The sequence below is a fragment of the Pleurodeles waltl genome, chromosome 6 (genome assembly GCF_031143425.1).
Source record: "Pleurodeles waltl isolate 20211129_DDA chromosome 6, aPleWal1.hap1.20221129, whole genome shotgun sequence".
Taxonomy (NCBI): Eukaryota; Metazoa; Chordata; class Amphibia; order Caudata; family Salamandridae; genus Pleurodeles; species Pleurodeles waltl.
In genome coordinates, this window is record NC_090445.1 from 688207827 (window position 1) to 688352005 (window position 144179).

A 144179-nucleotide genomic window follows, 5' to 3' on the forward strand; every position below is an offset into this window, starting at 1 on the left:
GTTCGGTCCCTTCCCCGACCCCACACGCACACACCCGAAGGGGGACCACACAGCACACTCAGGGACAGTGGCGAAACGTGGTAGGATCTGCAAAAGAAAAAAGTATGACTTTTCTTGCAAATAACATTTGTCATTTGAAATGTACCCTTCCTCTTTCTTTCCCTGTTTTATAATCAGCAGGACGTTTTTGGGGCCCTTTGTTATAATTTCTGCAGGTTCTGGAGGGTCACTTGGGGCTTCAACCCACACCTCAGCACTGAGGTTTTCATCTGCTGCACCACAGCTTCCCTTTTCTTGCACTGTCAGAAGGGCTGGGGCAGACTCATTCTTTACCAAACCTCCATTCACTGCATTTTTGACAAGTTGGGCCATTCTGTCTCCAATTTGTATGAATGAATCAGATTATTTTCTAGTTATCAGCATAATTTTGATTTTTCCTTGGTAATTTGCAGCAATCACTCCCCCTAAAACCTGATCAATTTGCCATTTCTGTCCTGGTAACTTTCCTCTCCCCAACTGCTTTGTGACTGCTTGTGGGACAGATTGATTTTGTGCGTGCTGCACAGTTTTTATCAAATCTAGGGGAATGTGCATCTCTTTCATCTCTGCCCACCTGTAAGTGGCTTTTTCTCCCAGCTGTTCACATTTCTGGTGCACCCACTTAGCCATCCCTACTAAGTCAGAATTCTGGGTGTACACTTCTCTCTCTGAATTTTTCTCTTTAACATCTGCAAGGGAATTGAACCAGTTAGGTGCAAGCCATGTGGAAAACCAAACGGCTAAACCATTGGCAATGAACCAAGAATCAGTGTAAAAATGACACATCTCAAGTAGCTCTTGCTTTAAAATCTGACACACATTGTATAACGCTGTTCCTTCTCTTGTGCTAGAAAATAACATTTCAGTCAATTAATCATTAGTAAAACAAACATGTTTTTTATCCTCAGTGGACATGAATTCAAATGGTGCACACAATTTCACTAGTGACTCTTTTACCTGTGGTACTCTAGCCCTGTCTTGCAAGTACCAGATCCAGTGTATGATTCTAGCTAGGGGCACTCTTTTCTTCCCCTGTTCCTGATTTACATGTAAATCAGTGTTTCCCTCTTGCACTGCCCAGAAACCTAAAGTCTGAATTATTTCATTTGCCAAATCACAAGCGCGCAGCTGCATATAACTTTTCCCAGTGACCATATACCAAAGTGTTAGGATTTCACTCAGATGAGGGCTATTCTGTTTCCAAAAATCAAACAAGCTAATGAAACTCGGTTTCTCTTGCTTAGCGCAAACAGTAAGAAGCTCTTGGTAACTCGTAAATCACATTCTGAGCTCTGTCGTTGTTCTCCGTGTTATCAGTTAAGGAATGCACTTTGACTGCCAAAAAACCTGGCTCACAGGGAGGCTCAGAGTAGCTCGAAGCTGTCTTAACCCCCTCATTACTGGAATGGGAAAAGACAGATTCTTCTAAAACAGCATTTTTATACATTTCAGCATTATCTTGCATTAATGTGTTCTGGCTAATTTGCTCACGTAAATTCTCATTTTCATGTTCCAACTGCCTACATTTCTCCTGCATTTCTCTGTAAGCAGATAAAAGTATCCAAACCCTTCTGTCAAAAACAAAAGGAACATCACTGCTCTCAAAAGGCACATTTTCTAAATATGCTTCATCACAGAAAGAAAACGTATTTCTCACAGCACCATCAGACAGTTTAACTACACATGCATTTCCAAACATGGTCTGCTGTGCTTCTGTAATTCTCCAAACAACAAAAAACAATTACACTTTTAAATTGTGCACGTTGAAATCTATAATTCGACCCTACCCCACTTCTGGTACCAAAATGTTCTGCTTTCCTTCTTATCTCGTATCAGAGCTTACAGAACATATCAAGAATGCACTTCTGAGTTCAAAGAAAACCTTTATTGTTGTTAATTCTTCCCCACCCACAAGTTCGTGAGAGACGAATTAATAGATTTCAAGCACACGTTCAATGAAAACAAAATATATCACAGCACTTCTCAGTTGCAATGTACACAGCAGGTTATATATATATATATGATATTGATAAGATATTGAATGCAAAGCAAAACAAATACTTCACCGTGTGAGAAACTGTTTACAGCTTCATCTTTCTGGGGTCTGCAAGTTGATGACTCCGGTCAACTGCGAGAAAGAGATTATCTACCCACACAGGAGACTGGCAACTGGCACCAAGTTCCAGTCCGAAGTCAGGCAGATTAAAATCTAATTCTCTGAAGCCCGTGCCATCCCTACAAAAGCGTGCCCCCTCCTCTCAGACCTGGGAAAACTACGCAAGCCTTTGCAGACTGGCCAGATCTCCTAGACTCCTCCTCTTCCCAAGCCTGAGCAGAAAGGAAAACACCAAATGTACTCTCTCTTATCATGTCTAGTCTGCTGTGCGAAGAAAACAGCTTGGTTCATCTTGTGGCAAAAACATAGCTTGGAAAAATACAGCTTGGATTCTCAACTGCAATGTCTAACTCCACGTTAAAGGCAATAGGCAGCTAACCTAAATATCAAATGTAATGTCTAATGTCATGTCAAAGCCAATAGGCAGCTGAGCTGAATACAAAATGCAATGTCTAATATTATGTCAAAGCCAATAGGCAGCTAAGCTGAATACAAAATGCAATGTCTAATATCATGCCAAAGCCAATAGGCAGCTAAATTGAATACAGCATGTCAAAGCCAATAGGCAGAATACAGAATGTAATGGCTAATGCAATGTCAAAGCCAATAGGCGGCTAAACTGGATACAGAAGGTAATGGCTAATGCCCTTTCAAAGCCAATAGGCGGCTAGGCTGAACAAAACATACAATGTGCTACTGGTGAACATTGAGCAACTAATATGCGCAGTGGTGAAACACAAAGTCATTGGTCAAACATCATTAATAGCATCACACCGGCTTGGCGACATTGTCCTGACCGCCATATTGGTGCCCCGACAGTCGGACCACCAAGGCCCTAATCAGGGCCTTAATGTCCATGTAAAGTGGAAATCAATATAGGAAGGACATATGAATCTGATCAGGCATTGGTCTCAACAGCATTTGCTGTGGGAACTACAGGATTAATGTAAAATAGGAGTTATTAGGCCAGGCAATGCAGGTAAAGATAACTCAAATTAATCAATACGGAAGAATAGAGTGTCATCAAATAATGTGGTCTTAATCACACAGGAACCAATATGTAAGAGCAAATTATCCTAGGGCACCTTACACATCACATATTAAGACTAGTCAACCCTACTTATAAATATTTTGAATACAAATACATTTAGAATAATGTGATTTTTGTACACCAGAAGAAAATTCAAGCTAGCCAGAAAAATCAATTTTAATACATAATGAGATACCACTCTCAATTTTAAAATGAATAACTCAAAGCTAATATAACATTCAAATCATAAGTGAAACTTTCTGAGTTTAGACCTGAGTAGAGCCTCATATCCCCATATAGTAACCTTGCCTCCAAAGTCATTGGCACAAAAATAACCTTCAAAAGGGGTCTATGTCCCTCCATTAACATTATAATGGAATCCAGGAACCTTGATTAATCAAGCGGGAGGAGGTGTGGACCTTTTCTTTAGGGGTTTGGTAGGAGTAGAGGTGGTTGGTAAAGGTGTAGGGAGGATGGATGTGGTGGGTGTAGCAGGTGTGTAAGAAGTAGAAGGTGTGGGATCATTTGCATTGGTAATGGGTGTATGATGTTGTTGTGGGCAAGTGTGTGTCTGAAGTGCCATGGTGACGTAGGCTTGTGCATTTGGGTGTGTGTTTTGTTGTTTGCTGTAATGTGGGTGTAGTTTTTGAATGTGATGTATGTGTTGGTGTTCTGGATGTTGTGACTTTGGGTTTGTGCTTTGTTGGTGTTTGCTTTGCTAATGTTATGTGCATGTCTGTGGGTATGCTCTTTTGTGGTGTATGCGGTGCTGATGCTGCATGCTTGTCTGTGGGGTTTTGTTTCTATGGTGTTTGTTTTACAGATATTGCATGCTAGTCTGAGTGTTTGTGTTTCTGTGGTGCTTATTAATTATGTAGTGGTTGTGTTTGTCCTTGTGTAAGTATGTGTGTGCTTGTGGGGTTTGGTTCCATGTGGGGGTGGTGATGGTGGGTATGGGAGTGGTTGTTGGTCTGGTGCTATTTGTGGTTTTGTGGGTGTGGTTGCATTTGTGGGGGTGGTTGTAGTGATGGTTGAGATGGTGGTTGAGGATGTGATTTGGTTTCAGCTGATGTTGTGATGGTAGTGTCTTTGGTTATATGTTGTGGTTTGCGAGTATGTTTGCCTGTTTAAAATGAATATATGTGTGGGTGTCTGTGTGTGTGTGTGCTTGTTGAAGTGTGTGGATGTGAGTGTAGGTGTAAGGTACAAAGAAGAAAAAGAGGTGGTTGGTGGTGTTACGGTGGAAGGTTGATGGGTTAGGAAAATCCAGGAGCAGTGGTTGATGGGTGGGAGGCAGCCAAGTCTGATGGGGTTCTCAGATATGGCATGCTTCATTGTATGGCACACACTGCACTGTGGATGCAATTCTGAAAGGATAGTAATTGTGTCAACTGTTGATGGACCCCTTGGATGGGAACTATCAGTGCAGTCTGGCAGATAGAAAAACTGTGCAGTACATCAAAAACGTCCTTAAACATCACTGCTGGCTGACCTCGGAAAGAAGCAGAGATGCTTGGGACAAAAGAGACACCAGCCTTTTTAGGGGATGGGTATTGGCCAACATAGGGGGGAATAGAATGGAGGGTGCTGATCATCCTGGTGATGAGGGTCGTTGATGCATGTCCAAGAGATTTTGTTGAGTCCATCATCACTAGGGACTGCTTGGCTGTGGAGACTTCTGTACCTGAGGAGGTAGAGGTCACCTCTCCAGCCTCATCTCCCTCCATACCACCGGGTCCTTCTGTTTTGATGGTGACACCTTCAGACACCCGGTGGACATCTGCTTTTCCAGCTTCCTGCCCAATGTCCCCCTCCCTTATTTTGGTGGACAGTGCTAAAGAAATAAATATGTGCTGAGTCTACATGTACTGGATGTTGATAGGCTTGCAACATTATTTAAGAAATTTCTGAAGTTGTTCCATTTAACAGCTGTGCCCAAAGATACCATGATGCCACATGCCTGTGGACTGCACAAACATTTCCTATTGCTATAGTCTTAGAGTAATGTCTGTGACACCTGAAAATATAGCTAAACACTCTTCAACACATTATAAAAATGTAATGATCTGTCAATGTCGAAATAGTGTGCATGTATGTATCCAATCCCTTACTTCAATGTTAGACCCAACATGGTCTAGGCTCTGTGTTAAATAGGAAATTGGGGAACATAATATTCCAATCAATGATACAAAACAATACTTAATAGTAAGTGGCACATGCAAATTAAATATGCAGCCCATACGAAACACTTGTGCACGCTGATCAATAATCACATGTCATGAAGACTGCAAGATACAGATGGCGGTCACACTACAGAAAGTAGAACTATACACATAGATGGGACATACCCATTTGTTTACTGACGGGCTTGTCCGCTAGATGACTCACAACAGTAGGATACCTCAGATTGCTTCATCATCTTCATCCAGTCTGGATCATAGTTTACTGATATGACAAAAATGCCATCCTGGATGTTTGTGTTAGAATTTGACATGCCACATTATGTTTCACATTTAATAATCAAACACACTCCAGGCAACAATCTCAATCGTAAACTTACACTTTACTGTTAAAATATTTATTCAGGTATACACAATTCAATTTCCAAGGCACCAAACATCAACTGACTAAGGTTAATCACTTTTGTATGATGAATTAGAAATAAATTACTATATCAATACAACATACTTACATATACTGACTGCTGCATTAGTTTTGCTAAATTAACTTTTCTTATCTCAATGGTGTACTGCCTCAACATATACTCCTACTTATGTAGTTCTCCTACAAAAGAAAAGTGTTACATCATACAACATGCCACAATCTGAACATCATACTTACCCCCAGGTTGTTGCTCTCTGGCCTTCAGCTCCCCATCAAAGAGTGGATAGGCCACTTGCAGTATGCTGCCCATTGGGGGGCCTGGTGCACCAAACCCACTTTCTCTGCAGGGAGGACTTCCCCAGCTGGACCTCTGCCACCATCTAGGTCCAGTGATGTAGATCCTCCCAACGCTTATGACTGTGCAAGCTATGGCACCTATGGACCACCAAGGTCCACACTTTAGCAATGATGACCCTCCAGATTTCCTTCTTCATAATGGGCCTCACTTAAATTATGGTAAAATAAAAAAATGTACAAAAATGTACAAAAGCAGTTAGATCTCTCATCATTTGAACATGTCTAACTTCGAAAGAAAAAGATTTTTACTAAACACACACACACACAATAGACAGTGCAGGGGCACCCCCCGCCAAGCACCCTCAGAATGCACACTGTCTGCACAGCTGTTGTGCTATGGTATTGGCCTCGGCTCCCTTAGGGGAGCCAAGGCCACTACCGTAGCACTGTCCCTGCCAGTCAGCCCGGCGGGAACTTTGTAATACAATGTTCACACCATTCAGGCCGGTGGGAACATTGTAATACGACGGGAGGCGCTGGCATGATTGCAGCATCGTCCCTGTGGCTTTGGCTGTCGCGCGGTGGGACTGTCAAAGTCATACTGACCCACTGAATCTCCTCATGCCTAAAACCAAGATGAAGGGGTCCTTGTCTAATGTAACTGATGCTCATGTAAAGCACTCCAGTACCTTCAGGTCAAGTCTGTGCTATACAAAACTGCAAGAAAAACCAAAGAAATTATGGCCCTCATTATAACTTTGGCGGTAACGGTTGCCTACCGCCACAGCGACGGCTGCCAACATACCTTCGCTGTGGCTACCAGCCACCCGCATTATGACCGTAGAAGGAATTCCGCCAGAAGGCTGTCGGAATACCATCGACGGTCATGGCGGCGGACAGCAGTAAGATGGCGCTGCTGTCAGCAGCAGCACCACGCCAACAAATCACCGCCGACCGTATCATGAGCCATGATACGGCCTGGTGGTGTTTTGCTGGCGGACGCTGCTGCTGTCAGCAGCACCGCATCCCGTCTCCTGCCGGAGGACCCCCTGCAAGCAGCTAAGTCGGGTTCTCCAACAGGAGAGGGGGGTGGGGGTGGTGTGTGTGTTTATGGGGGTGTTGTGTGGGGGTGTGTGTGTCTGTTTTTGTATGCATGCATGCAGGTGTGAGTCTCGTTGAATGTGTGCGTGAATGACTGAATGTGAGTGTACGTGTCTGTTGTGTGTTGTGCATGCGTGTGTGTGACAATGTATGTTGGTGTGTGTTGCAGTGTGTGGGTATGTATGTGTGCGTGCATGGGTGGATGTGGGTATGTGTGTATGTGTGTGCGTGTGGGTGTGTAAATGTGCGGGGGCAGAAGAGGGAGGGAGGAGGAAGGGGGAGGGCTCTAGAAAGGGGGAGGGCGGCAGGAGAGACCCCTATCAGTGTCAGGGAAGGAATTCCCTGGCACTGATAGTGCCTAACGCCATGTTTTTGTGGCAGTACGCTTGCCACAGAAACCATGGCGGTACGTAGGGTCAAAATCCCGAGGGTGGGATTGTGACGGCCGCTTGGCTGGAGACCGAAGTCTCCAGCTTAGCGGCCGTTACCACCCTGATGGACGGAGTGGTACATTGGTGGTTTGGTTTGAGCCAAACCGCCAATGTCATAATTTAGGAAAAGGTACCACCAGCCTGTTGGCAGTACCTTTCCCCAAAATTACGGCCGTCTGCCAGGGTCGTTACGAGGGCCTAAGTGTTTATGCACACACCTGAGCTACATTTGGGTGATATTTGTCCTACATTTGTGCTCTTTTTTTTCTGGTGACCATCTTGGGAGATTTATTCGTTATTAATCTCCCTAATCACCTAATTTACTTCTGTAGAAAATGCTTTCAGTTTTCAACTTCGATTCCATCAAGAAGGCATTCTGGTGTGTCACACTTTTGCTAAAAATTCAAACTGTTAGCACTCTAGTTGCTCATTAGAACGTTGTAGTGAAGCCACTGATCATCAGAGAGTTAGCTGGCAATCTGCTGCTGGTGTTGAAAGTAAATTTTTCAGTCTGCATGTCACATTTTTTAATGAAATAGAAGAGGAAGATATTTGAAAACTTTCTTAAAACGTGTCCCAGCACTAATCATAATTTCTATGACAAAATGAACCCCTTAATTTTATTCCATTCTAAATTAAGGGGCCAATTACGAGTTCGGTGGGCGGGAAGTCCCTTCAGCGGAAGTTCCGATGGGGAGGTTGCCGCCTTACTGGCTACCAACCAGTCGGCCCCATTACAACTTTCCCGCTGGGCTGAAGGACGGTAACCAAGGTTTCTGCCCATCGATCCAGTTGGAAAGTGGTGGCAGCATTATCCCCGGATTGTAATTCAGCCAGTGGCAATGCTGCCGTCCGCAGGCGGCACCAGCACCCTTGTAATGCGCACTGTCTGCACAGTGGTTTGGGCTGCAGGCGTGTCTAAAGGCTCTAAGGGAATTAACATGGGAAACACACTTTGTTGACCCCTATTTTTCTCAGCCACCGCTTGATGGATCATTCTGAAATTTTCCATGCACAACAAGACCATTGAGCGGACTTTGGGGGTCATTCTGACCCTGGCGGTCATGGACCGCCAGGGCCAGCGACCGCGGGAGCACCGCCAACAGGCTGGCGGTGCTCCCATGGGCATTCTGACCGCGGCGGTACAGCCGCGGTCAGAAACGGGAAACCGTCGGGACCCGCTGCCCAAGGGAATCCTCCATGGCGGCGCTGCAAGCAGCGCCGCCATGGGGATTCCGACCCCCTTACCGCCAGCCTGGCTCTGGCGGTTTTGACCGCCAGAACCTGGCTGGCGGTAACGGGTGTCGTGGGGCCCCTGGGGGCCCCTGCAGTGCCCATGCCAATAGCATGGGCACTGCAGGGGCCCCCTAACAGGGCCCCACCAAGATTTTCAGTGTCTGCCAAGCAGACACTGAAAACCGCGACGGGTGCAACTGCACCCGTCGCACCCCTTCCACTCCGCCGGCTCCATTCGGAGCCGGCATCCTCATGGAAGGGGGTTTCCCGCTGGGCTGGCGGGTGGCCTTCTGGCGGTCGCCCGCCAGCCCAGCGGGAAACTCAGAATGGCCGCCGCGGTCATATTACCGCGGTGCGGTCATTCGGCGGCTCCCGCCGGCCCTGCGGTTACCGCGGCCGGCGGGAGTCAGAATGACCCCCTTTGTTTGGAAACTTTTGTGAAAATTCATTTTCACCAGTTTGTGAATTAATCATTTCGAGGTTATCCATCAAGCAAGGGCCAAGAAAAAAGGTAGGGGCAAAATGCAAAATCCCCAGTCATTTTCCATAGTTCTTATTAAGAAGAGCTACAGCAAAAACTGCTAAACTGAATTACACAAAATTTGGCAGGAATCTAGGTCTTTGTCCACAAATTAGCTTTTTGTTATTTGGGGAATATCTGTTCAGTAGTTTTTTAGAACTTAAGGGTCAAATACATTTGCATATCTGGGCTGCTGGGTCCACAAGAGGCTCAAGAGACTCTTGCAGGAGGGCCAGTTAAAAAATAGAGCATTCTGATTGTCTCTGGGAGTTTTACTTCCCTTGGGCCACTTCACTCCTATGGAAGTCAGACTACCAGGAGAGCGAGGTCTCTGATTGGCACCCAAACCCAGCAGTAACAGAAAAATGTTGCTGGCAGCCATTACAGGACTCTGGGCCTTAGTTCCCTTCCTTTTCTGAGTAATAGTTGTAATTTGGACAAGGGGTCCAGACAAGTGGGGCTCTACCCCAATGATCTCATCCACCATGACTGTCAATTCCATGTCTTTGAATCTTGGGTTTTTTCTCACAGCCATGCTTTCATGCTTCATATACACCCTGGGGACCACCACCCCTCGGGGCTTCTAAGGGAACTGTGGCCCCTGCACCATGGAGACCACCACCCCCGGGGCAAAGTGTAAAAAAAAGAAAGGGGGTCCCTTTGGAACCCCCAAGACCCGGGGACCACCACCCTCGGAGCTATTCTTGTTGGAGGGGGACCGCACGGCCCCCCGCAAGGAGCCTCTGACTGCCACCCCCTGCTATTATTCATGGTGTCCAACCCTGGGATATAGCTGTTTCCTGTGGCTTGGATGCAGCACTTTGACAGTGGGACCTTTAAAGGGAGTCCCGCAATCGAATAGCAGAGCTTTCATCTCTTTGGAGGGGACAGAGATAAAATGCTTCAGCAAGCAGGGAACTGCTCTGTGCTTGCTGAAGCAATGGCACTGCAGGGGAAGCATTAATGCTTCCCCTGCAGTGCCAGGAAGCCTGTAAAGGGTGTTTTATTTTAAAAAAATATATAAAAAAATAAAATAAATAAATAAATGAAGAGGGACTGCGGGGGAGCCATTAAGGGTTCCCTGGGGGTCCCAGATAGCCCATAAAGGGCTTAAAAACATTTAACAAACACCATAGCTCATTGTGAAGGTCAAAGACCTTCACACTAAACTTCAGGGGTTTGAGTCCAGCTGGACTCATTTCAATCTTTTTGTTAGTAACAAAAATTATTATATTAAAACAATTACATTTTTGATTTTAAATTGAAAATAAATAACTCTTTCTAACTATATCAGACATCAAAGACTAAAAAACTCTATCTCTCTCCCTCTCACTTTCTTTCACTCTCTCTGTCTCTCTTTCAATCAATTCTTCCACTCACACACCCACACACCCACTCAGACACTTACACTCCCACTCACAGTGCCACTCAGACACTCATGTACCCACTCACAGACCCACTCAGACCCTCATGCACTCACTCAGAGCCCCATTCAGACTCTCATGTACGCACTCAGATGGTCACACACCCACTCACAGACCCACACACATATTGATGCACCCACTAAAACACTGATGTATGCAGTTTCAACCCCAGCCAGACACTGCCAATCACTCTTACCCCAGATACAGCCTCTCACACTTATTCTCACACCCAGAGTGGCCAATGACAACTTCCCCAGTGTATGCGCAAAGGGCCGTGCACAGCATTGGGTTGGGTAGTTAGAGGGGCTGGCAGCAGGGACTGGCTGCAGGCCAGCCCCTGTGGGCAACCTCTACTGTGCACAGGAGAAGGTTGAGTAGGGTGCAAAGTTTGGTGCTTATAGGGGGTTGGCCCAAGGGCCTGGCCACAGGCCAGGCCCTGTAACCAACTGCCGCCACACACCCCTGAAGGCCATGCATGGCCATGGTTGGATTCACGTATATTAATGAAAATTACTATACATTAAAAAAAAACAAAGGTTACAGGGACGCCCTAAGGTAACTATAACTCGTGCCTTCGCCAGGCACAGCTCATTACTCCACATGTTATATCATTGATGAAATTTTCTATTCCATCATTCATATTCTCACTGCAAAATTTGCAACAAAGTTATTGATGAGACAACTGTGCAAGGCAAGAGCGAAAGTTATAGTTATCTTAGGGCACGTGTTTTAGTTACTTGAAAGAACTCTTAACTATAACTGCTGAATTTCTATGGTTTTGTACGAGTAAATTCAGAACCTAACTAACATTCCTGTAACCTTTGTTTTTTTCAGTGAGAAATGCAGAGGATCAGGGTATTGCATGGGGTGTGTTTTATACTGCGCTCTGTAGGTGTGACTACTAAGAACATTACTTTCTGGTGCGTGACTTGAGCATCCATATTTCAGATGCAATGCTATAACACTGAACAATCTCCCTCCCCTCGGCTGGGCTAGTAGATAGAGCTATCAGGGCGGTGAGCTTCAAAAGCTTAACAGCCCCTGATAGCCATCAGCGCTGTCCTCCAGTGAGGAAACAGCCCTCCTCCTGCCATCAAGCACATTTGCTGGTGGTCAGGTGGGAAATTAGGTACGCAGGACTGTGCACACCCCCAGCAGGCTGTATCAAAAGAGAGTTGAGAGTCAGCACGAAGTGAGAGCCAACAAAAAGTGACATATGTTTATTTCCTTTAACACATATTTACTCTGACAGTGTTGAAGTTACATTGTTTTGATTTATTAAACTTGGATGTATATAGCATAAAAAAGGATGTGATTGCAAGCTATGAACAGTGGATAATTAGAGGACAATTTGATAATTTGTGTTGTTTTTTTTCAATATATATTTTTATGATGGAAAGAGTATGTGCGGGAGGTTTGTATGGTGATAAGCAAGGCGAGTGTTTGTGGTCTTATGAGAGTCATTTTATATTATTTTCATTATAGTGAAGAGTTTGAATAAACAATTTTTGTATTTATTTTTTGTAGTATATTCTGTTTGTTTCCCTTTACCTGTGCCATGCACGCTACAATCCTCCCTATTTAAAGGGGTTAGAGTTGCCATAGGAATTAAACATAAGTTCACATCTTTAGGGTGAGCAGCCCTCTCTGTGCACTACATTTTGGCATCTTAGGAGTGGCAGAATAGAGGGTTCTGGGTAGCTAAAGATGACCTGTCTCACCAGATGTGGTCACCTCAGGGGTGGATTAGCTGTAGGAGCTAGCTGCCCATTGGCCACTAGCCTCCACACCCCTAAATCCAGGAGTTCACAGACACTCCTGACATCAGAACCTCAGATTTGATCAACCAACTTCGAAGAAGGGCCTAAAGAAGCTCTGCATTACCAACAACCTGACTCTGCCCCCTGCTACAAAGCTAAAGAGGGAAGCTCTGTCCCTGCAGAAATAGACTGGGAACTGTCCTTGGCCAAAACTCTTCACTCCTGACCAGAGGGACACCTGTGCAAGCCAGAAGCATCTTCAGTCTCCGTTGGACTGGTGACACCATTCCCCTGCAAAGTGCAGGTAAAAACAGCAGCAGGATCCAAAGTTTCAGCGGCCATGGGGCCTGCTGCAGGATAAATGAAAACCAGGTGGTCCAGTGTCTTCTGGGAGTTGTAGTCTATCCTGCCTCCAAGTTTTAGGCCGCTACCTCACTCCCTCGGACCCCAATAACTTTCTGCCCCCCTTACCGCTTCAAAGGCTTGTTGTTTGCCAGTCCAGTAACCTACCCCTTTACTCAATGTTGCAGGTGCAGGGCACAATGTGCAACTTGCATCTGACATTTGTAACCCAGCCCCAGCTAAGATTCTGCATGCTTTTGTCAACATCGTCGTGCCTAAGGTAAAAAACAACACCAGCACGAGCCCCGTTCAGCACCAGGGACAGACAGGACAACTCTGCACCCGGACTCCACGTGTCAGGTAAAACTGCTCTAACTGTTGTGATATGATCCCAGGGACTGCACTAGCTTAACACCCTAAGAGTTCAACATAACTCATTTTCTAAGTGCATTTTTGCAACATATGGCATTTACCCATTGACTTCAATGCAATGATAAAATGCATTTCTGCAGTGAGTTTCTATTAATTCTAAAATCGATATCTCCAGTTGTCCTGAACCTATACTTTTTGTTTTTGTGTCTAAAATTATATAAAAATAAGCTCTATTTTTATAAATTGGTGTTGTATTTCTTTCAAGTTGTGTCAATTATTTATCGTGCATGTTTTAACTGTGTTATGCTTTACCCATGTTTCTCTAATGAAAGCCTGATTGCTCTTGCCACACTACCAGGACTGAGCTGAGGGTTTATTAGTGTGAATCCAAGGACCATCTCTGAGGTACTGTAATAGTATAACATGGTGAGGGGTCACACCCACACCACATAATACTCCACTTTCCTACACTATCCTAATAAATAAGGACCTCACTAGATGGACTAGGCAAACTCCATTCGTATTTCCATGGGAGTATTTTTGTTTCAGCTTCTCAGATGGCAGTGCTCCTTGAACAAACAGCCCTGAGTGAATGTTTTCAGGCAGCAGACTTCTTTGCTGTTACAAGACCATCTAAAACTTTCCTCATCTGAAACAAAGATCCTCATAAGTGGGCTGCGGCAAAAACAGACCCTCTGATTTCATGGCCTGGGGAGGTTGGAGCATTCCCACCTACCTTGATGGAGGTTAAGAACTTCATTGTGATCACAGGTTACAGCTCCAACTCCATTACCCCAATCCTGCACTGGGTTCCAGTCGCAAGGCAATTTTTTTTAAAGGTTCTCCATATTTCCCACTGGGTGATCTATGAGACAGGGATGATTTCCCTATAATAAAAACTTAGGGGTATATTTACAAATAACTGGTGCAGAACTGTGTCAAAATTGGCAGTGCCACGCTGCATCAGTTCTGAAATGCAGGGATGTGATGTATTTACAAAAATACAGAGCATCCCTTTGTTTCCATCTGTACTGGCACTAAATTAGCTGCCTATACCAACACAGCTACCCTTGCACCATGTGTTACAGGGGAGATTGTTTTTGTGCAAGAAGGGGTTACTTCCTGCACAAAAAGAATCTTCAGTGGTGAATGCATCCCACATAGAAAGTGCAAAAAATGAGGAGAAATGAAAGCATTTCTCCTCGTTGCACCATGCTAACGCCACACCTGGGGTGGCATTAGATTTTGGCGCTGCAGCAGATTTATGATTTCGTCAAAATCTGGGGCAGTGTCAAAAGGCAATGGGTGTTGCTGTGGAACACCCACAGCAACACCCAATGCACTCCCCTTCCACGCAAAGTGCTGCGTGTGAAGGGTCGTATTTGCAAGATGGAGTTAAGCCACCAAACGTGGGTTAACACCACCTTGTAAATACAGCACAATGCACACTGGCCAACGGAGTGTCACAAAAACTGACACTCCAGTAGTCTTATAAATATGCCCCTTAGATTTTACGGTCAGATGAAGAACCTTAAATCCAGAACTGCCACTGTCTTCTTTGACCTACTTCCCATTACAAAACATAATGTGGGGAGTGCTTTTTTACAGATTTCCAAAAAAAAACAACTCCCCGAATGCACTGAATTCTTTAATAAACTTAATGAACAAAAGCATGGTGCTCACAATGCATGGAGAACATTAGCTTACTTATTTTCACATATCTGCAAATTAAATGTGTCTTGCATAAATGCATCCCATTTGATTTAGCTCTCTTAACTTCATAGGCATGCATTTAGTGATTATGCATTAAATAAAGTACCAACTGCCATACATTACAAGAATATTGCAAGTCACTGGGGAGCTCTGTGACTGTATAAAGGAACGTGGACAAAGGCTGAATTCCTTTATAAAGCCATGGAACTACGAGGTACTATGAGGTGACTTGCAGTAGCCTTCTAATGTATGTCATTCCTTACAATATATGGTCACAGCATCATCCTTTCCACTAACCACTTAAATCCTTGGCGGGTTGTTCTTTCATGTGAAAGAAATAGTATGACCAAAACGCAGTTGGTACTATTTTGGAAAAACAATTTAGAACCAGATTAATGTAAATTAGATTAAAAAGCTGTACCTCAGAATGTGTAGAAACATGCAGAAAGGTTCTATATTTACTGTGTTAAAAACATCATAAATATCTCCTTTCCATTGATCACTGCTCATTTCTAGAAAAAACTTATCAGGAGAAGGAAAAGTCACTTCTCAATGTTCTTGTTTATCCTGAAGCAGCAATAACGCTCCTTGACCTGCCTTTCTTCCTGGCTGCTGGCTGGAGGAATTATGATGTCACAAATCAACTGTAAAAACCTTATTACAGTCGTTTCCTTATTACAGGTGTTTAGAGTTGCCACATCTAAATTACAATAAGGAAATTAGAGACAGATTTATATACTGGGGAACCGATTTACAAGAAAGTGGTGCACCTTCGGGCAATAGTGCCATAATCTATGACACTACTGTGGTACTTTGCAGGATTTGAGCCATAAATTGTGGCACTAATCCTGCAAAGTAAAGGGAGGCCCATTTAAAATAATGGGCATGTCATTTTAACAATCTGAGCAGGTGTTAAAAATGACGCTAAAAAATGGAGCAGTGTAATGTTGTAAATTTCATTGTGCCATTTTTACGGGCCTTCCTGCATAGGAATGCCCCCTTGCATACATTATTCCTAGCGAAGGAATAATATGGCGCAAGGGGTTACAAAGTGGCGCAATGCAAGCATTGCACCACTTTATCAATACGGCAAAGGACAATGGCCTCCTTAAGGCCACATTAGCGTGAAAACAATGACGCTAGTGTGGCGCTAAGAGGTGCTAGGACCTTGTAAATATGGGCGTGGGTTTGCAGGCTTCCATGTTTAATAATGTCTTTTTCTCGTCTTGCAAACTTCACACGAGATAAATGTTTTTGTATAGACAAGGATTTTCAGTACTTTTACTATGCTCAGCTATCTTCATATGTTTATTTTACTAGTTGGCAATTGTTTCTTGCGATTAATCACTATCACGATAATATTTTTATATAGTGGTAAGTGCAGGCAATAACATATTGCTATTACACTGTATATGGCACTCAATTTACTGACTTTCAGAAGGATAGAAAGAAGAGTCAGACTTCCTAGGATTCAAACTCATGACCAACTGCTTACTGCATGTAATGAGCGTTCCACTAATTTTAGCTATACGGGAAAGGATAGTACCATCAGCCAGCCACATATTTGCAGGCATCGTGAAAATATGAGCCCCAAAGTGGTATCTGCACAATTATACGTCATTGAAATGCTCCGTCACACAGGGGGCCCCCATAGCACCCTCGGAATGCGCACCGGCTGCACAGCAGACAGTGCACATTCTGATGGTGCTGCGGAGAGGGGCCCCTGCACTGCCCACAACAATGTTATGGGTAGTGCAGGGGCCCTCCTGTGGTCCCCAGCACTTGTTCTCTGCCAGTATTTTCATGGAGGTTGAACCGCCATGAAAAGGCTGGCAAGGAACATGGTTGTAATCAGCACAGCAGTGCTGACTTCAGCGCCGCTGTAGTTGGTTACAACCACAACCGCTGTTATCCCATTGGAATCAAAGATCCTGGTGGAGACGGCAGTCTTTTTGGCAATCTGACCCCCAGGGTCAATTCTGGCAGTTTTCGGACCGTCAGACTCATACTAGGGCCCACACCATCAAACCATATTGCAGTACAATTAAAAGGCAGTAGAACCATCATAGCACAGACAACATCAGTTCAGTAAACAGTGTTACATCGGGGCAAAATCCCAATCCCCCCATTTGTGTGTTGTGGGTATCCATAGCATGTGGTCTCACACCTCTATAAGTGACCCAGGGCCTATATTTACTGTGTTAAAAACATCATAAATATCTCCTTTCCATTGATCACTGCTCATTTCTAGAAAAAACTTATCAGGAGAAGGAAAAGTCACTTCTCAATGTTCTTGTTTATCCTGAAGCAGCAATAACGCTCCTTGACCTGCCTTTCTTCCTGGCTGCTGGCCTATCTGCACAGGACTCCAGTTCTATCGCTCTGTGTCCCACCCAGTCCCTCCAGTCTTTAAAGTGTTTCTGGGGGCAACCCAGTGGCAAGTGTATAGGACATTTCAATCCCATGCATTGATCCATGCTCTTGGCCCATGCCTCCACGGAGGGGTCTTGAGGTTCCTTCCAAGCCCTAGCAATATCCCTTTTAGCTCTGATTAAACCCAGCTATAGAAGCACCTTCTGGCAGTGTGTGGTCCCCAGTTCGTCAGTGATATACAACAGAATGAGTCGGGGGCTAGGGGTTTGTCCCAGCCTAACACCCTCTTGAGCTGCCCCAGCATTCCGCTCCAGAAGGGGGTCAGCACTGGACAGTGCCACAACAAGTGTAGTAGGTCTCCCCGTGGGTCATCACCTCAGGCAATTTCCGGCAGGGATCATGTCCGTATGGTGGAGTCAGGCTCTAGTAAAGTACACTCTGTGCAGTACCTTCAGTTGGTTCAGTCTAAATTGTGACTCTATAACTGCTCCTCTGTGTGTCTCCACTACCTTCCTCCAATTGCCGTCGTCCAATTGGCCCAGTTCTCCCTCCCATAACCTCCGCACCCCACCTAGCAGATCAGGTACTTTGTATAGTAGCATCTTAAAGATTTCTGAGAGTTTGTGCTCTTTAAGATTCATGAGGAGGATTTTGTTAAGATCAGAGCCTCTCTTACCAACTTTGGGTGGCTGGGATGAAGTCTGACATCGATTCTTGATGTTCCTGGTCTGTCCGAGGTAAGGGCGACCCTTTCCAGTAGCCACGTGCTGCCGACAATGTAATGCCAAAGCAGACTTTGCCTTCCAGGAGTCCCAGAGGAAAACACTCTTTCTGGAAGCAGAACACCCAGAAAGAAAAGAAGGCAAAAGAAGGCCAGAAAAAGCTCAAACCAGAAGAGACAACTTAATAAAAATAGGAAACACCAAGGACTTCAAGAAAAATAGGATCAGGAAGCAACAACGAGGAACACCAAACAGGAGCAGGATTCCCCAAGAGCGAAGACACCACAGAAGGAGCAGGAAGTGTTGCAACACAACGAAATGAAAGATTCAGCTGCTTATATACTCATAGATAGGGAGTGATACAACAGAAAGAAAAGGACCTCCATCTTGAATTAGGAAACAATAATGAAGAAGATAGGGAAGGTCACCATTTTGGATTAGTATGATAGAAACCCTTCCTTAAGCCTTATGGGAGTAGGACTTCCACCACGGGAAGGAGACCTGCTGGAAAATGGTTCCCAGGCGCAGAAATGGCACAGGTAATATGTGAGGTTCCATGTATTTAAATGTATGGGAAGCAGCGGTTCCAGCGGTTCCAGGACTGGAAATGTGGCTTACCCACAGATATGAGCAACTACAGGCTGCCGCGCAAATCTACAGCGCTGGACACAAAAAGGCAACAGGCATCGCGCAATGCACCCACAACGCCAAAATAGTCACAGCATGCCGCCACGCTGGACCACGGATTGGTGGAACAGAAGAGGAAGGAACTGCAGGCTGTGCTGCAGCCTGCGGCGGTTAAGATGTAGGCACCACAGGCTGTGGACGTGCCTGCGGTGTAACAGATTTTGGCCTCCAGTGGGGAGAATTTGGGGATATCATCCACCGATTGGACAGTAAGGAGAAGGGCATGACAGAGCTGCAAATAGCAAAAACATGATGTGCAGTGTAGTTCGAATTCAACCTGCATATCCTTGAAGGACTTAAATATCCCTCTGTGAAGCACGTTTCCTAGTATCAAAATGCTTATGACGTCCCAGGCTGAGAAGCCTCACAGTGACATCACCTGTGGAAGCATGGTGCCTCACCATAGTGGAGTCTCCAAAGTGAGTTGGTTGGCCCACCCAATGACCTTCAGGGCTGTGTTCTATAACCGAAATGCCACCTGCGTAGCAAGTGGGAGAACCGTAGAGACTGCCCCACCATACCACAGGTGTGGGAGGTCCTGACCCCCCATCAACCATCCCTCCGCTGCATATGTCGGATCGGCCCCCAAACCACCAATCATTAACAATATGCAAGTGTGCTGCCCAATAGTATAAGAGAAAATCAGGAGTGGCTATCCTTTTCTCGACAGCTGGCATGGCATGCAACGTTTCCCTAAAGCAATATGAGGTACACCACCATTTCATAATAACTGTCCGATTAGTGTGTTACCTTTACTGAAGATGGTTTTATCAGTCGGGAAGGGGTGTTGTATAATTGGTAAAGGAAGCACGGCAAAGAGACCATTTTAAAGTTAGCTGAGTGCCCCAGAAGGGAGAGAGGAAGGGTGTACCAGAACTTAATTTCACTGCTGAGGGTGACCAACTTAGGCATTAGGTTGGGGTCAAAGGAGCGTGATGCATCCTCAGTGACGAAGATCCCATTAGTATTTGAATCAGAGGGGAAGAATCGGTATCCCCATTGCCCATGGCATGTCAACCGGGCAAGGAGTAGTGGGGTAGATTGAAGATTTTTGGGGATTCATCAGAATGTAAGAGCTGAAGATGTCTAAGATCTGGAGCGCCATGGGACCTGAAACAGTTGGATTTTCCAAAACCAAAAACAAAAAGACGTTATCCATGTATAGAAAAACTCTATCACTCACCTCCTCCTCTGAAGAAGAGAATCAATCCATACCTAAGCCACCAGGGGTTCGATTACCAATGCAAATAGTGAGGGTGACAAAGGACACCCGTGGTAGGTGCCATGGTGTACCAGGAACCATTCCAAAGTCGTTCCCAGATGCACACTCTGGTCCCTAAATTGGTGTATAGAAGGCACGCATATCTCCTGAATTTTGCACCAAATCCAAAGCAGAACAGAAGGCCAAATAAAAACGCCCTATCCAAGGAGTTGAAGGCTTGCTGAAAATCAATGGAGAGGAAAGCTCAATGGCCCTTGAAAGTCTTACTTAGGGCGATCATGTTGTGCACTCTCCTCAGATCATGTCAGGTAGCCCAATGGGGCATACATCTGGACTGGTCAGGGTTTACAGGGCAAGTGATTACTCCCACCAGGTGGGTAGCTAGCATTTAGGCCCAGACTTTTGACTCTGAATTCAAGAGTGAGATTGGTCAGTAATCTCCGCAACTTGTACCCTCCATGCAGGGTTTGTGTTTTACTACAATCTCAGCAGTCCTAAGGTCCAGGGGCAGATCCCCCATCTCGAGGGCCTCCCAGAAAATGTCAAGTAGTAATGAGCTGTTCTGTGTCCACACCAGTTGCCAAAACTCAACAAGGAAGGCATTGGTCCCCGGTGCTCTATCCATCCGCAACTGGGCCAAGTCCGCACACAGCTCATCACTGGTAACGTCCGCTTCCAGCGCCTCCTGTTCTTCAGGAGTTGAACAAGGCATTAGTAGATCCAAAAGAAATTGAGGTAGGTCTGCACGAGGGCTCACAAGATCTGCACTATACAGCAAACAGTAATAAGATGCAAAGGCATCTGCAGAGGTCTACCCCAAGTCACCCAGGAACCGTCTGTCAGCAAGTAGTCCATTGGGGCTCCCACCTCTCTAGGAGTACACAGCCAATGCAACGTTTTATGAGCCCTATCGCCCCCACTGGTAACCTCTACTGCGGCTAGCCAACCATGCCTCCCTCAATTCCTGTGTGAGCTCTTGCTGTAGTAGAGTATGAGTATGGAGCGAGTCCCACAAGAGGGATTCCTGTGGGGTTGCCACATATTGGTGCTCCAGGGCCAGCACGCGTTCTTCAAGGTCTCTGGTCCTGTTTCTATCCCTGTCCCTCTGACCCCTGTAGTAGCTGGTAATGCGACCCCAAACAATGGCCTTCTGAGCCTCCCAGAGCATAATGTGGGAAGTCACAGATCCCTTATTGTCAACCCAGAATTCCTGGCATGCCGGCTGGCACAACTTTCAAGAGTCCTCTTTTTGGAGGAGCCAGTAGACGAGATGACAAACCTTGGCCCATCCCATCGGTGACCCATGTCAACTCTACCATCACCAGTGAGCGATCGGAGAGCCCCTGTGCCAACAGCCTCTTGTTGAGAACCCGATGGACCTACCGGCCCTACATGAAGACATAATCCAATTGCGAGAAGGAGCGGTATGCTCCTGAATAAAAGGTGTATCTCCTCTCTCCAAGGTGATGTGCCCTCCATATATCTGTCAGGTTCCAGTTACTTGCACTATTTCCAAATAGGGTGGCCCCACTCCCACAGTGGTCAGATAGCGGTTGAGAGTCATATCACATACCCTGTTAAAGTCCCCTTCAATCAGCCACGGAGCCTCTGGCAGATCTTGGATAAGGTCTCCAAGCTTAATCAGGAAGAGAGGGGGTGGGGCGTAAATGCAGATCAATGAGAGGGAGCGGCCGTGAAGAGTGCCAAACCCCACCACATAGGAAACCAAGCCACCCTGTCAGATCATGGAACTATAAAGGGAATACAACCCCTTATTAGGATGGCTGTGCCCTGGAAGCCACAGTAAAATCCTGCATGGTACTCCTGGGTGTAACCCTTTTAGGCCAGGAATGGGCACTTGTTGTCCATAAGGTGGATTTCCTGAAGCATCACTAAGTCTGCGTTTGTCTTGAGGGCTATCCAGAGTACCACCCCCCTTCTTGACTTTATCTAACATCCCTATGACGTTCCAGGATTGGAGAGTAAGTGCAGTCGGAACCACATGCCCCACATAGGGTTCCTCAGAGGGTGCATGTTAATCATTGGTTGAGTATGTATGTGCGTGATGTTTGAGGATTGTGTGAACACTACATATGTACACACTCAGGCCCTCATTACAACCCTGGCGGTCAGTGATAAAGTGGTGGTAATACCACAAACAGGCCAGCGGTAAAAAACAATGGAATCATGACCACGGTGAAAACCACCAACAGATACAGCCACTTTAACACACCGACCGCCATGGCGGTAGCAACAAACACCGCAGCGGTAACTGCCAACAGCCAGGCGGAAGGCAATGTACCGCCCACTGCATTGCAACCCGCCCATCCGCCACCTTTTCTGGGGTGGTACCAATGCCATCAAAAGCACGGTAGAAACAGAACACAGAAGGGAAACGACTCACCTCTTGACTCTCAAGGAAGAACTAGGACGCCATGGAGCCCGAGCTGCAGGTGTTCCCCATGCTGGTGTATCTTCTCATACACCAGAAAAATTAACGCCGGCGAAGACGACCACGGTGAGTACTGCATCTAGCACACGGGGGGAGGAAAAAGAAAGTGACACACACACGCAACATGCAACACACAACACCCCCACCCTCACCCCCAACACTATACACACAAACACATGCAACAACATTACAAATACACCCTGTAACCCTCTGGAATAACACAAGGACAAAAGGAATGGAGTAAAATGAGTGTAATATTAGTAATTTCAAGAAATACGTTCATAAAGAAAAAACAGTATGTACAATATATACAATATATACAAAAGGGGGGACAATGCCCACTCAAAAATTGGCCATGGCCCACTGGGCCAAAACACATAGGCCAAGGCCACAGTTAACTCCTGCCTCAATACGGAGAGAACACTGCAGGGGCATCAGGTCGAAAACACAAAGGCACCTCAGGGGGACAGGTAATGGGGGGCACCTCAGCCGGAAGATGGTACAATGCCACTGCTCCTGGAGGGGGCTCCATGCCCACTGCTTGGTCCTGAGGAGTTCAAGACCACAGTTTCTCCAGTGGGGTGTTTGCCCACTGCTTGGACCTGGGGAGTGCAAAGCCACAGTCTCTCTGCGCCCTGTGATGCAGATGTTTTGGAGTGCAAGGTCACAGTCTCTCACCTGGGTGTCACAATGACAGCTTTTGCAGGGGCCAGGACGGACTGCAGCCCATGTAATCACCACTACACACTGCTCACCGGGGGTGATGGCTGCTCAGTGTATGCCAGTTGCGCTGCAGGTGGTGGTGCAGGCCGTGGTCGTGGTAGCCTCCAGGCCTTCACCTGCAACCTCGGACGGCTGCCCACTGGGGCTGCTGCTGCTGGCAGTGGTGCTGCTGGCGGCAGTGCAGGTGGCGGGGCAGGCAGTGGTGGTGGTAGCCTCCAGGTCTTCACCTGCAGCCTCGGACGGCTGCCCACTAGGGCTGCTGCTGCTGGCAGTGGTGCTGCTGGTGGCGGTGCTGGCCGCAGTGCAGGTGGCGGTGCTGGCCGCAGTGCAGGTGGCGGTGCTGGCAATTGTGGTGGTAGCCTCCAGACCTTCACCTGCAGCCTCGGACAGCTGAAGTGCCATGGCTGGTGTTCTGTGCCCCTTCCTGCCCTTGGCAGATAGTGATGCCTCCTTGCTTCTGCCAGCTGGAGTCTTTGACTTGGTCTTGCTGGCTCATTGTGCCTCCTTCCCCTTGCTGGCTGCTGTCCACTTCTTGCCCTTGCCAGGTGTTTTGGGGGCACACTGGCTGGGCTGATGGGTGCCTCCTTGGAGCCTCTCACAGCAGCAGAAACCACAGTCGCCGTGGACTGGGTGGCTGAGGTGTTGGGCTGGGTTCTGGCCACCCTGGCCCGAGGTAAAGGACGGGGGGGAGGGGTAGGGAATAGGTCAAGGGTGGCGAGAAAAAGCTTCTTAGGAACACTGGGGTGGGAAGAGGGTGAAGGTTTGGGACTGGAGGACGAGGGAGTGGTTGTAGGCGGTGTCAGTCTGCTGTGTTTGGGTGCAGGTGCATGGGCTGGATGCTGTTGTGAGGTGGATGCCTGTTGGGTGTGTGTGTGTGCTTGCGTTTGTGTACTTCAGGAGGAGGGGTCACAGACACAGTGGGAGAGGACACAGGGGACGTGTGCATGGATTTGGGGGTGGTGACTGCCAGTAAGGGGCATGTAGTGATAGACGTGCTGGTGATGGAGGTAGTGGATGAGGATGTAGTACATGCAGGTGTGAGTGGAGACTCTACTGGGGGGGTGGATGAGGAGGAGGGAGACACAGTGGAGTCAGGGGATGTTGGTGTGTCTGCACGGGGATTGTGCTTGTGTGAGCACCTGTGAGATGAAGTGTGGTGCTTGTGTTTGGCTGAGCCACTTCTGTGTGTTGATTTGGGTGATTGCTGGTCTGAAGGTGTGCTTGGGATAGGCTGGGGTTGAGGGGATTGGGACTGGGTAGAGGAAGTTGGATGGGGGAAGCTAGAGACAGGGACAATGGCTGCCATCAGTGTGGAGGCCAGAGCCAGTAATGCTCTCTGTTGGTCCGCCACGCCAGAGTGAATGCCCTCCAGGTATGCATTTGTTTGTTGCAAATGCCCTGCTATCCCCTGGATGGCATTCAGTATGGTTGACTGCCCAACAGAGAGGGATCTCAGGAGGTCAATAGCCTCCTCACTGAGGGCAGCAGGGCTGACTGGGGCAGTGCCTGGGGCAAAGGAGATGCCCACCCTCCTGGGTGAGCGGGCACTGGAAACACGCTGAGGTGCTGCTGGGAGAGTGGTGCTGGTACGGGGTGGCAGCTGTACCTGTTGTTGGGGTGGGCACAAAGGTGTCCACCACCCCCAGGGGGCTTCCATCGGAGGAGGAGTCACTGTCAGTAGTGTCTCCTCCTATCTCTGTCGTGGTGCTCCCCTCGCCCTCCATCCCACTGGTGCCCTCACCGTTGGTGGATTCGGACTCCAGGCTTATGAGGGATGCAGCTCCCTCCGTCGCCAGTGCCTCTGCTCCTCCGCCAGATGATGCTAATGCACACAAGGACAGGGTGACAAAATAAGAAGTGGGGGGAGAGACAGAAGATACACTTGGTCAATGCCAGCAACAACACTACCGTTGGTGTACACAACACACAGGGATCAGCCCTATGCACTAGGCCATGCACTACCAGTTACAATGCTAGTCACCAGCCCATGGAGTACAACGCCATTAGCTGCACACCTGAAACCCACAGGACCCTGCCCAGTAGTAGATGCCCACTAACACGATTGGCGTTGGAGTGCATCTGATCTTGCCCTTTATTGAACATACCCTGCCATGTTCGCCCTGGCCTAGGGGCACCCACAGCCCACATCCCCCACCCAGGTAAAACTTTAATGCGTGCAAAGTCATGATTTTGTACTCACCCCCTTGTGGCTGCTGTGATGCCTTCAAGTGCCCATCCAACTCTGGATAGGCCACCGTCAGGATGCAGAACATCCGGGTGGTCCGGGTACGATGGACACCCCTTCCCTGTTGGGAGCCCAGCCCCAGCTGGGCCTCTGCCGTCTTCCTTGCCCAGCGGCACAGGTCCTCCCACCGTTTGCGGCAGTGGGTGCTCAGCCTGTCAAAGACCCCCAGGGTCCGCACCTGCAAGGTGATGGCACGCCAAATACCCCTTTTCTGATTGGTGCTGACCTGCAGAAAAAATACAGCAGAAAAGGGATTAGTCATACCGTCCTGACTTTCTAACTTATGGCCTACCATATTCCTCCCATCCCCTTATGCACATACATTCCCCACCATACATGCAGCACTCTGGCCAGGACCCCTCAGACCCACCCCTACTAGGGTCTTACACACAAAGCAATCCATACATTCATGGCCCACGCATCATGCTCACAGTGTACTCACCTGTTTGTCTGGAGGATCATAAAGTAAAGTGTACTGGGGTAGGACCCCATCTACCATTCTCTTCAACTCCTCCACAGTGAAGATAGGGGCCCTTTCCCCAGACACATGAGCCATTGTCGCTTCACAGCAGCACTTGCAGTGTAGGTCCTCTCCTGTTGAAGGTCAGGTAGCAAGTGAGTGAACAGATAGAAAATGGCGGTCAAAGTCCGTGGCGGTGCATACCGTCACAGCAAGCATACATCGCCATTGACTCCTGAAACCCATAGGGCCCAATGATAACCAATGCGATGTTGCGTGGCGGTCATCGACAGCGCACAACGCTAGCGGAATTACCTCATTTCCACTTGTTCCTCCTCACAGGTCAGGCAGCCACCATTTCAGTGGGGCACAGGCCATGGCACATAACTGTGTCACAGCTGACATTGGCACATCAACTAACTCTCAAGTTCACATACTGTTTCTGTAAATGAAGAAATGCATATTAGTATTGACATATGTGTGAATATGACCTTCTGCTCACAGTTTTTCATCCTAGAGTTCAACCACTGATGATGAATAGGAGATGGAGACATCCCCCCGTGTACAGTCCCCTCGTGGACCTGGCGACAATGGAGGACAGGCACATTATCCTAACCTACAGACTTGATAGGGCCACAATCCAAGAACTGTGTGCCCAATTGGAGCCAGACCTGATTTCAGCTATCTGCCAGCCCACACGTATCCCCCCTCTAGAGCAGGTCCTGTCAGTGCTCCATTTCCTTGGAAGTGGTTCCTTCCAAGCGACAGGGGCCATGGCATCAGGGATGTCTCAGCCAATGTTCTCAAATGTGCTGACCAGAGTGTCTGCCCTGCTGAAACACATTCGCAGCTACATCGTATTCCCCCAGGTGGAGGATTTGGCCACATTAAAGGCTGACTTTTATGCACTGGGACATATCCCCAACATCATTGGTGCCATTGATGGTACACATATTGCATTTGTCCCCCCGGAGAAATGAACAAGTGTTCAGAAATAGGAAAAGCTTTCACTCTCCGAATGTGCAGATGATGTGTTTGGCGGACCAGTACATATCCTGTGTCAATGTCAAGTATCCTGGCTCTGTGCATGATGCCTTTATTGTGAGGAATAGCAGCATTCCATATGTGATGTCTCAACTCCTGAGGCACAGGGTGTGGCTAACAGGTGAGCCCATGGTCCCCACCCACTTGATGTAGGTATATGGGTGTGGGATTGGCCCTAAGGGTGAGTGTCTGGCTAACAGGTATCCCTGGAATATTTGCAGGTGACTCTGGTTACACCAACTTCTCATGGCTACTGACCACAGTGAGGAATGCCAGGACAAGGGCAGAGGAGCGTTACAATGAGGTACATGGGCGAACAAGGAGTATCCTTGAGAGAACCTTTGGCCTGCTGAAGGCCAGATTCCGGCGCCTCTATCTGACAGGTGGATCCATGTACTACTCACCCAAGAAGGTCTGCCAGATCATCATTGCATGTTGCATGTTGCACAACCTGACCTTGAGACGCCAGGTGCCTTTTCTGCAGGAGGATGAGCCTGGGGATGGTCGTGTGGCAGCGGTGGAGCCTGTGGACAGTGACGAAGAGGAGGCAGAGGAAGAAGATGTGGACAACAGAAGTACACTCATTCAACAGTACTTCCAGTGACACACAGGCAAGACACTGTAACTTCATCTTCCATTGCAGTTTTGTGTTTGACATTAAACATGGCAGCCTGATTTCCCTATTTCTATGGCCACTTACTGTACCCTTTGGCATCTCTATTTTCAGATCTTTGTGCCCCACTCTGGCTCCTGGTGTGTTTAATGCTGCCCACTGCAGGTCATACCTATGTAAATATTACAGTACATTTGATTTGCAATGTTTACAGTTTGTGAAGGTAATACATTTGTCATAGAATTCACAGACTCAATACTTGAATTTGTTCCAAGGGTGTTTATTTGTGTGCTAATAAGTGTAGGGGGTATTGAAATGGGCTGGGTTGCTGATGGAGGAAAGTCCAGGGTAGAGTCCATTCTATTTGTATCCCAGGTGCATTGTCCAAGGGGGCATAGGAAGTGGAGCAATGGCAGTTCAAGTTGGACAGGGTGATAGAGTGGAACAGAGGGTGACAATCAGGAGAGTCTTAATTCCTGGGGGGGTCTTGGCAATGTTCTCTGGCTTCTGCCTGGATCGTAGGGACCGTTTGCGGGTGGTTCTCCTTCTGCAGGGGGTGGGGTGCTGGTGGCCTGTTGTTCCTGTGGTGGGGCCTCCTGTCCACTAGTGCCAGTGGAGGTGGAGGGCTGTTCTTCAGGTTTGGATAGTGTCAGGGGCCCTTTGGTGTGCCACTGCCTCCCTCATGGTGTTGGCCATGTCAGCCAGCACCCCTGCAATGGTGACCAGAGTGGTGTGGATGTCCCTCAGGTCCTCCCAGATACCCAGGTACTGTCCCTCCTGCAGCAGCTGGGTCTGCTGCAGCTTGGCCAGTATCGGGCCTATGGTCTCCTGGGAATGGTGGTATGCTCCCAGGGTGTTAGTGAGTGCCTCATGGAGAGTCGGTTCCCTGGACCTGTCCTCCCCCTGTTGCACAGAAGTCCTCTCAGCTTCCCTGTTGTCCTGTGCCTCTGTCCCCTGAGCCGTGTGCCCACTGCCACTGACCCCAGGTCCCTGATCGTCCTTTGTTTGTGGGATTGCCTGGGGTCCCTGTAGTGGTGGACACACTGCTGATTGATGTGTCTTGGGGACAGAGGGATGGGCCCGCTGGGTGGGTGCTGTGCTGGTGTTTCCTGAGGGGGAGGCTCTGTGTTGGGTTGGGACTGTGGCTGGGTAACCGACTGTCCAGAGGTCCCTGATGGGCCAGGTTGGTCATCGTGATCCAGGCGTGCAGAGCTGCTCTTCATCACTGTGGACCTCTTCAGGTGGGGGACTGGATGTTGCTGGCACCTCCTCTCCGGTGACGTTGAGTGGGGGTCATGTGGGGATGTTAATGCAGTGTTATTGTATCTGCGTGCGCCATCTTGTGCATGGATGTTTCCCTCTATGATTGTTATTAGCAAGGCAGCTTTGACTTGTGTGAGTTGTGCTTGGTTTGGCTAAGTGATTGCCACTAGTGTGCATTCTTTGGTGATGGGTGTCCATGCAGGTCTTTGATGGGGGTCCATGCATTGGTGTTGCTTGCAGGGCTTGGGATTGTGATGGGTGGGTTGTGATGGAGGGGTATATGTGAGGTGATGGAGTGATGGGAGTGAGGGTAAGGGTGGGGGTATGTGATGGCATGCAGGTAGGGTGGGGGATAAAGTAGTAAAGATTTGACTTACCAGAGTCCAGTCCTCCTGCTACTCCTGCAAGGCACTCAGGATGCATGATCACCAAGACTTGCGCCTCCCATGTTGTTAGTTGTGGGGGAGGAGGTGGGGGTCCACCGCTAGTCCTCTGTACAGCTATCTGTTGTCTTGCTACCATGGAACGCACCTTCCCCTTTAGGTCGTTCCACCTCTCCCTGATGTCATCCCTTGTTCTGGGGTGCTGTCCACCGGCGTTGACCCTGTCCACGACTCTCCGCCATAGCTCCATCTTCCTTGCATTGGACGTCTGTTGCACCTGTGATCCGAATAGCTGTTGCTCTACCCAGATGATTTCCTCCACCATAAACCTTAGCTCCTTCTCTGAGAACCTGGGGCGTCTTTGTGGTGCCATGGGGGTAGTGTGAGTGGTATGTGTGAGGATGTGTGGGGTGATGTGTTGGGGTGTGTGCTGTGAGGTGTGTGGATGGTGTATGGGTGATGGTGTTTTGTGGCTCTGATTCAGTGGGTGCTCCTGGCTTCTCTCTCTCTCTCTCAGTTGCCAAAATGTTTGAGTCATAAAGGGTTGTGTGTAATATGGGTGTGTGATTTATTTTGGTGTGGGTGTGTATGTGTGTCAGGTGTGTGTATTATGAATTGTCCAATGTGGTGTTGTTTTGTATTTGTGTGTGTATTTTGAGCGCGGCGGTGTGTACTGCCAATGGTTTACCGTGGCTGAATGACCGCCGCGGTGATTCGTGGGTCATGATGCTGTGGGCATACTTCTGTTGTTGTAACAGTGTGCGTTTTGGTACCGCCAGTTTATCACTGACCTTTGGTCTGGCAGACTTGTGTGGGTGTCTGTATAGTGGAGGATTTCTCTATGTGGGCCATAATACCTGTAGCGGTATACCGCTGCGGTCATGGTATGTTGCCGGCAGTCAGCATGGCGGTAGGCGGCACTTACCGCCAGAGTTGTAATGAGGGCCTCAGTGTCAGTACCTGCAAAATAGATAAAACCAAAAACAATTCCCCAACGTCACCCCCTACCCACAAAACCCCCCCATACTTGGTGAACAGGAATATCTTTTGTGATGCAACTAGGGAATGTAGCTAACTGGGCTTTTGTGTGAGATGCGTCACCCCTTTCATAGAGATTTCCCATCCCAACAGAAACTATTCCCAACTAAATAGAGGTGTGGAGATCCTGGCTAGCAACAGTGAAAGCCCAGCAATGTGAAACACAGTTCGGTCACCCATGGTAGGAACCATATGAAAGTTCATAGACCAATTAAAGATGCCTGCAGCTGATCCCCAGCGTCAGAGGTCTCAGTGTGACCATCCAGATGTGTGAGCCAGCGCAGTCAGGACCTAGAGACTGGGCCCTCTGCTCCTTGCACTTCAAGCGTTTTTTCATGGCTGTATGCCATTCTTTCGGGGTCCTCCGCGCCCCCAACATTGTTATTGCACTTTCAAGGTGTAATCCGGAAAAATCATCACAGGGGAGGAGTGACAAAACAGTTGGCCGGCCCTGTATGCCACCCAAAGGACAGCATCTCTGTCAGCATAGTTGAGGATGCGCACAATGAATGGTCAAGGCAGGACACTGACAGGTGGTTTTGCCATCAATGCTCTGCCTGCTCATTGACTATGAATCAGTTCGATACGTCTTCTTTGGGGACCCAACTGGATAGCCAGTCCCGCATTAATTTCGTTGGCGTGTGGCCTTCTGCCCCTTCAGGAATGCCTATGACTCAGAGAGTTTTCCTTTGAGGGCTCCCTTCCGCGTCCTCAGCATGGGCCTCCAATTGCCCCACCAGGCGCTGCAGAGCTCCCAAGCATCCTTTGTGCAATTTGACAGTGTCTTCCACCCTACATGCAACTTCTGTACTTCTGTGCGTAGTATTCTAGAGATCTTGTCGAATCAACACAAGGTCAACCTTCAGGTCCCCCATCTTGTCCTCCATTGTGACTTTGAGGTCTTGAATAGCATGAAGGATAGAAGAGGTCTGAGGGTCTCCATCTGATGAGAGTCACTCCACACCATGCCCGTCTCACCCATTTAGCCAGTATGTTTATTAAATTGATCTACATTTTGCTGGGAGGCAGCAGCCTCAGGTTTATCCCAGGCCATGGAGAAGTCACAGTGGTAGAGGGTGTCAGAGGACCGTGCATGGTAGAATGTAGTAGAGGATCACAGTGTCTTCCATGGCCGTGCTCAGCCTCTGACCCCCAATCAAAGGCCAAGACTGTGGCCTTGGCCCCACACAGGTGACCATCTGCACAGTTCCGGGGGGTGGCAACTAGATGTTAAAGGCCCAATGGAGAGGTGGAGTAATTCATAGGATCAAGCAGATCAACACACAAAGCCCCACACCTCCAAGGCTGATAGACCCCTACAGTCAAGTACAAAGCTGGGTCCAAAGGGCCAGTTTGCAATACTGGGTCTCAGTGGGCCACACAAGGGGGCACCACCCAAAACACCACTCCTGAGCAGATGATCCCTTGGCTCAGTCAACAGGAGGACCTCCAGGCTTCACCACAAACATGCAGACCAGGCACCCCATGGCACCACCATGTGATCTATGATGGAGTCTTGTATGCAGGTGGCTCCTCCCAACACACCTCCAGTCCTGTCTCTAATGAGGACCCCTTAACACTCACCATGTGCAGCAGTAGGAGTTGTGTATGGGGGCCTCCAGTAATGTTATGTTTGTATTGTATTTGAGATGTATGTTTTGTGAGGGTGGGTAAGTTATATTTCCGTACAGATTACGAAGTTTTAGTGGAAACTTTTGAGCAATTTTTCATGCTGGATTAGCGTCAACATTTTTTATGCTAATCCTGCAAAGCTCAGAACTTGCGCCAAAAATGTTGCCACTAGTTCCCCTTACTACCGTCATGGTGCGCCATATCTTAGATACAGCGCACACATGATGGTGTTAGGGGGGCACTAAGGGGCACAAGAAAAGTGGTGCCACACTGGGTGCAGTGCCACTTTTCTTAAGTTTTTGCTAATTTCTTTGATAATATGGAGATTCTATTAGCATGTTGTAGTGGTTAGCTATGTTTGTTACTGATACATATGCCTGCGCTATTAAATGTTTATTATCAAGGACAAACTGACTGTTTGTTACATATTCTAGTGTAGGTTTTTGCAGATGTTTTCAAATGCTTTGATTGAGGTGGTAATGTCAACCTTGTATGGCTGTGTGTGGGCATACTTTAAGTATTGTTTTCATCATTGCCTGCTCAAGGTTTGTTATAATTTTGTGTGGAGCGCTTTTGTTAGTTTTACTTTGATGTAGTTTAAAAGTTCGTTGTAAGTAGCACTTTGTTTTGCGAGGCAGAAGTGCATAAATGAAGGGTGTTACGAAATTCCCCATGTATGGTCCATATTTGTGTGAATAGTGGAGGGCACATTTTAAAAGTTATCCACATTTCACATTGTCTTAGTCTCGTTTGCAAATTTAATTATTCTTCTGCCATTGTTTCGGTTGTCATGTAGGAGGAGGGGTTCTTCATTACGTCTAGTGGTTAGGTGTTCTGGAACATGTATGTCTTTGTATATTCTAGGGCCAGCAGGGGTTTGACACGTCTTTTTTAGCATGTGATATTGATAGTAGTCATTTTAAAGTAGGGATTGCTGGTAGCAGACTATTAATTTGCTCAGGTACTTTAAGGAGTATGGGCCTCATTACTGATAAAGCGGTCAATAGACCACCAGACTCACGGAGGCAGTCATGCCCATGGCCTGTTTGGCCGTCTGACCACCAATTTAAGAGTTTGGTGGTCAGACCGCCAAATGACTGCCGTCTGTGCTGAGAAAAATGTTCCCGACAGGCTGACGGTGGTGCAGCTTGTAATCAACCAGGGCGGCGCTGAACTCAGCTCCTCCCTGCTGATTACAACCAGGTTTTCCGCCAGCCTTTTCAAGCTGGGGAGAACAGGTGCAGGGGGTCAGAAAAACGGCCTGCATTGCCCAAGCCCATAGCATAGGCAGTGCAGGGATCCCCCTGCCCAGCACCCTCGTTATGTGCACTGGCTGCTGTACCAACAGTGCACATTACAAGGGTGCTGGTGCCGTCTTCGGGCAGCAGCATTGCCTCTGGTTCAATTATGAGCCAGTGGCAATGCTGTCGCCACTTTCCCGCTGGGCTGACAAGCGGAAACCTTGGTTTCTGCCCGTCAGCCCAGCACGAAAGTCATAAGTGGGCCGGTGGGAAGGTCACTAATGAGGCAGCAACCTCCCCGTCCGAAGTTCAGCAACAGATTTTCCGTGGGTCGAACTCGTAATCGGCCCCTATGTCTTTAATATTTTAGTTGTGGGCTGTTGGGAACATAGTGGGTGCCTCTTTTAAATTTTGAAGTACGTGGCTTTCTTCTACATCTTTGTTACATTTGGGTGGAGGTTGTATTACCTGACAATAATTACAATATTGTTTTTCATTGTAGCCCTCCCATAACAAGCATTTGTGTAATATTTAGTACACTTCCAATTCTGGTTCTCAGCAAATGTTTTCTTTTCTGTGATTTGATAAATGTGGCTCTTTCTGAAAGCTTCATAACTTTGAAATGCATTATTGTGTTAAAAATGTTTATTTTGTTTGCTAACATAATTTATACATGCTTTCACAAATTTTACATTTTATGTTTACCTATGTGCTGTTGCTTTAAGTTGCACTTGATTTATTTCCATTTCTCTTTGATATCACCAATGTTTGGGACAGGTGGGCTTTTCTTTTCTATTGGTGAAAAATGTTTCTTTTAGTTACATGCTAAAATAACAGGATTAATTAGTTTTGGGAGGTAGCAGGGCTTTAGTGTTATGTTTAATCTACATAGAGTAATTTTATATTTATAACTGTGTTTCTTTTACTTACTTTGAATGTGCCTTTGTCCATGTTTATGAGTGTGGAGTTGAATGTTTTGGTCTAAAGTGCTTCCTTCTTACTGAAGTGTTTTTTTAGTATCTAAGGATAAATACATATATGAAGAAAGAGAGTTTAGTAATGTATTTTCTAGTTTTGCATTTTAAAATTCTGTCAGGTTACATTATAGTTTGTTTAATTTTTAAACTTACATGTGAATGTATCTTGTTATTTTATTTCTGGGTTTTCTCTATGCAGTCCATCAGATCAAAGGTTACTAGCAGTTATTAAGATTTTCCTGTGAAAAATTGTCAGGTTTTGTGCTCTTTTTAAAGTGTTCTCTTAATAATGTTTATATTTTTTGTGTTATGGTAAATTTTATTGGCTACTTTTTAAGTTTTTTTTTTTTTTCTCAGTTATTTCCTTTTTAAGTGGACACTCAGGTCCTCATTATGATGTTGGCGGTCCTAGGACCGCTAATGCTGTGGTGGAGGTCAGATTGCTGGCTGCCGACCGCCATATTATGACCCTGAAGGTCGGACTGGCAGGGTACCATCCTCCCCACCAGGAACTTGGTTCTTAACGGGCTGACGGCAGTTGGAGTCGTGGTCAGCCACGGCTGATCACGAGTCCAGTTTCTGCCAGCCTTTTCATGACAGGGACTCGCCATAAAAAGGCTGGTGGATTCATAGTGCAAGGGGCCGCGCTGGGCCCCTGATCTGCCTACGACCATGTCATGGTCCCCCTGTGCAGCACCCTCTGAATGCGCACTGTCTGGTTTGAAGACAGTGCGCATTGAGAGGGAGCTGGTGTGCTACCGTACACCGGTGTACGTGCAATACCATAGCACTGTTCCCACCTGGCTGACTGGCGGGAACTTCGTAAAAGGATGTTTCCCCCAGTCAGCCAGGTGGGAACATCTTAATACAATAGGGGGGGGGGGGAACGCAGCCGGGTTGATGGTCGCCTCATCCCCGTGAGTTTGGCGGTCGCCTGGTCCGACAGCCAAACTCGTAATTAGCCCCTAATTATTGTTTCTTCCTTACTGCTAAATATGTGACTTTGTTGGATTGATATGTATTAAGTGTTAAATTGATTGTATTCATTAATTTAGTGAAATAAAGTTTTTATACAGTGTGTTTATTTATTATTAATAATTATATGGTGAATGTATATGGTTATATATGTGAATAATTTCATATTTGTTTTTAATGTATTATTATTCTATTTTGTGTAGTTGGTATATTTATTATTATTTTCAACATATATTTAATTGAAAAAATAATTTATGATGTAAAATATTTGTTATCCTGATTTTTATCTATGCTATTGTAGTCGATGTGTGTTTCAATATTTTTTATATTGTTAGTGCATATAAATAGATCACAATATTGTAGTTTTCGATATTTTTGTGTTTAATATCCTTATCATTAGATATTTTTTTACTGCACTATTTTTGTCAACCATATTTGTGTTATTTTTAGTTGAATATACAATGCTGATAGTTTTCTAATCATTATTATTTTGGTAATATTTTGGTGAGTCAATGTTGTTTTCCATGATAATTTGTCATCGAACCCTCATAGAGGGTAAGCAGTGTTTTTCTTAGGAACCCTCCACTGGTGCTATTGATTGCCAGGAATGATGAGTATTAAGGCTGCCTAGTCTTGATTCCACCCCATTCTTCTTTCCTCCATCATCTAATACTTCCTGTTTCTTCATCTCATTCTTGCAGGATCTTCTTCATTCATCCTTATTTTCTCCCTTTGCCACTGTTTCTTCTATCTTTCTCTTCATCTTTCTTTCTTGTTTTTCTGCTTTTATCTTGTTCTGGATCAAAGGGTGATGATGAAAAATAAGTCCAAATCTCCAAAAATAAGCGCTGGTACCCAACACCCATAATCACTGGAACAAATTAAGTACTGCTTCCAAGTCCAATAAACCTCAGACGTCAAGGCCAACCACAGCACAGCCAACCATCGGGCAGTGCAGGACGGGTCCTAGGCCTGTCATTGAGTACAGTGGGGGGCATACAACTCTTGCACATGCCCACTGGCTGAATGTATAGTGTGGTACGTGGATGAATTATATTGTAAGGAATGACTTTACTGATGCGAGTGAGGGATGTTGTGAAAGACTCACTGTGAGTGAATAGTGTGCGCAATTGTTTTTTTATGAGTGGATGCTGATGTGAGTGTGTGGGTAAGTGAATTAGATGAACAGAGTTCAAATCTAACTATATGACACTCAGATTTGGACTAAACAATGTAGTGAATAAAGAAAAAAATAAAGAATTGTGCAACAACTGGTAGCAGTTTCCCAACACTCCATTCCCTCTGCCTGACATGCTGCACTAACAGAATGGAAATAAAAATGTGCTGCATCAGTTGTGAACCAATGGCCAGGTTTACGTATTCTTCACGCAATGCAGTGCAGCAACCAAGATTGACCTGTTGCTGTAATCCCCTGCGCTGATGCCCCAAACAGGCTGCCTTTAATGACGCACAGCCTTGCAGAGGGGTGAGTGCGCTGTCCAGCACAGCATTTACACTGGAAGGAGAGGCCTCTCTGGTGACATTCTCAGACTCAACAGAGAAGCGGAGGTTCCCTTGGCTCAAATGGCACGCATTTTTGAGGGTGAAAAATAGGCTTTGCCGCTCTGTGTGATGTGCAAACGGGAGCTTTAGTTGGGAGCAAGTTGGGCTCACATAACACAACCTTGGGCTTTGTCTAACATACTAATCGTGGCCTCATAACAAACTAACACTGAATTACTATCCCTTCTCCCCTCCACTAAAATATTTTGCATCGCCCATTACTCCTTTTAACGTTTACGATTCCTAAATTCCAGTTTGTCCATATTGTCCTGGCCCATGACCCTTTCACCTGGCTTAATTCTTTATTCCTGCCTACAGGGCCTTTTCAATCCTGGACCAAGTCTACCTTCCAACTCATATCTCTTATCATTCTACCTTTATGTATTCAGTGGTTCTGTTACTTCTGCAACCCCAAACTCTTTTATAGCGCCCGCCTGTTACTTGCTCCCAGAGGCAACATTGCACCACAACCATCTACCTACCTCATCTGCTTCTGAATGTGCTCCTAATAAACTCAGGTTACATTATAGTTTGTTTAATTTTTAAACTTACATGTGAATGTATCTTGTTATTTTATTTCTGGCTTTTCTCTATGCAGTCCATCAGATCATCGTTTTCTTGCAGTTGTAAAGATTTTCCTGTGAAAAATTGTCAGGTTTTGTGCTCTTTTTATAGTGTTCTCTTAATAATGTTTATGTTTTTTGTGTTATGGTAAATGTTATTGGCTACTTTTTGAGTTGTTTGATTTTTTTCAGTTATTACCTTTTTTGGTGGACACTCAGGGCCTCATTACGATGTTGGCGGTCCTAGGACCGCTAATGCTGTGGTGGAGGTCAGACTGCTGCAGTCCAGGCTGCCCGACTGCCACATTATGACCCTGGCGGTCGGACTGGCAGGGTACCATCTTCCCCACCAGGAACTTGGTTCTTGAAGGGCTGACGGCGGTTGGAGTCGTGGTCAGCCACGGCTGATCACGAGTCCAGTTTCTGCCAGCCTTTTCATGATAGGGACTCGCCATAAAAAGGCTGGTGGATTCATAGTGCAAGGGGCCGCGCTGGGCCCCTGAACTGCCTAAAACCATGTCATGGGCAGTGCAGGGTCAACCCTGTGCAGCACCCTCTGAATGCGCACTGTCTGGTTTGAAGACAGTGCGCATTCTGAGGGAGCTGGTGTGCTACCATACACCGGTGCACGTGCAATACTGTAGCACTTTTCCCATCTGGCTGACCGGCGGGAACTTCGTAAAATTATGTTCTCACCAGCCAGCCAGGTGGGAACATCTTAATACGATAGGGGGGGTGAGGCAGCCGGGTTGATGGTCGCCTCATTCCCGTGAGTTTGGCGGTCGCCTGGTCCGACAGCCAAACTCGTAACAAGCCCCTAATTATAGTTTCTTCCTTACTGCTAGATATGTGACTTTGTTGGATTGATAAGTATTATGTATTAAATTGATTGTATTTATTACTTTAGTGAAATAAAGTTTTTATACAGTGTGTTTATTTTTTATTAATAATTATATGGTGAATGTATATGGTTATATATGTGAATACTTTCATATTTGTTTTTAATGTATTATTATTCTATTTTGTGTAGTTGGTTTATTTATTATTATTTTCTACATATATTTAATTAAAAAAATAATTTATGATGTAAAATATTTTTTAGCCTGATTTTTACCTAGGCTATTGTAGTTGATGTGTGTTTCAATATTTTTATATTGTTAGTGCATATAAACAGAACACAATATTGTACTTTTCGATATTTGTGTGTTTAATATCCTTATCATTAGATTTTTTTACTGCAATATTTTTGTCAACCATATTTGTGTTATTTTTAGTTGAATATACAATGCTGATAGTTTTCTAATCATTATTATTTTGGTGAGTCAATGTTGTTTTCCATGATAATTTGTCATGGAACCCTCATAGAGGGTAAGCAGTGTTTTTCTTAGGAACCCTCCACTGGTGCTATTGATTGCCAGGAATGATAAGTATTAAGGCTGCCTACTCTTGATTCCTCCCCATTCTTCTTTCTTCCATCATCTAATACTTCCTGTTTCTTCATCTGATTCTTGCAGGCTCTTCTTCATTTATCCTTATTTTCTTCCTTTGCCACTGTTTCTTCTATCTTTCTCTTCATCTTTCTTTCTTGTTTTTCTGCTTTTATCTTGTTCTGGATCAAAGGTTGATGATGAAAAATAAGTCCAAATCTCCAAAAATAAGCGCTGGTACCCAACACCAATAATCACTGGAAGAAATTAAGGACTTCTTCCAAGTCCAATAAACCTCAGAAGTCAAGGTCAACCACAGCACAGCCAACCATCAGGCAGTGCAGGACGGGTCGTAGGCCTGTCATTGAGTACAGTGGGGGGCATAAAATTCTTGCACATGCCCACTGGCTGAATGTATAGTGTGGTACGTGGATGAATTATATTGTAAGGAATGATGCGAGTAAGAGGTGTTGTGAAAGACTCACTGTGAGTGAAGAGTGTGCGCAATAGTTTTTTTATGAGTGGATGCTGATGTGAGTGTGTGGGTGAGTGAATTAGATGAACAGATTCAAATCTAACTATATGGCACTCAGATTTGGGCTAAACAATGTAGTGAATAAAGAAAAAAATAAAGAATTGTGCAACAACTGGTAGCAGTTTCCCAACACTCCAATCACTCTGCCTGACATGCTGCACTAATAGAATGGAAATAAAAACGTGCTGCATTAGCTGTGAACCAGTGGCCAGGTTTACTTATTCTTCACGCAATGCAGTGCAGCAACCAAGATTGACCTGTTGCTGTAATCCCCTGCGCTGATGCCCCAAACAGGCTGACTTTAATGATGCACAGCCTTGCAGAGGGGTGAGTGCGCTGTCCAGCACAGCATTTACACTGGAAGGAGAGGCCTCTCTGGTGACATTCTCAGACTCAACAGAGAAGCGTAGGTTCCCTTCGCTCAAATGGCACGCATTTTTGAGGGCGAAAAATAGGCTTTGCCGCTCTGTGTGATGTGCAAACGGGAGCTTTAGTTGGGAGCAAGTTGGGCTCACATAACACAACCTTGGGCTTTGTCGAACATACTAATCGTGGCCTCACAACGAACTAACACTGAATTACTATCCCTTCTCCCCTCCACTAAAACATTTTGCATCGCCCATTACTCCTTTTAACGTTTACGATTCCTAAATTCCAGTTTGCCCATATTGCCCTGGCCCATGACCCTTTCACCTGGCTTAATTCTTTATTCCGGCCTACAGGGCCTGTTCAAGGTATTGACGGTGAAGAATTCAATATAATCCACTCATCGCAGGGGCATACTAGCATGCCTTTTTAAGCACATAGGGGGTCATTCCGACCCTGGCGGTCATGGACCGCCAGGGCCGGGGACGGAGGAAGCACCGCCAACAGGCTGGCGGTGCTTCAGGGGCAATTCTGACCGCGGCAGTAAAGCCGTGGTCAGAAAAGGGAAACCGGCGGTTTCCCGCCGGTTTTCCCCTGCCCCAGGGAATCCTCCACGGCGGCGCTGTAAGCAGCGCCGCCATGGGGATTCCGACCCCCTTCCCCCAGGAAGAGGCTGGCGGGAACGGGTGTCGTGGGGCCCCTGCAGTGCCCATGCCACTGGCATGGGCACTGCAGGGGCCCCCTAACAGGGCCCCATTAAGATTTTCAGTGTCTGCAAAGCAGACACTGATAATCGCGACGGGTGCCACTGCACCCGTCGCACACCAGCAACTCCGCCGGCTCCATTCGGAGCCGGCTTCATCGTTGCTGGGGCTTTCCTGCTGGGCAGGCGGGCGGCCTTTTGGCGGTCGCCCGCCTGCCCAGCGGGAAAGTCAAAATGACCGCCGCGGTCATCTGACCGCGGTACGGTCTTTTGGCGGTCTCCGCCCGGCGGGCGGTGCCCGCCGCCCGCCGGGGTCGGAATGACCCCCATAATATGTATTTCATTACTTCATACAATTGTAGACAATCACGCCAAAGTAAAAATAGTACATAATAAAAAAATAGTAGATACCACAGGGAATAATACTGTTTCTTACTATCACATGCAAATAGTCGTCAATCACACTTCCTTCATGCCCTACATTGTCCAGTAAGAGTTATACATACAGCATGTCAGTGGTCATGTTGAAATGGTCTGTTAATAAGATCCAGTAGAGTGCGAAGAAGCAACACATAGTGGGGGTTATTCTAACTTTGGAGGAGGTGTTAATCCGTCCCAAAAGTGACGGAAAAGTGACAGATTTACCACCAGCCGTATTACGAGTCCATTATATCCTATGGAACTCGTAATACGGCTGGTGGTATATCCGTCACTTTACCGTCACTTTTGGGACGGATTAACACTCCTCCAAAGTTAGAATAACCCCCAGTATTTTTCCAATAATCAATTGAACTGCAAACCCGTGAAAGGTCAGTCCAGCTAATTTTTGGAAAAATAATTTCTGATAGACTTTGGCAACTGTTGTGTTGACCATATGTAGGAGTACCTTGGGGGGAGCATGGCCGGGCGCAACAAGATTGCAAATGCTAGTAGGGTTGTTCTGAGCCCTGACCCACAATCAATGTCCATCAACATGCTATTTGGCATTCAGTAGCCCCGTGGACACCATGGAGAGAGAAGACGTGGCCCGCTGATCTGGGAGAGCCCTCTTCCCCTCACTGCTACAATGCAGCACAGAATAACAGCGTCCCACAACCTACGGCTGGGCGGTGTGCTCCCAAGGGCAAGGCCAGAAGCTTTGGCCTAACCCTCCGGACCCCTGTGAGGTTAAGGCCCCAGAGGTGCTGTAAGACAGGAAGGACCCTTTTTCACACCCCTTCCACCCATACCAGGGGGACCCCCCTCACTGCTTTGATGCATCATGGAGCAATGGCGGCCCTCGGCCTGTGGCTGGGACGCGCACTCCCAGGAGCAGAAATGAGAGCAGCAGCCTAATCGCTGGATCCATGCGTGAGGAGGGTCCCAGAGTCGCTGCAAGAAGGGAGGGACCCTCCTCCACTACTCCCTCCAGCTGAGCGAGGGGACAGGAGAGAGGACAGCACCGATTGCAACCCGGGGTGTGTGAAACGCTGAGAGGTTGGGCATTGGCCTGCAGGGTGAATGCATTGACTTCCTGGGCCTCTGTGTGTGCCGACAGCTGCCTTACCCCACTGGGGGAGAGACTGAGGCCTTCTACTGCGCTCCACCCTGCGGTTTGCATGGATGGGGTCCATCAACACTGATTGGGGAAAACTAGGAGGCAGCACGGACTGAAACGATGGCTTCACTTGGAGCATTGTACCCAGGGAGGGGCCTGCCTTTCGCCTCCGGCTTTGGGGGTGTACCTAACGGGGGGAGATAAGCACTCCTCTCCACTTCAGCTGTTCGCCCCTGCAGCAGAGACATCTCCCTGCCCCCCTCCCTTGAGGCAGGGACACATCTGGCAATTGCAGTGTCCTCAGGGGGGCATTAGTTTTGGGTGAGGCATAGTGTGCCAGTATCCCAGATGACAGCTTTAGGTGGGGATGCCTGAGGCTTAGGAAACATCTTCCCCATGCTCACCTTGACCAGAACAGTCCAGACAATTGCGGGACCTGCGAGGGGGCATCAATTAACGTGAGGTGGAGAGCTCCAGAGCCCTGTATTACTGCCTTGGGTGGGGACGTCTTTGATGCGAGGGGAGCTTCTCCCCTCCCCCCAGGATTGATGGGGAGAGGGAATCAGAAAGGGGCCCCTGATCGAAACGGAGAGGTGAGGCAGGTCTGGTGCTGAGCTCCCCCATTTCCAACCCCCAGACACTGGCCTTGAACACCTGATGCAGCCACCGGACTCTTTTTCCCCCTCTTACTTGACCGCTGAACCAAGGAATCACAAGTGAACCAAGGACGGCAGCTGTGAACTGCACGTGCCCCTCTCCTTAGGCTAAATCTCCACACTTGAGAGGTGAGGCGGCCCCTCTCCCCAACTGAGGAATTCTGCTCCATGGAAGGAGCACCCTTCTCAGAAAACACAGGTCTCGTAACTACTGAGTGACCACAAACGGAGGGAGTGGTTCATAGACAACTGACTCACCTAACAGCACAGACAGACTGCTCATAGCGTGGGAACCATGTGAAAGTGAGGGGGCAAAATGCACACTCTATGGCCACCAAGTTACCTGTTCACTGGGCCCATGCACACAGGAAGAAGAGGACCCTCCCCATCTGACAAATTAGACCAGAACTTGTCAGCTATAGCAGACAACTGACATGGCCTATGTACCAGGGTGGACACAATGGCAATACAATTAAGCCTATTGAGCCTATTGCGAGACGACCATAAAGAGCTGTCAGGACATGCCACTCAGACTGAAGGTGCACTTAAGGAGTTACTCCCCAAAGCCGTGGAGCTGGAGCGACAGGTTCGTACACTAGTAACTTGAGTGCAGGAACTGGAGCCCCGCGCAGGAGATTTTGAAGGGTGATCCCATTAAAACAACCTTAGGATTGTTGGCTTCCATAAGGGGGCTGAGGAAAACAACCTTTTATCTTTTTTCAAACAGTGTCTGGCCTAGTTAGTAGCCCCAGTGGCCCTTTCCTTGCACTATCAAGTGGAGCATGCCCACAGATAGCTGGAGCGAAGACTGCCGATGGGCTCACCGCCCAAACCGGTAGTGCTCTATCTCCTAAACTTGAGAGACTAAGGGCCAGATGTAGGTAGGAAAAAATTGCGACTCGGAAATAGCGACTCCATGCGAATCGCTATTTCCGACTCGCAAAACTAAATTCCAGAAAGAATCGCTATTCCAAATAGCGAGTCGCAGAGGAGTTGCACCACATTTTGCGACCTCGTTTTTAGCGAGGTCGCAATTTGCGACCTCACTAAAAGCGAGGTCGCAAATTACGCGAAGGGTGTGGTCCGGTCTCACAAATTGCGACTGACTCGCAAATTGCCTGCAGGTGGAACAAAACAGTTGAAAAACCCACTTCCTGGTTCTCATTGATGACATCAGAACCAGGAAGTAACCAAATAGAACAGGGAGGAGGGAGGAGCCTACTCAGCCCAAACTGCAGAGCCACACCCAGGTGAGAGGAGCTGCATCAACAATGGCTACAAAGGAAAAGGAGACACCAGGTGGAGGTCGAAAACGAAACATCAAGGTTTCTGACAAGGAGTTGGAGGTGCTAACTGAGGAGTGCTGCCTGCATCATGAACAATTATTTGGCAAGGCAGCAATGAGTGTCCCTGACACCCAAAAAAAGAAGATATGGCAAGACATCCAGGACAAGATCAATGCCATTAGAGTAAGCCACCACACCCTGGATGAAATACGGAAAAGGTGGCATGACCTTCGCTCCAGGACCAAGGAGAGGGTGGCGGAGCGCATGAGGGAGATGCAGGGCACTGGAGGAGGCCCATCCACTGTTCCACCCCCTACAGCAATAGAAACCATGGTGGAGACAACTCTGGAGCCAGAGGCTGTACTGGGCATTGGAGATGTGGACAGTTCGGCACCTGGAATATCAAAAAGTAAGTACCAAAATATATGCTTTCACACTCACAAATGCACTAGACACACAATCCCAGTACACATCAGCAGGCACCTCCAGACTAGCTCCAGTCCAGTCTAGCAACTTCTAGAATAGTGCATTGTGGGCAATGTAGTACAGTAGTCCAAATATCGACAAATGTTTATTTTCAGGCAAAAAACATATGTGCGAGACTGACAGTGTATCCCCAATGTCCCACAGGTCTCCCACAAGGCCCCCCCATCAGCGCCAACGTGCAGGGAGAGGAACATGGCACAGACCCACAGGAGGAGGCTGCCACAGACACTGCAGGGGAGTGCAGGACAACACCACCCATGGAATTGGCACCGGAGTCCATGGACAATCCTGCGGTGGGTATGGAGGCAGCCGTAGAAACACCAGGGCCACTGCCTATGGAAAGGCACACACAGCCATCATCAGGTGCAGTGTGTAGACGCCGCCGCAGATTCCAGTCTGTGCACAGTGAGGATGTTCCAGATGTTGAGTTTGCGGGACTTGAGGCATCCTTATTGCAGGGTCAGCGCCTGCAAAATAGACAGATGAGGTTAATGAACCGGAACCTCACAAGACTGCAGACCACTGTCACACATGGACTGGCTAATGTGGACAATCAGTTCACAACAATGAACTCACATCTGGGGAACCTGGTGACCTCCATTGACAATTTGGTCAGGGAACTGGTGGCTGAGAGGGCACAGTCATGGCACAGGGAGCGCAACACTGCAGCCCGTTTAGACAGACTTGCTGCATACATAGGGCGCCTGGCAACTAACACAACCTGCCTGTCAAGGCGCACTGTCAGCCTGCAAATAGAACTGGGGCATTTTGCAGGAGATGTGGCACGGGGACTTGGTCGCATCAGCCATGTGGTGGATCTGCTGGAGACCAGACAGGCTGCCAGGGGCAGGATTCCCTGCAGGACAGTGAGGAGGGCTCAACAGTCAGTAGTGTGTCTGCCACTGATGCAAGTGTGCTGCAGAGTAGCAGTGCACGGCAGGGCTTAGGGGACCAAGCTGGAGTGAGCCTTGGTGGCCGCAGTCGTAGGAGGCTGTGAGCCACTGACATGTACTGGTACAGAGGCACATGAACATAATATGTCTGATTTGACTGTTTCATTACCATACTATTGCATAGTGCACAATGATATCAACATTATAGTTTTGCAATAAAAAGGTTTGGTTTGTTTGACTACACAACTGGGCTATGTTTGTCATTAGTGAGTGTGGTCACGGTTGCCACGTACCTGCCAAAGTAGTGGGTTGCAATGTGGTTCTGTCTCTGTCTGCCCTCATTTGCGATGCTTCTATCCCCAGGCTGTTGGTGTGGTAGCTCTTGCTCCTCCTCCTCCGTGTCTGTGTCTTCAGGGTGAGATGTAGCCCACGTCTGGTGGCAATATTGTGTATGATGGCACAGGTGGCAACTATCTTGCATGCTGTTTCTGGGGCATACTGGAGTGCTCCTCCACTTTGTCGAGGCATCGGAATCTTGACTTTAACAAGCCAAACGTCCTCTCGACTACAGTTCGGGTCCGCCGATGTGCAATATTGTATCGCCTCTCAATCTGATTGCCAGGTGTTAGGTATGGGGTGAATATCCATGGTCTCAGGGCATATGCACTGTCACCTGTTTGCCAAAAGAGACAAATTTAGCAGGGCATCGCAGGGTTACACAGTGACCTGTATGTAAGGCTTCAGAGTGCAGTCACCAATACCTAGTAAATAACCTTCTCCAAACTCCCCACGTTCTAGGCGTTGGTGTATCCCACTGTGCCTGAATATTTATGAATCATGTGTACTCCTTGGATATTTAGCTTCAATGTCAGTAATGACATTATGGGCGTCACATTCCACCTGGATGTTTAGTGAGTTATTTATTGCGGAACACATATTACAGATTTGCAGGTGGGCAAATTTGTATATGTGTCCCATCCACAAACCCTACTACATGGGGTAAGTTGCCAATTCCGTAGAAGTCCAACTTGGTGCTGTTCATTTCTGCCTCATTTCTGGGAAGGTATATATATCTGGACATGTGTGTGAGTAAGGCATCTAGGAAACATCTGAAGAATCGTGAGAGTGCACTTTGGGATACCCCACCTGCCACTGCAATCACCACCTGATAGCTACCCAAGGCCAAGAGGTGCAGTGAGCATAGCACTTGCACATGTGTGGGGATGGCGCTGCCGTGCATTGTCTGTCGTTCAAGCTGAGGTTTCAGCAGTTCAATAATCTCTAAGATAACAGCACTGCTCAGTCTGTATTTGTCATAAATTTCCTCCTCAGTTTGTTGAAATAGTTTCTGCCTGGTTCGGTATATCCTCTCCTGTCTCTGCCTCCTCTTCCTCTGCTGGGCAGCCTGGACTCTCCTCCTCCATGCAATCACGTATAGTGCAGCCATTTTGAGTAGCCCAGATGCCTTCTGGGTCTCCTTTTATACTTTGGTTCTGGTTACCACCTGCTCTAAATCAGTTATAATCTGGGTGTGCAAAATGGGCTTTTTTCAACAAGTCGCAATTTGCGAACGGCTTTTGCATACGGTTTGCGACTCGCAATTTGTGACTTACTGATTGCGGGTCGCAAAATCAGGTCACCTATTTTGCGAGTCGGTAATGGTTTGCATCGCTATTTGGTGATCGGAAATGGGATTTTTACATCCCATTTCAGATTTTGCGGGGTCACAAATAGGGATGCGAGCCGTTTGCGACTCGCAATCCTTTGCTACATCTGGCCCAAAGAGACTGTCTTGAGGACAGTCCGTACATCCAGACCCATTTGTCATGAAAATGCGAGCATTCTCCTCTTCCCTGATTACACCTTGCAGGTGCAACATCAGCGTTCATCCTTCTTAGGGATCAAGAGGCATCTGCAACAACTTGGACTCACCTACTCCCTACTGTACCCAGCAAACCCTAAAGTATTTGTTAATCAGACTAGCTACTTCTTTACAGAATCTACTGATGCCTGGGACTGGGTAGAGCAATGCCGATATGACTTATCCACCCAGACAACTCCAGTCCAGAACTCTGAGGCAAGGAAAGAACAACATCGGTGATGACAAGGGACCGGAGAAGTCACCCTGCCATGAGTGGAGGAGGCTCCCTCCCCAGCTCAGACGAGAGACCAGCAACAGCGCACATTATCAGCAATCTGGCATCTGAACGTCACTCCCCCCCCCACAGCACATGGGGGAAGACTCACAATCAGACTCATTGAGCAGCCACTGTTTCACGGTCCTCCTGCAGGTTAATCCTCAAACAGCAGACTTCTTTGTGGGAGGCCTACCATGTACTGATGATGATACGCATATCCCCCCCAGGGCCCATAGAGCCATACACAGCCTTAGTCATGCTTGCAGTGAATCAACCCCCACCACCAACCACGGGCCATGCGTCTACTCGCTAACACTGGCCTACCTTATAGCAATTACCATTTACATAGCACAAATGAGTTAGCCAGGTCCCCAGAACGACCAACCCTTTATATGCTTCACTGACTGCTTGAATACACTCTTCTGAGGTCATCCAGGTCCCCCTCCCACTGGATCATTAACCATTGTTTGGTGAAGCCCTGCATGAGGCTCCACACATAGAATTCCCATATTATGGGTGTTAGAAATGGGGTGTTTGGTTGGCATTCAGGTAATGCCCTGTTCAAGCAAGGACCCTCACTCTAGTCAGGGTAAGTCACACACAATCCAAATTATCCTCTGCCGACCCTCTGGTAGCTTGGCACTGAGCAGTCAGGCTTAACTTAGAAAGCAATGTGTAAACTATTTGTGCAATAAATCATGCAATAACACAGTATAACACCACAAAAATACACCACACAGTGTTTAGAAAAATATATAATATTTATCTGGTTAAATGCAGGTTAAAATGATCAAGATTCAATAAGTGCACGTTAAAATATCACTTAGAAAATTATTTAAAGAGTTTTTAGTTCTTAAAAAGCAACAAATGTCTCTTGCAGGCACAAAGTACCTAGTTTGCGTTTAAATTCTCTGCAAGGAACTGCGAAGGAGGATATGCGTGGAAAAAGGTGAGGTGTCCGTTGATTTTTTTTTGGCGCACACAGACGATGCGTCGGTGAGTTTTCACGCTAGGCAGGTTTTGCGTCAATTTCCCGAACATAGACTGGAATCCTCTTCAGGCTGTGGGATTTTCGGATGCCCTGGGGACGATCCATTGAAATCTTGGTATGCAGGATGAAGTCATAGATGCTGCGTCGATCCGGTGGGCGATGTATGGAAATTTCTGCCACACAGCAGGCGCTGATTCTTCTCAGGAAGTCGGGCTGCGTCGTTCTCGCTTGGCTTTGAGTCGATTGAATTGTGCCATGCATCGAAGTTCCTGTCACAACTCTGGCGCTGCATCGATCTCCACTTCGGGGAGCTGGGCTGCATCGTTCTGGTTCAGCATGCAGTAATTTTCTCACCGCGCTGCAGGCTGTGCATCGAATTTTCACCGCACAAGGAGTTCTTTTGCAGGATGAAGTTTTTTGGGTCCTCAGACTTCAAGGAATAGGAGGCAAGCTCTTTCCAAGCCCTTGGAGAGCATTCAGCAGAGCCATAGGACAGCAAGGCAGCAGGGCAGCAGTCCTTTGCAGAAAAGTAGTCAGGTGAGTCCTTTGGGCAGCCAGGCAGTTCCTCTTGGCAGGTTGCAGATTCTGGTTCAGGGATTATTCTCCAGTGTTATCTTGTCCAGAAGTGTCTGAGTTGGTAGGGTCACACAACCTGCTTAATACCCAAATGTGCTTTTGAAGTGGGGGATACTTCAAAGAGTGACCTAGAAGTGCACAAGGTCCCCTTTCAGTTCCATCCTGTCTGCCAGGGTCCCAGTAGGGGGTGTGGCAGTTCTTTGTGTGAGGGCAGGCTACTGTCCTTTGACATATAAGTGTCTGGACCTCCATCCTCCCAGCCCAGGAAGACCCATTCAAAATGCAGATGTATGCAAGTGTGACTGAGCATCCTGTGTTTGGGGTTGTCTGAGTGAAATGACAAGGGAGCTGTCAACGAATCCAGCCAGACGTGGATTGTAAGGCACAGAAGGATTTAAGTGCAGAGAAATGCTCAGTTTCTAAAAAGTGGCATTTCTAGAATAGCAATATTAAATCCAACTTCACCAATAAGCAGGATTTTCTATTACCATTCTGGCCATATTAAATATGACCTGGGTACTCCTTTCAAATCAGAATCTACCACTCAAACAGTATATGAGGGTAGACCTAATGCTATACAATGAGAGGAACAGGCATCACAGCAGTGTAAAACAAATTTAGGAGTTTTACACTACTAGGATTTTTACCTACAAAGCACCCTGCCCCATGGGCTACCTAGGGCCTAGGTTAGGGGTGACTTATATGTAGCAAAATAGGGGTTTAAGGCTTTGCAATTACTTTTAAATGCCAAATCGAAGTGGCAGTGAAACTGCACATACAGGCCCTGCAGCAGCAGGCCTGAGACATGGTTAGGGGGCTACTTATGTGGGTGGCACAACCAGTGCTGCAGCCCACTAGTAGCATTTAATTTACAGGCCCTGGGCACATGTAGTGCACTTGACTAGGGACATACAAGTAAATTAAATAAGCCAATTGGGTATGGACCAATGTCATCATGTTTTAATGAGAGAGTACATGCAGTTCAGCACTGAATAGCAGTGGTAAAGTGCACAGAGTCCTAAAGTAAGTAAAAATAACGTCAGAAAAAGAGAAGGAAGAAAGCAAAAGGTTCAGCGGTGACTCTGCAGAAAGGCCATTTCCAACAATGGGTCTTCTTGTTTATTGTTTGCGTGATCAACGTTCCGGTGCACGCCCTGGGATGGGAGTTGGGATTGGGTTCATGTTTCTTTCATTTACAGGTCATACATCGCACAGGCTACCTGCACCGGTTGCACATTTCCCCCTCTATCTTACCCACAAGTCATGACTAAAATATAAGTACTTACCTGGAATGTATGAGGAATGGGGACAGTGCAAAAACAACACTTAATCCAGCAATACAAACACCAACATATACTCATATCACCCTTCTTTAAGAAATCCATGTAGCAGGGGCAAAGATGTACGACTACAAAAAAGATGGTGTGGGCTACGTTGCTGCACTACATACTCTGGGTTTGCATGTGGGTGTCTAATCTGGGTGAGCTCCACTCTCCCTACCTTCAAGTCCATTGTTGTGGAGACTGATTCCCAGGTCAAATATGTATTTGTGAAAGTTCTACTTGATGGTAGGCTGCTCCTCCTGGGCAGTATATATGCCCCTAACATGGCCAAACAAAGCTTTTTTGCCCGTATCTTGGTGATCCTCACATAGTGGGAGAATACACCATGGCCCATTGCTCATAGGCAGGGACTTTAAAAGTGTATTTGACCCTGCCCTGGACCGCTCGCATTCCCTATTGCTGACCTCCCCTGTAGTAGCAACTGTAGAGTACCTCATTCAGTGGCTCGCACACTGGTCACTCCTGGACAGCTGGCACGTCCTATACCCAGACAATAAAGATTATTTATACTACTCCCGGTCCCATGAGTTACACGTGAGACTGGATCATATATTGTGTCATCTGGCTGTACATGCTTCGGTGGAAAACGGGGAATATTTAGGTCAGACATTCTCCAACCATAACCCCCAGCAAATGCAGTTGAATTGGGGAGCCCCTCAGTCACATGTCTCCATCTGGCACCTTGACCCAGCGCTCCTGGAAGATAGTGCGTTTTGTGACTCCATTCTAGATATACTGACCCAGTATATAGCGGAGAACTGGGGCACAGCAACGTCCAGACCTGTAGAATGGGAAGCGTTAAATGTCGTTTTCAGAGGCCACAGGATCAAAGCAGTGGTGAAGGTAAGATCGTATGTCCCTAGAGAACTAACGACTCTTGAACAAACTCTGGGCAAACTCGAAGCAGACTCCCTCACAGCTAGGCAAAAAGGTGCATACTGACGAAGGCCAAGGACCGCCATGCCCAAATGATAACTCAGCTGCAATGCTATGATTTCAGGGCCTATCAAGCCAAAATGCATGTGGAGGCGACAAGTCTGGCCGCCTACTTGCATGGCTCCTCTGTAGTGCACACCCCACCACACCAATCTCTATGATTAACCAAACTCCGATCCATCCAGTCACTAGCCAGATAGATATCCATGCCACATTTACCTCCTATTACAAGACACTCTATGATTTGCCCTTCACAGATCGGCCCGCTGCTATACAGACCTTTTTGGGAGGTGTGATTTTACTAACACTTGACCAAATGGCCCGCGAAGAACTGCAATTGCCCCTCCTAGAGCAGGAGATGAGAGCATCCATCAGTGGGATGGTCACAAGTAAAGCCCCAGGCTTAGATATCCTACCAGTAGAGTTTTATAAAGCCTACAACAACGTACTAGTGCCTAAACTAGTAGAGCTGTACCAAGCAGCCCTCACAGAGGGGAGACTGCCACCCACACTACGTCAGTCCCCTTATAGTTTCCTTATTAAAACCTGATAGGCACCCACTGGAGGTGACACTGTATCGCCCACTATCAATGCTAGGCACAGACTATAAAATACTCAGTAAAACGCTAGGTGGTCGTCTCATGACACACGTCACACCTGGTGCACACTGACCAAAACGGTTTTATCCCCGCCCACTCCACTATCCTGAACATCTATAGACTGTATTGTATATTGTAACTAGCCCCACTACTATGGCCATAGCCTGTTTGATGATAGATCTGGAAAGTGCATTTGACATACTTGATTGGAATTATATGTTCGCAGTGCTCTCGTGTCTCGGTCTATCTAGCTGGTTATTAAGCCTCATTCGATTACTCTACACTGCCCCAACTGCCTGCGTAAAAATAGGCAAAATCATCAATACACCAAAATAGATAAGCAGGAGGACGCGGCAAGGATGTCCCTTGTCACTGCTCCGGTTTGCTCTGGCAATGGATCCCCTGGCCCAACTTTTGCCACATGACAGTGAAACCTGGGGTATCACATTGGTATATGTTGTACACATCAACTCCCTTTATACCGCTGATGTCTTTATATATATATCTGTGACATCGTCAGGGTTTGGGCAACATAGAATCCAAACTGACCAAATTTTGTGAAGCATCTGGATTAGGAGTGAACTAGGCGAAGACATGTTTGCTCCCCATTCATTCGGCCTGCCCACCCCACCATCTCCCGGTGGTCCCCACATACTAAAATGGGAGTCACAAAATGTTGCTACCTTAGTATTCATGTATAACACAACTCTGGGATTTACTGGATGGCAATCTAATCCATGCTATCGCCTCCTTATGGCCACAATTGACATTCTAGAGCACCCTGCCATTCATAGTACATGGCCGGGGTACGTTATCCAAAATGGTGATGCTTCCTTGCCTTCTGTATTATTTCCACAACTTATTATTACCCATATCGAGTTCTACGTTTTGCACGCTGCATAGCATGTTGTGCACCTTCATCTGAAATAGAGGGCGTTGACCTGTTGCCTTACCGAAGCTCCAATTTCCTGTGAAGAGGGGTGGACTGGGGGCTCCTAATTTTGCGCATTATTATCTGGCGGCACAGCAACAGTGGCCATCTCCGTGGGTGGCAGGCCAACAGCTAGTCGAATTGGGTCTCCTCAAGCATGATAATGCATCCCGCTCGATACATGAATCATTGCTGCCTATGGGGAAGCTCCCACTGCAGTCCAACCAGCTACTAACCATTGCACACAATAGTTACAACAGAAGCCTCAGGCTCACCCAGACACAAACACCATACTCCCCTGAGATCCATATTAGCTGGCTACGTCCCCTCTGGGAACGTCTTAGGAGGAAGGGATTGGAACTCTGGGAAACAGAGGGGGTGGACACTCTGGGTGCCCTATTCCATGACACTGTCCTCATTCCATTTGACCAGCTAAGCACTACACACAACTTACCGAAAGGGCACTACCTAGCTCATTGAACCCTACTAGCAGAGCTACAGAGAAAATGGCAGATTGTAGATAGAGAACCCGACACACACCCCATACTTGATTCCCTATACGTGATGAGGAATGAAAGATGCCTAGTCAAATGGTTCACAAGTGCATTGGCCAAAACCCTGCATGACATCCTACAACCCATCAGACAGTGCTAGGAACGAGATGGCGACAGAGACTTCACAGAAAGAATGGGACTATATACTTGTCTTTCCACATAAGGTCTCTCGTAATGCTCACTTAAAATACACAACATAACATCCTACATAGGGCGTACTTTACACCTGCACACTTACATAGAATATGTGGCAGCTCATCCCACTGTTTGAGCTCATCCCACTGTTTGCACAATGCAGATATGTGGTATATACTCTGGACATGTCCAGAGGTGCAGGCCCTGGGGAAGACGGTAACAGACACACTAGCAACAATCACTAGTAGGGAAAATCTCTCTATGAACAAAATAGGCTTTTTAGGATTGTTCAAATGTAAGAAGTCAGGTAGTGTCAACAATAGATTCATGGACGTAGCCCTACTTATGACCAGAAGGGCAATTGCTATGAGATGGAAAGATACCTACCTGACATAACATTCTGGGCTGAAGCAACACTGAAATGGGGTAAGGCAGACTTACAAGCCCTTAGGGGGGAAGAGGTTCACAACTTTCCCATTGCACTGGTGTGAGATACGCTCTTGCACGAATTGCAATCACTTTTCGAAGAACAGTAGTCCTCAGGCTCCCCCCTCCCACAGACATACGCACCTTCTTCCACCACCCTCCTTGATCGCAAGACCCTGATGGATGCCCCCCTTGACTGGAGCGAGGGACTCTAGTTTCCCACCCACTCCCAACAGATACAGCTGACAAACCCTCCCTCAAATGGTGCCGAACAGCCAATAGGTACTAACCGGAGATCCATATTTTCTACATGCATGTTATGACCTGTTAGTTCTATATGTTCATGACAACGCTAGTTGATTGTGCAATGTTGAACCAATACCTCATGCTATAATAAGTAATCCAATGTAATATGATCAGAACCATAAGGGATCATGTGCACAGATGAGGGTAATCACGTGTCCAGATGATGTCCAACCCTTGAATTGTTTGCCTTGCTCTAAAGACAATACAAATTGGTTAACAAAAGCAGTAGTAACTTAAATAAATGAAGAAATGTAGACAACTTCGTTTTTGGGGGTGTTATTCTGCATTTGTTTCCCAACTATCTTCCATTGAGCATAGGGACAAGCAGAGTTTTTGCAAGATTAGAATGGCAGCCATCTTCGTGTTGCCTCATGCACACTGTTTAATATGGCGTTAGTGTTTGACTGTCTCAAACACACTCTGTGTGGGGTGCTGTTATGTTATCGCCAGCCTTTACAGGTTTTGTTGTAAATAGAAGCTTTAAGGCCTAGAGAAAGACTTATTATCCTCTTTGCAGACTTAGACATATTAGGAAACTGTTGTCACTCATGATGACTGATACCCTAACCATCACCAGAACATAGACTGCTCGGGGCTGAGCTATTTTCCCAGTCCTGGTGTGCTGAGCCCTTGGACTGACTCAGAATGTGACTGCTACTCCCAGCATGCAATGGCTAAACGTGCCTCACTCAAAGCTCCTCAATGGCCCTAATTAGGAGCTGCAGCTTAACACATATTTACGTACATACCAACGGTTTAGAAGAGGGAAGTGGGAGATGTGAAAATAATAATCAGGACAATGTACTTCTCCCATTTACTTCTATTGAAGAAGAGGCAATTTCAGGAGGAAGACAGCCAACATAAAGCCTTTTTTAACTCATAAATTGGGCCTATTGACGTATGTATTTGGGGTAAATAGTCATGTTCTGCTCAAACTGATGTTATAGGTTATAGGGTAAACGTGCAATGGTTTCTGGGGAAACATTCACCAGGTTAAATTTAGAGAAATGTGTCCCAGAAAAATTCCTGAAATTATGCATTCGCATGCAGACACTGGTTCAGTAACTCCGACTTCCACTTTTTACTCTCCGTTTCAAGTGGCCTACATACATACTTTTAATCTTCCAGCAATATGGTAACGAAATTAGCCATACCTCCAGCGTTAGTAGTAGCAGGTGCAGTACTAGGATCCATAAAATTCAAAATGAGAAGTCCTGATGGACTGTGAAGTTTTATTTATTTTCATATGCATTATTACACTTTTTTCTGTATCATTAAATTGTATCTATTACTTACTAAAGTTCTGGGAAGCAGCTAAATTTGCCCATTCTCGCCCTAAAATGGTCGGATACGGCAGCTGTTGCAGTCAGCTGGGAATACTCATCCTCACAGAAGGAACTTCTATAAGAGCTGGTGCCCTGTCTATTGTTTTGGAACAATTACCAAACTTCGAAGGTCGCTCTTCACCATCAACTATTGGGAATTTGTTGACAAAAAACTGGGAGAATTCTAACTTTCACTGTGTCCTCATTGTCAGTGTTACACTTAAACACCAGTTCGCTCCAACCCCCATGACCGACAGTCACACCCACACACTGAAGTAGGAGTTTTTAGCTCTTTCATCCAATAGAGCAGTGCAGTCTTTGAGGAGTGCAGACCTCTTTTCTAAGGCTAGATGTCACGTGTGTTGTGTGTGGTGGTGCTATTAATGATACTGTGAGAGCAGGGCACAAGTCCTAAAAAAAGAAGTGGGGGGACTACCCAAGTTAGGCAGTATGCAAGTGATATCAAGGCGCGTAATATCACAGTGTATGACATCATGACGCAAGACATCACACATGGCTTCTGAGGATATGATATCAGAATAAGTGGCATCACAACCCATGACCTCAAAAGAAAGGGACATCACAAGAAGTGACACCTGATCTTAAGCCCTCACATATATGTTAAGTAGGTCTATCATGAGTGCATTTGAGTGCTTCACACGTCTTAACAAATGAGATTTTGCATCAAGGTTGTGCCAAAAATGTAATGCAACCCTGTTGCAAGATCTGTATATCAAAACCTATACATTTATGTTTTTTAAAACCTCTACCAAAACGAAATTGGCAACATGGAGAAACATGGCATTAAATCTATTCTGCTCAATTGTTTATAGAGTCTGAATTCTAAAATATCTTATGGGGTTAAGGCACCTGCTGTAGAGATCTTTGTATGCCCAGAACATCTCTGGGAATAATAATGGAAAGATAATTCTGGACGTTAACTCATTTGTTGGAGAGATCTCTGTTTTATCGAGAAGCAGTTTTGAATCAAAGTAGCATAGAAGATTAATATGTCTCCTACATAGCACATAATGTAATAGGCAGATGACAGATTTTTATGGTATGTAGCTAAGAAAGCGAATTACCACAGATAACGCTGAGATCCTTTTATGACTTGCAGTTCATGAACTGTAATCCTTCTAAATTGCAAAGTGGGCTATTAAGGACATGTGACTCCTACACCTTGTAACCCTCACTGTATCATGTAAGACATGCTGTATACTGATTTAAACACACGATTTATTGTCAATGTATAATATATACATTTGATGTAAACCGCTCTGACACCCTACATCCAGATGAGTATTGCCATAAAAGAAATACAACAAAATAATGGCATTTAAATTATTTTTGTAAATATTATGACAAACTAGCACATCTGACAGTCTAATAGTGCATGCATATCTCCTAAATACAGGGACTGAACAAAGTCAAAAGCATACCTTTCTTAGTTACTTTTTGAAGCATTAACAATGGGTGTGCCTTTGCTTCCCCTCCATTGCTCTCGCATTTTCATATAAGGCTCGCGCTAGCTCCCAGCCTAGATACTTGAATTAAAGGAGGCCTGATGGCCTTTGTTATGGGCAGAGCTGAAATTTGATAACCCCTCCCCACCTGCACCTTGCTTCTCGGAATGAAAGCAGACAATGTTCAGGCACTGCTGAAGGTGTCCCAGTGTCTGAAATGAACATGTCCCTGTGTCTGAAAATGACACCGGGAGGAGTTCAGTATATTTCAGTTTGTGCCAACTTCTTGGCAGGGTAGAAATAGTGGGTAGATGAGTTTGGCGTTCGGACCTGTGCATAAACTGCTGTTTACTCAAGGGTCTGATAGGTGTTTAAGGCATTCAGTAATTATCAGATGACTTAAATACCTCAATATTTGTTACATTTCGACATGTGAAACCTGCCGAAATATAAAGGGGGGGTAAAGCATGCGGTATTCACCATATCATGTGGATAAATCTGCATGTTATTCCCAATAACTTGTAATAGGTGTTATTTATTGTACCCAATAAATAACGTACACCGTGGTATCATTATTTATCAGATTAGATAAATAGCACCTAAACTCATAATCAGGGCCTCAGTGTTGTTATACTTCCTTTAAGATCAACGTTAACAGAATCAGCAGTTCGCATAAACTAAACTAAAAAAAATGCCCCTCCAAAACACTTCACAACCCATGTGGCCTTGGTCCACTTAGGCCATTAAATCAAGGTGCAGCTAGTGAGAGCGGTGTTAATCATCTGACGTCTGAGTGTGTGTGAGAGGAGGGCCTCAGTTTCCAGTGCGTAGGCTGCGTTTTGTGAAACGAGGCTGTTCTATCTTTATCCGTCCCCACTTTGGTGTTCTTTGTAGCTAATCCTGTCTCTGATGACAGTATCACACTGTGGAGCACGAGGCTGGACGCACAGCAGCACTGACGGCGCTTCCGGATAAAGCATGAACGAAGCAGACAAGAAGCCAGCTCTATGAAAAAATGTATATGCGGAATGCATTGTAGCATGTATGGGCAGCTCCACAATATAGGCACTGACAAAGACAACAGGATGGGCTTCATTATAGTGCATGCGTAACAGCATGGAACAAATGTGCACACAAGCACCAATGGAGCACTCGTGCAAATATATACATAGACAAACACATACGCACATACCCAAAGACACAGACCACACAGAGAGACGTTCTGACAACCTTCCAAACAAACATACAGGCACTCATTCACACAGACTACCATACAGCCAGGCATCCGTGTACGCAGACCGATAGATATACATTCACTTGTTCAGGCTGCCTACTGATACATTTGGGAGGGTTGGATTGGGAATCAAAAACACACGGCAAAAAGAACATATTCTGTCCATCTACGATCAATTTGTATCAAGTATGAATCAAAAATAAGTGGAGTCTTTTCAGGAGTGAATGGAAGATGCAGAGCTGGGATCCTACCATAAGCAAGTTATGAAAATGGGTCCAAACACTGTATATTTATATTTTACTTCACTGTTTTTGTCACAGTCATAGCAAATCACTGCATATATTGTGTTATGTGTATTTGTAGAATGCATGATCACCTAAGAGGATGTCCTGGCACTGAAAGCAAGAGCAGTCTGGACCGTGCTGAGGCCTATTTGAAAACCTGCTTGTTCATTTTTTGCGGAATTCAGGAAATGAGGAGAGGGTTCTAATGTGCTGGGGCAAGCCCTTCCAGGCTTTAGGAGTGTAGAAGAAGAATTTTTCTGATTCTGGGCCTCATTAAAAGTTTGACAGATGGAAAAGTATGTCCACCAAACTCCTGACAGGGTGGCCTGCCTATGTGGCGACCTCCCCGTCAGAGTCATTAAGAGTTACCCGCGACGGGCAGGAAACTAAGTTTAGCATCTTTGGTGAGTGTAAGCACTAGATGGCAACTGCATTAAGTTGGCCAGTGACCGTGAGTTGTTGTCAGTGACTATCCCAAGGGTCTTGTCATGATTTATAGAGAGGGGATAGGTCCAAGTTCCGCCAGAAACTAGATGGAGTTTCTAGGGGGGGGGGGTGACTTTAATGACGTGATATCCCTCGACTTAGATCAGACTACAATTACACCTCTGTCTCGCTATCTTGACATACTGGGCCTTACTGATCTATGGAGATGTCTTCATCCCCATAGTTGAAGTTACTCTTATTGCTCAGGGACCCACAAAGTCTATTCTAGACTCGACTACATCACAAAGCCGGCATGGGAAGTGGCTACAATACTAACGAGAGCCACAACCTTCTGAACATGGACATTAACTTTAACAGAAGTCCAAAATGCTGTACGTCACCTGCGTGCAGGAAAAGAACAGGGACCGAATGATATTTCCGCTGAAGTTTTCCAGAAACAAACATATCTACCTGCTCCTCACTTACTACAACTTTACATCAGAGCACGGGATGATGGCATGTTTTCCCCTGACCTACGAAGTGCCACGATAGTTGTCATACACAAACCTGGAAACCTCCAATGTCCTCCTGATCCTATTAACTGATCACCTTGATTAATGTGGAGACCAAACTCATGGCTAACATTTTAGCTACCAGACTTCTAGGAGTGATTACTTCACTGATACACAGTGACCAATTCAGCTTCATGCCGCAACCCCCCACCAGGGGGAATTTGTGCACACTTACCAATTGGATGGCGACAGTCACTCTTAGGCAAGATAGCCACTTATTTGTCTTAACAGTGAGAAAGCTTTCACCACAAGTCACTGGCCTTCCATGACACAGACCATAAGAAAAATGGCATTTGGACTGCCTTTCAGAGACTAGATAATCCTCCTCTACAGGGACCCCCTAGCTGCAGTGAAGGTAAATGACCTACTGGAGCGGGGTCAGAAAGGCCTATTACCAGCTACCCAGGTGACTCTAGAGGCCTGGGACAGGGCAACCTCCTCTTTGGGTTGGAAACACAAGATCACCTCAAAACCCCATTATGGTTCGGCAAGACTCTAAAAGAAGTAACTAAACTAAAAGGATTTATATCCTTGGACCGAGTGAGCATTTCCAAAATAGGGGATGTTCTAGAGGGTAGGGCCCTAATGCTATTTTCCTCCCTCAAGAAAGAATTTCAGCTACATGACCGACAGTACTACAAATACCTTCAATTTGCACATGACTGGGAGGCTGAACACGTTCCCCAGACATCCCAGAATATGCCGCCTGGAAGACAGGCTCTTACTGGAGAAAATACAAGAGAAAGCAGTGTCACTAATAGGACTATCAATAACAACATGTCTGACAACCTCCTAACATTACGGGCCATATGGGAGTCTGACATTCTTACACTTGACGACCTGGACTGGGAGGCAGAGTTGATGTTCCCCCAAGAAGTGGCCATTAGAGCCTGACTATGTCTTATCTAATTCAAAATCCTACATAGCATCTACTGTGGCAGAACTCTCCTTCACAAACTGGGGAAAGCAGCCTCATCATGCTGCCTACGCTGTGGGTACAAACAGGGTGACTTCATTCACACAATCTGGACATGCCCAGTCTTGCAAACCTACTGGCACCGAGTGCTCTCTGAGCTTAGCGCTATGCTGGGGGTGCAATTGCCAAACAACCCTAAGTATGTTTTGCTGGAAATACCCAATGATGTGGACATACCATGAATGAAACTGCTGTTGTGTAACATGGATTTGGTGTTGGCCAAGAAGGACCTCGCTAGGCGGGTGAGTGCACCGTGGCACCTATCATGGGGAAATGATGGAAAGGAATGAACTTATTTATGGCAGCAGAGAGAGTGACTTATAAAAGCAGAGGTTGCCCGCCGACTTCGGGAAATTATATGGGGGTGCTGGCTTGACTACTGTGGGTTGGCCTTGGATGATGACGGTATTGCTGTACCCCTCTAATAAGCACACTATGACACTGAATACTCTGTATTGTGTTGACATAGTTCTAATTGTAATATTGCTCTCACTCTCACTTGTGTGGTTTAACAACAAAACTGTTCTGGAAAACTGTGGTCTCACCGACATGTTCCAGTGTTTTACAGGGGCACCTGTTGGTGTTCCCTGTTTTTATCTTTGTAAAATCCCAATAAAAATATTTAGAAAAAATAAGAAAGTAGGTTGAGTTTCAACACAAGGTGCTTCTACAGAAGATGACTACTTCTGTTTTGTCCATGATTAACCTGAGGCAGTTGTTTTTCATGCATCTTGCGACTTCAGTCATGCAGACAGAGAAATTGGTCTAGGTGCTTGTCTGAGGGTGGGCTTGTAGGTGTTCCTGGCTATGTCGTACTGGCCTAGTCTCCATCTGAGCTTCCAAGACCTTGCTCCAATCTAGAGATGAGAATTTGAGGATGCTGTTTCTGTGGTGGTGTAGGATGGTAATGCTAAAGTTGACAAGGGTGTGGTCAGACTTGGTGATCTGTGTGGTTTGTCTACAGTAATAATTCTAAAGCTGGTGAATATGGGATCCAGTAGGTGTCTGGGGTCATGGGAGGGACCTTATACTTGTTGGGTGAGGCTGAGGTGGGACAGGATTTTGAGAAGGAAGGTCTTTGTTGGGACCAGTGTGGTCTTCCAAGTGAAAGTTTATGTCACAAACGAGGATAAATAAGCTGGAGTTGAGGATCAGGGGTGTGGGGAGATTTGGAATGGTATTGGCAAAATTGGTGCATGATCCTTGGGGAGGTGCAGGAGGGTGCAACTCAGGAGGTGGCAGTCAGTAAGTGGGATTTGAAGATCAAGTGCTCCATGTTGACGGTGGTCATATCCGAGGAGATGGTTCAGCGGATTGAAGCTTTGAACATGATGGCAATGCCATGTCTAGCTTTGTGTGTGGTCAGTCCTGTCTGGCAATCTTGTAGCTGCTAGGGGATTGCCATGATAATGTCAGGGGCCGACATGAGGTTCAGCTAGGACTCTGTCAGGAAGAGCAGATCCCGTGCGCGCTCATGAAGCAGGTCCTAAATCTTGGCTGTGTGTTTGGGGAGGGCAGATGTTGAGGAGTATGACACATAAGGGTGAGTGTGGTGTAGCAGGTGTCAGGTGTCTGTGGTTGAGAGAGTAATGAGAGCTGAGTGCTGTCGGTATGGGTGTGGAAAGAGGTGGGGGCGTACGAGGGTACAGCTGAACTTGCAGGAGAATGCCCGTTCAATATTGTAAGTTGTGACGCAGCAGCAGTATTGCAAGCAGCATCTGGGTTTTAGCTTATGGGGGGGGCAAGTGGAGGGCAAATGTGTTAATGGAGTCCTGGCACTGGATGCAGGTGCAGAAAGTGTGTGAATGGGCACGGATGTGTTTGCCTTTGCAGTGCCTTTGACATGCCAGAGGTGTGCCCACTGCACTGCGGCCACCATTAAGTAGATCTGGGAAGGGGGTTGGGGGATAGGGCAGGTGGTGGGCGCAGGGGGCAGGAATAGACTAGTGTGGCAAAGTGGAGAAGGGTGAGTAGTGTGGGGGTGCAAAAGCACAGAAAGAGAGTGAAAACAGCAAAGAAAAAGAGTGAAAATAACGTTATGGACATAGATTAGAGTCAAAAAGCACAAGTTGAGAGAAAAGAAAGAGTGGAGAAAAGCACAATGAGCATAGGAAAAAGTAGAAAAATTGAGAAGGCACAGAGAAAGAGTGGAAATTGTGGCGAAAAGTGAGATGGGTAGAGGAGTGGAAAAAGAGCGAGAAGGAGCACACAGAAATAGAGGAAAATCTAAGATTTATGCAAAAAAGAGAAAAGCAAATGAGACCGCTCAGTGCAGTCACAGTTAGAAGACGATAATCGGCAGAGCAGAAGCAGAAAACAGGTAAAGAAAAGCAAAAAACAGGCAATCAGAAAGAAAACTGAGCCCAAACAAACAACCAGAAAACCAGCAAAAATAGGCAATAGAAGTGAGAGAAAGTGCTGAGCACGAGTAGAGGGTGTGAGACAGAGTGATATTGGAGAGAAGAAGCAAGCGAATGGAGACAGGGAACATCGCAACGCAGGGGAGCAGGATTCGCAATGGACAGCCTGGTCAGAGGACCAGGCACACGTAAATCCAGGGGTGGGTCCAGGAAGCTCCTACTTAAATCAAAATACAACAAGAACTAAAAGGTTAGCCTGTAGAATTGCTGTTTTATTGGTTAAGACAGTGAGAGGTAAACAAGCTGCATTGTTCATGAACACCAGTCCAATGCTGCAGCACGTTTTCCACTAGGCTGACCCACGGAAACCTTGGTTTCCCCCGGTCAGCCCAGTGGAAAACTCATAATGGGGCCGTTGGGGAGCCCACCAGCACTGTGGCGGTCTCCTCATCAGGAGTTTGGCGGTCAGGTTTTTCCCACAGCTAAACTTGTATTCAGCTCCTTGGTATTGTTCAATGCACGCAATGTCATTACTCGTCTGAGTTGTAAAAACAATAAAATGTTTTTCAAAAAAGAAGTAAATAAAAAATCAGCTAAAATGTTAAAAAATTAATTGAAAAAATACAAGTATATATACAAAGTATAACTTAAATATGACTATAAAAATATAACTCTATTTTAAATACGAATTAGTATACTCTAAAAATGTATGATAAGAAAGTAAAAGTACAAAGTACAGTATATAAAGAATATATATGTATACAATAATTATGTACTATTTTGTATAAAGGTTTGAAAATATACGTGTTAAAACAGTGTTTACAGAATACAGTCATGTGATACTACAACACAAAAGTACATACAAATGTTGTCCCACTGTAACACATGAAAATGATTTTTTTATTTGCAAAAAATGTATCAAAAATAAAAATGTACATTCAATAAAATAAATAAAATAAATAATTACAAAATCTTTAAAATGTATTGATGATTTTCTTTAAAAAACTGCACAATATACAAAAGTACAAACTACACACCATTTTTGGAAAGGTATTTGACACTAAAAAGACAACATTTACTATTCCAACATCAATCTAAACCATTTTAGGGATGGTGTTGCACAGTAAAGTGGTTGGATGACTATTCCTACTTCAATCTAAATAATTTTGGGGAAGGTGCTAGACACTAAAAAGGCAACATTTACTATTACCACTCCAATCCAAACCATTTTAGGAAAGGTGTTGAACACTAAAGGGGCTACATTTATCATTCCCCCTCCAATCTAAATCAATTTGAGGAAGGTGTTGGGCACTAATGGGGCTACAGTTGATTTTCCCATTCCAATCATAGGGCCCTCCAAGTGCCCCATTAATACACTTTCCCTGGGAGGAGAAGGTTGTGGCCATTCTGCATCCCGAGGGCTTGACAAGAAAACCTGGGGGAGTGGAGTCTGGTAAGTTACCACAGAAAAACTGCATGCTCACAGCTCAGATTTTGCCACTGTGTTGTTCATGTACGTCACCAATATTCAATAAGAAAATCATCCCAGGATTCATGATATGTCTCAACATGTAAATGTATGCTCAAACCTAAATGCAGTCTGCCTACAGACATGTAACTATTGGTACAGTGACTTATGACACAAAAGAGCACAGTCCACAACCAATTAACTCTCCAGGGCCAGAACATGGCTGAGTACAGTGATCAATCAGGTCATTTTGTTTGTTGGTGTGGGTTTCATTTGCACCCAACAGTCCGCTTGTCTTCAGTGTGTCAGCCCAAACAAGAAGTAATAGATCACAGTACTCATCCATGTGTCTGCTCAAGTGAGTCTATTGGCATCTGTCCCCTACATGCCAATTGTCTTCAGTGTGTGACGAGTGCTGGTGCCTCACTATTGCCTGTCATGTGAAGGTTGCCGTCATACATGTGACAGAGCATACCTTGCCTTTGGGTGCAGTCTCAGATAAATCATTTTCCTTGGTAAGTAGTGATTTTCCAGTGACATTATTTTGGTGTCATCACTGTTGCCCTCATTTCTTGTGCCTACATTTTAGTATGTGTACCTTTCACTTTTGCCATATCATTTTCACTGCTGTTTCATGCATGGTCTACCTCTCTTCACGGGATGATGCCTAACATGTTGCCCAACTTGTTTCCAGTGTACATGTCTGTGCAAGATATGTTATCTATCGAGTAACATTAGTACAACCCCCATTAGTCCATTTAGACAATGTACATATAGTGAAGTGACCATTGTTGATTATTTCTGGAGTGATATGGGTTTTTCCATGTCATCTTCTTCCGGCTACTGTACTTCTTTCAGCAACATGGCTGGATTATTTGGCCATCATTTCTTCATGATGTGGCATGGGGTGTATGAAGATGAACTGTATGCCTGCCCTTCTGTGGGATCTGTGGAATTGATCTTGGCATTGCCCTCCTATTGTGTGACAACAGGAAACTGAGGGATGCTAGATAAGGCAAACCATTGAAGGTGATAAGGTCCCCCACTTGTTCAATGGGTACTGTGATTGCCCAACTTCACCCATGTAACTGGAGTTGTCTGTGATTCTGATTTTCCTGTGGGCAATTGTTGTCAGTTCTTGTAGCATGCATGCATATGGTGTTGCTTTTGCTAGAGCTTGTGGCTGGGTGCTAATCATAGCTGTTGTTCAAGTGTGATCAAGAACATATAGTAACCCTATTTGTCTTTGTAATTTCAGCATCATCCCAGGCAAGCAGATAAAACAGAGTAAAACCAATCGAGGAAGCAGCTGGCCACAGTACCTCCAGTCATGAGAGAACCAACACAGTGGGATCCATTGGCCCGGAGGGTGAGGGGAGTGCCACGGAAGATACAGGATCCACATCATCATCTTCATATTCTTCCCCCAGTAGCTACTCCCTAATAGTAGCAGACCCATCAGGAACTGCTCCAATACCCACTGACATGTCCACCACATGCACAATACCCCCAGACACTACCTCAACATCCACAGATCCACACACCACAGACAGCATGCCCCCTGATACCACCCCAACACCCACAGACACAACCCCCAATCACCATATACCCCAGATGCCTCCCAACACTCACAAACACAGCCACCACATTCACCACACCCCCAGACACCACCCCAACGCCCACTTACACAGTTACCTCAACATCCACAGATCCACACACCACAGACAGCATGCCCCCTGATATCACCCCAACACCCACAGACACAACCCCCACTCACCATATACCCCAGATGCCTCACAACACTCACAAACACAGCCACCACATTCACCACACCCCCAGACACCACCCCAACACCCACTTATACAGTTACCACTCCTACCTCCACTTCACAGCCCCGACACGCAAACGCACACACTCACACAACAGACACCCTAAAAACCCAAGCATTCCTCAGACATGTACACACCAGCAGCACCAACAACCACAGGCAAGGCAAGCACTCCCTCAACCTCCCAACCCCTAGCCCATACCCGTTCTCCCCAAGAAAGTTTCCTTTTTTACCTTAACCTCACTTCTGTGACCCCCACCTCATCCCAAAACCAATAGAACCCCACCCACATTCCAACCCATCCCTTCCACATCCAAGTCCTCCCCTGTCACAGCTCTCCCCTGCAAACAGCCATACCCCTCCCACCCTGAAGAAGAAGACCACTCCTCCTGAGGAGAAGACCACCCTTGATAAGAAGAAGTCCACCCCTCCAAAGGTGAAGACCACCCCTCACAAACCTACCCATCCCAAATCCAACCCCTCCTCACCCAAGAATGATCCCTTAGATGTCTGCATGCCCACTTGATGCCTCTTCCTGCGGAGGTTCTCTGGCAGTGATCAGAGTGAAGCTGGTGGACAGTACTGTGCATGGTCTTTGGTACAAACTGGCCAATGGCCTTTGATCATCATTGTGTTTATTCTAATAAACACAAGATGTTGTTTTTGGGTACACATTTGTCCTGCCATTACTTTTCTACCTTTTTGTTGTTCCTGAGTAATTTGTGTTGTAAGCCTACAGTTGTTTGTGTTTAACCTTGATTGCTGACCCATTTGCTGTGGGTGGCAAGCTCTGACTTTGTAGGCAGTGCTGGTGTCACCCAGAACAAGGGTAGATGTTCACTGTATGGATACATGGGTGATAATCCAATTGACATGTCCTTGCATTGTGTTTTGTTTGATATGGTAAGTATTTCATCTTAGCTTGGCCAATGTCTACATGTTTTGTGTTACGTTTGTCCCCCTGATGTTGACTGGACATTCGTCTCATGTTTGCAAGCTAGAGTTTTACTTGTCCACGCATAGAGGGTGTTCAATTGTGGTGCCATGTTATACATTTGACTGACCTTGTAAACATTTTCATGTGTGTACCTTGCAGCTACTTCATCTACATATGTGACCCATGCTGTTGCTGTTGTATTTGCTTTCTTGACTTGCATTTACACATTTGGGAGATTGGCATGGAAATGTGTCGCAGAGCAGCATCCTTCCTGGAGTACCCATGATGACGCCATCCCTATTATGCAGGTATGGTTTATATTGTGAGCTTTGGATTTTTGTCTCAGAAAACACACATGTTCTGTACACTTCACTGTCCCTGAAACTGGGGTGTGCAGACATGTGTGTTTTTGTGGAGTGTGGTTGTGCAGTGTCAGTGATCTACCCAAAGGGGGCATCATGTGGCTGTGTATGGGTCATTCTTTGTGAACAGCTCTGACCCAGGACACAAAAAAAAGTGTACTTGGTCCACGTAGTGTAACCCACATACCAGCTGTTTTGTGGCACGTAGATCAGTTGTTGAGTTTCGGAACATGGGTATGGTGTGTGGTCTTAACATCGGTTGTCTCCACGGCAGCATTTATTTTGGGGTATATCTATGAGCAGCAGCAGCAGGACCTGAATGATCGACTCCATGGCAGCAGAGGACGTGTGATGCTGCCTGAAAGTGAGTTCTTGCCTTTTATGCCTCCATTTCTGCCTGCTGTGATGTGGTGGTTGAGTGAATGGACCGCCACAGTCATGTGGGTGGAAGGCAACATCATAATCTGTCTAGCGGAAATACTGGCTTTGATGGCCTCATTGGCCTATTTCGCTACCACAGTGGTCTGAGCTGCCTGGTGGTACCAGCAGGACTGCAGCAGTCTTTTGTCTATGGAACTGCATGCATCGTAATACAGTGGACCGGCTGCCAATCCGACAGTGGTCAGGCCGCCACCATGGCGGTCCAGGGACTGCCAAGCTCATAATCAGGCTCTAAGTGCCATTGCTGTGTCCAGACATGGGTTCCATAGTTTGCTTTTAAATAGAACTCATAATACAGCTCACCGATGAGGCCAAAACATGACCAAAGTTACATTTTTTCCAGAGCAAAGAAATTCTGACTTAGAGGTCAATGCTGATCTGTCTGGGTTCAGCGCTCATTTGAACATGGGAATATGGTTAGTCCATGTCTTCTGTGGCAAGGTTCGGAAAAAGTAGTGAACTGGAATGTAGTTACCAGTGGCTGAGATTAATTAAGACATTCCACCCACTACTTTTTTGGTTTTCATGTAAGATATCATTAACAAAGAAAAGATTAGTGTCAAAGAATGTGTTCTTCTCAAAATCTAAACTGAGGATTGACCAAGCCTTTGATATACAAATCGAGCACATACACCACTGTAAATATAGCTGCCATCACACACATGTAGTTCACTTAAATCCTGGTACTTATTCATCTCATTTTGTAAGTTCAAGATGCCCCCAGGGATTGTGCTGTGTTTTGGAGTAGCAGGTCTGCTTATTTTTAGTTAAAATACTTTTTTCTCTTTGATCCTATCAATGTTTATCAGATCGTCAAATAAATCAATACTAATCCAGCTGTCAAACATTCTCAGAATATAAACAACAACACCTACCCACATAACCTCTTATGTCATACTGAATGTACTAGCTTATCCACCATCCCACCATTGCTTCCTTTGTCCAATAAGGTTCCTGGCTAGGTCTGGGGGAGAGGCTAAATTAAAGGGTACCTTGCCTCCAAATCTGAAAATCTGGTGCTGTTAAGGGCCACATTGCTGGCCAGGGTCAGAGGAGACCTCAAGTAGTTTCCCAAACCTATAGTGTCAATGGGCCACCCCTTAAAATTTAGGTAATGGCCATCATCTACTACCCATTCCAAAATAAGTTAATTTCAGTGGCCTCAGGTAAAAAGGACACCTATGATTTTTAATTTAAAATTATGTTATTGTCTGTAATTGTGATCCCAGTAATTATTATGAATATCTTCGGGTTACTACTGAAGTGTCAGTGATTATCTCTAATACAGCAGGTGTTTGGATTTTAAATTGCTGACCAGGAATACTTTTTTGTTTGCGTAGAGAGTGGTGCAAGATGCAGGATGGTGCTGACTACTAATAGTATTAAACTTCCTAGCTAGGTCTGGGGGAATGGCTAAATTAAAGAGTACCTTAGCACCAAATCTGAAAATCTGGTGCTCCTAAGGGCAACACTCTTGGCCCTGGTCGGAGGAGACCTCAAGTTGTTTCCCACTCCCATAGAGTGAATAGGCCACCCCTTGAAATGTAGGTAATGGTTCGTACCTACTACCCACTCCAAAATAAGTTAATTTCAGTGGCCTCAGGTAACAAGGACACCTATGATTTTTAATTTAAAATTATGTTAATGTCTGTACTTGTGATCCCAGTAATTATCATGAAGATCTTTGGGTTACTACAGAAGTGTCAGTGAATATCTCTAATACAACAGGTGTTTGGATTTAAAATAGCAGACCATAACAAGACAAGAACATGCAATCCTTAATTTTTTCATGCAGGGAACTCTCTGGGCCACACACAGAAGTCCTCTAGGAGCTACTGTTTGGAGTGTATGCTAAAAGCAGTACAAGCCTGCCTATTCCTCACAACATTTTGATTGGTTGAAGTTTCAAGTTATAACACTGAACTAACGTGGTTAACAGAAAGCAGCTGCTAAACTACTAGGAGTTTGATGTAAAAGCTGGGCCCCTCCCTAGAAGTGACTAGAGGACCTTTACATTGACCGGATTGGATTGGAACCCATTCTGGTGCTTTTTCTCAGTGTTGCCCATTTCCTCAAGTATATCTCTCAGTCTGATGCTTTACTGATGCTTTTGCCTGCATGAAATTACACAGCTAGGACAAGGTGTTCAGACACTCTGGCCCTGATTATGAGTTTTGCGGATGGGAACACCCATCCGCTAAACCCCCAACAGGGTTGCCGCCACTGTAGTGACAACCTCCCCGCTGGACCCATTATGACTTTCCCACTGGGCTGATGGGCGGAAACCAAGCCCAGCAGGAAAGTGGTGGCAGCATTGTCGCCGGCTAGTAAACAAGCCGGCAGCAATGCTGACACTAGCAGGGGGCACCAGCACCCTCGTAATGCGCACTGTCTGCACAGCCGACAGTGCGCATTATGCTTCATAATGGCATGGGCAGTGCAGGGCCCCCCTGTGTCACCCTGCACCAGTTCTCGGCCACCCTTTACATGGCGGTGAAACTGCCATGAAAAGGCTGGCAGAGAACCAGGCTACAATCAGCAGGGTGCTGCTGCATGCAACACTGCCCTGGCTGACTGCAACCTGCACCCGCCATCGGTCCGCTGGGCTAACTGATCCTGGTGAGGATGGCGGTACCCTGGCAGATAGACCACCAGGGTTGTAATGCAGTGGTCAGACCACCACAGCAGTGGCGGTGCAGACCACCACCATGAGTCTGGCGGTCTAGTAACAGCCAGCCTTGTAATTAGGCTCATAGTGTCCCAGATGCCAGAAGAGCTATTCCCAAGATACAGTTGGTGGTTCTTTGACCATTTTGGGCAGTGCAAGCATACAGCTTCCAGATGTCTTTCATGAAAGCCAGATCCAGAGATCAAGGAAAGTCCTGAGTGGTGCTATTGGACCTATCAGGTAGAATTCAATATTATTGACATTAGGATCTTCATTCAAATACACTCCACCCACATGCACGTTGAAGACTAACATTGAATGTGATTCAAATCCTACCTAAGCAGGAGGCACCAATTTGAGCAAATAGGACCTATCAAAGCAAATATCGTAATTCCCTCAGAAGTCCCAAAAGGATGCATCTCCTCTCTGAAGATATTCATCATCTATACGAAATCCCTGGGGGCTTTTATGGCTGATCTTGAAATCAACATAGACCAGTTCACTGAAGTAACTACACTGCCCTGAAAAGTGTGTTGATTAATACCACACACCATGTTCAGTCTTTGGTCTGCCAAATGCAAGCCTGGATAACCAGCATTTACCTGAAGCTCATCTGAGCTAAAATAGAATCTTTGCTTGTCTTCAACAATACAAACTACACTCTCATGAAGCCATTTATTCCAGATTCAAAAAAGGACTCACATCCCTGCTTACTAGTTGTGAAAACCCCTTTAGCTTTTACATCCCACAAAATCAGTGTTTCATTAACCTGACTCCATATAAAACCTCAATGACATTTTATAAGTCTTCTCTTTCACTTAAAGCCATCATCAAATCAATGTGATTTCGCAATCACTATTTGATCCATGGTCCACTCACATCTTGCTTGGGGCACTTACCTCTCAGCTGGTATCATAGGCAAGGTATTGGCACACCTGAAAAGCATTCTACACATAACTGAAAATTCTGTTAATCACTCTTCAACTGATTGATTCATAATGTCTGCCTCTGAGGCCTTATCTTCAAGGCCTTTTGCATCAACTAGAAAACTATGATGGCTAACTCTGCATCCTAGCTATCAGGCATTGCCCAACTTCTTTTCAAAGCAATGTAACACCAGAAGCCAAACCCCTACAGTATAGTCTCAAAAGAAAAAAACTCAGAAATAAGGCTTCTCCTTATATGGCCTGAAAATAAGGACCCTCACCCTCCTCACATCACGTACATGCAAACACAAAACGTGTGCAATTATCAGCATTCAAGGGAGCCATGTGTTTTATCTCAACCTCTGTAGGTTTGTTGCCCAAAGTGAAGCCGAGGCCTGAAACTTGAGAACTGGGTTCACCATTAGACGAGTGCTATCAACACATAGTGAATGGCTCCATGTCTTAGGGAATGAATCTTGCCATTGACTTTTGACACTCCTTCCTTCTGTTGCATCACCGTTTCATCACTGTCGCATCTCTGGCGCATCATTGTGCTTCGGTGAGTTCGCTGCTGTGCTTGTGCCCGCCTCATTTCTGTGTTCGAGGCCTGCGTTGCGAGCATTGTGGTGCGGCATTAAGCATTAAACAGCAGTTTCTGGGGTATGCCTGGGGGGCATAGACTGTTGCTGTGGCAGTGGTTTGACGTTTTGTGATTTCCATTGCCTGAGTGAAAGCAGTTGGAGATTGCCAGTGATGCACTGTGTCAGTGGACAGGCTGATGTGCCCCTGTGTTCCCTGTACCTCGGTGAGCCATAGGGGAACTGGACGGATGACAGGGTGGAGGCAGGCCAATATGTGGAGTGGGCTAGGCACCTGCTTAGAAGTTACATCAAACTAAAATCTAGCCAAACCCTATACCTAGAGTTGCATCAGGTGGTGGCGATGGCAGTGGAGTAGCGGAGTAGTGGAAGAGGTGATTGTGATTGCATCTGGATGTGAAAGGAGGAGCTGAGTGGATTGCTCTTTTTCCTTGGATTCATTTCTCTGGGTATCTATATAGGATGGAGCAGCTGGTTAGGCTACCCCAGGTGATGGAGGCCATGAGGCCTGGTACCCTGGTCAAGTCCATTAAACCCAGCCCACAATAGCCCTGTTAAACTGTTAAAAGTAAGTCAGTGGGGAAATCCAGCATTGATGCAGCCTTGATCAGGAGTAATGCCCCTAAAAAGAGGACGAGCCTGAGGAGCTGTTTACCCACCTCAAGATCAATTGGAAGGTGCATCGGAGGACCTGGCAGAAGTCTAAGACCATATGTTGCCCCCAATGAGGAGCCTGAAAAATCATAAAGGACCCCAGTAAACCAATAAATAAAAAAACTTTGTGGATAGGCATTTTCAATCAATTAGTAGATTTGTAGAGCGCTACTTGTCACAAGTGAGGGTATCCAGGCGCTGGCAGGGTCCAGTTGATTAGCCAATTAGCAAGGTCTACAGGGACTTTTGGAACACTGGAGCATATGCTACGTCGGATGCAGGAAGTGAAGGTTAGAGAAAGAGAAACGGAGCAGAGGTGTCTGTTGGGCAGATGAAAGTTTAGGCAGTTGTTCATCTAGGCAGGTCCTCAGTTGTGTAGGGCCTTGTATGTATGGATAAGGAGCTTGAACTGGCATCTTTTCTGTACAGGGAGCCAGTGGAGTTCCCTGAGGTAGGAAGTGATGTGAGTTCATCTGGGGAGATCTAGGACACGTCTGGCTATAGAATTCTGTATCGTCTGTAGTCATCAGAGAAGGTGAGCTGTGACCCCTGCATAGAGAGCGTTGCCATAGTCTAGTCAGCTGGAGATGAAGGCATGGGTGATGGTGCATCTGGAGCTTTGGGATGGCCATTTGAATATCTTATGAAGTATGCGGAAGATGAAGAGGCAGGAGGTGGAGACAGAGCTGACCTAAGTCGTCATGGTTAGATTATTCAGAATGATGCCTAGGTTCCTAGCATGGTCAGTGGGGGTAGGAGTAGGTCTGAGTTCTGGGGGCCACAAGGATGCGTTCCATGGGGAACTTTTGTTTCTGAAAATCAGTACCTCTGTCTTGTCCATGTTGAGCTTGATACAGTTGTCTTTCATCAAGTTGGCGATAGCTATCATGCAGTTGTTGAAGATGGTCTTGGTGTTGCTGGTGTCTTCGGAGAGGTAGAGGATGAGCTGTGTGTGGTCTGCATTTTAAGAAGAGTCTAAAATCCACAATGCAAGGGAGTAGCAGAGGCATAAACATAGGGGAGTTGAACATTGAATAACCCAAGTTAGTGCAGGATCAGGCCTGTTTAATGGAACTGGACTCAGTAGTAAATGATGAAGACCCTTCTGAGCCAAGACTGTTGTTATCTCCCTGGCTTACTCCACTTGCGATGGAGGGTTCAATATGAGAAGGACCAGGGTTGTACTTGGACTCAGAATTCTTGGTCTCTCCAGAAGGAAGTTGTGACCTTTCATCACATAGTATTAACAATCACGTAAATGGCAGTAAGTTTATTGGGGGACAAGACCTAAATGGGGGCTGCTTCCCGTACTCTACAGTCCTTGCTGGAGTCGGAAGTTTTAGCTTCCCTTACAGCCTCAATGCCGGATGTAAGGCTTTTAATACAGAAACACTAGCAAGGAGTTCTGGAGGCTATAATGACAAATAATGAATTGGTATCTGTTTATATTTCAAAACGTCCAATTCTGATCAAGAAATTAGTGTGATATGTGGGGTAAATGAGGTAATCTTTCTGTTGAAGGAGAGTAAATAAAGATATAAGAAAATTATGCAAGGCAAGAAGGGGGAGTGGGCCTTCAACAGTAAAAAGAAAGGATAGAGTTCGGACAAGTAATAAGGGTAACAAAGCCTACCTGAACTGTGCACTGTCCATAAACTGCCTTTAGTCTGACGTTTTGGTTATGATCCAAAAATGGTATTTCCCAGTGAAAAGTTCAAATTCACAGCACACACTTTAATTCTGGGGTATCTCAAAAATGACTTCCTGGAGACTGTGTGTATTGTTCCTGGCAACGTATATTTTCTCCGGCTGTGGTCCAAAGCGTTCTTTTCCCTATATTTGCACAAAAGGGAAACTTTTAAAAACTTTTTTAAAGCAGGACTAGTTCCTCTAAGGAACATGGGTTGCATAAAAACGAAGTTTCCCGTTTGTAAACGCAAACGCAGGAATGCTGATCTGTTATTCCTTATAGACCATCATCCTTGTATTTTTAGTCAATCTAAAGGGATCCCAAAGAGCAAAATTCCTTATTAATATTTATTAGGCAGGTTGTTCTGCAATCCCCTACGACTGGAGATTTAGTAAAAACAACCTATTAGTACAAAGGCCGCAATATGTTAGATAGGTAGCAGTTAATCAGTATGCAATTCGCCACCACATCTGCGACCTGCCTCTATGTACATTATGCCCTAAACTCGAAATAAATGTGGTAATACCCCCTGCTCATTTGCAGTGTCCAAAACTAATACAGAAATCTGTTTTACATTTCTTTCAATTTGCACAGGCTTCGCTAGGGACAAACAATGTTAACATATTGGGCCCTGTTAGAAATGGGGTCTTTGGTTGACAGTCAGGTTACCCCCTGTTCAAGCAAGGACCCTCACTCTAGTTAGGATAAAAGAGAATCACCCTCAGCTAACCCCTGCTTACCCCCTTGGTAGCTTGGCAGAGCAGTAGGCTTAACCTCAGAGTGCTGGGCGTAAAGTATTTGTACCAACACACACAGTAACTTAATGAAAACACTACAAAATGACACAACACCAGTTTAGAAAAATAGGAAATATTTATCTAGACAAAACAAGACCAAAACGACAAAAATCCAACATACACAAGTCAAGTTATGATTTTTTAAAGGTTTAAAATAAAAAGAGTCTTTAGGTAGTTGTAACAACACACTAGCGCTGCTAGCGTGAAAATGTACCTGGTTTGCGGCAAAAATAACCCCGCACGGGCGGTGTGCGTCGAAAATAACCCTGCACGGGTATATGCGTCGAAAACAGCTCGGCACGGCGAGGCGCGTCGAAAAAGCCAGCCACGCGACGGTCCGAAAGTCCCGCGGCGCTGGTTGCGATCTCTCAGCCTTCGTCAGCGATGCTGCGCGTCGTTTCTCAAGCTCCGGGCGTCGATTCTCCGGTCGCGTTTCCTGCGGCGTCGTTTCTCAGCTGCGGAGCCGGCGTCGCGTCGTTTTCTCAGCCGCGATCGGATTCGCGTCGATCTTTTCTCCGCACGGTGCTCGGTGCGTGTATTTTTGTCCTTAGGCTGCCAGCCTCTCCTTTCAGGGTCCCAGGAACTGGAAGGGCACCACAGAGCAGAGTAGGGGTCTCTCCAGAGACTCCAGGTGCTGGCAGGAAGAAGTCTTTGCTATCCCTGAGACTTCAATAACAGGAGGCAAGCTCTACATCAAGCCCTTGGAGATTTCTTCTTCAAGATGGAAGGCACACAAAGTCCAGTCTTTGCCCTCTTACTCAGGCAGAAGCAGCACTGCAGGAAAGCTCCACAAAGCACAGTCACAGGCAGGGCAGCACTTGTTCCTCAGCGATCAGCTCTTCTCCAGGCAGAGGTTCCTCTTGATTCCAGAAGTGTTTCTAAAGTTTGTAAGTTTGGGTGCCCTTCTTATACCCATTTTAGTCTTTGAAGTCACCTTCCTTCAAAGGGGACTCACACCTTCTTGCGAAATCCTGCCTTGCCCAGGCAAGGCCTCAGACACACACCAGGGGGCTGGAGACAGCATTGTCAGAGGCAGGCACAGTCCTTTCAGATTAGAGTGACCACTCCACCCCTCCCTCCTAGCAGAGATGGCTAATCAGGAATGCAGATCACACCCCAGCTCCCTTTGTGTCACTGTCTGGTGTGAGGTGAAAAACAACCCAACTGTCAACTGACCCAGACAGGGAATCCACAACCAAGGCAGAGTCACAGAATGGTTTAAGCAAGAAAATGCTCACTTTCTAAAAGTGGCATTTTCAAACGCACAATCTCAAAATCAACTTTACTAAAAGATGCATTTTTAAATTGTGAGTTCAGGGATCCCAAACTCCACCTGTCCATCTCTTCTCTAGGGGAATCTACACTTTAATCATATTTAAAGGTAGCCCCCATATTATCCTATGAGAGAGAGACAGACCTTGCAACAGTGAAAACGAAATTGGCAGTATTTCACTGTCAGGACATATAAACCACATTACTATATGTCCGACCTTATCCATACACTGCACCCTGCCCTTGGGGCTACCTAGGGCATACCTTAGGGGTGCCTTACATGTAAGGAAAGGGAAGGTTTAGGCCTGGCAAGTGGGTACACTTGCCAAGTCGAATTTACAGTGTAAAAATACACATACAGACACTGCAGTGGCAGGTCTGAGACATGATTACAGAACTACTTATGTGGGTGGCACAACCAGTGCTGCAGGCCCACTAGTAGTATTTGATTTACAGGCCCTGGCACCTCTAGTGCACATTACTAGGGACTTACTAGTAATTCAAATATGCCAATCATGGATGAACCACTTACATATAATTTAAACAGGAGCACTTGCACTTTAGCACTGGTTAGCAGTGGTAAAGTGCCCAGAGTAACAAAAACAGCAAAATCAGAGTCCAGCACACATCAACAACCTGGGGAACAGAGGCAAAAAGTTAAGGGAGACCACGCCAAGGATGAAAAGTCTAACACGTGTCCCCCCCAGCTAAAAGTGGGGAGCAACTACCCAACCTCATGGGAGTTCTCATCACTAAGGCGGAAGAACCTGGACAGACCATCAGCATTGGCGTGCTCTGTACCGGGTCGATGTTCCACCGTAAAGTCCATCCCCTGTAGGGAAATGGACCACCTCAACAGTTTTGGGTTCTCACCCCTCATCTGCATTAACCATCTGAGGGGTCTGTGGTCGGTCTGAACTCGGAAGTGAGTCCCAAACAAGTAGGGTCTTAGCTTCTTCAGTGCCCAGACCACAGCAAACGCTTCACGTTCTATGGCACTCCACCTACGTTCCCTGGGTAGTAACCTTCTGCTAATGAAGGCTACGGGTTGATCTAGGCCCTCTTCATTCAGCTGTGAGAGTACTGCTCCAATACCATGCTCTGAGGCGTCTGTCTGTACAACAAACTCCGTGGAGTAGTCAGGTGCCTTCAGCACCGGTGCTGTGCACATGGCAGCCTTCAGGGCATCAAAAGCGTTCTGGCAAGCCTCTGTCCAGATCACTTTCTTGGGTTGCTTCTTAGAAATCAACTCCGTTAAGGGGGTAACAATGGTACCATATCCCTTAACGAACCTCCGATAGTATCCTGTGAGACCTAAAAAGGCTCTCACTTCAGTCTGGGTCTTGGGAGGCTCCCAAGCCAGAATCGTGTCAATCTTAGGCTGTAGGGGTGCCACCTGGCCACTCCCCACCTGGTGTCCTAAGTACACGACAGAACCCTGCCCTATTTGGCACTTGCTCGCCTTAATAGTGAGGCCTGCCTTCTGCAGGGCCTCTAACACTCTCCAGAGGTGTTGCAGGTGTTCCTCCCATGTGGAACTAAACACAGCAATGTCATCCAGGTAGGCGGCACTGAACTCATCCAGTCCTGCCAACACCTGGTTGACCAACCTCTGGAAGGTGGCAGGGGCATTCTTCATCCCAAAGGGCATCACATTGAAGTGGAAGTGCCCATCGGGGGTAGAGAATGCTGACCTCTCCTTTGCCCCTTCAGTTAAGGCAATCTGCCAGTACCCAGATGTTAAATCAAACGTACTGAGGTACTTGGCAGCTCCTAACCGATCAATGAGCTCATCAGCTCGGGGGATGGGGTGTGCGTCAGTCTTGCTGACCGCATTGAGACCCCGGTAGTCCACACAGAACCTAAGTTCTGGCGTGGCACCAGGAGCAGTAGCCTTTGGGACCAAGACCACTGGGCTGGCCCAAGGACTGCTGGAGTGCTCAATAACCCTTAGGGCTAACATTTTGGAGACTTCCTCCTTAATGCAAGCCCTCACCCTGTCAGTCACCCTGTAAACCTTATGTTTAACAGGTGTACTGTCCCCAGTGTCCACATCATGTGTGCACAGGTGTGTGACTCCTGGGATCAGGGAAAACAGTGAGGCGAACTGTCCCAGCACGTGGCGACAGTCCCTCTGCTGTTCCTCAGTCAGGGAGGGGGAGAGGATCACTCCCTCCACAGACCCATCTTTCTCTCCTGCAGACAGGAGGTCAGGAAGAGGCTCACTCTCTTCCTCCACCCCGTCATCTGTCGCTAGGAGCATGGATAGCTCAGTTCGCTCAAAGTGTGGTTTGAGGCGGTTGACATGTAGGACCCTCAAGGGGTTCCTGGGGGATTGCAAGTCTACCAGATAGGTGACCTCGCTCTTTCTTTCCACCACCTCAAAAGGCCCAGTCGACTTATCTTGGAGAGCCCTAGGCTCTACTGGTGCCATGACCCACACTTTTTGTCCAGGCTGAAACTCAACCAGAGTGGCATTCTGGTCGTACCACCGTTTCATGTCCTCCTGGCTTGCTTCCAGGTTCTCCTGAGCGAGACGCCTGAAGCGGGCAGTCTGGTTTCTTAGTGCCAGCATGTAGCTAAATACATCCTGGGGTGGTTTACTAGGAGCTTTCTCCAAAGCCTCCTTCACCAGACTGAGCGGTCCCCTCACAGGGTGGCCATAGATGAGCTCAAAGGGGCTAAAGCCAAGTCCCTTTTGAGGCACCTCCCTGTAAGCGAACAGAAGGCATGGCAAGAGGACGTCCCACTTACGCCTCAAGGGCTCTGACAGGCCCTGAATCATGCCTTTCAAGGTGCGGTTGAATCTCTCAACCAGACCATTACTTTGGGGGTGGTAAGGGGTGGTGAACTTGTAGGTTACCCCACACACCTTCCACAGAGACTTCATATAAGTGGATATGAAGTTTGTACCCCTATCAGATACTACCTCCTTGGGGAACCCCATGCGGGTAAAAACCCCCATCAAGGCACGTCCCACCACGGGGGCGGTGACCGTCCTTAGAGGAATAGCTTCTGGGTACCGTGTGGCATGGTCCACCAAGACCAGGATGAACCTGTTGCCCATGGCTGTCTTGGGATCCAGAGGCCCCACAATGTCAATTCCTACCCTTTCAAAGGGAGTACTGACTACCGGTAAAGGTTGGAGGGGAGCTTTGCATTTCCCCCCACTCTTGCCACTTGCCTGACAAGTCTGACAAGATCTACAATAAGCAGCTGACTGCTTGTTCATCAAGGGCCAGTAAAAGTGGGAGACAAGCCTCTTATAGGTCTTGTCCTGCCCTAGATGTCCTGCCAAAGGCACATCATGAGCCAAACCCAGTAGGAAGGTCCTGAAGCCCTGGGGTACCACCAGCATACGAGCTGACCCCGGCTCAGGAACCTTAGGCTCACTATACAGGAGGCCATCCTCCCAATAAATCAGGTGAGTACCTGGCGCCCCGCCAGCCGCCTGGGCTGCAGCCTGCTGCCGCAGTCCCTCAAGAGTAGGGCATTCCTTCTGCGCTGTGCAGAATACTTCCCTGGTGGGTCCCCCTTCCTGCTGCCACTGCGACAGCTCAGGGACCTCCCCCAGTTCAGCCACCTGTTCCCCCGTAGGTTCCGGGGCATCACCCTCAGGCTCTGCCTCCTCCCGGACCGTGGGAACTTCTGGGGCGGGTTTCCCGCGCCTCCTGCCTTTCCTCTTCTTGGCGGTCCCCTGGGCCACTGTTTCAGGCTCCAGGGGCTCTTGACTACCCTGATTGGCTGCCATAGACCGGGTGGATACGCATACCCACCCAGGCAGACCCAACATCTCCAAGTGAGACCTGTGTTCCACCTCCTTCCAAGGGGAATCTTCCAGGTCGTTGCCTAGCAAACAATCAACAGGCATGGTTGGACTCACAGCTACTTTCCAGGAACCTGAGACCCCCCCCCATTCAAAGGGAACCTGCGCCACTCTGCAGAGGCGCTCAGAGTTGTCTACTGCAACTACTTGGTGAAGTACCCGGGGATCAATCTGCTCTTCAGACACCAGGTGACTCCTCACTGTAGTCACACTGGCTCCTGTGTCTCTCAGAGCCTCCACCCTCTGTCCATTGATGGTCACCCATTGCCTGTACTTCTTAGTGTTATCAGGCACTAGGTTTCTCTGGACCATCTCACTGTCCCCTAGTGAGACAAGGGTCATTTCTGCTGGTTCCCACCCACCTGAAACCAACTCCTCCCCAAGCGCTACACTGGCCAAACCCTGGGACGGTGCACCAGTGGGTGCCGGTGTACTTTTGGGGCATTTGGGGTCCCCCCTCACATGACCCACCTGGTCACATGAATAGCACTTACGTAGGGGACCACCTGCCATTGGCTTCCCTTTGGAGAACCATGGCCTCTTTTCACTGGGGGGTTGGGAATCCTTACCCTGGGAATCAGTTTGGGGCCCTTTAGAGAACTCATCCTGTTTGCCCTTACCCCCCCCTTTCTTCTGAGAGGGACCCTGCCCACCCTTGGCGTGGTCTCCCCCATACCTCTTTTGGACCCTGGTGCTCTCCCAGCGGTCCGCTTCCTATGCAAGCTTCCTGGGGTCAGTCAGCTTGCTGTCAATGAGGTGCTGGCGCAGCTCTGGAAAACATAAACTGTACAAGTGCTCCCAAGCAATTAAATTGTAAAGCCCCTCATACGTGTTTACCTTACTGCCCTTCACCCAACCATCCAGTGACCTGCAACAAGAATCAACACATTCCAACCATGTTTGGGATTCCTTTCTCTTGTAGGATCTAAACTTCTCTTTGTACTGCTCAGGGGTGAGACCATACCTGGTAAGTAAGGCCTCCTTCATGGCAGGGTAGGTGAGACTCTGAGCATCCCCTAAGGCCGTCAGTGTGTCCCTCCCCTCTGCCTCAAAATGCTTCCACAGGGCTGCCCCCCAATGAGCTTCAGGGACCAGGTTCATGTGGAGAGCTGACTCATAACCCTTGAACCACAAGTAGATATCATCCTCCCTTTTATAATCCCTCACAAGGTCTTTTGGGATGTGTACCCTTCTCTCAGGCTGCACTGTAGAATTGCTGCCACCATCCCTACTGGACTGGTTTCTATGATCTATTTCTTTCAAGCTAAGCTCATGAGCCATTGTTATCTTCTTCTCCTCAAGGGCTAGCCTTCTCTGCTCCAATTGGTACTCCCTTTCTGCCTGTCTGTCCTGCAACTCTTCAGGTGTCAGACCCTTGGAGGATACACTGCTACTTGCCCTAGAGATTCTCCCCTGAGACATAGCAGGCCCACCCACTACATCAGTGTGAGTGACTTGCAACTCCTCTTCCCCCTCTGGCTCCTCATCTGTGTGCCCCTCAGCTGCTTTGGCTGCCACCCAGGCCCTCAGCGCCTTTTGCAGCTCATCCTTCTTGGATGAGCTCTCAATGGGACAGCCAACATTCCTACAAAACTGCTTCAACTGAGCCACCTTGTAGCTCTCCAATTTCTCCAAATCAAAAGCAGTTTCAGCTAGGGCATCTCCAGACTGAGACATGATGAGAGGTTAAAAAAATATATGCACAGTTCCAAAAACAGAAAAGCAAGTTCTCAAATGAAGTTTCAGCAAAGTCAATCCCGGGATCAGTGAAAAAAGAAACTGAATGCAGAGAAAAACAGTCCAAGTAAAAAACAAAAATCACAAGACTAGTAGTATGTGGTCACGTAGTGGTCTGAGATCAAAACAGTAGTGTACACTTAATTACTGTATGTCAAGTACAAATACAAGTACAAATCCCGACCGCTGGTCACCAATGTTAGAAATGGGGTCTTTGGTTGACAGTCAGGTTACCCCCTGTTCAAGCAAGGACCCTCACTCTAGTTAGGATAAAAGAGAATCACCCTCAGCTAACCCCTGCTTACCCCCTTGGTAGCTTGGCAGAGCAGTAGGCTTAACCTCAGAGTGCTGGGCGTAAAGTATTTGTACCAACACACACAGTAACTTAATGAAAACACTACAAAATGACACAACACCAGTTTAGAAAAATAGGAAATATTTATCTAGACAAAACAAGACCAAAACGACAAAAATCCAACATACACAAGTCAAGTTATGATTTTTTAAAGGTTTAAAATAAAAAGAGTCTTTAGGTAGTTGTAACAACACACTAGCGCTGCTAGCGTGAAAATGTACCTGGTTTGCGGCAAAAATAACCCCGCACGGGCGGTGTGCGTCGAAAATAACCCTGCACGGGTATATGCGTCGAAAACAGCTCGGCACGGCGAGGCGCGTCGAAAAAGCCAGCCACGCGACGGTCCGAAAGTCCCGCGGCGCTGGTTGCGATCTCTCAGCCTTCGTCAGCGATGCTGCGCGTCGTTTCTCAAGCTCCGGGCGTCGATTCTCCGGTCGCGTTTCCTGCGGCGTCGTTTCTCAGCTGCGGAGCCGGCGTCGCGTCGTTTTCTCAGCCGCGATCGGATTCGCGTCGATCTTTTCTCCGCACGGTGCTCGGTGCGTGTATTTTTGTCCTTAGGCTGCCAGCCTCTCCTTTCAGGGTCCCAGGAACTGGAAGGGCACCACAGAGCAGAGTAGGGGTCTCTCCAGAGACTCCAGGTGCTGGCAGGAAGAAGTCTTTGCTATCCCTGAGACTTCAATAACAGGAGGCAAGCTCTACATCAAGCCCTTGGAGATTTCTTCTTCAAGATGGAAGGCACACAAAGTCCAGTCTTTGCCCTCTTACTCAGGCAGAAGCAGCACTGCAGGAAAGCTCCACAAAGCACAGTCACAGGCAGGGCAGCACTTGTTCCTCAGCGATCAGCTCTTCTCCAGGCAGAGGTTCCTCTTGATTCCAGAAGTGTTTCTAAAGTTTGTAAGTTTGGGTGCCCTTCTTATACCCATTTTAGTCTTTGAAGTCACCTTCCTTCAAAGGGGACTCACACCTTCTTGCGAAATCCTGCCTTGCCCAGGCAAGGCCTCAGACACACACCAGGGGGCTGGAGACAGCATTGTCAGAGGCAGGCACAGTCCTTTCAGATTAGAGTGACCACTCCACCCCTCCCTCCTAGCAGAGATGGCTAATCAGGAATGCAGATCACACCCCAGCTCCCTTTGTGTCACTGTCTGGTGTGAGGTGAAAAACAACCCAACTGTCAACTGACCCAGACAGGGAATCCACAAACAAGGCAGAGTCACAGAATGGTTTAAGCAAGAAAATGCTCACTTTCTAAAAGTGGCATTTTCAAACGCACAATCTCAAAATCAACTTTACTAAAAGATGCATTTTTAAATTGTGAGTTCAGGGATCCCAAACTCCACCTGTCCATCTCTTCTCTAGGGGAATCTACACTTTAATCATATTTAAAGGTAGCCCCCATATTATCCTATGAGAGAGAGACAGACCTTGCAACAGTGAAAACGAAATTGGCAGTATTTCACTGTCAGGACATATAAACCACATTACTATATGTCCGACCTTATCCATACACTGCACCCTGCCCTTGGGGCTACCTAGGGCATACCTTAGGGGTGCCTTACATGTAAGGAAAGGGAAGGTTTAGGCCTGGCAAGTGGGTACACTTGCCAAGTCGAATTTACAGTGTAAAAATACACATACAGACACTGCAGTGGCAGGTCTGAGACATGATTACAGAACTACTTATGTGGGTGGCACAACCAGTGCTGCAGGCCCACTAGTAGTATTTGATTTACAGGCCCTGGCACCTCTAGTGCACATTACTAGGGACTTACTAGTAATTCAAATATGCCAATCATGGATGAACCACTTACATATAATTTAAACAGGAGCACTTGCACTTTAGCACTGGTTAGCAGTGGTAAAGTGCCCAGAGTAACAAAAACAGCAAAATCAGAGTCCAGCACACATCAACAACCTGGGGAACAGAGGCAAAAAGTTAAGGGAGACCACGCCAAGGATGAAAAGTCTAACAGGCCCGTAGGCGTATTTTTATTTTAACAGCCAACCAACAAACTGCGACAATAGGAATGTAGGCTGACTTGTCTTCAGGGCACTGACCTTAATGCCTGTGGAGGAAATATTAGAGCAACTTGAGCTACAACGGAAAATGATGAAGTATCGATTTGATTGGAGTTATGGTGCATTTTTTAATGTTTTTCAAGATGAAAATCAAACACACAATTAGGACTCTACTTTTTAAGATTGTGTGCTTGCATTCTGATCATTCAGATAGATGGTTTATTTTACTTTTTGCTTTTATAAGTTTCCTTATAAAAAATCTGTTGTTTTGTTAATTTGTTTTTTGAAATCACTCTGCTTATCTCAGTCCCACTCAACACCTTTCATGTATGTCTAGGATTCCTTATTGGTAGGAGGACAGTTGGACTAGGAGTGATGAAGATCACTGGTAAGTAGTCCTAAACATTACCTCTACGTCCTCCGCCCTCATCACAATCAATACTTCATTATGAAGACATACAGATCTCTAATGAAAATGTTTTCATGATACACAGACTAAAGAACATATGGATCACCTACAGTTTAATGAAAATCATATATTTTTGACACATTCGCTGACTTACGAACCCCATAACCAACATACTTCTTATCACAATTCAAATAATGCCATCTATACAGATGGACAAACCTGTTAGGCACTGTCCAAGTTGTTAACCTACATATGTCCAAAAGGGGACTTCCATTATTCTCTGCTCATGAAGCAGTCAGAATTCTTGTTGACCTTCCCTGAATACCTTTTGTGAGTGGTCATTCTCCCATCCCATATGCCAGAGAAATAGTGGATGATATCCAACTACTTTTTGTTAAAGATTAATCCTTTTTTTCTTGACCTGATGCACAAACGTTTACAGAGATACACAGTTCCTGAAGGAAGACGACCTTTTCGAGTAAAATAGCAGCACTATTATCACATACGGGAATTGTAAGCTTTCTTCTTCCAAAGAAGAACAATTTGGAAGGAAGTAAGGCACGATTCTCCCTTGCTCCCTGTTGACTGACAATGGAACTTTGTTCAGAAAAGCAGGGTCCAACTTTAAAATCACTCTTTTATCTAACACGGTCTAAAAAGGAGGATGACACACAAAAGATCCTAACGCTCCAACTTTTTTTGCTGATGTGACAGCCACCAAAAAACAACCACTTCCATAGTAAAACATGTAATTTTAATTTACTCCAGGGTCTTCAAGGGATGTTTCTGAAGTGCCTTCAAACCCAAAGGTGAAACAAGGTTTTCCCTTTCTCTCAGATTCCTCTGCGGATCTCTAAAGAACTTAATGGATGCCAACTGGCATCTTAACTTGAGTACTGACATTTTCATATTATAACTCGGGGTGTGGAATTGCCATAATTTGCAATCACAGAATTACAAAAAAGTATGGCAAATTTATGCAAAAGTATGTCTAATTACATGAAATGCAAACCTGCCATTTCATGTACAAATCCGTCATTATGTTTAGTGTGAAATACACAGTCGCATCTATTTTAATACAAGGATACGTTTCAACAAGAGCAACGTGGACAACAGCCACTTGTGTTCCTGTGCCTTTGTAGTTACCATGAATTGCCCTATTTGGTCATTTTTTACCTCATATAGCACACAATTTCGCAAAGTGGAATAATGCTGTAATTTTGGGAATTTCATGTAACAGGCGTAATGTGAAATTCCAGACATTTCACAATATATTAGTGCCTTTTTCAAAGAAATCTGGGATTCCAGAAACCAATGAGAATTCAGATAAAAATTGGTTATAGATGCAATTGGGCCTGGGGTATCAGAAAACCAGAGGACACCATCAGTCCCTGTAGTCTTAAACAGTCTTACCACAGGCTCCAGTAGTAGTAGACACCATTTTACCAAGGCCTAGATCCCCTGCTTAGGAAGATACACCATTACCTTCAGCATGTTAAACCATGCTCTTATGAAAATCCACTCTTGTGTCAAATCCTGATGGCATTTCCTCGCATTCAGGAGAAATCCACATTGCCCCAGGCAAACCTTCTCTACCTCCAAGCTCTAAACTGCCTTCTGTCTTGTAGAAATATGGAGAAGCCAATCTCCCAAACAGGTAAATACTCCACCCAGTACTGTCACCAATGCTGCCACCGTTTTCATGAACACACAGGGGGCAGATTTCAAGTTGAAAGTCAGCACTGTGAACTGAAAATGCTGAGTGCTTACACAAAACTTCATGAGCTTTTCAATGCATTGCACTGTCAGTACAGGAAAGTACATGTTCATGGATTGATTGTTATCTGGAACCTTCCTTGGGGACTAGAGGAATGATCCTCTGTAGAGCTTCCATCCTGAATGGTAATTTTTTATCAATTTATTCAGGGATTTACGATCTATAACCAACCAACCTGAGTTGACACATATTCTGGAGACTAGGAATATTATTCAGTACACCCCGGGTCTGTTCTCCTTCTCTGGAACCTGCACCATTGCCCCCTTCATCAGAAACTCCTGAATGCAACTCTTGAAAGTAGCTCTTTTCTCAGGATATTTTAGCAATGGTGTTGCTTTGACTAGATACAAATTCTAATATGAGACCTTTATGAATGACTTGTCTTACCCATTTGTCTGAAATAGATTTAATTAATTGTTTATCAGGCTACTGGATTCTTCCTCCTACCAAAAACTATTGAGGTGATGGCTTTGTTTCTAAAAAAGTGTGACACTGTTTCTCTTATTATTGGATGCCTAAAAGCCTTCCCATAATTTCCTAAAGAACCAACTTGCCCATATTATTGCTGCTGCCTAAATGAGGAGTAATGTTTATTTTCCTTAAGCAGCTTGCACAACATTTTTTTCCAGTTCACAGCCAAATAATTTTCCGAGGCAATCTAAGAGTTACTAACCTTTGAGAATGGTCTGTGTGGAAATCTTTAAGGACAATGGTTCTTCTTGCTGGTATTATTGCACTTGAAACTGGGGCTGAAGATCTCACAAGATCAAAAGATACATTGGAAAAGAGTCTATTCACTTTTCCATATCTTTGAATGGAGCTGATCTTTCAGTTCCTTCATCAATTACTTTTAAATTTGATTTAAAGTCCAATATCAAGTACTAAGACATGCAGGCACATTCATCCTCACTCATAAGGCAAGGTGCGATTCTGAATTTACTCTCTTCAAGGATGAATCCACTTTCTTATCAGATCGATCATTGAAAATGGCACAGTCGGGCATCATTGTTCTTCGCACTCGCCTGTCAACATAGAAAATCAAGACCAACTTCGGCGGATTGTCATTGATCTGCTCTAACAGATATAATTAAGACATTAATATTAGGACTGAAATTTTGTCAGGATCTCGCACCACGACATCCACAACATATGGATAAATTAGTATGCCTACTTGGGATGACTTCTAAATTGCCTCAGATCAGTATCAGAAATGGTTAAGGGAGTTTGTGGCTTGGTGTCGAAAGAAGGTGGCCGCCAAATAACAAAGCTCGGATAGATACAGTAACTTTAATTTAAACATACTGTGGAAGATGCCTTTTCAAACCAGCCCAGGAATGAAAACCCCTTTCATTATTGTGGCCTCTTTCTGGTGATTAATTTCTTATTGCTGGGCATCACTTGACATGAATTTCCCTGTGAACATATTCAGCGGGGCCCGCCATCTTAGGTATGTGCACGCCTCTCTCCTCAGGAATGCTTATCTCACTTTCACGTTACAAGAGCCATTTTTTGGACATTCTAATTTTGTGCCTCTATTTCACAGTTGGTGAATATTAATGCATGTGGAAAGTTAGAAGACACAAGTTAGCTGGTAATGTTTCACAAGCTATCACCAATGACTATTCAGACTCTTTTGCAGATTCCCTAATAATGGATGCTAGTGCTTCCTCTTCAAATGACATATCTCCAATAGTAATTCCTAAATCTGAACATGTGGCCAAGCCTCCTACTAATGTGAATAAGATACCAAAGAAAGACCCACCGTCACCCACTAAGTTTTGACCTATATCAACCAAGGTTTACTTCTTGAATAGAGTAGAGCAGTGGTTCCCAACCTCTGGGCTGGGAACCCCTGGGGGTCCATGAAGCCTCCACAAGGGGCTCACGGTTGCTTAGAAAATTAAATAATATTATCAGGTTAGGTCCCAAGCTTTCAGTAATGACTCAGTGGGTGGTCCCGGATTCCTATAATGATTCAGCGGGGTCCCCAGGTTCCAGTAATGATAAAGTGGGGGTCCACAGAAGTGAAAAGGTTGGGAACCACTGGAGTAGAGCGCTCAAATTCTACATGAAAACGACAAATCAACCTAGATGGAAAATAGTAGCTTATGGATAAGAGAGTGGCAGAAGTTGAGCAGTAAGTTAGTGACATCCAAGATGCTACTATAAAAATTGATCCAATGTGAAAGTATATTGATCTTCTCAAATAAAAAGTTGAAGACTTATGGAAACAGACAGAATATTCAACAAATCTATGGATGATTAGAGGAGTAAAGGGTCATGTCCCATTCTTTCATTCCATTTTTCCTAAAATACTTGAATGGAGGGTGGTTCGTTCAACATTGAAAAAGCAAATACAATGAACCATGCATTTAAATGTGCTACTTCTCTTAAACCTACTGGTGAGATACTACTACTTTGGGGTTTACACACTTGCTTAAAGTACTTTCCATTGTTAAGTACAAGAAAAAGATTCGTCTGGTAACAGTCTTCTCTTCTTGCAAGATGTATCCAAAATCACAGCGGAACACAGGAAGAGATTTTTGGACATGCAACCTGCACTGAGAGAGTTAAAAGAACGCTTTGTCTTGATACATCCATGTTTGTTCAAAGTCACATACAAAAATGAGGCTACTACCTGTGATGATACAGTCAAACTGAAAAAGTTTAAGTAGTCTGCAAGGGAGAAGCAATGGATTTTAGCTATTTATATAATTCCTGATGTCTGTAATGCTACCATTATGTTCTACTTTTCAGTTTGTCTCAAACTTGCACATTTTTTATTTCCTGCTTTTTAGATTTGTCTTTCAGCTGTTTTATATACAACTTTTGTACAGAGTGTTGGTGCCCCAGCTTCCTTTGGAGCAAAGATGTGCCATCTTTGCGTGTGTATGTTCCCACTAACCCCATTTTCCTTGAGTTGTAACATAGGTATGTGTTATTTGCCTTCTCTTATGATACTTCTAGTATTGTTTTGAACTCTTCTCTTCTTTGTCATGTCCATCTTTCCTTTTGTTTTTTATCATTTGTGTGTTTAATTTGCATAATTCTATATTTGCTTGTTTCAACAGTTTGTTACAGTTATAGTTGTTATCTGTGATCCTGAAAAATATTTAGATATATTCACAAAAAAACACCGAAGTTATGGTTAGGTTCAGATTTTACACACACAAAAAAATAGAAATTGTGCACTTATAGTTAGAGTTATCTTTAGTAAATATAATTTGATCCCTAAGGTATACACAGTTTTCTCATCAATAATTTTACAGAAAATGTTGCTGAGATATTATCAATGATATCCTAGAAGATGGTATGACTGTTCTGATATGTGGGGTAATTAGCAGTGCATGACAAGAGGGTGAGTTATAGTTACCTTAGGGTACGAGTTATAGTTACTTGAGATAACTTTGACTATAAGAGCTGAATTTCTATGGTTTTGTGTGCGAAAAATGTGAACCTAACTATAACGTCTCTGTAACATTTGTTTTTTTAGTCACCCCCCCATGCAGCCAACCTCATGCCGTGCAAAGCCTTAGCATACCCCTGATGCATCTGTGGCTAGGACAAATTGGCAACGCTTTGAGGTCATTTTGCGCATTTGCATACTCATAGTAATTAAAAGAATGAAGGATGGACTTTGCTCTCCACATTGAGGACTTGGGCCACCAAGGAAGCAAACTAAAAAACAAACAATGGAGACCGCACTTCTTTAAAATTAAAAGTTCTGCAGTTGATTTGCAGATCCTCCACGAATTCACAGCAAAATTTAAAAAAATATATTTTTGGCCCCAGCAGTGTCTATGTGGTGTCAGTATATTCCTACCATAGCCTCCTTTTTTTTTTTTGTACTTTTTTCTTGGGACTTGGTTGAGTCCGAGTCCCAAGATGGCTGCCAACACTTCCTGGTTGAGGTGTAGGCAGCCAATCAGATCCTAATTTGAGATATGTGGGCTCCGCGGACCCTTTTGTGTCCCTAGATGGCTATATTTATTTTATTAAAAAATGAGTAATTTCAACGTGGTGGGGGGTGCCTCTCTAAAAAAGTAAGTGGAAGTGGGGCAAATACCATGAGGTGTGCATATAATGATTACACCCACATATGAAAACCCCCACTCAGACCTCCTAAAAGAATGAGTCCAACATAATGCTCAGAGCTAGCCTGGCGCGTTACAAATACTTACTAAATATGCCAATGTTGGAAGACAGGAGATGTTGTCAAAAATAAAATACTTGAATTAATTTATAGATAAGGATACCAATTCACATAAGGTCAACAAATTCAAGAGTGAATTAAAGGAAAGATCAATGAAGTACAAAACAATTATTAAACAAAAAGAAAGCTCACAAGTTTGAACAAGACCATATAGACTATAAAAAGGGACAAATATACACATTTGCCAAAATATGTGATGCTCTGAGAAGAAAATGAATACAGGATATTAATAAGACCCAACAGGACTGCACCTCTAGTGACATCCGCTCCGATCCGGGATCGGAGGTAGAGAAGGACGATCAGGGGAAAATAGAACCGCAAATCAAACCCACATCAGTTATAGAATTTGTTTTTAAAGATTGGACCAAAGAGCAGAGAACAGACCCAGACGTGGCCAAGGGAAACAAAGAGGAGGCGCCAACAGAGGAGGGGCTATGGGAAGTGAAAATCCAGCGGACAAATCTGGGAGAACAATCAGAAGCAACAGGAGATGACTGGGGATGAGCAAACGATAATAAATCTCACAAACATTACATTGACATCTGCTGAAAGAGAGATTATGAGACTAGGGCTCTCATATTGCCAAAGTTCCAATTTTGATTATTCACAAACCAGAACTGATTTATATAAATTTGTGAGAGATCAGTGAAGACCAAAATAAAGGACCTAAAAACACCAACTCTAAGTCATCTACACCAGACTTATGGGCATCAGATGTTGATTTCATGAGGGAATAATTAGAATTACAGTGTGAAAACAGGGAGGACACTGAAAGCCCAGATTCTTTCTTAGGTCAAGAACTCTCCTGGATAGATACAATAGAGGGAGCTTCCACTAACTTCAGACTACTTTTTCAGAGGCCGTGGCTAAATAAAAAAGGGATATAAAGACAACATCTTCTACGAGAAGAAGGTTTAATAACCAGAGGGAGAAAGTGTATTAACAAACAGTGGACGAATTGAGTAAATTGGAAAATGTGATAGTGAAACCTTCTGATAAGGGGGGGCAGCATTGTCCTATGGGACAAACAGCTTTATTCAAAGGGAGCATATACACAGCTCAGTGACATTTCATGCTATAAGAAAATTGGTCTGAGTGAATATATGCAGGTGAAAGAGGATTTTACCATGTTATTGAACAGATAGAATGATCAGGAGTTACTCACATGGGATAAATTTACTTTCATAAAACAAGATCATCCATGATTGCCTATATTTTACAAGATTCCCAAAGTTCACAGGAACATACAAGCTCCACCGACTCCGCCCATTATTGTGGCCCGGGATAGCCTATTTGAAAATGTTTCCAAATATAGGCCCTCATTACAACTCTGGTGGACGGCGGTAAAATGGAGAAAAGTACTGCCAACAGGCTGGTGGTACTTTTCCCAATTATATGACATTGGCGGTTTGGCCCAAGCCATACCGCCAATGTACAACAATGTCCGCCACTGCGGTAATGACCGCCGGGCTGGAGACTGCAGTCTCCAGCCAGGCGGCCATCACTAGCCCGCCCGCGGGATTATGACCCCGCCTACCGCCATGGTTTTCGTGGCAATCTTACAGCCACGAAAACCATGGCGGTAGGCACTATCAGTGACAGGGAATACCTTCCCTGTGGCTGATAGGGGTCTTCCCCACCCTTCTTCCCATTACCTGGTTTCCCCCTCCCACTCCAGACCCCCCCACGACATACACACACCTTCACCCACCATCGAACACACACATTTACACACTCATACCCACATTCATCCACGTATGCATACATCTATTCATACACACATCCACACACACTGACATACATACATGCACACATGCATGCATACAACACAACATTCACACACTCACACATCCATACACGCACACACAGACAACACGCATCTCACACCTGCAGACACGCACGCACAGACATACACACACACACACACCCACACACACACACATCACACTCAACCTCCTCTCCTGTCGGAGCAGCCGACTTACCTGATTGTAGGGGGACCTCCGGCAGGAGACGAGATACGGCGCTGCTGCCAGCAGCAGCGTCCGCCAGCAGAACACTAGTGTGTCATGATACGGACTTCAGCAGTCTACTGACGTGGCGCTGCTGTAGGCAGCAGCACCACCTTACCACTATCCGCTGCCATGGGTGCAGCCGGATTTACGCCATCCTTCTGGCGGAATACTGGCTACGGTCATAATTTGACAGACGGCTGATAGCCGCGGCGACGGTCTTTTGGCGGCCGTCGCTCCAGGGGTAGGCTGTATATACCGCCAATGTTGTAATGAGGGCCATACTGATTTATTTTTTAATCCCTTGGCCTTCACTCTACCATCGTACATCATGGAAAAGGCAGATGTTTTGCAGAGGATCTTTGATATTAAATTGGAAGACGACATGTACATGAAGACTCTAGATGTCAGAGCCCTTTACACCAGTATCGGACATTGTGATGGGTTGGCAGCTACGAAACACTCATGGAGCCACTGATGGCACTGGGGACTGTCAGCTCCTGCTATGTCCCAGGGTGCCCACCCAGGATATAGCTGTTTGCTGTGGCTTTGTGGCAGCTTTGACTGCTGCCACCAAGTCACAGCACACACTCTGCTCAATGAGTGGAGAGCTGTCAATCAGCTCTCCCTTCATTGGAGCAGAGGTTTCACCTGTGTGCCTGCCTACGGAGAGGCAGGCAGATGCACAGAGGAAACTGCTCTCACAGAAAGGGTGCTGCTATAGCAGTTCCCTCTCTGTGACTGTAATGCTGGCTCCCACAGGAGGTGGAGAGCCAACTGGGACTGTGGGGGCCTTCAATCTCTCCCCCCCAGTCCCCAACATTGTGACTGGGTGCCCTGGGAGGCAAACAGGTCACATGGCTGGGTCTCAGGAGATGGGGTCCCGGGGCCAAGATCAGAACTGGTGATGGGGACACGTGCCCCCCCCCATAAAAAGAACAAGAAATAAATATTTAGGTCAGGACCCGGGGGATGGGGTCCCCGGGCCGAGATTGGCATTGTGAGGGGGCTGCATGGCTCCCCTACAGTAAACAAATATATATATTTACACGGGGCCCCTGGGGATGGGGTCCCTGGGGCTGAGATTAGCCTGGGGGGGAGCGTGCAGATCCCACAGTGATGAGACTGTCCTGGCGTGTGGCCACACAACTGACACCTCCTAAAAATATATATTTACCATGAGCCCAGGGAATTGGGTCCCTGGGTTGGATACCAGCCTGAGAAGGGGGCCCTGAAGTTCTCCCTATTTAAAAAATAATAATTATTTACGCTGGGCCCTGGGGGATGAGGTCCCGGCGGCCAATATCAGGGGGGCCATGCAAGGTTGGGTTGGTTATTATATGGGTTGGCCACAGGGACTCGCCACAGGCCAGGCCCTGCAGTCAATGCCCACTGTGCATGTCTGAAGGCCAGTCGCAGCATGTGGTTCAGTGGTTATAGCGGTAGGCTGCAGAGACTGGCCGCAGGCCAGGCCCTGCAGACAATCCCCACTGCACACAGCTGCAGACCTGGTGCAGAGCAGAATTGAGTGGTTATAGGGGTTGGCTGCAGGGCCTGGCCACAGTCCAGGCCCTATGGCAAACCAATGTATAGTAATGAAAATTACTATATGTTAAAAAAAAAACATAAAAATTCACTGAAAAAAAGGTTACAGGGACGTTTTAGTTAGCAAATAGAATTAAAAAAAATATAGAAATTCACTTAAACAAATAAAAGTTACAGGGACGTTATAGTTAGGCTCACAAACTTCACCATGCACTGTTAATTACCCCACAACTTATGGCACTCATGACATCTTTAATAACATCATTGATAATGTCACTGTAACATCTGCAGTAAGATTATTGATTAGATAACTGTGTATGGCGCAGCCACGAGTTAGAGTTACCCGAGGGTACGGGTTATAGTTACTTGAGATAACTCTGACTATAACTGGTGAATTTCTATGGTTTGATACATTTAAAACGTGAGCCCAACTATGACGTCCCTGTGACCCTTCGTTTTTCAAATTAATTTCTATGTTTTTTTTTAATTCTATTTCTATTGGATTTGTTTCAGTGAATACATATATATATATATATATATATATATATATATTGTATTTTTATTATTGTTTTTCATGCGTAATGTTGTTACTTGAAATGTTTAAGGGTTTGGTACCCCTACTAGGTGACAACAAATACTTTCATATTTAGCACGACTTAGTCCTCAAATTGTCCTCTTGCAGTAAACACACTTATCCTTGGAAGAATCTGCGAAACTCAAAAAACTTCGGGTGGGTCATGTTTTCACTTCCCCTGCATATAATGGAAAGAATAGTACTAGTATTCTTTGCAACATTCATTTAGATAATTCCATAGTATCTCGAGAATCAGCTAATTTTGAGAGGTGGGTAATTGTCAAATCAATTATTCATATGAAACCCATTACCATTATTAATGTGCATGGTCCTACACAATCAGATAAAATCGTTTGGAGTAATTTCACCCTAACCTTGATGACATATTCAGACGATTTTTTTGTGGGGACTGTAATCAATTGACAATCCATTCCTTGATAGAAATTCCTCTCCGAAATGTATTTCTAACACCATGCAAAAAAAAATTGCAATGCGATTAAGCAATGTTCACTAATCGATGCCTCGAGGTTATGGAACCCACTGACTAAAGAATTTACATTTTTCTCCCTGGCTCATCAATCCCAATCAGGGACTGACTGCATGTTTCTGAACAGTAACTTATCCCAGTCGCTTAGACATGTCGAAATTGGGGCTAATGCAATTTCTGGTCATGTCCCTCTTGTTGTATCCTTAGATCTTGATTTTGTTAACAAAGTTAGTGGAAGATGGTGTTTTCATACTACTCTATTACCTGACTCCAATTTCGTTGACTCATTTGAATCCCTTATTGATGAATTCTTTAGACTTAATATTTATAATGAACAATAATTTGCGCCATTTGGTCTGCTTTTAAAGCCTCTGAATGTGATCCTATCATTACGAAGTAGCAAGGAAAAAACAGTAATCCTGTAAACATTTACACCAAATCACACACCAGATTAAAGAATTAGAACATGTTTATTATATAACCAAGTCCTTAGAAATCTTGGATAAGTTAACTGCCGAAAATGTTTTATTTAATGAGCATTCTGTGGAACTAGCCTCTTCTTTTCTGACTAGCGGTAAATACTATGGTGGTCAAAATAAATGTTGGACGTTATTAGCCTATTATTTAAAGACTAAAAAAGAATGAACCAGAATCCCTTCTATCTTTACAAATTCTGATACTTTTGTATATTTAAATGCAGATATATTACACACTTTTACTCTGGTATATAAAACGTTATATTCTCCAGGCACATATCCTTGTTCTGCAGTTATTATAGGTTATTTTTTAATTCCGTTACTATAACTTTTTCAAGTGATATAAATATTTCTAAATGGTAAAAGGCTATTATGGTAGATAGAGGAAATCACTCATACCTTCTATCTTTAAAAACGCATCACATCTCCTGGGCCTGTTGGAGTTGGGTTCTATATTCATGTTTCGTCATTACTTATCCCCCACTTACTGCACGTATCGAGTTAAATGCAGAAAACACTTTTGATAGAATTAATTTGGATTTTATGTTATCTACCTTTAGATGGTTTGGATTATCTTCGCTGTTGCTTATGTATATTTCATTGCTATGTTCGGTCACTAAAGCCTCTTTATTTCTAAATGGATTGTGCTCTCTATACTTTCCTCTACTTTTAGATAAGGGTGCCCCTTTTACCCGTAACTGTTTATCTTAACATTAGAACCTTTTCTTTTCAAATTTCAACAAAATACAGGGATTCAAGGGTTTAGAAATAATGATTTTCACATCAAAGTTTCTTTTTATTCAAACAACTTCCTTCGCTATGTACCTAACACTGAAACTACGGTTCCCGCTTTTTTACAGGAGGTCACCTCTTTTTCCAAACTTTCCTATTATAAACTCAATGTTGATAAATTTGAAATTTTACCATTAAATAGACTTTGTCAAAAACATATTTTCAAGCAGACAACCTTTTTATGGAGGCCCACAAAAATTAAGTACTTAGGTTTATGGTTTCTTCCCTCTACTAAAGATACTGTTAACACAATTACCTCCAGTTCCTTGGAAAGGATTAAAACTAAAAGCCTGATTTAGATGATGGTGGTAATGGTCTCGCCATGAAATTTTTGCTGGAAACCCATCCACTGGCGCCACGGTCCGACCGCCCTATTTAGATGTTGGCAGTCTAATAGACTAAAGCGTGCATTCGAACCACGGTCTCCGCCATCAAACACCATCAACGGTGATGACGGAAGAAGGTAAAGTGGATGCTCGGGGGACCCCAGCCACCATTAACGTCATGCAGATGTGGATGTGCCTTACCACCAAGAAAAAAGTGGCAGTCCGACCTCCACTTCTGAGTTGGCGGATTGGGGACGGAAGGCAGTGAAAACTCACCTTTTTTCCCCATTCCACCCCGTCTTCAACTGGACATGATATCACATGACTGGACAACACCTGCCATTACTGCTTCTTCCAATCTACAGAGAAAACACAACCCTCCTGTCGCTGGACTCAAGGGTAGGAAATCTGCAATGCGGGGGTATGTTGGGTGGGCACTGCACGGGAGGTCGGCACCACTGCAAACATATACATTTCACAGTAATTTTTCAAGGTTACTGTGACATGCATATGTGGGGGACAAGAGTTGGTCAGACAAGGATGGGGACACACTGGTACACAACACACATCGCACACACACACACGTGTCATTATAGTGCCAGTATGCTTTGGCAAATGGATGCTGGCACCACAACAACGCTACATTCACACCTGTCCACTGTGTCCACGTGTAGACAGTGCCAGGGGACCTGTACCTGTCATTTTGTGCTGCAGGTTGTTTGTGTGAGTTAGTAAGTGTATGTGTGTATGCAATGGGATTGGCCTGGGGAGGAGGTGAGAGAGGGAGTGGGTGCTGAGGTTGTGTTAGAATGTGTGCCACCTGAATATGGCTTTGATGTTGTTGTTTGTGTTGTGTTGTGTGTTGTGTTGCTGCTTGCAACATTCAGGTGAGTGGTGTGTGGTTTTCATTGTCCTGATGTGTGTAGTTGTGTTGGTTGTTGTGGTTGTGTAGTGTGTGGGTGCAGTGTCAATGGTGAATGTATGTTGTGTTGTGGATGTCAGTCAATGTATGTTTGCGGCATGCACGTGTTGTGTGGAATGGCAATTGATAAGGGCGTGTATGTGTTGTGTAGAGTATTGTGCAGGGAGACATATATATCTAGGGTATTGTGTGTTTTTGTGACTTACCTCTATCCCATAACCCCTGCCGTTGTACGAAGGCCAATGGGACCCTCGATGTCCCCCGTCCTTAAGCAAACCACTGCCAGTCCTCCGTTTGCAGAGCTGTAACATCTAAATAAGGCAAGGGAACACAGTCGAGTTGACAGTCTTCTGGGGTCCGCCGCGGATGCAGCTTAGTGGTGCAACCAGAAAGATCTAAATCAGGCCTTAAACTGCATAAATGGAATCCATCATTTTTATTTTGGTGAGGTAGGCGAGACACAATTAAATAGACATTTACTTTGTTAATTTCTCTTATCCATCATAGCTATTAATTTTCCTATTGCTTTTTAAAAAAAATAGATTCCCTTTTACCTCATAGAACCAGAAAAAAAGTAGAATATCACTTTGGAAACTGAAATTACCCAGGTGTGAATTAATCTGATTTTCAAAAATATGCTGATGATTTTGTGCTTTGTCTGGTTAATGGATGGAGACTCCTCCTTTTCCCCTGTTTGAGGTAACGTAGAAAAAAAAATTGTTCATCCCTTTTCATTTAAAGATTTTCTAACTTTTTCACAGAACCCTTCCTTTCAAGCATCTGCTATCATTAAAAATACCTGTAGACTTTTACAGCCGATTTATAACCCTGATATTTTCACAAAACAGGATTTGCTCAATTCCACAATTTGGCATAATAAAAACATTTAAAAAAAGCTTGCAGCACTTAATTTCTGGTCCTAAAGCTTCCCATATTTATAAGTTACTTAAGCCAAATACACAGACTCATTTAAATTCTAAAATGTAATTAGCTTGGGAAGTAGATTTGAATGTTTGTTGGTCAATTACAATTGGAATAAACTATGGTCCAAACTTCACATATCCTCACGCACTGCCACCTCTTCACAAACGTTATATTTAATTTATAATAGAATTCTAATTATCCCTATTACTCTCTCCACTTTTGATGTTCATTGTGAAACGAAATATTGCTCATGTTATCATCATAAAGCTGACTGTATGCATAGGCTCTTCCTTTGTCAAGCCATTGACGCTTATTGGTATAAAATTTGGAATCAATTGAATTGTATATTTCATTCTGTTATTCCTTTTCAGACCAATCATATATTTTTAGATGGTTTAGCTGACATATGATTCACCTACTCCTTTGATACTCATGTGGCGACATAGTAATAGCTCTAGCATTTTAACAAATTACTCAAACTTGTTTTTTTGCAGCCTGGTGGTTTAGCTTTTGCTATAATCATCAACTTGATAAGGCTTACGTGTCACCACCTTTTCTTGCTACTTCACGATATAATTTGTGGTCTCCAGTCATGATGTATCTAACTCAAATGCCAAAATGTAGAGATATTAGATGTCTGAAATCTTCTCAGGTATGCAAGCTACTATGATGATTTTTCTCCCCTAATCATATTATTTACTTTCTTGATTTAGTATTCTCCTCTTGTACTATTTACCCTCAAGATCACAGTTTACAGTATTCATCGCATATTATAATGATGCGTTGTCATACTGGTGCTACTTTCACTTAGCTAATATCCTGTTAGTTTCTTTCTTCTTTTCTTTCATTGACGTAATGACATATTTACTATTCAATATTTTCTTTCATATCTCATAAAATACTCTTATGTATACTGGAATATTTCTTATATATTCCTTTCTTTTTATTTTTCCAAGCCAATAAACTATGGTTCAAACTAAAAACAGAAGTGGTTAAGGCGTCCGACACAGGACATCCCATATTCAGCTTCACATAATCTACCACTGACAACAAAGATTCTTTACCGATATATTTCCCCTTTACATCCTCCAGCACTGTTTCCAGTTCACTACCAGAACCAGATGAAAGGGCGGGGATAAATCACCCAAAATCACATTCTTTTTTTGTCTTTATGAGGCTTTTTCTTCAAAAACATCAACATCTCTAAAATAGCCTCTTTACCCTATATTCCTCACATGCCTTGCTCTGAGAAGTAATACCCTATATTCCTCACATGCCTTGCTCTGAGAAGTAATCGAAGAAGTGGAGTCCAACTCCACATAATCTTGCTTGTTTGTATGTTTGTCCATATTGATCATACTGTTTAAAAGGTACTATGCAGTGCCCCCAAAAATCATAAAAATATTTCAGAATAAGGATTAAACAATCAGCCCGCAGCCAAAAAATATTGTATCTGCTGTCCAAATGCTCCCCATTTTCACTGCTTCTCAAGACAGTGAATTGAAAGTCCATTCATGCCCCATATCGCCTTGCTCCACTAAGATAACAAACTCTCGATTAAATTTAAATAACACCATAAAGCAAATACATTACCCAGGCCTAGTCAGGATAAATTTCAGTAAGACATAAAAATATTGACTTTTATGGAACTAAGCCCAGCGGGAACCTCCATTGGGTCATATCAATATGGAGCAAGCATTCTCAGCAAATGGTTTAAGCCCAGCAGGGACCAACTGAGAACTGATCTAATTATTAAATATAGATTACAAGCCCAGGAAGAATCTATTATGCCTAAATCCTGGTATTTCTTGTCTTGGTTCTAACACAGAAAAAACAAAACAGGAGGATGCTGGGTAAATCAGTGGTAATATAGTGCCCAGATGGGGATCGGTAGGCCTTGATTGACATAAATTTCTGGTTTGTTTTCCTTGCCTGAGTGAGGTGACAACCTTATGAAGTACTTAGTGGGACGAGGACAGAGGGCCTAGAGGTAGTGAACTACAGTAAGTTAGACCTCACCTGTCTCCTGTAAAACCTTCTTACTCTTTAAATAATATGAGAGCCAAAATATGAAAGCTGATAGCATATATGTTACTGATACATTTAGCAGTGATTTTAAGCTGTTTGTTCTTAAAAGGAAAACAAACTTAAAGTAGTGCATGCTGGGATACCTTCTTCAAAAACCGGTACACTGGGACTTGTTTCTGTTAATGTTAGCTGTACTAAAACAGCCATTTAGAAGTCATGTATAATGTGTCAGCTAACACTTTAGCCAGGTCTGAAATAATATGCTATAATTAGGTTGTACCTGTTGAAAATAAATGATAGGGGTAGTGTTGGGTTGGTTACCAAAGTAGCTGCCTTCCACGTAATTCCAATAGCCAAGGAAAATATCTTGCAGCAAAGTCCTGCCTTCTCAGTTAGCTCATCAGTTTACATTGCTCGGCCTGTGCGACGGTCTTCAGACTTCTGCGGCCAGTGTCCACTGTGGGCGAGGCCTACATTTGCCTGAAATCGACCGATATTGCTGGGTAACCTTTTCCTGCATCCTTTTCCTGTGGGGTCTGATTATAACAGGATGCTGGTAGCATGCCTGTTTGGTGAATGATGCACCCATGCTGCTTAATGAGTTGTGCTAGTGGGGTACACAGAGAAGTAGGAAGCTGAGAGACAGGGTGGGCAGTCATCCTGCTTCTGACTGTAGAGCTTGCAGTCAGAAGCTGACAAAGGAGGCGGTAAAGAGCTGGTGTCATCATGTACACATGCTTCCACTGCTGTATAGGCAAGATGGACTTCCTCCTGGAACTGTGTTGTCAGATGATTGAGTGCCACAAGGGAGTAATATACAGATGATCAAGCAGTGCCACAGACCCAGCTCAATCATTTACTTCTCTGCAGTATTACTCAGCACTCCCACATATGTCCAAACACTGTCATTCAACATGAGCAGCAGCTGAAGGAAAGTACATCAGTGGTGGCATGACACTACATACCTAAATGCAGCCAGCTCTGAAAATGTGAACTACATCAAGTGCTGGCGCCGGTGGATGACGTAATTACTAAAGTGCCATCAATGTTGTTGGTAATTTGCCCCTTCCTGCATGTTCACCCCAGATTGTTTTGCCTTTTTGATGAAACCTATTGTTGCTAGTGGCTATAGACATCTAGACCCTTTACCCTTACTAACCAGTGGTAAAGTGCTTCTGCTTCTGCTTTTAAACATGCTAAAATCGCTATACATCTGAATGGATTATTTATTTTGCCCTTTAGTCCCTACTATAAAGTACCAAGTGTACCCAGGGCTTGTAATTTAAATGCTACCAGTATACAGCAGCACTCATTGTGCCATCCACTGCAGTGGCACTGTAAAGAGTGTTTCCAGGCCTAACACTGTAGACTAGCTGTGCAGTTTTAATACTGCAAATTAGACCTGTCAAAATAAGCCCTTTTGACAGGTCTTAACCTTTCTTTTGAATATTAATGTCATCCCTAAGTAGGCCTTATTGTCCATAGGTCCACTGTCCATAGAACAGGGTGGATAGTATTTAAAAGTTGGGGTGGGCAGAATTTTCAATTCTACTGGTGTAGTTTGAGTATTTTGTAGTTTGAGTATTATAGTAGTTCTGCATTACTCATGTAACTTGTTCAGATAAATTTCTAATTAATTCTGCTAATCTGAAGGCAGAATTAAATCAGCTGCAGTGCACTGTGTACCCCTTGATACTCTTACATACACATGTAAGGGCACTGATTGGTATGCACTGGAGTGGATACCCCTTGCTGCCCTTACATTCTTTTTGTGAGAACACCGAGGGGTATGCACTACACACTGGTGGTGCCTGTCTGTCCTTTGGCAGAATTCTGCAGGCTTTTAATGTAGTTTAATGAAACCCCGCCAATTCCGCCAACCCCATTTAACAGTAGGACATGTAGAAGTTTAATGCTAAACATGTTCTTACAGTGAAAACCCCCTAAAAAGCAATTTCACTGTAGCAGGGTTGACTGTTCCAAAGGACATCATTGGCTTAAAATATTACATTTAATAAATGATATATCCACCCAGGAAACAATAGCAAATTAATTTTTGGACTTATTGAAATACTTATTACATGCTCAATTCTCTGGTGAAGTCAGATTTGTAATATATAATTTGTAAAGATGACTTTTAATGCCTTACCTTTGCCCTGTCTGACGTCCTTGGAAGCTAAATCTGCATTATTTTCTCCCTCTTCTGCATGCCAGCACTTAGCATTTTAAAAGACACAAATGATGTGTGAACTTGCTCCCAGGGAAGTGACTAAGGGCCTTGCTTGTGGGGAGGAATTGTTGTGTCTTTTCACAAAGTGGCCAGTGGAATTGGCCCAAATACTTAATTAACATCAAAAAGGCATACACTTTCACAAGCAGATGTAGCTAACACCTAGGCCTGTACCTTTCTTGTGTGCCCCCAACCAGACTAGCCTCCATCACGTTGGGTCTCTTGTTGGTATCACAGATTCTGCTGGAGAATCAACAACTGCTTGAAAGGGCTGCTTGGTTTTTTATATGACATTTAGGGTGCACTTCAAAGGAGGCAAACACAATGCCAAAACAAGTTGTGTGTATTCACTGTCTGGTTGCTGATTAACTCAGCTTTTGTTCTACTAGACTTCTGTCTCTGAGTTTGTTGGGGTACTGGGGTTGTCTAAAACTGGAATTTACGGTTAGCTTTCGAAGGACACTAAGACTACGATAGTGCAGGCCCCACACACTCCCCCAGCCCTCATAGACCATGTATAGTGTGACTAAAGATTTTGGCCATCTTGAAAACGTCCACAGTTGGTACAGTTAGCCCTGGGAACCTTTATGCCATTGGTTAGGGCTTCCCCTAGGGTAATTTTCACTCACTAGCACATGTCAAGCACAAATATATGATCACCAGGCACACACTTAAGAACACTCCTGGACCCGAGGAAGATCAAATAAGGACTGAACTTATTGTCTGGAACCTGAGAAGAATTCTGGAGGACTGGACTACTCTCTCTTGTATCCAGGACTATGTGGTTAGGTCCCAGGGCCATAAGGATGTCGTCCTGGTAAAACTACAGGGATACTATAAGCTCCGAGAGGTCTTTCCTGTAAAAGCCCAACTGATCAGTTGCAACTGGACCTTGACTGGACTCTGCCTTCACCACTGTGAGTCACTTAGCGTCTCCCTTGAGGCCTTGGGGACTTTAAAGGGCATTCCTATTATGGACTGTGTTAGACTTTTCATCCTTGGCGTGGTCTCCTTTAACTTTTTGCCTCTGTTCCCCAGGTTGTTGATGTGTGCTGGACTCTAATTTTGCTGTTTTTGTTACTCTGGGCACTTTACCGCTGCTAACCATTACTAAAGTGCAAGTGCTCCTTTACAAAATGTGTATGTAATTGGTTTATCCATGATTGGCATATTTGGTTTACTAGTAAGACCCTAGTAAAGTGCACTAGAGGTGCCAGGGCCTATAAATCAAATGGTACTAGTGGGCCTGCAGCACTGGTTGTGCCACCCACATGAGTAGCTCTGTAATCATGTATCAGACCTGCCGTTGCAGTGTCTGTGTGTGCAGTTTTAACTGTAAATTCAACTTGGCAAGTGTACCCACTTGCCAGGCACAAACCTTCCCTTTTCTTACACCCCTTAGGTAGGCCCTAGGTATCCCCAAGGGCAGGGTGCAGTGTATGGTTAAGGTAGGACATATAGTAATGTGTTCTATACGTCCTGACAGTGAAATATTGCTAAATTCATTTTTCACTGTTGCAAGGCCTGTCCCTCGTATAGGTTAACATAGGGGCTACCTTTAAATCTGATTAAAGTGTAGATTCCCTTTGGAAGCGTATGGACATGTGGAGTTTGGGGTCTCTGAGCTCACAATTTAAAAATACATCTTTTAGTAAAGTTGATTTTAAGATTGTGTGTTTGAAAATGCCGCTTTTAGAAAGTGAGCATTTTCTTGCTTATACCATTTCTGTGACTCTGCCTGTTTGTGGATTCCCTGTCTGGGTCAGTTTGACAGTTGGGCTGGTTGTACCTCACACTAGACAGTGACACAAAAGGAGCTGGGGTGTAGCCTGCATTTCCTGATGAGCCATCTGTGCTAGAAGGGAGGGGAGGAGTGGTCACTTATACCTGAAAGGGCTGTGCCTGTCCTCACACAATGCAGTCTCCGACCCCCTGCTGAGTGTCTGGGGCCTGGCCTGGGCAAGGCAGGATTTTGCATTCAAAAGAGACTTTACTTTGAAGTAGACCTAGTTCAAAGGAGAAATTGGGTATAAGAAGGGCACCCAAAACCACAGACTTTAGATCACTTCTGGACATCAAGAGGAACCTCTGCCTGGAGAAGAGCTGAAGAGCTGAGGAGAAGTGCTGCCCTGCCTGTGACTGTGCTTTGTGGAGCTATCCTGCAGTTGCTGCTTGTGCCAGAGTAAGAGGGCAAAGACTGGACTTTGTGTGCCTTCCATCTTGTGAAGAAATCTCCAAGGGCTTGATTTAGAGCTTGCCTCCTGTTGTTTGAAGTCTCAGGGACAGCAAAGACTTCTCTCTGCCAGCACCTGGAGTCTCTGGAGAGACTCCTGCTCTAACAAGGGATGCCCTATCCAGTCCCTGGGCCCTTGAAAGGAAAGCTGGTGGAAATCCAAGGAAATCAACTTCGGACGACTTCGGACCGACGCCGCTGCTAAATCCCGTGACGCCGCCTGCAACCGACTCCGTGATCTTCGCTGGAACGTGATGACCTTCGCAGGCCCAACACCGCTGCAGCCCCGCTGAAGTCCACGACACTGTGGAAGTCGCTGCACCACGGATTCAACATTTCGCACAGACGCCGCGATCCCCGACTTCGCGCATCGACTTGTTTTCACTCTTCACCAAAGGTACTGTACGTGGGGGTCTACGCGACTCTGTGTCTGGCGCCGCTGGTGTCGGCTTGTTGGGAACGACTCTGTCACGACGCCGTGTTAACACCTCATCAAAGCATTTTGTGTTTCTACGCACCATTTTTGAGTTTAATCTTTCAAAATTCATAACTTGACTTGTGCATGTCGGATTTTTGTCGTTTTGGTCTTGTTTTGTTTAGATAAATATTTCCTATTTGTCTAAACTGGTGTTGTGCCATTTTGTAGTGGTTTGATTAAGTTACTGTGTGTGTTGGTACAAATACTTTAAACCTAGCACTCTGAAGTTAAGTACACTGCTCTGCCAAGCTACCAAGGGGCTAAGCACGGGTTAGCTGAGGGTCATTCTCTTTTACCCTGACTAGAGTGAGGGTCCTTGCTTGAACAGGGGGTAACCTGACTGTCAACCAAAGACCTCACTTCTAACAGACTGAGGCTTGAAATACAAAAGTCAGAAGGTAAAATATTTGACCAGGATATACCTGGAAATACCTGGTTATTGTATCCTACCCATGCTCCATTGAAACTCAGGATGAAATTGAACCTAGGTCCTTTTCTACTGAGAGTATTGACTATTATTGGCAGTTTATTCTTCTTGCCTCTATTTCTACTTTAAACCTGAATAAGTCATAGCTCTGGTCCCTTTTTTTTTATTTTTTTTTGTCATTGTGGTGAAACTTTGTTTATTAAATTTTTCTAAAATGTTTGAGATTCTTATTGTTTTGCATGTTACTTTGGCACTGTTTTAATACTGCCTTAAGATTTACACATTGCTTTTAATTAAGCATATCTGTTCTGTACTAGAGCATTGAACTCAGGTTTATTTAGTGACTTTAGTGGTTCACTCTGACAAGGACAGTGATTATTATTTAAGGTGGGTTCTCAGTCCTTCAACTAATAAACCAATTTCTTACAGATCTGAGATGGTGAAATGTGAAATCTACCCATACCTTACATCTGCCACCTAAATGACTTGGTCTCCTCCTTGTAGCATAGGAAATGATGAGCAACTGATTCAGTGTCAGTATTTCAATGTACTATTACCAGAGTTAACTGTACAAAAGGCTATCACATCTTGATGCTGTCTTTCTTCTGTATGCTGAGGCCAGCCTTGGAAACACAATATCCTGTTGTATTGCGCAGAGGCATTGCGGGAGTGGAGCATAATGGGCAAGCAACTTAGTTAATACATAAGATCCCAGAAATCTATATTGATTTCTTACTTCTGCATTCATGTTCAGCCTCACTGGGCAGTCCATGTCACAAATTAATGTCCAGCATTAATCTGAATGGCATTACCCTATTTGAGTCAGGGAGCAATACAGTTATTGCTAACATAGGGAGGGAGATCATAGGCAATCTAGGTTGTCATTTGATAAGTAAAAGTCTACTAGATCAACTGCTGCACCCAAAGTGCTGAATGATGCAGTGACAATGGATGCCACAGACAGGAAGGATGCAGCTTATGTTAAGGCTGCCACTGGGCAATCAAAAAATCTATATATCATTGAAGTGAAGATGGATTTGCTTAGTCATCAATGGATTAACTGAAAGAAAGGCAACATAGTCAGAGAGGACACACATAGGAGAACAATGAACCTCAAATATTGAAGGTAATCAATCAAAAGCTTCTACATATTGAAAACTAAGTGGAGGTTACTAAAGCAAAGAATAGGGATCCAAAAGTACAGTCCATGTTAAACAACCTTTGTATTGTGGGTTTACTGTGATTCAGGAACATGGACAAACTGGAATCCTATGTAAATAAATGTGCTGATAGACCTGTTGAGTATGTCAAGTTATTTAAAGGCGGAAAATATCTTCTTCAGAATTACAAACATATGGAGCCAGATTTACAAAGATGCCAGGCAAAGTTGATGTGCTGCTTGACAAGGAGAGGGTAGGAAAGCACCATTTCTATAGATATGGTACTCTCCTTCTCTTTCCCCAGTGTCTGTGCAAAATCAGGTAGCCATTTACCACACACATGCTTTGCACCATAGTGTAAAGGGTGTTTGCATGAGTCTAACATAGGTTTTGTACTAGAAGGATACACTTCCAGTACAAAATACAATCCTTAAATTAACTTTAAAACTATTCTTATTTTGTATCTGTGCTGTTTAGTGCAGCACACATTCAAACTCCGAAAAGATAAATAAAAGTATTTCTCTAGTTGATACCTGTTTTGAATTTGTGTTATTTTTTCGTGCAAAACCCTATTGTTAGTAGGTAGGGTTTTACATCACAAAACATGGGTGGTAGCACAGGAACGCCTGTGTGCCAACCATATAACTTCCCTCTGGCACAGAGTGATGCAGAGCAGCGCTTTGCACTGCTTTGCGTTACTTTTAGGCAACTTTCTAGTTAAAAACAAGTTTGAGCTAGAAAGTAATTCCAACAAAAAACTTTTAGCAAGTTTGCACCACTTCTTGTGATGCCAACCCAGCACAAAAGGTTGGTATTTCCGATCCTAGGTCCCTGACTAAGACTTTACAACTACAGTGAATGTTTTTTGTCCCTCATTATGTACATATTAGGAATGCTCTTCTCCTATGATCTTTTCAGCACCTTACTTGTAAAGGCAAACATTAATGCCTCACCCCTCCTAATCTCAGTTTAAAATGTAACTTAACATTTCACCTTCTTCCCAGATTCAAGATATTGTGGTGCATTATCTACAGAGCACTGAATCCAACAACTCCAGATTTCAATGACAAGTGAACCATCTTTGGAGGGTACAAGCCACCAGAAGGATATCCCTTGAGATGAAACACTTTAATAATCAAAACACCAAAAATGCTTATTAAAGTCTTCTCCAGATCCACGCCCAGAATGTGGATCAAACCTTCTTGCCAAACATTTGATCTTCTCCCTTTCAACTCTCTTTCAGAAAACCCATAAAACCATACTACTCTCAACATTCCACCTGTGACAGGATGAAAACATTTTAGTTAAAACTCTCAGACATATCAATATGGACCCCTCTGCAAAACACCCCAACATTCCTACAACTAGTCTTGCCGTTTCAGTTTGTCTTGCTGCTTCACATGCCCATTTGTATTTTGACAAAGGATTCTGTTCCTCAGACAGCAGCTTTGCATTATATAAAGAGACATTTCAACTTTTGCTGTACCCTGGAAGCACAAACCTCAGTGTTCGCTGCAGCGTTGGTGAATTGTACAGTGCCAGAAAATGGTGCCTCACAGGCCTATAAGGCACACGTACGGGCATATATATGAGCTCCTAGCGCCCCGGAGCATCACTTTCCGTGATGCTCCGACGGCGCTATGCCCTGTGCCATATTTACAAGGTGGCATTAAGCCACTTTTTTTGTCTTAACGCTACCTTGTGAATACGACCCCTTGACATGCAGCCCTTTGCGTGTTAGGGGAGTGCAATGGGTGTTGCTGTGGTCATGTCACAGCAACACCCATTGCATTTTGATGCTGCCTCAGATTTACGAGTTTTTGTAAAGCTGAGGCATCACCAAAATCTAATGCCACCACAGGGGTGGCGTTAGCAAGGTGACACGAGGAAGGAATACTTTTATTCCTCCACCTTTTTTGCTTTTTCTATGTTTGCTGCATTCTGCAGCACGCATCGATAGAGCAAAATGCCAGACATGATTGTTCATGTGTGGTAAGGTGTCCCTCATTTGAAAATGATGCTTTGGCACTTCTGTGTGTGCTGCATTCTGCAGCACACACAGAAGTGCCAAATCGTCATTAGTGATTGCTTATGTGCAGGAAGGGACACCTTCACGCACATAAAGAATCACACCCCTCAACGCAGACATCCTTGCACGATTGTGCAAGGATGCCTGCGTTGGCAGCTACATTTAGCCCCAGCACAGGGTACACCACAGGGGTGCGCCGTATTAAATTAAATAGGGTGCATCCCTGCATTGAGAAAATGACAGCGCACAGCGCTGCCAATTTTGGTGCAGTGTCATATTCCAATAAATATGGGCCTTAGAGTCAAAAACCTTTCTGCAAATCACAACCACTTTGGAATATTTAATCTAAAAAATGTGCGGAGTGACTGAAAAAGACTATTCTTAAAAATAGGAGCAGAGATTTTCTTTGTGCGCGCTAATAGCAGTTCACTTCATTGATAGCTTTGTTGTGAAACAGAATCTAACATTTCTCTGCTACACTGAGGAACAGCCGTCTTGCGTGAGACTGCGCCTTCATTACTCGGATGCAAGCAGACAGCCCAACGCTCAACTGGTCTCGAGTCCACTCTGAGAGAAATGTAATATTTTGAAACAAAATAAGACTCAGTTACTAGGTGCTTTGCTTCTCTTTCATGTTTTTTTCCTCGAACAAATTATTTCACCGGGTTTTGGCCGGCGAGTTTTGTCTGGGGAAATTGCTCATGTGCAGAAATTAGGCCAAAATTCAGAAACCAGACTCTAGTGAAGCATATGCCAGCTTCTGTAGCGCCCAAATAGTCAAGTGGCAGTCGTAATGAGGTCGCTGATGTTTTTACTTTCTAATTAAAGTTTAAAACAGACAGAGGAATAATTTGAGTCTGTAGATTTAATAAATGTTAAATCTAGCACTTTTGGTTTTTGCTGTTACTAGACCCTTGACTGGGAAAATAAATACTCCTAGGATACACAGTGAGAGTTTTTGATGTCTACATGATTAAAGTATGTTTAATCACTTGCAGTTAAACCATATAAAACAATAACCACTGTGGTGGAAAGCCAGACCCTCTGGATGTGGTGTATTGCTTTCAGATCTCTTTGGCAGACATATTATAATAAAAAGCCTCACAGCGGTATTTGCTGACTCAGTTATGTTTAATTAAACTAAGGACATTGAGCTATTAATGGTAAAAACTCCCAGGGCGCGCGCTCTTCTGATGAACAAAATGAAACGCGCCCTGTGAGGCCGAAGGCTGCAGCAGGGACAGTGCTCGGCTCCTCTTCAGCTCTCCACAAGTGGGGCTGCTATGTGCTCCACTATAATTACAGGCAGGGCTAGCAGGGTGATAAGTACAACTGTGCACTTTTAGTGTCATTACTGCAATTTTCTAGGCCATGTGAAAATTAAAAATGGAGCGGATATCAGATTGCAGAGTGATATTTATGATTCATAGGGGCAAGCGGTTTCCTTTATTGATGTAGTTCCTAGTTCTCCCTGTTCCAGAACACTTACCAGAGGGATGAGGGTTGTGACCTCCTTGTAAAGGGATGAAGCGGCGCCCAGCCCCTACCACACTCCTATGAGTAATTATTTTGTTGGTGTATATGTGTAGCTCAGTGCCTATGATTAAAGCTCACCAACGCAGCGCAGGGGCAGCTCCTCTGCTAAGGCGGAGGAGCATCACCCGCTGGATTTTCAAAAAAGGAAAAATAAAATGATAACGTACGCTATGTTATTATCATTTTATTTTTCCTTGTAGTAAGGGGCAGGGCGGGGCTGGGCTGGAGGAGGGCTAAACACCACAATGTGCGCATGTTTGGCCGGCCGTGTTGGGCCGGCCAAACAGACATGCACACTTAGCATGTTCTCTACCCGGCTGTATTGAACAGCTAAGTGGAGACCTGCACAGGCTCCCACTCCCAGTCTGAGCGGCGAACCAGGCCTCTCAGACAAATCCCGACTCTGCTGTCATGCTGGTGAAAGCAGTGTCGTGATTGGCTGGGAGCCTGTATGCACCCGGGAACAGGAAGAGGACAGAGGAGAGACAACCCCGTCTCCCTTCGAAGGTAAGTTTTTTGTTGTTTTTTTTAAAAATCCCCAAACCCCCTGTTCTGTCACGCCCCGTCCCGCCTCGCCACCCGCGTTCATTGGCAGCCGCCCCTGGACGTAGTGCTTGCTTTTCACTTTGTTTTACTACAACAAAAAACTCATCCGGCTAAAAAACACTTGAAAGACATTGACGACTACCATGGAAGATAATTACAAACAAACTAATATGGTTATGTAGAAACCTAAATCAATAAAGCAAACAAGCAGCAAGGTTCAATGTAGAACTAATACTTTAAGAAAGGAAATGGCGTGGAGGCAAATCAAATCAAATAAGTTTTATTTCGACTTTTGAACAAGCCATAAAATAAACATTTAAAATGATACACACAGTGTAAACAGATCATAAAAGAGGATATGTGCAAAAATCGCAGGGTTAAAGGCATGCCATGAAGGTAAAAAATATTTTACGTGGGTTTTTTGTACCTTCTTGTTTTATTCTCTCTTAGTAACACCACCGACTACGCATATCCAGGCACTGAAGGTATCTTAAAATGTATCCATTAATTAATCGACTTTAGACATTTGGCTATTTATGGATATTGACTTATAAAAGTCAGGGGCAATTCATCAGGACCTACACCACTCATCCTAGGTAAGACATAAAAGGCTATTTTTAAAAATTGTATCTTTGCCCTGGATTCCTACATCAACTGCCCTACTCCTTTTTCAGCAACATACGATCCGAACAGTGCAACTTCCTGTGTAACTAGAGCTTGCCCCAAATCCTCCTTACCAAATGCTTCAAATCCACTTCTAAGGTGATATTGTGGCTGTAAGAACCCCTTTTAGAGGGGCACGAAGGTTTTTGGTCCTAGCCCTTTCTGGAGGGTCATCCCCAAACTTTTTGCCGTCAATTCTTCATTTTTGTTGGCTCTAGGACTCTGTGCAGTTTGCCACCACTAACCATTGCTTAAGTGCTTTTGCTCTTTCTTTAAAACATGGTGGAATTGGGTTAAACCCAATTGCATATTTAATTTACTTATAAGTTCCTAGTAAAGTGGCATTACATGTACCCAGGACCTATAAATTAAATGCTACTAGTGGGTCTGCATCACTGATAGTGTCACCAACTGAAGTAAGTAGTCCTTTAAACATGTCTCATGCCTGCCATTGCAAAGCCTGTGTGTGCAGTTTAAACTGTCATGCTGACCTACCTTTTTTTTTAATACATATCAGTCACACTGGGTGCAATGCATTAAAAAAGTTGGACATGTACTTTTACGTTGTACATGTCCTGGTAGTGAAAAACTCTTATATTCGTTTTCACTACTACAAGGCCTAACTCTCCCATAGGATAACATTGGATTTATCTTATTACATTTTATAAGTGCAATTTTCAAATGGAAAGAGAGAACCAGTTCATGTTTGGTGTCTCTGGAATCCTAATTTACAATCCTAACAATGGTGAAGTTGGATTTTAAATTGCAATTCTGAAAATGCCACTTTTAGAAAGTAATTTGGTGCTTACAGCCTGTCTTTGATCACATTATTGGGTGAAGTTGGCAGTTGGACTTCATATATTCCTCCTAGACAGCCTCATAGAATAGTAGCGTAGGTGTGATGGGATTGGCCATCACTGGTGGGATGGGGGGAGGGAGGAGCTGGGCCCAGCCTTACTCACACTTGAATAGGCTGTGTACTGTGTCCACAATAAGGGCTGCATACCCCTGTGTAGTGAGTCTGGAGCCAGGGCCAGGAAGGCACAGCCCCGTGTACTTCAAAGACATGCCTGTAGGAGCTCCCCACTTCAAAGGCACAACTGTGTATGAAAGAAGAACCTTAGACACTACAAATTCAGTACACTTCTGTAGCTATAGATACTCTTCCAGGAAGAAGGACTACTGTGCCACTACAAGGACTGCCACTCTGCTGGACTGCTGCTCTAAAGGAACTGCTGTCCTGCTATGCTGTCCTCCTGCCCTCTTACCTGGGGTAGAAGACCTGGATCTTCATCTTGAACCCAGGACTCTAGAGAGAGTCAAATGGGCTTGCCTGTTGATCTCCTGATCTGATCTGAGCCTCAGGGACATAAATAGCTCCCCAACCAGCTCCTGGACCCAGCTGCAGCAAATTTCTGACCCTCAAGCAGTGCCTCTTAGGCCCTGGACCCTTGGTGTGGCTCACGAGTTCTTGAAATCAAGATTTTGGGCTCTTCGTGACTGTAAACAGATCTGCTCACACCAGAACTGTGCCTCTTACACCGAAGTTCAACATGAGTCGTCGCCAACCTGTCTCTTCACACAGGAAGCATCAATCACCTGTGGAGGACTGCCACCGAAAAGGACCACCACGATTGCTTCCCAGAGTGAATTTGGGAGTATCTCTTATGAGAAGGCTGATTTGTACACTTTAAGCATGTGACGGGCAAGTTTGGATCTGAAGGTGGTGTAAAATTATACCAGCCAGCCATCTGCTCCAGGAGTCTTGCACCGTGCCATTTGTGATACCTGCAGGTATGGCAGGTGCAATTTGTCCAGGAACAAGCTGATCCGAGTGGTTTCTGCCCGGTGTGGTGCAGCCTAGAGCTCAACATAGTAGGAGCGGAACGCTGCATTAATAGCCACCTGTATATTGAGAATGCTGACTGCTCTATCTTATATGGCAGTAATGAGAACACTCGGGGATGTAGAGTGGAGAATCCAAGCCAAAAGCCTACCTGCCTTGTCCTCCTCCATGTGTTTCTGGGTTTAGTATGCCTTATGATCTAATCTGCACAGTTGTTCTACTGTTGAGCTGTATGGCAGCATCCCACTTGCTAGTGGGCCAGCAGTCTTCTGGACTTCTGGTAACCTCTTTTCATCTCTACAAATATCCATTTCTAATGTATGCAGTTCCCTGCGCAAAACCAGCTTAGCACCATCGTCTTGATTGCGTGCCCCCGTAGGTCCACTTTAAAGGCATCCCACTCTAAACCAGAGTCAGATGCCATCCCCTCGTTATCTGTAAAGTAGTAGATGATATATTCAGATAGGGTGTTATGAAAAGCTTCGTCATGTAGGGCATCAGCTGGCAGGAACCATGTTGCAATACAGGTGCACCCATGGCCCCATGTCTGTTGGAGTTGCAAAGCGCAGTGGGCAGTGGTCTGACATGGTGTGCCCCAGATACCCCGCCTTGACAACCCTCGTGAGAGCCTCATCACTGCAGTAAATGAAGCCAATCCTGGTATGGAGATCGTGTAGCCATGAGTAGAAAGTGTATTCTCCTAGTAGGGGATGGAAGCTGCACCATTCATCTCTTACTTGTGTGTGTGATACCCAGTGTTCCAGATAATGAGTGAACAGTGTTGAATGTGGCTCTGGTATTGGGGGCCGAGAACAATGTTGTTCAAGGTCTGGTACACAATTAAAGTCTCCGCCGCAGTAACTAGGAGCCAATGTAATGCTATGAAGGGCTGTGTGTGGGACTGCAAAAAGTGGGTCTGATTAGTATTGGGAGCATATAAATAGATAAAGGATAGTGGGAGCCCATCTAAGATCCCTTCCAGACCACATATCTCCCCTCTGAATCCACCTTTGTGTGCGACCCCTCTAGTAAGGTTCCTGGTGCCACCCAAATTAGTGCACCCCTGGCATTACGGGAATATGTGTTGCCTATCAGTGTACCTTGCCAGCGTGTTTGCATGCTCCCCAAGTCTGGCACCGCCAAATGTGTCTCTTGTAGGAGCGTGACCTGAACTTTGTGCCTGCCTAGGTTTTGATGCACCTGATAGTACTTTGCGTAGCACGCCAGCCCCCTTACATTCCAGGTCAGTAACAGGTATTGTGCTCCTGTTCCCACATCATGCATGAACATTCAATATCATCCATACAGGATAGATCAATGTTTGCTACTCTGTTTCTCTCAGTCCCCCCACCACCAGCATCCAGTCCCCTCCACCTCTTGGCCCACACACCAGCACCTCACTGCATTGAATGAGAAATCAAAAATAAACCTGCAACATAAATGCGTAACAATTAACAAATCCCCCTTCCCAAGCTGGTACCCCAAAGGGCATCCAGTCTACTGCACCAAGATGCAACTAATAGATCAACTTGTAAGAGAGTCATAGTCTGTGATAGTATGTATATGTGGGGCAGCGTCAGTAAAGCAGCACCAGTGCCAGTGATTTGGTCTGCCAAAGCCCTCTGCCATACAAGTGATATATCATACCTCGATCGTCCTTCCTTTGCTCTCTCCTGCTCAGGGGCCAGTGTCTGGTATGGGTTGCATTGTTGTCCATTGCTATATCATTTCCTCTGATGTCTGCAGGGTGACTCTCGCCCTCCCCCCAAGTAGTTGCTCAACCAGCGCTGGCGGGCTCTCCTGTGTTTCCCAGTCCAGGTTGCTTTCCCTAGACCGGGTCGGGGATAGCATCATGGCTTTTTGTTCCACCTCTGTGGCCACCTGTGCTTTTCCTTGGCTGCCTGTTCTCCTGAGGGGCCCCCAAGGACCATGCAGGAGTGGTGCTGCCTTCATATTTTCCAGGCTGTGTTGGTGTTCGCGGACTCTGGAGGCAGAGTGGCTATTCCCTTACATTCCAGTCAATTCCAGGCCTCATCTGGAGTTTTGCAGAAGGTGGCATTATCTTCCTGTATTATCTTGAGTGTGGCCGGGTATTGCAAAGCGTACTGGATATCATGTTTGCGGAGGCACTGTTTCACAGGCAGAAATGATGATCACTACTGTTGCACCTCTAAAGTGTAATATGGGAAAATGTTGACCTCTGGCCCAGGTCACCTGCAGAATGTGGTCCCTGTCTCTGTAGTAGAAGAGTTGGGCCACCACCAGGCTTGGTGGGGCTTCTGAGGGAGGGGCCGATCCAGGAGTCTATGGGCCCATTCCACTGAAAAGAAGGATGAGTGTTTACCTTGCATGATTGTTGTGGAGAACCATTCCTCAAGGTAGAGTTCCATACTGGGGTCTTTGACCCATTCCGGAAGGCCTACAATCCTGATGTTGTTTCTTATCGATCTGCCTTCTTGATCTTTGACTTATTGTTGAACATAGTCTACTTTGTCGTGCAGGGCCTTGATGTGTGAAGAAGTATCCTAGACAATTGGTCTAAATGAGGGTAGAGTAGATTCAGTGTTCTCAACTAGTTCCTTCAGTTTTTTGTGATCTTCCTCAAGAAGCTCATATCAATCCACAAAGCATCAATCTTCAGCTCCAGTGTAGTTTTAATGTCCAGCACAGCAGCTAGTATTTTATAGAATCCGCATGAGTGGGTGGCCACCGTGGTGTTGAGCGTTCCGCTTCTTAGTGTTGTGGGTCTCCTTCTGCTACGCCTCCTGATGCCTTGTCTTGTTTCGTGCAAACCATATTGACTGTGCACTGTTATAAGTCCAGGTGTCAGGTCTTGCCAGGGGGGAGGTCGGGTGGTAAGCGCTTGATTATATGTGCACTGGGAACTGACTGAATGAGCCCTTACCGCCCCATGTTGGTGCCCATTATTGGTTGGAGGAAAACACATGCTCCCTGGCACAGTACCTCTTGAAAGCTGTGCTAGGTGTCTGTGGTGGTCTGGAGTTCACAGGAGGGGTGGTGGGTGTCCAATATTTCACCAGATAGATGAGCTGCTTTGTCAGGACCCTACCTGTTAAGAAAGGTGGCCCCCCTTTCTGCATCTGTTTGCAAGGCTCCCAGTGTGTCAAAGGGGGAGAGGAGAGCTCCGTTGTGCCTCTTATGATATGAGGCACTCATGGCCCCAGACGATGTAACTGTCTGTGGCCTAGCTTCTTTTTCATGTGGCCCTGCTGCCACATATGTATATACCCTATGCAGGCGGGTGGCACCACTGGGACAGTGAAAGGGTGCGGGCACTCAACAGAGGTCGCGGGTCTCTGATGGGGGCCACTGCTTCCATGTTCCATTGCCAGTAAGTGAAAATGTAAAAAATTGCAAAATCTCAGCCTACCTAGAGTGATGTGTCTGTCTTTGTGAGGCTGCACCTATGTTCTGAATGCTGGCTGTCAGCTGCTCCTTTGCAGCTGCTCTGGCTTCTGAAACCAGAAGATAACTTTTCCTGCCCTTCACCTGGCTTCCAAGGGGCGTCCCAAGATCCTGACTGCAATCAGGAGGTTGATTCGATTGGTCAGGATAATTTTTAGGGGCCAAGGGCTGTAGAGCTCTGTGATGTGTGACCTATGCCGTTGCCATCTTGGCCAGCCCCCCATACAAGCGTCAGTTAAGCACACAGCAGCAGAATTTTTAAAAAGGTGAGAGACCCTGTAGGACACACTCTAGTGACACAGGGTCAAAAGTTCCTGTTCACTACTACTGATCACTACACAGCATGTTGCCACTACTGCGCTCATGCTGCTTAACTCCTAGTGAAGGTGGTGGCCTTCCACCATTATGACGGTAGCGCTTTTGACACCCCTCTGAGTCCAGTAAGACCACAATCCGTGAGACAGGCCTATGTCAAGGTGTGCACACATGATCCATGCTTGATTATCGCACAAAATCAGCACTAGGGATCCAGAGAACATGACTGTTGGGCACTCAGGGCAGGCATACATGTCTTTACCATGCGGGAGCTTTTCCACCCCAACAGACGCCCTTCCCAGATCAGAACACCCCAAACCTACTCCTAACCTGGAGCGGTTGGATGGTCAGATCAGTAAAACCAGTGTCTGTTGGCATTCTCATGGTTCAATCCAGCTCTGTGCTCTACTACAAAGTCTAACTCATGCAAAGAAATAGACCATCACAGCAACTTAGGATTTTTTCCCGTTACGGCCAGCAACTATTTCAGTGGTTTATGATCTGTTTGAACCACAAATTTAGGAGCAAAAAAATATTGGAAAAACTTACGCAGGGCCCACGCTATGGCAAGGCACTCCTTCTCCATAGCCATCCACTTCTGCTCTGTGTGTAGTAATCTCCTACTAATAAAGGCTATCAAATGCTCTCTACCATTGTCATTCACTTGAGCCAAGACTGCTCCAACTCCTTTGTCAGAGGCATCCATCTGTACAATGAAAGGCTGACTGGTGTCAGGCACTTTCAGTACTGATGCAGCACATAGTGCCTTCTTCAGTTCCTTAAATGCCTTTTGACACACTGCAGTCCATATTACCTTCCTGGGCTGCTTCCTAGAGGTAAAAGCAGATAATGGGGCGGGCAACTATGCTTCCATAGTTGGCCACATAGCCGCAATAATACCTGTTGAATCCTAAATAGGCCCTCACTTCATTCTGGGTAGTAGGTAACTCCCACTCCATCACAGACTGCATCTGGCATGCAATGGGTGACTCTTCCTGGTCCCCACCTCATCTCTAAAATAGACTATAGAGGAATGCCCCACCTGACACTTAGTTGGCTTGATGGTCAGTTTCACCTACTTAAGCCTTGTTAAGACCTGTCCAAGGTGCCTCGGGTAAGACAGACCTCTCTCGATGAATTTCTGAACACTCCAATATCATCCAAGTAGGCCACACAGAACTCCTCAAACCCTGTAAGAAAATAGCTCACCAAGTATTGAAAGTGGCAGAGCATTCTTCAGTTCAAAGGGCATCACCCTCAACTGATACGGCCCCCTGCATACAGAATACAGTCTTGTCCTTAGCATTGGTGCCAAAGCATTTATTTTATAACCATTGGTCAGATCTAAGGTCTGAAGTGTTTTGCAGCACCTACCCAATCAACAAGCTCATCTGCTCTGGGAATTGGAGAGGCATCGATTTTGGTTAGACCAAGGACTCTGAGCTCTTTCAATGACTTCCAAGTCCAACATTTTGGCAACTTCCACCTTTAATGCATCTATGAACCCCTTCGTACAGCCTATACATTCTACTCTTCACTGGCAGACTGTGACCCTGGTCTCTGTCATACACACAGACAGGTGTCAACCATGAAGTAAGCAAGAAGAGGTTGGCAAACCATCCTGGCACCTACCTACCCTCTCTCTCTGCTGCTTGGGCATTGACTTAGAGGCTATTTGAACTTCTTGCACAGTGCCTCCTTCAAGTCACTATGCAGCAAGCTCACTGTCTTCCTCAACTTCCACTGCTAGAGCCATGTCATTCACTGTGTAATCGCTTCAAAAGTAAGGCTTCAGTCTGTTCACGTGGAACACTATCTTGGGTTCCCTTGTGGCACCCGTGTCTACCAGGTAGTTTACCTCAGACAATTTCTGAAATACCTTGTATGGCCCACACTATTTGTACTCCAAACCCCTGGGACAAATAGGCTTAAGCACCAACACGTCCTCAACTTCTTGTTTCTGGTCATACCAATACTTCATCAACGCTTTTGCTAGCCCGAAGGTGTTCCTTTGCCTTACCTATGTATCCCGTCATCAACTTCCTGAGGCCAATCACATAGTCCATCAGATTCTTCTGTGGAGAAGGCTCCAGTATCAATCAAGGCAGGCACTTTCCTCACATTGATAACAACTTCTTGCACAAGTCCCATTGTATTGGAATGGATGTTCGTTACAGTGTCTGGGTCCTTTTTCAAATGTCCATGACTACTAGGCTGAGCGCCCCTGTTCCCTTTCGGATATCTTCACCCACATGTAGCAAGCTTGCTGTCACAGGTGTTCCTGTGTCAAGTTCCTTCTCTTGACAGTCTCTCTTTTAAGGTCCCACCTTCTGGCACTTAAAACAAGTCACTACTTGGGCTTAGAAGGGCTTCCTTGCCTTTCATTCTCAAGATTCTCCTTCCCAGACACACCAACACCATTACCATGTTTCCTGTGGACTTCCTGGGCCCCCCTCAAGTCCCATGAGAATTACCCTGGCCCTTTACCCTCTGGTTTGGAACCAGTCTGTGGAGAGTTTTTCTCCCCCTTCGGCATGTTGCTCCAGCCCTTAGTGAACCCTGGTAGCCAACCACTTATCAGCTAACACTGCAAGTTGTGCTAGATTCATCTCTGTCAGATCAGACAGGTACTGCCTAAGTGAGGTAGAACACTCCTCCATGAGGCACTGGACTGAAAATCCTTGGCCTCCATTCTTCTCACCCACTCATTCCAATCATGTATTGCAACATGAATCCAAGTTTCAAATGGAACATCATCTGCTCTCTTGAGGTCATGGAATCTTTTCAGGTATTACCCTGGCTTCAGACCAAAATCCCTAATCAGAGCTTCCTTGCTCCTCTCATAGACCATCTGGTCTACCACAGGCATTCTCTCAATGATGACTGTCCCTCCCAGTGGCATACTTCCTGTGAAGGCAGCTGCTTTGAAAACCTCACTCAAGGCCTGTGCTTTACAAGTGACCTCAAAGCACACAAACCATTCCAAAATATCCTGACCTTCCACATACATATGCACACAATCTTTTGGAACCTTGGCCACAACCTGGCCTGAACTTGAAGTAGAGTCACATCCCAGATGGAGTTGCCTTTGCTTCAACCCTAAGTTTCTTTCTCTCAAGGGCTATATTTTCCCTTTCCATCTTAATTTACATTTCCTTCTGTTCCCTTCCCACTCTCTCTGATTTTCCGCCCTTTCTCTCTGTTCCTTCTCTCTCTTTTGCATTCCACTTCCCAAGCCGATTCGTCCTGTTTCTCCCTCTCCACTCCTATTGTTCCTGGTGAGCTAGTTTTGGCTTCTCCCTCTCAAACTCTCTGGCTTTTCATCTTCCTCAGCCTTAGCTTTCTGAAGTGCCAACTGCAAGCTCAGGGTCTCTGCTGGACTCAACCCACCCAAGTTGTTTACTCCTGGATTTAGGAAAAGTAGTACCCTAGAAAATCCAGATGGTGTACTCACCTCAAATTTTATAGAAAATAAGGGTGCTGTGTCTTGGTAAAACTCTGAAAAATGCATTAGGGGACACTCAGTGTGTGTCTGAGATATACCTGTGCTAAGTGGATCCTAGAGCCACAGTGCCATCTTCCTGGGTTCCTACCATAGTTCCCTTCCCAGAGTCAGTTACTAACTCCTCCCTTTCACTCAGTATCACTATCTTGTCCATATTAAAATTCAAAAGGAACTCTTTGTCAGTGCCCCTGGGAATCACCCAGCCTGTGTCCCTAAATAAATCCTTCAGCTGATATATGGACCTTGTGCTGAGGTCAATTCCTAAATCTATGTTCTCCATTACCTATATACTTTACATCTTTTGGAAAAGTAGTTTTTTTAAATTTAAGTTTGAAAATGCTACTTTTAAAAAGTGGGCATTTTCTTGCTTAACCGTTGTGTGCCTCTGCCTGGCTGTGGAATATACGTCTGAGTTAGGTCTACAGTTCAGCTGTGTGTGAATTCAATCTAGAGAGTCACACAAAAGGAGCTGAGGTGTGCCCTGCATATCCTGATAAGTCTTCCTGGACTAGGGTTGAGGAAAGTGCTGTGTATGATTGTGCCTGTCCTTACAAAAAGCACTCTCCAAACCCCTAGAGTGTATCTGGGGGCAGGACAGGGAGAGTCAGGGTATTGTGCACTACAAAGACTACCCTTTGAAGTCTGCCTACTTCAAAGGCAGAAATGAGTATAAGTATTGGACTGCTGACCCCACGACTTCAGATCACTTCTGGGCTGAGGACATTCTACCAGGAAGAAGAGCTGGATGCTGTAGGAGGAACAGCCACACTGCCTATTGCTTTGCTGTGCTGCCCTGCTGCTTGCTGCTTTTGTCCTGGGAGTGAAACAAATTGACTTTGCCTTCTACATCTGGCTTTCCAAGATTCTCAAAGGGCTTGAACTGAGCTTGAGTAAAGACTTCATCTATCAATGCCTGGGCTCTTATGCTGAGAGTCCTGAGTGATGTCAAATCCAGTCCCTGGGCCTTACAAGTGGAAGCTGGTAACCTGAGTGAAAATCCATGCATCAAGGCTGTTGCGGCAAAAGAAAATCGATGCAGCACCTGCACTGTGGCTGAAAAATTGACGCAGCACCTGTCTCATCGCTGCACAATTGACACATCGCCTGCTTTAGAGTGGATCCATTGTTGCCAAGAATCTGGATTTTCCATGCATCATCCCTGGGTGTCATTTCTCTACATCAACCCTCCCCGCAACCAGGAATCGACACATGGCTGATCCTGTGGGAAAAGAATCCACGCATTACCAGCCGGGCCGAAAAAGAATCAACTCATCACCAGCCAGGCAGGGAAAGAACCCACACATAACCTGTCCAGAGTGAAAATAGTTGACGCATTGCTTGCTTTTCCCGACGCATCACCTTCTTTGCGGCCTGCATCATCATTGTTTTTGACACATCCAAGGTACTGTGTGTTCAAAGGATACAACCACTGATTTCTCAGAATTAAAACTCTTTTTTTAAACCTTTAAAAAGTGATAACTTTATTTGTATATGTTGGACTTTTGTCGTTTTGTCTCGTTTTACTCAGATAAATATTGGCTACTGGTGTTGAGTACTTTTGTGGTATTTTCACTGTGTTACCCTATATGTGTACAAATACTTTACACATTGCTTCCGGGATAAGCCTGACTGCTTGTGCCAAGCTAACTAGAGGGTAGCAGGGATTATCTGGGCTGTGTATCTCCCTTTCCCTGATTAGAGTAAGAGTCCCTACTTGGACAGGGTATAAACTGACTGCCAACTAGAGACCCCATTTCTAACAACCAGATGTGCTCTTTATCAGCACACATTGCCAGCACACACACACACACTATGTGTGTGCTGCACACCACTTCACCCTTCATATTGTACTCCATGTCAGCACATATACAATCAGTGCATGCTTTAGCCACACATACACTGCACAGAATTACATCTCTCATGTAATGTATTAATCTCAGGCACACATTCACCCAGAACATGTACTAACCACACATGAACTGCACAGTCCTGCTTCATCCTAATATTGTATCCTTCTAAGGGACACATACAACTAATGCAAACTCACTACTCCTGTGCTATGCAGCACTCCACAACTTACCTTATGTAGACCAAGAGGATTTGAGGACACAGCAGCAGAACTTTTAAAAAGGTGAGTGAGCCTGTAGGCCTCACTTCAGTGGCATAGGGCAGTGGTAACCAAGCTTTTGACTTCTGTGGACCCCCACTTTATCATTATTGGAACCCGGGGACCCCCACTGAATCATTATTGGAATCCAAGGACCCCCCCACTGAGTCATTACTGAAAGCCGGGGACCTAATATGTTAACATTATCACATTTTTTAAGCAGTTGCAGACCCCCTGATAAGGCTTCACGGACCCCCAGGGGTCCCCAGACTCCAGATTGGGAACCACTGATATAGGGTAAAAAGGCCCTGTTCTCTACTATTGATCACTACACAGTACGCTGCCACCACCAATCTCTTGCTGCTTAACTCCTGGTGAAGGCGGTAAATTTCCACCACTATGAGGGTTTTGCTTTTGGCCTATGTCATGATACACATGCATGATCCGTGCTCGCCTCTGACAAAGAAATCAGCTCTAGGGATCCAAACAACAGTATTGTTGAGCACTCAGGGCAGGGTTACACATTTTTTACCATTCAGAGGACTTTTCTGCCCCAAAGGCCGCAGCTGATATAGAGCCTTCTACCTAGTGGTCATCAATGAATCGTGGTACAACACTCAGGGAGTCCTGGCATATGCAGCTGAAAAGTGGGCACTCAAAAGTACTACGATATATCACATACTGTATGGGGGGACAGGATCGTCACTACCCAGAGTGACAAGAGTAGTGATCTACACATGGCTGGACGCTCTCTGGGATATGTGTTTTGAAGGGAGGCTCACGAAGCAGACACCTCTATGGGTGTGTTCTGCAATGCTACAGGTGGCAGCACTAGAAGAATTCCAGAAATGGGACACAATAGGCATCTCCATGCTGGGGGATCTAATGGAGGACTTGATACTCAAATCATATCAGCTTGTACAAGCGGAGGTTGACCTACACTGCAGTCACTTTTACCTCTAATTACAACTCAAGCATGAACTAGCACCGTATATAACGGGACTAGGGGAGCTAGCATAATTCAACCACCTGGAAGCAAAACTGCTCATGGGAGAATTAGGGGAACATACGGTCACACAGGTATACCTTGCACAGATACAGCATATTCCGGACACCTTTGCTGTGCTCCTCTCTGCCCAGAAGCTGGACCGTGGCCCTCTCACAGATGAGGAATGGGTGAAGGCAAGGGCACCTCCACAACACTCTGCAATCACAATGTGCTTCAGTTTTATCCAGTTGAAATACTTTCATGGAATTTAGCTAACAAGGCACAAATGCTGGAAAATGGGACCGATTACCTCCTCCTCTTACCTTAGGTGCACAATTCAGGACAGTGACTTATTACATACGGTATGGGGATGTTATACTGGGAGCTGGTGCTGGTGTTCATGGGACAAGTGTTAGGAAGCCTTGAGACCCAAAGCAGATTGTGCTGCATATTACCACAGACTTTAATGAGGATAGATATACGGTGATGTTGCTACAGCTGGGCCAAATGGTGGCCAAACGAGATATAGCCCGCTGATGGAGGGATAACTACCCTCCCTCACTGGAAGAGTGGCAAAGAGGCCTAGACTGGTGCATGAGTAAATAGAAGCCGGTATAGGAGGCCAGCAGTTGTCTCCGAAAATTGACAAAGAACTGGAAAAAGTGGGTGGACTACCTGGATATTGTAAGTACGCCAGGGGAAACTCAAGCTGACACTTTGGATACCCAAATCCGAACATATGAGGGATGATTGTCCTCTGCCCCGGATGGATCACTGCTCGGCGGCTTTTGGAAATTCTGGTCGAGGTTGGGGGTTAAAATGTGTTTAAAAACAAAAAATCAAAAGTTCCAAGAATCAGCAAATCCATTAGGGGTACCTTTAGTTCATTGAAATTATCAGACCAATCTACTTTTTTCACAAACCCCCAAGTCGCTCTCCCCAATACTCACTTTTGGAGGACATAGGTCTTATTACTCTAGACGTTAAGGCAAGACAAAAGACCTCTTGCAAACAGCCCTGCACCCACATGGGCAGTTGGGCATTGCAGTACGAGCCCAAAGAGTAACACATCCCAATGATGAAGAATGCCACCTTTGGTTGGGTAAAGGCCTGTGTTTCAAATAGAAGACAATAGAAGTGACATAATTCTAATAATAATTGAGTATATTTATAAGTAAATAAAATACGTCCGGGAGTACAGCACAGTTCTGTAACTGAAGCCACACTCAACTCAACTTTTACAAACAGCGTTTTTTATAGTCTTGGTGGACAACTAAGTTCCACTTCCTTCATTACATTCACAATTAACAAAGACCATAATTATTTTGTAGCTATCTGACTGCTTGTTACAAAAATACAGCTATAACAGATATAATACCCATATATCTCTTCTTACATACACAATGTCCTTCCTACATGTCGACCAGACTTTGAAGTTTTATGGTCTGTCTCCCACTCCCTGCCAGCCGTGATACACAAACATCTAGTGCCATGTCTCCCTTTCAGCCTGTCATGATTTACCCCTTCTCCAAACCCTGGTATCAGAAAGTAGCTCGGACTCTCCCCTGTGTATATGTTCTTCTAAATTATCTGTGGCATGTGAGGTCGGACTTTGACTGCTTTTACCTTGCACCTGGCCTCTCTTCTCCTTCTCCTTTCTGTCCCTGCATCCCCACATGACCATTGTACCCAAATTGGGGTCTGTACTTCTCTCGTATAATGTACACTTCTGCAAATTTGTTTTCTAAGTTGTGTGAGGACCAGAGTAGGCCCTCTGTCGTTTTCTTGAGGCCTATTACATTTCCCCCTCTAGTTGAATTTTCAACTACCTGCTCACCTTTCCTACACAATGTACCTATCTCGGTGTATGCGTTCTGCTTCTCCTTCCACACCTTATTAACTGATCTACTAGTAAACATCCCTCCCAGCTTCTGACTATCGGATTTACAACACCCTACAATAACCTGGGCAAGACAATACATCAATAGGATCATCACAAGAATTGGAAGAAGTCCTTTAAGCAATTCAGGTAACCAGTATGGCATCCACGAAAACAACCCTGGAACCCACTTGTTGGAGGCACCCTCCTCTTTTACCATTTTCTTCTGTAGATTATGCAAAGTCTGTATAGCCACTGTTATTGTTCCATTGTCCGCATCGTTAGCCGGCACATAGGTACAACAAGCTGTACTGATCTTGGCACAAACCCCACCCTCCATTGCCGTCATCAAGTCTAACACATACCTATGTTGCATAAGCATCACTCGCACTGCCCGCAATTCTTCTTTGATTGCATTGAAACCATCTTCCGTTGCATTGATGGCCTTTATTAGTTCCCAACGGGTTATCTGCAACCAATGAGCCTGAATGAATGGGAGGATGCTTCCAAAAAACAACTGGGCATCATTGAACAACCAATACTCTTGTGGAACATCTGCCCATGTTGCAGTCCCAAAATATTCAGCAGCTCTTCTCCTCTGATAATGGTGTAACAAAGCTGTAGGCTGGCTCATGGGATGATCATGTAACTTCAAAACATCCACTCATGGAATCACTAAGGAGGATGTGTGCACAGTGACTAAGGAACAAAGACCATTCCATCCTGTAGGAAGTTGTGTATATAGCCATTCTCCACAGTGCCAATTATAGACCATTAGACTGGAGGTCCCCCATTGCATATCATCATTATATCTTGTGGTGATGCAAGAGGAGGTGTTAATCTGTCCCAAAAGTGACGGTAAAGTGATGGATATACCACCAGCCGTATTACGAGTCCATTATATCCTATGGAACTCGGAATACGGCTGGTGGTATATCCGTCACATTTGGGATGGATTAACACCTCCTCCAAAGTTGTAATCAGTCCCTAGGTGTGCGACCCACTCGAAGAGTTGAAGGTGTTTCTACCCAGTTTAAATTTTGTATATTCTCATTCCATTTAGCCTGACAGTCCTGTTGTATGTTAGTGTTGTTTCCACTCCCTCTCCATAAGGAGAGAGCTCTACATCCAAATACTGCTCCATGGTGCCATTGACCATGGACATTTACTGAACCACTTACCCTAAGATAATGTCTCTCCTGACAGTCATAGGGCCTAGGTGTGGCTGCGTAATCCTTACATAGAAGAGTAGATTGTGATACCCCTAGGAATCCTTGTCCTAGTATTCTAGCATTCCACCTATCCCCCTTGAACCTTAGAGCTCCTATCCTCGCCATTGCTTCTATTTTTATTTCTATTTCCTTACGGTCAGTCAGAACATTTGTTATGTCAGCTTACCCTTTCTCATATTGTGTGATATTTACTGAAAATGTTCCCTGCTGCACTTGTGAAGGTTGCATTGGTGCCCTCATTCTACATAGGAAAAGATGGAGAAGACACTGTGTAACGTAAGGAGATACTTTTTTTGATTAATGTAATCTATCTGAATCAATGGCATGTGGAATTAAAGAACATACTAAACAAGACTCATTGGTACTTTGCATACCTACTTCTGTCATATGCTGATACCACATGTTGTCTGACAGTCTGTGATGTATCACATGAGATGTATTCTTATATTCATATGTCTCTGTTTTTAAATGCACAATATTTAAACATGATACAACACATGAACTAGAATACCATTGCAAACAATCCAAAAAAGTCTGTTGGCTGAGCTAATATGGTGCTCCACTCATGCTCCACTCACTCTTTGAAAAAGAACAATGTTATTTCTCCTTTGGTTCACTCTCCTCCAAACGTTCCTGTACCAATGATGATGTTTGACACAAAGCAGGGGCCAGTCGAATGTCCAACAAATGTATCCAGAGTTTCTTGCCCTCCACTTTAACTGCAGTGGGGGTGCTCTGAGTGACCGGCTAAGGCCCCTCGAACTTGCTGTCTTTCCATTGCCTCAGAAAGTTTTGGACATAAATGTGCTGACCCACAGGAATTGGACTGATCTGCTGGGCTGCAGTGGTGCACTTCTGCTGCTGTGTCACCTGTTTAGAGAAGAACTTAGCAGACTTCGACAACTGAGATAAATACTCACTCATTTCCTCCCTAAACACTTCAGCAGTTTTATGAGCATCCGTCTTTTGCTGTGCTATCGTTATAGGAGTTGGTATAGGGTGTTCTGTCACTATCTGATGCAGTGTCAGGTGATGATCACTTCCTGGCTGATTTCTAAGAGCATACAAACCTAGTGGAAGGCAGTAAAACCAATTTGTATGCAGTGTAGCACAGTTTGCCTATTTTGTTTTTTAAGAGGCCGTTAAGCCGTTCCACTATACCATAACTTTGGGGATGATAGACAGATGACAGTTTATGCTTTATCCCCAGAGAGGTGCAAATGTGTTGAAAAAGGGTGTTAACAAAATGGCTGCCATTGTCTGAATGGATTGTTTCTGCAATTCCCCCTCTCGGTATTACTTCTCGTATCAAAAAATTAGCTGCTGCTTTAGCATCATTATGTACACATGGTCCTGCCTGGATCCGCCCTGAAAAAGGACAGACCACGACTATTAGATACTTGTAATTGTTACATCTATAGAGCATGTCAACAAAATCTAAATGTAGATTTTTAAATGGACCTGTTGGGCGGGTAATTGTTGATGTAATAACTTTTAATGTAGATCTTGTGCTGTATTGTTGGCATACTGCACATTCAGCAATATACACTGTAATCATTTCCGATGATTGTGGGATAAACCAATCTGCCTGCAACGCAGGTAGAAGATATTCTTTAGCCGTATACGCAGGGAGATGCAGTTGCTCCAGCGCTATACACAACAAAACTTGTTGCATTACAGGTTTCCCAGTACTTTTCTTTCTATAGTTGAAATCTGTTGATGATTGTATACATCCTCGCTGTTCCCACAGTTTCCTTTCATGCAGTGGTGCCTGTTTCTGCAACTCACGTAAATGTGCTGTCTCAGTGTACGGAGGTGATAATTCAATATCATTCTCTTGTCTGCTTATCATTTCCAATGTGCTCTCTTCTGATTCAATATAATTTGGAGATGTTTTAGCTGCCTCCTTGGCTGCCCAGTCTGCCAGAGTGTTACCCCTGGAGACAAAGGGGGTCATTACAACATTGGCGGTAAAAGTTGCTTACCGCCGTGCAGAAGACCGCCAACACACCGCCGCGGCGACGGGAGCCCGCCACAGCTATTATGACACACATCACGGAATCCGCCGAAATTCAGACACCCACACAACACCGCCACACCAAAGGTCAGCGATAAACATGCAGAAACAAATCCTCCACCTCCACGGCAACAGAAACACGCCCATGCCATTACGACCCCCGAATCCACGCGGCGGTCTTTCAACCGCGGTATTTTATTGGTGGTACACACCGCCGCGCTCAAAATACACACACATCGCCAAAACACCGCCACATTGGACAATTCAAAATACACACACCTGATACACATACAAACAACACTCCCACACATCCAACACAATATAAAACACACACCCACATCACCCACAAACCCCTACGACCCAAAATTAGAGAGAACGCCATAGAGAGACAGCACAGAATAGAGAACCCCATCACACAGAGGCACACTACACCATCACCCACACAACATCCACGCACAAAACACCACATACCACTACACTCACCACACTCATCAACACATACACCACCCCATGTCACGCCAAAGACACCCCCGCTTCTCTGAGGAGGAGCTCAGGGTCATGGTGGAGGAAATCCTCCAGGTAGAGCCACAGCTATTTGGCTCACAGGTACAGCACACATCCATAGCCAGGAAGATGGAGCTATGGCAAAAAATAGTGGACAGGGTCAACGCTGTGGGACAGCACCCAAGAAATAGGGAGGACATCAGGAAGAGGTGGAACGACCTACGGGGGAAGGTGTGTTCCACGGTATCCAGGCACCACATCGCGGTACAGCAGACTGGCGGTGGACCCCCACCTCCTCCCCCACAACTAACAACATGGGAGGAGCAAGTCTTGATCATCTTGCATCCTGAGTGTCTTGCAGGAGTCGTTAGATGAACGGACACTGGTAAGTCAAATCTTAACTATCATATCCCCCACCTTACCTGCATGCAATCACACCCCCCCACCCTCACACCCTCCCCTATCACCCTAACTCCTCACTAATGTACCCATAACACCAACCACCCATCCCAACCCCAAGACCTGCATGACACAACTAAGCATGGATACCCATCACTAAAGCATGCCCACTGCACATACCCAGAACACCCCCCAACCATCAGCACACAAGCCCCCACACAGGAATGCCTGCACTGGGGTACACGCACACCCAACCATTGCACACCATGAAACACACACATGCAATAATCATGTACTTATACCCCCGCAGGAACCCGAAGGAACGTCACCACACCAGAGGGTCCAGACAACACCACTCCACCCCCAGAAAAGGCCCACAGTGACGACAGCAGCCCTACTGGATCTTGATGACCAGCCCGGACCATCGTGGGCCTCAGGACAGTCGGTTCCCCTTGCCCAGCCACAGCCCAACACCGAACTTCCACCCTCTGGTAACACCAGCACAGCACCCACCCAGCGGGCCCATACCTCCCTACCCAGGACAGGTCAATCAGCGGTGTGTCCACCACTACAGGGCACCCAGGCTAACCCACCAACCCAACAACAGCAGGGACCTGGGGGCTGTGGTAGTGGGCACATGGTCCAGGGGACGGAGGCACTGGAACACAGGGGAACTGGGAGGGCTGCTGTGCGACAGAGGGAGGACAGGCCAAGGGAACCTACTCTCAACGAGGCCCTCTCCTCCATCATGGGAGCATACCACCACTCCCAGGAGACAATGGCAATGGTCCTGGACAAGTTGCAGGAGACCCTGCGTCTGCAGGAGATGCAGTATTTAGGGTTCAGGGAGGAGCTCAGGACCATCGCCTCCGCCCTGGGCACCATTGTAGGGGTGCTGACGGACATTCAAAAGACTTTGAGGGACACCATGGCACTCCAAGGGGCCCCTGACACTAGCCACGATGATGAAATGGCCACCACCTCCGCCGGCGCTAGTGGACAGGACGCCCAGCCACAGGACCACCACACCAGCACCCCACCCCCTGCAGACGGACAACCACCACGGAAGCGGTCCCTGAGATCCAGGAACAGGACAGAGCAAGATGGCAAGACCCCTGCCAGGAAATAAGACTACCCTGATTGTCCCCCCACTGTGCCACTTTGTTACCCTGTCCAGATTGGAACTGCCCCAGCTCCACTTCCAATGGCCAGATGTGCAATGTACCTGTGAGACTAATAGACTGGACTCTGCCATGGACATTCTTCCACTATAACCCATCCCCATTTCACAACCCCCCTTCATTTTTCTGCACTTAAATAAACACCCTTGAAACACTAATAAAACTGGAGTCAGTCTATGATTTTGAACTTTGTATTGTCAATTACAGTGTCAAAAAGGGTTACCCATTGGAAGGCCAACATACCAATGTAACACATCACAAGCCTTTCAAGGGTGCAAGCTGTTGACACGTAGGTTACCACATTTGTGAAACTGAAATGGAAGGGGACAACTCAATTAAAAAATAGTGAGTGAAATGTAGGTACAGGATAGAGGTAGACGTGTGAAAGTTAATGTAATGTTAAACCTGAAAATGTACTCACCTGTTTCTCACTGGAAATATTGCTGTATGACTGACTCCCTGTTGTCGTTTTCGTCTTCCTCAGCTTCATCCTCATCACTGTCCACAGGCTCCACAGCTGCTACAACACCGTCATCTGGATCATCCTCCTGCAGAAAAGGCACCTGGCGGCGCAATGCCAAATTATGGAGCATGGAGCAGGCGATGATGATGTTGCACACCTTCTTCGGTGAGTAGAATAGGGACCCACCTGTCATATGGAGGCACCTGAAAATGGCCTTCAGGAGGCCGAAGGTGCGTTCGATCACCCTCCTAGTCCGCCCATGGGCCTCATTGTACCGTTCCTCTGCCCTGGTCCTGGGATTCCTCACTGGGGTCAATAGCCACGAAAGGTTGGGGGTAACCAGAGTTCTCCAATAGCCATACACGGTGCCTCTGGAGTTGACCCATCATATCAGGGATGCTGCTATTCCGCAGGATGTAGGCGTCATGCACAGAGCCAGGGAACATAGCATTTACCTGCGAGATGTACTTGTCTGCCAAACAGACCATCTGGACATTCATCGAATGATAACTCTTCCTGTTCCTGTACACCTGTTCACTCCTCTGGGGGGGGACCAGAGCTACATGGGTCCCATCAATAGCACCTATGACGTTGGGGATATGTCCAAGGGCATAGAAGTCACCTTTAACTGTAGGCAAATCCTCCACCTCAGGGAAAATGATGTATCTCCTTACATGTTTCAGCAGGGTAGACAACACTCTGGACAAAACGTTAGAAAACATAGGCTGGGACATCCCTGATGCCATGGCCACAGTAGTCTGAAATGACCCACTTGCAAGGAAATGGAGCACTGACAGCACCGGCACGTCAGGGGGGATTCCAGTCGGATGGCGGATTGGTGACATCAGGTCTGGCTCCAACTGGGTACATAGTTCCTGGATTGTGGCACGGTCAAACCGGTAGGTCACGATCAAATGTCTTTCTTCCAATTGTCAACAGGTCCACCAGGGGTCGGTACACCGGAGGATTCCGCCATCTTCTCATGTGTCCCAGCTGACGGTGCCTAAGAAGGACAACAGCGAAGAACCAGTCACTATTCCTCCAGGTATGTACCCACAATTATACACAAGACTACACCACTCACAAAACCCCTACCTGTATGTGTGTTGATTATAGGCCTAGCTATGTGTGACGCAGTAGTAAATGAAGCCATGTGGGCCCCTGAAATGGCGGCTGCCTGACCTCTAAAATGGGACAATGGAATTGTGGGGTAACTGCGCTGGCGTTGGACACCGTCGCGGTTGGCGGTCGTAGACCGCGGCGCAATGCTGCATTGGTTAACATAGGACCCTATGGGTCCCACGAGCCAATGAACAGGTGCGCCGGCGGGGATGATGCACCCCGCCGTGGACGTCACCGCCGCGGACGTCACCGCCATTTTCTATCTCTTCAATCACTAGATACCTGACCTTCGACAGGAGAGGACCTACACTGCTAGTGCTGCTGTAACCTCGGTCTGGAAGCGACGATGGCTGCTGCGTCTGGGGAAAGGGCCCCTGCCTTCACTGCACAGGAGTTGGAGAAACTTGTGGATGGGGTCCTCCCCCAGTACATGCTACTCTACAAGTCAGTACACAGGGAGCACGTTGGATGGGCTATGCCTGGGTGGAGAGGGCTGGTTGGAAGAGAGAAGGGTGCAGAGTTCATAGAACAGAAATGCATGGGAATGAATGGGTCACATGGCCAGAGTAGGGAGGGGGCCACTCACATTGACGGTGCAGTAGGTAATGACTGTTCCTCTTTCCTTGTGCATGTCAGGTAGGTCTGTGCCCACCAGAAGAGGGACATTTGGCGTGCCATTGCCAAGGAAGTCCGGACCCTTGGGGCCCACCAGAGACGGGGCACCCACTGCCGTAAGAGATGGGAGGACATTCGCCGCTGCAGCAAGAAGACGGCGGAGGCTCAGCTGGGGATGGCCTCCCAACGTGGGAGGGGTGCCCGTCGCACCATAACCCCCCTGGTGTTCCGGATCCTGGCGGTGGCCTACCCGGAGTTGGATGGGCGCTTAAGGACATCACAGCAGACACAAGGGGGTGAGTACAACCTCATTCTGTGGACTTTGCATGCATTGGAGGTGTCTGGGTGGGGGAGGTGGGCAGTGGGTGTCCCTAGGCCAGGGCGAGTTAGATACGCAAGGCCCCTCCGTAATGTAGGCCATGTGGCACTCTACCCCAGTTCAGAACAGTGGCAAGTTGATGTATAGTTGCCCCTTTGCCATCCATGTGCGCAGATTTCTACCATTGCCATGTAGGCCATATCCCAGAAATTGCATGTGCAGAGGGCAGGAGCACGGCGTAATGCATGGGGCTGCTGCGTCTGTCTTGTCCGCCAACGGTAGCGGTATGCCATGCACTAAAACTCTCTTTCTTCTGTCTCCCCCCTTTTCCTGCTCTCCCTGTCCTTTTGTACATCAGCATCATCAGGCGGAGGTACAGTGGCACCGGAGCACGAGGGAGCTGCATCCCACATGGCCATGGAGGGCCACACCACAGACTCTGAATGCACCAGTGGGACGGAGGGCGAGGGGAGCTTCACGTCGGCCACAGGATCACCAACCAGCGACACTGACTGGTCCGCTGATGTGAGCTCCCCTGTGGTGTAGGCACCATCTGTGCGCCCCACTTCTACAGGTACAGCCGCCACCTCCCCTACCAGCACCGCCCTCCCAGCAGCCCCTCAGCGTTCGCCCCGTGCCCGCTCACCCAGGAGGGTGGGCATCACCTTCGCCCCAGGCACCTCAGGCCCTGCCCCTGTCACCTCTGCTGCCCTCAGTGAGGAGGCCATTGACCTCCTCAGGTCACTCACTGTTGGGCAGTCTACCATTGTGAATGCCATCCAGGGTGTAGAACGAGAGTTGCAACACGGTAATGCATTCCTGGGGGGCATTCATTCTGGTCAGGCTGTCCTTCAGCGAACCCTGCAATCTCTGGCCTCAGCACTGATGGCAGCCATTGTCCCTGTGTCCAGCCTCCCCCCTCCAACTTCCTCCACCCAGACCCAATCCCCTGTACCCCAGGCCATCCCAAGCACACCTACAGACCAGCATGCACACAAGTCAACACCCAAAAGTAGCTCAAGCAAACATAGGCACCACACACACCACAGGCACTCACACAAGCATCACACCCATACAGACAAAGCAACATCCACTGTCTCCACTGTGTCCCCCTCCTCCTCTTCTCCCTCCTCCCTCCCAGTCTCGTCTACACACACACCTGCATGCACCACATCTACAGGCACTAGGACTCGCACCAGGACACCCAGCACCACAAGCCGCTCACCTGCACTCACCACCCCCACTGCCATTTACACGTCCCCTGTGTCCTCTCCCAGTGTGTCTGTGACACCCCCTCCCAAAGTACCCAAACGCCGGCAATCACTCACCCAACATCCATCCACCTCACGACAGCCTCCAGTACCTGCACCTGCACCCAAAACACCTAAAGTGACACCTCCTACAACCACCTCCTCTTCTTCCACTCCCAGACCCTCTCCAACTACCCATCCCAGTGTCCGTCAGAAACTGTCCCTATGTCAAATTGACCTTTTTGCCCCCAACCCCCCCCCTTCAATTCATCAGTCCCGTCGTAGTGCCTCAGCCAAAAAGCCTCCAGTACCAGTGGTGTGTGTTCCAGGTTTTTGGAGTGCACCGTCCACCAGGGCAGGCAGTAGGACCCGGAGCCAAGGCACTGTCAGCCCACCCCCTGTAAAGGCTCTGAAATTGGAGAGTGGACGACGGGACCGTGTCAAGACTCCTGGTGGGACTACAACTGAAATGGGATCGAAGGCGATTGGTGAGTCAGCTGTAACTCCAAAAAAGGTGGGGAAGGTCCCGAGGAAGTCTCCCCAGCCTGTTGTGAGTGTCACGGCGGAGAAGTGCGCCATAATTTCCGGCGGTCCAGACACAACCGCCAGCACCGTCGTTACTGGTCAGGAGACCACCGCCAGAGTCACAGCCCAGGAGGGCCCAAGTATTGTTACTGGTCAGGAGACCATCGCCTGAGTCACAGTCCAGGAGTGCCCAAGTATCGTTACTGGTCAGGAGACCACCGCCAGAGTCACAGCCCAGGAGGGCCCAAGTATCGTCACTGGTCAGGAGACCACCGCCAGAGTCACAGCCCAGGAGGGCCCAAGTATCGTTACTGGTCAGGAGACCACCGCCAGAGTCACAGCCCAGGAGGGCCCAAGTATCGCCACTGGTCCAGAGACCACTGCCAGAGTCAAAGCCCAGGAGGGTCCAAGTATCGTCACTGGTCCAGAGACCACGGCCGGAGTCACAGTCCAGGAGGGTCCAAGTATCGTTACTGGTCAGGAGACCACCGCCGGAGTCACAGTCCAGAAGGGCCCAAGTATCGTTTCTGGTCAGGAGACCACCGCCAGAGTCACAGCCCAGGAGGGCCCAAGTATCGTCACTGGTCCAGAGACCACCGCCGGAGTCACAGTCCAGGAGGGGCCAGGATGCCACTGCCCGGCTGGGCAATGATGGAACGTCATGCCACACACCAATGTCCAGTGTGGATATCGTCATGCCACACACCAATGTCCAGTGTGGAGATCGTCATCCCACACACCAATGTCAGTATCAGAACCGCCATGTCAAAGCACTGATGAACAGTCCTGAACCGCCATGGCAAAGCACCGCTGAACAGTCCTGAACCGCCATGGCAAAGCACCGCTGAACAGGGCAAAGACCGCCATGGCAAAGCACCGCTGAACAGTCCTGAACCGCCATGGCAAAGCACCGCTGAACAGGGCAAAGACCGCCATGGCAAAGCACCGCTGAACAGGGCAAAGACCGCCATGGCAAAGCACCGCTGAACAGGGCAAAGACCGCCATGGCAAAGCACCGCTGAACATAGCAAAGATCGTGTAGGTATGAATAGACCGCCACATCAGGCATCCTTATCCCATGTGCAGCTGGGACAGTGACAGGACAGGAACTTTCATGGGGAGACTCATCCAGTCTGGGCACCAGTCCCACCCAGTACCAGTAGAGAACTGCATCTACTTGAGAGACTGTGGCTTTGCACTCCCCAGGATGGCACAGTGGGCAACCCACCCACTGTAGAGACTTGAGAGACTGTGGCTTTGCACTCCCCAGGATGGCACAGTGGGCAACCCACCCACTGTAGAGACTTGAGAGACTGTGGCTTTGCACTCCCCAGGATACATCAATGGGCATGGAGCCCCGTTATGGATCTGGCTTCGCATTCATGTGGCTGAGGTGCCCCCCCTTCCCTTCCCCCTGAGGTGCCTGTAGTGTTTCTATCTGATGCCCCGGCAGTGTTCTCTCGGATTTTGGTCAGGTATCTATTGTGGGCCTCGCCCATGCATTTTTGGACTGTTGGTGCACGGACATTGTTGTGTACATATCTGCACTACTTCTTGTATTGTATATATAATTATGACAGATTTCGAGATATATATCAGTATATTTTTGTATGACATGTATATTGGCACATTACAATGTTTGACCGCAATTCGCTTTGTCTTTGCATTCTTCCGGGGGGATTGTGGGTTGTTCATGTGATATTTTTGACTGCATTGGTGTGTATGTTGTGATATGCGAGGGTGGGGGTGTTTGGTGGGTGTCCCCCTAACTTTTGCCTCTCCCCTCCCCCGTGTCGTAGGTGCAGTACTCACCGGTATCTTCGGCGTCTACGTCGCTGTTGGTCGTAGGGGAGCAGAAAGACAAGGGTAGGTAGTATTTGGAGTTCCGGCTCCATGAAGTCGTCGTTCCTCGTGGGATGTGTAGAAGGTGAGCGTTTTCCCATAGCAAAAGCTGTTTCTGCCGTGTTTTTATCCGCGGTGAATCCGCCCCGGAAAAGGTGGCGGATTGGTGTGTTCTGATACTATGGGCGGTGCATTGTCTCCCGCCTGTCTGTTGGCGGTGACCGCCACGCTGCTTGTATGTACCGCCGTGGCGGGCGGTGTGTTAAAGTGGCTGTCTTTGTTGGCGGTTTCCGCCAGGGTCATAATTCCCTTTTTTTGTCCGCCGGCCTGTTTGCGGTCTTACCGCCGCGTTAACACCGTCCGCCAGGGTTGTAATGACCCCCAAAGTCTTTCTTATTTGTATGTGCCTCACATTTTATTTCCGCCACATTAGATGGTAAGGTTAAATCATGTATCAGTTTTGCCAGTAAATCTTTGTGCATCACTGGAGACCCATCAGATTACAGAAATCCTCTCCTTTCCCACCTATGGATGCTTGAATGTACAGTAGTAGTAACATATGCTGAATAAATCGTAACTTCTAACCCCTCAGCATGTTGCAATGCTTCAAGAGAGGTCACTGGTTCCGCAGCTTGCGCTGAAAAATGAGAAGGTAGTGTTACTTGACTGACTATCTGCAATGTGTCAGATGACCCCTGCTGTTCGGCTCTCACAACTGCTGCTCCTGAATGTCTAATCCCTGTTTCCTGGTCTACGAAAGAGTATCCATCCACAAAGAGCAGCACGCTCTCCGGGATGGGATCTTTTCGCAACTTACTCTCTTTTTCTGGCACATACAGGGAGTGCAGAATTATTAGGCAAATGAGTATTTTGACCACATCATCCTCTTTATGCATGTTGTCTTACTCCAAGCTGTATAGGCTCGAAAGCCTACTACCAATTAAGCATATTAGGTGATGTGCATCTCTGTAATGAGAAGGGGTGTGGTCTAATGACATCAACACCCTATATCAGGTGTGCATAATTATTAGGCAACTTCCTTTCCTTTGGCAAAATGGGTCAAAAGAAGGACTTGACAGGCTCAGAAAAGTCAAAAATAGTGAGATATCTTGCAGAGGGATGCAGCACTCTTAAAATTGCAAAGCTTCTGAAGCGTGATCATCGAACAATCAAGCGTTTCATTCAAAATAGTCAACAGGGTCGCAAGAAGCGTGTGGAAAAACCAAGGCGCAAAATAACTGCCCATGAACTGAGAAAAGTCAAGCGTGCAGCTGCCACAATGCCACTTGCCACCACTTTGGCCATATTTCAGAGCTGCAACATCACTGGAGTGCCCAAAAGCACAAGGTGTGCAATACTCAGAGACATGGCCAAGGTAAGAAAGGCTGAAAGACGACCACCACTGAACAAGACACACAAGCTGAAACGTCAAGACTGGGCCAAGAAATATCTCAAGACTGATTTTCCTAAGGTTTTATGGACTGATGAAATGAGAGTGAGTCTTGATGGGCCAGATGGATGGGCCCGTGGCTGGATTGGTAAAGGGCAGAGAGCTCCAGTCCGACTCAGACGCCAGCAAGGTGGAGGTGGAGTACTGGTTTGGGCTGGTATCATCAAAGATGAGCTTGTGGGGCCTTTTCGGGTTGAGGATGGAGTCAAGCTCAACTCCCAGTCCTACTGCCAGTTCCTGGAAGACACCTTCTTCAAGCAGTGGTACAGGAAGAAGTCTGCATCCTTCAAGAAAAACATGATTTTCATGCAGGACAATGCTCCATCACACGTGTCCAAGTACTCCACAGCGTGGCTGGCAAGAAAGGGTATAAAAGAAGGAAATCTAATGACATGGCCTCCTTGTTCACCTGATCTGAACCCCATTGAGAACCTGTGGTCCATCATCAAATGTGAGATTTACAAGGAGGGAAAACAGTACACCTCTCTGAACAGTGTCTGGGAGGCTGTGGTTGCTGCTGCACGCAATGTTGATGGTGAACAGATCAAAACACTGACAGAATCCATGGATGGCAGGCTTTTGAGTGTCCTTGCAAAGAAAGGTGGCTATATTGGTCACTGATTTGTTTTTGTTTTGTTTTTGAATGTCAGAAATGTATATTTGTGAATGTTGAGATGTTATATTGGTTTCACTGGTAATAATAAATAATTGAAATGGGTATATATTTTTTTTTTGTTAAGTTGCCTAATAATTATGCACAGTAATAGTCACCTGCACACACAGATATCCCCCTAACATAGCTAAAACTAAAAACAAACTAAAAACTACTTCCAAAAATATTCAGCTTTGATATTAATGAGTTTTTTGGGTTCATTGAGAACATGGTTGTTGTTCAATAATAAAATTAATCCTCAAAAATACAACTTGCCTAATAATTCTGCACTCCCTGTAATTGGCACAGTCATGTACTTGTTTGTCGTCAGTAACTGGATGCGCAAAGAATGTTGCTGGATTAACTGTATGCCATCTAGCCACCTGCAAGGATGGTAATGAAAATATTACTTCGTACCCAGATACTCTCTGAGTATCTGGGCCCCCCTACATGCCACTATGCCCAATGACCATGCCCAGGGGACAATGGCCATTGGGCAAGGGGGCATGACTCCTGTCTTTGCTTAGACAGAAGTCATGTCAATGGGGATTGTGCGTCAAAACAAAATGGCGCAAGTCCGGTTTGAGGCTTGATTTTAGCCTCAGAGCTGACTTGCACCATTTTTTGACGCACAACCCCCATTTTCCCATACGCTGGCGCTGCCTGGTGTGAGTAATTTTTTTTTACTCAGACCAGTCCGCAGCGCCGGCTAACACCATTCCATAAATAAGGCGCCCGCATGGTGCGTTAGAATGGCGTTAGCCGGCGGTGAAATGTTTGACGCACAACTGCGTTGGCGCAGTTGTGCGTCAAAAAGTATAAATAAGTGTTGAAAGAAGAGTGGCCAGGGCTTCAAATGTATATAAACCATTATATTGGCACTCTGCCAAAACCCCGACGCGCACAGCACTGGTTTATTCGCTCCACAAATACTTGAGGCTTATCATGGCCATCATTTACCTATACTATTTGATTTCTCCCGAGGACTCATGACTACCAGCAGCTTGATCTATGTACCTTTCGTGTTTACATATAGGGGGTCATTCTGACCCCCGCCGGTATCCGCCGGCCTGGCTGGGACTGCCAGAAGACCGTCCCGCGGTCAGAAGACCGCGGCGGTCATTCTGGGTTTCCCACTGGGCTGGCGGGCGACCGCCAAAAGGCCGCCCGCCAGCCCAGTGGGAAACACCCTTCCACGAGGAAGCCGGCTCCGAATGGAGCCGGCGGAGTGGAAGGTGTGCGACGGGTGCCATTTCAGTGTCTGCAAAGCAGACACTGAAATTCAAAGTGGGGCCCTCTTACGGGGGCCCCTGCAGTGCCCATGCCATTGGCATGGGCACTGCAGGGGCCCCCAGGGGCCCCACGACACCCCTCACCGCCATCCTGTTCCTGGCGGTCGGAACCGCCAGGAACAGGATGGCGGTGAGGGGGTCGGAATCCCCCATGGCGGCGCAGCAAGCTGCGCCGCCATGGGGGATTCCCAGGGCAGCGGAAAACCGGCGGGACACCGCCGGTTTTCCTGTTCTGACCGCGGCCAAACCGCCGCGGTCAGAATGCCCTGCGGAGCACCGCCAGCCTGTTGGCGGTGCTCCCGCCGACCCAAGGACTGCCGGGGTCGGAATGACCCCCATAATGTTTTATATACATCTGAAGCCTTGACAAAGTCTTGAAGACGAAACACGTGTTGGCTGTTTTGCTGTATGCACTTATTGTTACATTCGAACATCCTATTGTAACTTTGACCATTTATCATCATCTGGCTGCTCTGGACACATGGTCATTTTGTACAACGCAGTCTTTTGATTGAGATTTCTACTTTCTACCTGCACTTATAATAAATATCTACACATCATCTTCCAAGAACGAACTTTCTACTTATTCTTGAACATTATCAGGATTCATGCTATTGGTGTGCCCTGGCCACTCTTCTTTCAATATTTAGGCAACCACCCACTCTTCAGTGTGTGGCCCTCCGACACCTGTGGTGGCAGGTGTTAGCGCTAGCCTGGCACCCAACACCATATTGTTGAAATTTTATGACTTCGCTCGGATTTCACTATTGACATACGCTTTGCAGATGTGCAAGCACTCTCTGGCATCCGCTACCTTCTTCGCCTGACATGGCCATAAGTGTGTCTTCCAGGAGCTGTCTCCTAGGTTATCCTCCAATACACATAGGGGGTCATTACAACCCTGGCGGACGGTGTTAAAGCGGCGGTAAGACTGCAAACAGGCCGGCGGAATTTTTTTGGGAATTACGACCGTGGCGGAAACCGCCAACAAAGACAGCCACTTTAACACTTCGACCGCCACGGCGGTACAGACAAACAGTGCGGCGGTCACCGCCAACAGACAGGCGGGAGACAAAGCACCGCCCACAGTATCACAACCTACCAATCCACCATCTTTTCCGGGGCGGATTCACCGTGGATAAAAACACGGTGGAAACAGCCATTTCAATGGGAAAACGCTCACCTCTACACACTCCACGAGGAAGGAGGACACCATGGAACCGGAACTCCAAATACTCCCTGCGATAGTCTTCCTGCTCCTGTTCGATCATCATCAACGCCGGCGCTGAAGACATCGGTGAGTACTGCACCTACGACATAGGGGACGGGGAGGAAAAAGTCAGGGACACACACACGCAACACCCCCACCCCCACCCCGACCCTCACCCACTACAACACACACACCAATGCATATCCAAACATTACAGTAACAACCCCCAAACCCCACGGAAAAATGCAAAGACAAAAGGAAATGAGTGCAACCATTGTAATATGTCAAAAGTACAGTAAGCAAATATATACACATATCATTTCACATTCAACAAAATATACATCACGATTAGTAGTGCAGGTAATGCACCATTCAATGTCCGTGGACCACTGGGCCCAAAATGCATGGGCGAGGCCCACACACGATACCTGAGCAAAACGGAGAGAACACTGCTGGGGCATCAGATCGAAATACAACAGGCACCTCAGGGGGAAGGGAAGGGGGGGGCACCTCAGTCGGATGACTGCACCACGCCAGATCCACGAAGGGGCTCAATGCCCATTGATGTATCATATGGAGTGCAAAGCCACAGTCTCTCAAGTCTCTACAGTGGGTGGGTTGCCCACTGTTCAATCCTGGGGAGTGCAAAGCCACAGTCTCTCAAGTCTATACAGTAGGTGGGTTGCCCACTGTTCAATCCTGGGGAGTGCAAAGCCACAGTCTCTCAAGTCTCTACAGTGGGTGGGTGCCCACTGTTCAATCCTGGGGAGTGCAAAGCCACAGTCTCTCAAGTGGATACCTTTCTCCACTGGTTCTGGAGGGGGACTGGTGCCCAGAGTGCTTCATCCTGCCAAGGACAGACAGAGTGGATGCATGTCTCCACTGGTTCTGGAGGGGGACTGGTGCCCAGAGTGCTTCATCCTGCCAAGGACAGACGGAGTGGATGCATGTCTCCACTGGTTCTGGAGGGGGACTGGTTCCCAGAGTGGTTCATCCTGCCAAGGACAGACGGAGTGGATGCATGTCTCCACTGGTTCTGGAGGGGGACTGGTGCCCAGAGTGCATCACTCTCACTGTGGCGGTCCCAGTTCCGTCACTGCCCCTGCCGCACATGGGCTAGCGGTGCTTGAGTTGGCGGTGCTTGCCCTGTTCAGCGGTACTTGCCCTGTTCAGCGGTGCTTGACTTTGTTGTCTCTGACCTGTTCAGCGGTGCTTGCCAGGGCGGTCTTTGCCCTGTTCAGCGTTGCTTGCCATGGCGGTCTTTGCCCTGTTCAGCGGTGCTTGCCATGGCGGTCTTTGCCCTGTTCAGCGGTGCTTGCCCTGTTCAGCGGTACTTGACTTTGCTGTCTCTGACCTGTTCAGCGGGGCTTGCCATGGCGGTCTTTTCCCTGTTCAGCGTTGCTTGCCATGGCGGTCTTTGCCCTGTTCAGCGGTGCTTGACTTTGCTGTCTCTTACCTGTTCAGCGGTGATTGCCATGGCGGTCTTTGCCCTGTTCAGCGGTGCTTGACTTTGCTGTCTCTGACCTGTTCAGCGGTGCTTGCCATGGCGGTCTTTGCCCTGTTCAGCGGTGCTTGCCATGGCGGTCTTTGCCCTGTTCAGCGGTGCTTGCCCTGTTCAGCGGTGCTTGACTTTGCTGTCTCTGACCTGTTCAGCGGTGCTTGCCATGGCGGTTTTTGCCCTGTTCAGCGGTGCTTGCCATGGCGGTCTTTGCCCTGTTCAGCAGTGCTTGCCATGGCGGTCTTTGCCCTGTTCAGCGGTGCTTGCCCTGTTCAGCGGTGCTTGACTTTGCTGTCTCTGACCTGTGCAGTGGTGTTTGCCATGGCGGCCCCTCATTGCCCAGCGGGGCTGTGGCTGCTGGGGCCCTCCTGAGCACTGATTCTGGCGGTGGCCTCCTGGCCACTGACGATGGGACTGCCCTCCTTGGCACTGACTCTGGCGGTGGCCTCCTGGCCACTGACGATGGGACTGCCCTCCTGGGCACTGACTCTGGCGGTGGCCTCCTGGCCAGTGACGACTGACGATGGGACTGCCCTCCTGGGCACTGACTC